Below are 135,774 nucleotides of genomic sequence, written 5' to 3'. Positions count from 1 at the left end.
AGAAGCTGCTGGCCGGCAGTAACTGCGGTCAGTCCGTGTGAAAGAGGGCCTCCGGGGGCTCAGGGGCCGGGTCACAACTGCGACCCCAGCACCCCCTATATGTACGCCTATGACCACGGATATTTCTCATAGACGTTCTGGTACCACGATTGCTAGTGTTCGTATCAAAGGAGAGTTAAATATTAGAGATTATGGGTTACACGAAGGCCCCAGCTCAACGTCAAGTAGATTTTCAGAACTGAGAGGACACTGTGGACCTGGAGCAGTTACTCCCATGTCTTTGCGACCTCCAGAATTGCTTATTGGCATAGCTGATCATCTGTCCCCTATCATGCTTAGTATCTATTGTTAGGTAAATTACTGATATTAAATATGACGGCCATTTATTCTCCATTGGAGCACCTCACGGGAAATATGGCCGAAATATTAACCCTTTGCAATCCAATTTTGGATTCAGAGTTTCCTAGGGGGCTTTTCCTTTCTGCCATTATACAATGGTGCCAACTGCTGGCTAGAGCCAGTACTGCGGTATGTGACATGCTGGAGAGGCCCCCGACAATAGAGAGGCCAGTAATCTACAGTAAGAATACCCTGCCGGACGTTTTCCGACATCGGAGCTGTACAGCCTTCAATCAGAATGTCTTTAGACGTCAGACAGTGGATTGGAAAGGGTTAAATCAGGGTTTCCTACAGATCTTACACGCATATATTCAACCCACCCTTGATGACATCAGAAAAAAGGTTGGCGGGGGTGTGGTTCTGCAGAGGCTTTAAAACCAAAGTGGGTTCACTACCCAAATGAGACCTTTAGAGATACGCCCTGCATAAGGACTTTCCCTTTGTTCCCATGACTCTGCACAAACAGAACCTTAGGCCAAACAGGCCAAATCTGATATCTTTATTTTATTTTATTTCTGTTTATTTTACAATACTGTTTGTTGTGTATGCCTGCATACCCTTATCTCCATTGTAACATCCTTTTCTGTATATTTTTGTATACATATAAATATTTAGCACTGCTAGCCTTTTTTTCAGAATAAATCTGCAATTTATTAGTCAAGCCTTGTCCTTTTTAAAAAAAACAAACAGAACTTTGAAGATTGTGTTCGTAATTCATAAGTCTGGGTCAGGGGCATAACTATAGGGGATGCAGGGGATGCGGTTTTATTTTTTCACATTTTCAACTGCAATATCTCAAATATGTGCAAACATACTGTACAAATGTATATATTTCCATCTGTTTACTTTATTCTGGAAGCACATTGGAAAAACTTTATTTTTGTTTTTTTTTTAAAAACTCTTTCTTATTACATTTTTAAAATATCAAAACAATATGGTATCATACAGTGTGGTACAGTATATTTGATATATATTAGATTTGCAATTTCAGGTATCATTTATGTCTCATACCCCTCAGAAGGACATTCAAGAAACAATAAAAAAAAATTCAAAAAATTATACACACATCATCCCACTCATGTAGCCCATTGATGTAGGCTGCTTTTCTTAGGCAGAAATAGAGAGAGAAAAATACCTGTAACAGTAAGGCCTCATGTCCACTTGAAAAATACAATCCGCGCAGAATCTGCCGCGGATGTCCGCTGTGGATTCCGTGCGGATTTGCTTTAAATGGTATTTTTGAATGGAGCATGCCACGTTTTTTCTCCCGCGCGCAAAAAGCGCAATTCTTTTAAAATGCCATCTGCGGGTGCAAAAATAAATTTAATGGACTGCAGATGGCCAATGATTCCCTATGGGCAAAATCCACTGCGGATTACGCCACGGAAATCCGCTGCGGAATCCGCAATTCCATTTAGCTAGTGGACATGAGGCCTAAGAGTTACATTTTGTTCCAACACTGTACTTTCTAGGTTTTTGTATCATGAATAGAGATGAGCGAACGTGATCGGCTCCGCCCCTTTTCGCCCGAACACCGAACTTTGCGAGCAATTCCGTGCTCGGGCGAAAAAAGTTCGGGGGTCGCCGTGGCAGCGCGGGGGGGTGCGGCGGGAAGTGGGGGGGAGAGGGAGAGAGAGAGGGCTCCCCCCTGTTCCCCGCTGCTGCCGCCCGCGCCGCCGCGCCTCTCCCCGCCCCCCGGCGCCCCCCGAAGCTTTACGCGCGGACACTGAAGTTCTCGGCAAAGCCGGTGTCCGGGAGCGTAAGTGTTCGTTAAGAACACGTTCGCTCATCTCTTATCATGAAATCAATTGGCTAGCAAATACATATTTTTAGAATTTTAAATTTATTAACAACTAAACTAGTAAGTCAACTGATAATCAAATCTATAGATAGTACTAAGAATGTATCATCTATTTTAATCTCTGGTTGAGGGGGTACCATTACTTTGGGGGAAACTTACTTTGTGGACACAATTACTTTGGGAGTATATAGGAGGCACTAATACTGTATGGGGTGCAAAGAGGGGTATATTTACTCCGGGGAAAACCGAGAGGGGGTATTGAGGGTAGTGGCAGGATGAAGAGTTTGTGTACACAGATCAGTCAATGAGAGGAACAGGTTGCCATGGGAGGTGGTGAACTCTTCTTCAATGGAAGCGTTCAAACAGAGACTAGACAGGCATCTGTCTGGCATGATTTAGTGAATCCTGCATTGAGTAGGGGGTTTGACCGGATGACCTTGGAGGTCCCTTTCTAATCTACGATTCCATTATTCCTGTAGCCACATGTGTTGCCTCTCTTGGCAGGATTTCCAAGTGGCATTTTCCAGCAGGATGATGCTCGACCACACACAGCAAGGGTCTCACATGAATGCCTCTACAATATACTTCTGTGGCCTGCCCGATTGCCAGATTTATCGCCAACAATACATGTATAGGGGCCATTTGGGATGTCAAATTCAACAGCCTACGTGTTTGCATGATCTAGAGGTTCAGTTACAGCAAATGTGGACCAATATGCTGCAGGATACCATACGGAACCTATATGCCCCCATGCCTGCCCATATCACATATTGTATACAAGTTAGAGGTGGTACAACAGGGTACTAGAGCCTCCATGCCCACCCATATCACAGCTTGTATACAATCTAGATGTTGTAGAACAGAGTACTAGAGCCACCACACCCACCTGTATCACATCTTTTATCCAAGCTAGAGGTGGTACAACAGGGTACTAGAGCCTCCATGCCTGGCTGTATCACATCGTGTATACAAGCTAGAGGTCATAGAACAGGGTACTAGAGCCTCCATGCCTGCCCATATCACATCTTGCATTCAGGCTAGAGGTGGTAAAACAGGGTATTAGAAACTCCCTTCAAGTGTTCAGTTTTGCGCAATAAATCATTCTTTTGCTCTGATATTCTAATCACTTATTTAGATCAACATTACGATCACACAAAAAAAGTTTCATTCGATTCTGACAATTCCTACTAGGTGCTTGATTTTTCTTTTGACAATGAGTGTGTTTGTGTATGTGTGTATGTATATATATAATTTTTTATTTTTTTTTTAAGAGGAGCCAAATGGGGGTGTGACCTAGAGCATGATGTATGCAGTGGAGATACACCAGGAGGGTTACCACCTGTTATGCTTGCTCACTAGCTAGGTTATTTTCCTGAGGTAGTGTTTCTAACTCTGCTGTGCTGGGGGCTGGCTGGTCTCTGGGCCTGTGATTGTGCTGAACAAAAATTCTTGTTGTGGTGGAGCAGAGAACCATAGGAGCAGTAATAGAAGAGGCTGGTCTGTTGTGAGGCCTGTCTGTTGCTTAACCGAGTTGCGATGACAAGGAGGAAAAAAATGGTTTGAGCTTCATGATGGTGCTCTGCAAACGATACAGTGAATACTTTGCACTGCGTGGCTACCTGTACAACATTGGAGGCAATATTGAATATTAAGTGGGGTTATAGTGCGAAATTAACAGAATGATTTGACCATTCTGATAATTTTTTACTGAGTGATGCCACGATGTGGTAAACAGGTTGGTGGAATTTGCTTGTTCAACTCCTCTTACAACCCTGGTAAGAAATGTTCATGAATCATTTACAGTTGTACTTGCCTCCTTTGGTGGGACATTTAATACGTTATCTCACTCTGCAGAGAAAGGTAAGCGTGGCCCTCTTTTATATACTTCATCTGCGTCCGGGGAATACTATTACACAGGCCATTTCAGCACAAGCTAGTGTCATAACCAGCAATTCTCGGGGCCGCTGTGCCCACACCACCGGTCCTGCCACCCTGGTTGCAGGTGTGTGGCGCAGGGGAGCCCCGCTTCTAGTGATCTCCCCTGGCCGCTGTAAAACTGGTCACCGCCGGGTTGCTAGGGAGGCAGCAGGTGCTTCTCTATTTCCTTGACTACCAAGCGTGCTTCCTTGGTAACTGTCTGTTCAGCAAGGCTGGGGGCGGTGTTCCAGCACCTCCTTGATTGGGCCCTGCTGCTGTCAGGCTCCCCGCCCCAATCAGCTGCTGGGGCGGGAGTTCTGACCGCATTTAAATGTGTGTGTTTTCCTTCCAGCCTTGCCAGTGTTAGTTTGGTTCTCCAGCTGCACCCGCGTATATTTTGACTCCTCTTGTGACCCCGGCTTTTCTGACTTTTGCTTTTGGACTTGACTTCGTTTTTGCCTTCCCCTCTGTACTGCGTACCCTCCTGTTGCCGACCCGGATTGTCTGACCATTCTACTGTTTGTTTGTCTTCTGTGTCTGTTTGTCTTTCCCGTGTCCTGCTTCCCTAGTGAGGGTAGGGACCGCCGCCCAGTTGTCGCCCTGGCGGTTAGCCCAGGGGGGCAAGTAGGCAGGGACAGGGGTTGCAGGTTTTCTCAGGGACTCCCATTATCCCGGACACTGTCCTGACAGCTAGGGGTGTTAATATGCAAAATGATACACAAAATTAACCTATATAACAGGAATAAGGCCTCATGTCCACTAGCTAAATGGAACAGCGGATTTTGCCCATAGGGAATCATTGGCCATCCGTGGTCCATTAAATTGATTTTTGCACCCGCGGATGGCATTTTAAAAGAATTGCGTTTTTCACACGCGGGAGAAAAAATGCGGCATGCTCCATTCTGCCGCGGATTCCGCATGGATCGGCAACATTGCTATCACATTGATAGCAATGTGTGCGGATATCTGCATGCAAAAAAAATACCATTTAAAGCAAATCCGCGCGGAATCCGCGGCAGATTCTACGCGGATTGTATTTTTCAAGTGGACATGAGGCCTTAGTAGTCCTTTTTGGATTATTGGTAGAGTATTTGACTACCTGAAAGGAGATTATTTGTCAGATAGGTGAGAGGTTCCTGCTAATGCTCCTTAGTATTAGTGACCTTACTGTGGGATTTGTTTGGACCATTTTCACTACACCTAGGTGATTGGAGCTCTAGAGGATATGGGTACATGTGTATGTGTATGGGGTTGGGTGTGGCAGGGTGTTTTTTTTTTGTTTTGTTTTCTGTCCACTTCAATCTTATTCTCCTCCTCTAATATACAATGCAGCTAGAGTTTTAAATTATACATGTAAAACATAAATAATGAATATCATTTACCATGGTTCAAGAGGTTAATATAATTTCATGGAATGTGACGGTTATGGGGGACAAATACGCTATTTTTTCATCTATTCAACAGCTATTGTTTGCCTATTAGAAACACACTTAACAGGAGATACTCTACATTTGCTTCTGTATGGGCACATTCCTTTCATTCTGTGTAAGTGCACTGATTCATAAAAATATTTATTTTAAGTGTGAGCCATCTTTTATAGATTCTATGGGGAGATTCCTTTACTTAAATGTAGTATTGTACAAACAAAATATTTTTTGGTGACAATATATATCCCAGCTCTGTATTCCAGCGACTGTATTAGGAAAGTGATGGAATTTTTGGCTACATCCCTACATCAATTGTGGGCGATTTTATTAAAGGGGTTGTCCCGCGGCAGCAAGTGGGTCTATACACTTCTGTATGGCCATAATAATGCACTTTGTAATATACATTGTGCATTAATTATGAGCCATACAGAAGTTATAAAAAGTTTTATACTTACCTGCTCCGTTGCTGGCGTCCTCGTCTCCATGGTGCCGACTAATTTTCGGCCTCCGATGGCCAAATTAGCCGCGCTTGCGCAGTCCGGGTCTTCTGCAGTCTTCTATGGGGCCGCTCGTGTAGAATGCCGGCTCCGTGTAGCTCCGCCCCGTCACGTGCCGATTCCAGCCAATCAGGAGGCTGGAATCGGCAATGGACCGCACAGAAGCCCTGCGGTCCACGGAGACAGAGGATCCCGGCGGCCATCTTCAGCAGGTAAGTATGAAGACGCCGGACCGCCGGGATTCAGGTAAGCGCTGTGCGGGTTGTTTTTTTAACCCCTGCATCGGGGTTGTCTCGCGCCGAACGGGGGGGGGGGGTTAAAAAAAAAAAGGGGACAACCCCTTTAATTGTCTGGATCTCTGTTTGGATAGACTTAGTAAAGGCCTTATAGTGGCTTCTCCTTCCCCAACTACTTTTGCACATGTAATAATGGAATAAGGTTTATGCGATCTGTGGTGGTTGATAAACCCAGAAGTTCGACAATACTCTTGCTATTCCAGTTCACATAATACACTTTCTAAAATAGATCTCCCGATATGTACTCCATTTATGCTTCCTTATGTTCATAGAGTTGAATATCTACCGCGAACTATGTCTGATCACTCTCCACTCTGTTTGTAATTGATTATGAATGATGGGGAATATGGTTTGGATAGAGTTTGGAGGTTAAATTCCTTTTGTTTGAAGCTGCTTGATGGTAATACTAGAATGGAGGAGGCTCTACTGGAATATTTTCAGATTAATATTGGCTCTTTCTCAGTGTTTATAATGTGGGATGCTATGAAGGCATTTATACGTAGTCGTTGTATACAGAAGATTAGCTTACATAAGTCTAAATCTTGCGGTGTCATTAGGGCCCTTCAATGAAGAGCTTTGCGTGCAGAGCAAGTGTATATATATATTCATTGAATATTTGGCCGGGGACAATTTCCAACTTTGATGATCAGAGAGAGATAATAGAAGTTCCTTTGACATTGAATAAGTTAAGAGATGCAGTAGCAACACTCCATATAATGAAAAGTCGCCTGGGTTGGATGGTCTTCCAAATTAATTTTTTAAGTGTAACCAGAATATGATTCTGCCACATTTATCGATGGAGGTTAATGAATCATTGCAGAAAGGCATACTTCCACCATTAATGAGAAATACTATGATGTTCTTAATGCCTTACTGGGAAAGGATTTATCTCTTCCTGATTCCTATCATCCAGTATCTGTGTTGACCACTGATGTTTAAATCTTGGCATAGATACTTGAGAATAGATTACTTTTAGTAATGACTCATTTAATACATGAGGATCAGTCCAGCTTTATGCCAAACAAAGCAACTGCTATGAATTTAGGAGGTTCAGAAGAATAATCACATTTATGGAAGCAGGGCTGCTTTTCTCACTCGATGCTGCCAAAGATTTTGACAGTGTCGAGTGGAACTTTTTATAAACTGTTCTTTATGGCATGGGTCTTGGTGAGGAATTTGAGGCTTGGGTTAAACTGCTGCATCCAATGCTAGGGGCAAGAGTGAGTGTAAATGGTCATATTTCTGGATGGATGGTGTTAGAGAGGGGAACAAGGCAGGGGGGGGGGGTGTTTCTTGTTCCCAATTGTTCTTGTCTTGGCAATTGAAACCCTGGCTTGAGAAGGCAATTACCTGATATAGTTGGATAGGAGTATGGTGAAATTGAGGAACGTATCTCACTATATGCAGGTGATCTGTTGTGAGCAGATCAATGGGCCCTATTATTTCTATGTTTTATATATTTGGTAAGATGTTGGGTCCCACTATTAACTGGGGGAAATCTGTGATTTTTTGTTTAGATTCCTTGCCAGTGGCTATTTATTGTAACATATGCAATTACTAATAGTGAAGGAATTCAAATATCTGGGAGTTATGGTATCTTCTAAGCCTCAAGACTATATTTCTGCCAATCTACTTCCATTGGTACGAAAGTTTGAAGATAAGATCAAAGTCTGGAATCGTCTCCCATTGTCGATAATTGGCAGGGGAAATCTTATAAAAATGATTTTTATGGCACAACTCTTTTATATACTTCTAAATTCTTTGGTTTGGATATTTTTTAGACTTCATTTGATATTTAGAAGTTTATTATGGAATAGGAAATCTGCTAGAATTAAATTGGAGACCCTTCAAAGGGATAACTGGTCTGAAGTGTAGGCAATTCAAAATGCTTGGATATAGTTTCTGGCATCTCAATTGCAACAGTTGAAGGGGTAGCGTGAAAGAAATGGGGTGGTGTTGAATGACAGAATGGTTTCTAAAATGACAGGTTGTAGCCCCCCTATAACGTTATGTGAGAGAGGAATGAAAGGAGGAAAAGAGTCCATTTATATTAGACTATTTCATTAATAATTTAATTATGGAATAAATTTAAGCAGATTCTGCAATTAGATGGATTTACTATATACACCCCCTCTGGAGGAATCCTACATTTTTTTAGTTGGAGGGATTTTCACCATGGGAGAAGAATTGGGTGATCTTTTTGGAATAGATACATTATGGGGGTCTTTTTTTAATAGTTTTTAATACTCTAGAGAGCTTTGTGATGTTTCCCATAGTTACTTAATCCAGTTCCTTCAGTTACGACAGGCGTTTACTGCTCAGGCCAGTTAGTATCGGTGCTTACAGACCAACATCCTTTGCTGAATTTTCTTGGGTGTTCTGGAGCCACAAGGGGTGTAATATCTCATTTATACAGACAGATACTTTCTTACTATTTACAAAAATTCCCAATAAAGGTAAAAGAAAAATTGGAAAGAGATTTCGGCCATATTAGTGAAGATAAATAGGCTGCAGTGTTGTGTATGATTCCAGTAATATCTCTATCTGAAAGTCAAGTAGTATCGCAATTGTATTTAGTACACACATCATACTCCAGTAAAGTTGTTTAACATGGATATTAGAATAAACTCAGACTGTACAAAATGTTACATGGATGGTGCAGACTTAATGTATACGATCTAGGATTGTGTAAATTTGTTTAAATTTTGGAATGGGGTGCTAGTCAATAGTGGTCTTAATCCCAGAATTTGTATATTGGGTTAGTTGGGCGTACTCTTTTGAAAATTTAGAGAGCATTGTGTCAGGTGTGGAAGCTGATTACTGTCCCTTCCCCCCATCCCCAACAGTAGGAAAATTTGTTGCAAAGATAAGAGAGGTTATATCTTTGGAAGAGTATATATCAAGAAAGGGCTGTTTCTTCATATATCCTACAATATAGAGGCTGTTTGACTATGTTTGAGGAAGATAGTCTGATATATATAATGGACAATTCAAATCCAGTGTTGCTTGCATTAAGGTATCGGAGAAAAGTTGATGAGATTTCGGGGGTGACGGAGAGAGATGAGAAGATGGAGAAGAGTTAAGTTTTTTTGTATGTGCCTAAATATTTGTTTTTGTTGGGGGTGGGAGATTATGATTTGCTTAAATATACTTATGATTGATTGTATTGTTTAGGTGGAGTAATGATATGTTTTAGGTACTGTATATTATACTTATGCATGTATAAATACCATTAAATTAGGGTGTAGTTGTATTTACAAATATAATAAAAAATAAATGATCTGATTAAGGAGGTCCAAACCCATGTCTTAGGGCTCCTGATCTTTGTAGACTGAAGCACCCAGCAATGCAGAAGAAAGGTCAGGGCGGATGACAGACGGTAACTATGAGGCATAGCTGTGGGAGGGCAGGGCCCACGTTGAACTCTAGCACTGGGGACTTTACTAGAGCCTTGAGTTATGCGCTTGCTGCCCAACCTATCACTCAAACGATAATTAGGACACTTTCCAAAATGCTAATATTGAAGTTTTGGAATTCAAACAAACTTGCTAGCTATTTAGTATAGAAAAATATGCTGAATAATATGATATATAAGGATAAAAGTATATTTTTATCAAAGGAAGAGTTTAAAAATATTCTTTTTTAAAATTCATTTTATTGGCATTTGGTGTAACACAAATACAAGAAAAATATAACAAATGTATAAACAACATTGGGAAGCAGTTTGAAGGCACATAAGCAGGAAATAAAAAATGCATAAAGATAGAAAAAATACACATAACAAAAAGTCTATATTTCTGAGATGTCAATCAAATGAAAAAGAACCATAAAACAAAGAGACAAAAGGCATTTACCTCATAACAAAAGGCATTGACCTCTCTTTCTCATCCACTTTTATGAAAGTGGTTGAGAAAGAAAAACATGCATACTTACAGACAAAAAAAGTAATGCATCCAGATAGAAAAGTCGCATTGCTGCAAAACTGGACATACAGATATGTCTCACTCGGATAGATAAATGATTACAGTTGTAATCTGATTCGAGACTGGGTCTTGCCACCAGAAGCCGTAAAAGTGCTTTCCCTGTTTCCCAATGAAAAGGCTCTTAGAGGCTACTTTTGTGTAGTGGACCTCTTGTTGAGAGATCATTGATTGCCAGACATGGCTCAAATACATATTTCCCAGTTAACAGACTTTCAGAAGGGGCGCATCACTGGAATCGGAGAAGCTGGATGGACATTTTGATGAATTGTCTCCCATCTAGGCTGTTATGACCAAGCTGTTAGAAGGCATTGTGAGCAATGGCTATGTGAGGGCACACACAAAAGACGAACAGGCTCTGGACGGCCAAGGCAGACCACCAGTAGAAAGGATTATTTGACTGCAACAAATACGAGCAGATCAAACAGTTTCATTGTCCACTATCCAGTAACAGATGGCACCTTCATTACAGACTCCTATCTCTGCCCGGACCATTTCCAGGCACTTGGCAGAAGGAAATTTGGTGTCACATTACATGTTCTGCCATTAACACCCCAATACTGTTGCTTTTGTTTGCAATGGTGTCGTGAACAAGAATCTTGCAATGGAGTAGAACCATATTGTCTTTAGTGACGACTCCAGGTTCTGTTTGGGAGTTGATGGAGGTCATGTTTGAATATGCAGGTCTCATGGTGAGCCCTTTAATTCTGCCTTTGTTGTGGAGCGGCACACTGCCCTAACTGCTGGTGTGATTAGCTAGGAAGCCATCACATACAACAGTCAGTCATACCTGGTAGCGATATCAGGGACAATAACATTTATTGTGAAATAAAGCAGTCTTCTTTCCGATGGATAGCAGTAAAACTTTTATCTTCATTTGTCAGAGAATAAAGGTTGTAAGTCCTACTCTCACTCACCAGAGAGTAACAGCAGCTGGATGATTGACTGTATGTGAAATTAAGAAAAAAAAGAGGGGAATGCCATAGTGATCTGTTTCTTAATACTATTGTCATGTCCAAGTGACGCTAGAACACCACACCCAGCACGGACGAAGAGTGGCGTTCACACAGACCTGCAAAAGCACAAACAATATAATGCTGAGAAAGGCTACATCACTCCAGGCAATAGAAAATGGAAAAACCTGTGCCTTACTAGTCAGGAAGAAGGAGAAACTGACTATCCCTGTGAAGGCACCTAGAGGGATGCACTAAACACCGTAAAGCAACTGTGCAAGCACTAACAAAGCAAAGATGAATTAAACCAGCACTTATCTGTATGTAGATGGCTTTCACCCAAAATAGAGGCTTCAACCAGCTCCAACCACTACCACCAACTGAACTGAATAAACAGCAATGGACAAAGGGAGCGGTAGGAATACAAAGCCCTCCTCACCTGCTTGTTAGGTAGCAAGGAGAAGGAACCAGACTCCAAACCCTCTCTCACAGGTAGGACTTTCAGGTAGAATACTGGCATGCAGCATACAGGTAATGATAGTTGCCAGCAGCCCGCAGACAACGCGTGTTAACCAGTGACCAACATAGTGGCAGAGTGACTGGTCTGTCCCTGTTGCCGTTGCGACCGACGAGCCGTGACAACTATCAATGCTTGTATTCTGTAACTCTGATAAATACTGTATTTTAAGCTTACTGATGTTGGATTATGAGTGACCTGGCGGAGCTCTGACTTCCCAGAAGTTGCTAATGAGGACCTGCTTGGATGCTCTGTTAGACAGACGTGATCCACTTGTAATTAAAAATAGACAAAATGCTGGGCATAGATGAGAATACACCTGACAAACTGTGAGAATGGTATTTATTCAGAATACATAATTATTTTTTGATAAGTAAGTTCACTAATGAAACCACAGATGTACATATCTGGTATTTTGGCAGATTTATGTGAAAGATGCCATGGGTGTTAGTGTAAATATTCCCTACTCGATATGTTTTCAGGTATACAAATTAACTGTTCGTCTTCGAGCTTGAAGAGGCTTACAAATCACACACTATTTGAATGTGCAAGAAAGTCAACTGATCTTTATTAGCGCTGCATCTCAATTTATAGGGTAAAGTTAAAACAGAACATATTCTTGGGAAACTGGTGCTAATAACATCAATGTCGTCAGTCTGGATTTCTTGTCTTAAGTTGCTCAACAATCAAGTTTGTCCAGTACGTCTGCAAAGTTCCTGTAATGGAAAATGACAAAATATGACATAACATACTGAAGCAAATAAGATGGATACAAGACACAAAATGAATACATATTTACTGCTCCCACATGGGTCCACCATGATTATTTATTTTTGGCAACTTCCTAATAATTATTTGTCAGTTACGAGGGGGTGCTAATAAGTCTTTGGCTTTACCCAGAAAGAACAAGATAGGAAGATGAAACTTTACATTTATTCCACATACTCTTCACTGATGTCAACACACTTCTTACATCGGTATTCCAAGTTCTGTAAGCTTGCAAAAAGAAGGTTTTCGGTTGTGCCTCAAACCAGTCATCCGTAGCAGCCATGGCATCAGAAATGGTGTGAAATTTGGTACCCTTGAGGTGTTTCTTCAGGTTTGGAAACAGATGATAGTCGGAGGGAGCTAGATCTGGTGTATAAGGTGGGTGGCCAACCAGCTGGAAGCCTAGCTCCACCAGTTTTGCCGTGATCGCTTGTGCAGTGTGAGCAGAGGTGTTGTTTTGCAGGAACAAGATTCCTTTGGACAGCTTGCCGCGCCATTTGGCCTTCAGAGCTGCCTTCAATTTGTCCAAAAGTTCAATGTAATACATTGCATGGATGGTGGAACTATTTTGAAGGTAGTCCACTAACAGCATGCGCTCCTTATCCCAGAACACAGACGCCATCACCTTAGTGGCTGATTTTTGCACCCTGAACGTCTTTGGGCGAGGAGAGCTACTATGCCTCTACTCTTTTGACTGCTCCTTGGTTTCAGGGTCATACAAATAAATCCACGTCTCATCCATAGTGACCAGTCGATCCAGGAAGTTCTTATCAGTCCGGAAACGCTGACAAATGGGCCAGGAAGTTTTCACTCGTATACTTTTCTGATCTGTTGTCAAACATTTGGGGACCCACTTTGCAGATAGCTTCATGTTCAAATGTTCATGGATAATGACACAAACACGTTCACAAGAAATCACCATGATGTCTGCTATTCCTTTAGCTGAAATTCGCCGATTCTTCAGTATGAGGTTGTGCACAGCATCGACGATCTCCGGAACAACAACCTCTCTCGGTCGTCCAGGACGTTCCTCATCATTGGTGCTGAAGTGGGCCGTTTTAAATTTGGCAACCCAGTTCTTAACTGTAGAATATGAAGGGCATTGATCCCCCAATGTCTGCGACATATCACCATGAATATCCTTCGCAGACTTTCCTTGCAGAAACAGGAATTTTATCACTCCTCTGTTCTCATTTGTGGTGAATATCGCCTTAGACTCCACCATTTTGTTTTCCCCCGTGCCTAGATCACTGTTGCCATAAGCTACAAACACAAAATTTTGAAAACATATATAAGACACACAAGGCTTTCATGTGATGTAACATTCGCTACCATAGAAACAAAAAAGAACATAAAGCCAAAGACTTATCAGCACTCCCTCGTATAAGATGGGTGTCTTTGCAATCATTAGTATACTCTCTATTTCTTGATTTTTGTACTAATTTTCACATGTTAATTAAAACTAGCAGATGTGAATCACATAGTATGAAAAATTCCAATATTATGTAAAATTCTCACATTCTTTGCGCAAACTCAGTAGGTTGTTTACTGATAAGATTATAAATTATGCCCTTTGTCGCAATAAATCAAAAGTCAGATTATCAGCACTTCCTGATAGGCTCTTGGTTGTATGTAGAATGATCCCGAAAGGATGACTTAGTCTTTGTGGGTAATAATTTATCTAATTTGATAAGTGGTTGTCTAGGATTTAACAAAATGGTGCCTTCCGTGCAGCTTGTAAAAACCCATCCTAGAACAAAAGAATGCATTTCTAGTCCAGAGGGAGAAAAACAGCAGACGCGGCAGAGACTACTGCACTGTTTGGCCCTGTTAGAGTGAATGGTAAACCTCACAGGAATGAACAGTGTGGTGTTAATTTTGCCTCTGGTCCAGATATACATTCTTCCATTCTAAAACAGGTTTCCACAGGCTGCACGGCCCATGGCCATTTAGCTTTATTCCTAGCAATCCTTTTAACTAGATCTCTGAATTTTCTAACTCTCACAGGTCTTTGATACTTCTATCCCAAGTTGAAAAGCTTCTGCTTATTCCTCACACATCATTCTCAAGTCCCCCAGAACCTCACCTTTCCTTATGGTAGGAAAGGGACCTTGGAATTTCTTGTAGTCCTGGTGATTTATCTATATTATTCACCAATAAGAGCTCCATATCGGGTTATGCCAACAAGAAAAATTACAAACCACTCCTCAGATGGTACTGATGACCAGATTTCCTTCATCATCTATACCCGTCAGCCCCAAATACATGCTGGATATGATCCTCTAAAATGTTTAATCTCTACATCTTGTGCAGCTGACCTAAAAGTAAGCCCCTATGGGATGCTGTATTTTCCTTGTATATACCCACCTCAGCCCTCCTCTCACTAGTCCAGGGCTTCACTTCTCATTTAAAGGAGAGTCTCTTCAGAAATATTCTAGCAGCAATCAGACTGTAATCTCTAGACATTAGAGATTTGGGTCTCCATCCTCCCTCCCAGAATGAGTTAATCAAATTAACTTTATTAAGCACATGGAGGAATTTGCAGTCTCTGAACTTAACAGCGTGGTATAATGAAAACAAAGATCTGGTACCGTGTTAGCCAGTAGAGCAAAATGTGATTGTTCTCAGCAAGAGAAACGACGTAATCTTGTAGATATGATACCTTTTAATGGCTAACAAAAATACATGATGTAATAATAGCGAGCTTTCGTACCAACGCAGGGTACTTCTTCCGGCTTAAATGGATTGGATCTGAAGAGGCATGCATATTTATACACACTTATAACATACATACTTATGACAAGGCACAGATATGGATGTGATTGGTTCGCACTTAAAAGGAATTCTGCAAACCAGAAAACAAACTTTTTTTGTCTAGGCACTGATAGCGGAGTGAAAGTTTTATGGTCTCTAAATTACTGTTGGAGGGGGGGGGGAAAGGTCAGCAGGCTCGAATTGTTATAAGAGATACACAAACATTTTTAGCTAAATACTGATAAGGGAGTGAAAGTTTATGGTCCCTGAATTACTGTTGATGGGGGTCTTATCTGTGCAATCAAGTCTCACACTTCCCATTCACGCATAAATCCTGGGGAGTAATTTAACCCCGTATTCAGCGTGTCAAAGGTTGTTATCAATTTATACTCCCAAATTCTTCTGTGGTTTTGTGACTTGAAACCACCCTTCAATATCAAAACTCTCATATCTCCTATGTCATGTCCATGGTTAGAGAAGTGTTCGGCCACAGGTAATTCTCTTCTTCTGTGTTCAATCGTGTGGCGATGAGATCTCATCCTGGCTTTCAGTTTCTGTCCTGTTTCTCCAACATAAAGACCCCCAACAGGACATTTACTGCACATGATCAGGTACACAACATTGGACGAGGAACATGTGAATGTCCCAGGGATCTTATAGTCCTGCTGTGTGTTGGGGATCCGTATCCTGTCCGCAGTCAGTACATGTGAGCAGGTCTTACAGCTCCTTACATTACAGGGATAAGTTCCTTTTTGTGTGTCAGAGGGTAATGCACTCCTGATTATAAAGTTCCTCAAGTTAGGAGGTTGCCTGTAACACAGAAGCGGAGGGTCCGGGAATATGGTTTTCAGACGGTCATCCTTGTGCAGGGTATGGTGGAGTTTTCTTGCGGTTTTCCTTAGTACCTCTAGTTGCGGATTGTAGGTCACTACTAGAGGCACACGATTGTTTCTTTCCTTCTCCTTGTATTGGAGTAGTTGACTTCTGGGTATCCTGGTGGCTCTGGTGATTTGGTCATCAATTGAGGTGGGATGGTAGCCCTGATTTATAAATGTTCTTTTAAGATGGTACAAATGTTCCTCTCTGTCTGTTGGGTTGGAGCAGATCCGGTTGTATCTGATGGCCTGGCTGTAGACAATGGACTTTTTGATGTGTTTAGGATGGAAACTGTCCCATCTGAGGTATGTGGGCCGATCAATCGGTTTTCGGTATAGGGATGTCTGTATTGAGTTATTTGAAATCTTTATGGTGGTGTCCAAAAAGTTGATTTCTGTATGCGAGTAGTTTAATGTCAGGTTTATGGTGGGGTGGAATGCATTGAATCTTTCATGGAATTTTATTAATTCTTGTTCGGTGTTGGTCCAGATGATCATGATGTCATCAATGTAGCGGAAGTAGGCCAATGGTTTGCTGGGGCAAGAGGCCAGAAAGTCACTCTCCAGTTTTGCCATAAAAAGGTTGGCATATTGCGGTGCCATTTTACTGCCCATGGCAGTCCCTGTGAGTTGCAGGAATTTCTCTTTGCCAAAGGAGAAATAATTGTGTGTGAGAATGAATCTTGTGAGTTGTAGCACTGCATCAGAGGCGACCCCATTGGCCTCAAGGTGCGCTTGGCAGGCAGTCAGTCCATCTTCGTGTGGGATGTTGGAATACAAGGATTCCACATCCATAGTGGCCAGGATGGTGCCATTGGGGAGGGGACCTACAGTTGACAGTTTGTTCAGTAGGTCCGTGGTGTCTTGCAGGTAGCTGGTTGTGTTTCTCACCAGTGGTTTGAGGATGCCTTCCACCCATCCTGATATTCCTTCAGTGAGGGTTCCCACACCTGAGATAATCGGTCTTCCTGGGTTGCCAGCTTTGTGTAGTTTTGGAAGCATGTAGAATGTCCCCACCTTGGGGTTCTCCGGTATCAAGTCCAGAAGTTTTGTGGAGCCCACAGACAGGCTTCTAATGACCCTTCGCAATTCCCTCACATATGTCTGAGTCGGGTCTTGATTCAGTTTAGTGTAGTATCTGGTGTCCGTCAGCTGTCTGTTTGCTTCCTTTTTGTAGTCCGATGTGTTCATGAGGACTATAGCACCACCCTTATCTGCAGGCTTAATGGTGATCTCCTTGTTGCTCTTAAGTGCATGGATGGCCCTTCTTTCCTGCATATTGATATTAAATGTTTCGCTTCCATGCTTGTCCAGTATAGTGGATTGCACTGCATGCCTAAAGGAGTCTATGTATTTGTCCAAAGTGCGACTCCGGCCAGGAGGGGGCGTCCAATCAGACTTCTTTTTGGCCCCAAGTTTATCCTGTGTTTGTGTGCTTGAAAGGCCTGTGTCCTCTTTATCATGAAAGAATTCTTTCAGACTTAGTCTTCTGAAATATTCCTCCATGTCACTACAAAGTTCTGTTTTGTCAAGTGTTTTAGTGGGACAGAATGAAAGTCCCCTGGAGAGGACACTGAGCTCCACCTTACTGGGGTTGTGAGATGACAGATTGATAACACAGCTGACTTTACCTTTGTCCGTGTCCCGTTGGGGGTTCTGTTCCCTCCTGCCAGACTCGGGGTGCTCCTGATCCGTGTTTGGGCACAGACCTGCTCTGAATCGAAGTCTCTGGAGTTTCTTTTCCTTGTTCTGAATAAGGCAGCATCGTAGTGTTGTATAAAAGTGTTGCATTTCCAGGTTCACGTCCTCTGTAAGTGTATTTCTTAAAGTTTGTATGTCCACAAGGGCCCTATTCTTGTTGCTGTAGAAGACGTGGATAAGGTGATTCCGCAGTCTCTCAGAAGTCCTGTAGCAAAGACGTTGTGCATAACGAGTGTTGTAAGTGTGCAGAGTTGGGTTCTTTAGGCAGAGGCCTTTGGGAATTAGATGTTCCTTCTTGCATCTGGTTAGAAAGAAAATGTCGCTGTCCAGTTGTGCCAACTTCTTCAGAAGATGTTTCAGTTCCATTTTTGTACGGTACATTCTGGTATCCTCCATTAGGTATAATGAAAACAAAGATCTGGTACCGTGTTAGCCAGTAGAGCAAAATGTGATTGTTCTCAGCAAGAGAAACGACGTAATCTTGTAGATATGATACCTTTTAATGGCTAACAAAAATACATGATGTAATAATAGCGAGCTTTCGTACCAACGCAGGGTACTTCTTCCGGCTTAAATGGATTGGATCTGAAGAGGCATGCATATTTATACACACTTATAACATACATACTTATGACAAGGCACAGATATGGATGTGATTGGTTCGCACTTAAAAGGAATTCTGCAAACCAGAAAACAAACTTTTTTTGTCTAGGCACTGATAGCGGAGTGAAAGTTTTATGGTCTCTAAATTACTGTTGGAGGGGGGGGGGGGAAGGTCAGCAGGCTCGAATTGTTATAAGAGATACACAAACATTTTTAGCTAAATACTGATAAGGGAGTGAAAGTTTATGGTCCCTGAATTACTGTTGATGGGGGTCTTATCTGTGCAATCAAGTCTCACACTTCCCATTCACGCATAAATCCTGGGGAGTAATTTAACCCCGTATTCAGCGTGTCAAAGGTTGTTATCAATTTATACTCCCAAATTCTTCTGTGGTTTTGTGACTTGAAACCACCCTTCAATATCAAAACTCTCATATCTCCTATGTCATGTCCATGGTTAGAGAAGTGTTCGGCCACAGGTAATTCTCTTCTTCTGTGTTCAATCGTGTGGCGATGAGATCTCATCCTGGCTTTCAGTTTCTGTCCTGTTTCTCCAACATAAAGACCCCCAACAGGACATTTACTGCACATGATCAGGTACACAACATTGGACGAGGAACATGTGAATGTCCCAGGGATCTTATAGTCCTGCTGTGTGTTGGGGATCCGTATCCTGTCCGCAGTCAGTACATGTGAGCAGGTCTTACAGCTCCTTACATTACAGGGATAAGTTCCTTTTTGTGTGTCAGAGGGTAATGCACTCCTGATTATAAAGTTCCTCAAGTTAGGAGGTTGCCTGTAACACCATTAAGCCTGCAGATAAGGGTGGTTCTATAGTCCTCATGAACACATCGGACTACAAAAAGGAAGCAAACAGACAGCTGACGGACACCAGATACTACACTAAACTGAATCAAGACCCGACTCAGACATATGTGAGGGAATTGCGAAGGGTCATTAGAAGCCTGTCTGTGGGCTCCACAAAACTTCTGGACTTGATACCGGAGAACCCCAAGGTGGGGACATTCTACATGCTTCCAAAACTACACAAAGCTGGCAACCCAGGAAGACCGATTATCTCAGGTGTGGGAACCCTCACTGAAGGAATATCAGGATGGGTGGAAGGCATCCTCAAACCACTGGTGAGAAACACAACCAGCTACCTGCAAGACACCACGGACCTACTGAACAAACTGTCAACTGTAGGTCCCCTCCCCAATGGCACCATCCTGGCCACTATGGATGTGGAATCCTTGTATTCCAACATCCCACACGAGGATGGACTGACTGCCTGCCAAGCGCACCTTGAGGCCAATGGGGTCGCCTCTGATGCAGTGCTACAACTCACAAGATTCATTCTCACACACAATTATTTCTCCTTTGGCAAAGAGAAATTCCTGCAACTCACAGGGACTGCCATGGGCAGTAAAATGGCACCGCAATATGCCAACCTTTTTATGGCAAAACTGGAGAGTGACTTTCTGGCCTCTTGCCCCAGCAAACCATTGGCCTACTTCCGCTACATTGATGACATCATGATCATCTGGACCAACACCGAACAAGAATTAATAAAATTCCATGAAAGATTCAATGCATTCCACCCCACCATAAACCTGACATTAAACTACTCGCATACAGAAATCAACTTTTTGGACACCACCATAAAGATTTCAAATAACTCAATACAGACATCCCTATACCGAAAACCGATTGATCGGCCCACATACCTCAGATGGGACAGTTTCCATCCTAAACACATCAAAAAGTCCATTGTCTACAGCCAGGCCATCAGATACAACCGGATCTGCTCCAACCCAACAGACAGAGAGGAACATTTGTACCATCTTAAAAGAACATTTATAAATCAGGGCTACCATCCCACCTCAATTGATGACCAAATCACCAGAGCCACCAGGATACCCAGAAGTCAACTACTCCAATACAAGGAGAAGGAAAGAAACAATCGTGTGCCTCTAGTAGTGACCTACAATCCGCAACTAGAGGTACTAAGGAAAACCGCAAGAAAACTCCACCATACCCTGCACAAGGATGACCGTCTGAAAACCATATTCCCGGACCCTCCGCTTCTGTGTTACAGGCAACCTCCTAACTTGAGGAACTTTATAATCAGGAGTGCATTACCCTCTGACACACAAAAAGGAACTTATCCCTGTAATGTAAGGAGCTGTAAGACCTGCTCACATGTACTGACTGCGGACAGGATACGGATCCCCAACACACAGCAGGACTATAAGATCCCTGGGACATTCACATGTTCCTCGTCCAATGTTGTGTACCTGATCATGTGCAGTAAATGTCCTGTTGGGGGTCTTTATGTTGGAGAAACAGGACAGAAACTGAAAGCCAGGATGAGATCTCATCGCCACACGATTGAACACAGAAGAAGAGAATTACCTGTGGCCGAACACTTCTCTAACCATGGACATGACATAGGAGATATGAGAGTTTTGATATTGAAGGGTGGTTTCAAGTCACAAAACCACAGAAGAATTTGGGAGTATAAATTGATAACAACCTTTGACACGCTGAATACGGGGTTAAATTACTCCCCAGGATTTATGCGTGAATGGGAAGTGTGAGACTTGATTGCACAGATAAGACCCCCATCAACAGTAATTCAGGGACCATAAACTTTCACTCCCTTATCAGTATTTAGCTAAAAATGTTTGTGTATCTCTTATAACAATTCGAGCCTGCTGACCTTTCCCCCCCCCCTCCAACAGTAATTTAGAGACCATAAAACTTTCACTCCGCTATCAGTGCCTAGACAAAAAAAGTTTGTTTTCTGGTTTGCAGAATTCCTTTTAAGTGCGAACCAATCACATCCATATCTGTGCCTTGTCATAAGTATGTATGTTATAAGTGTGTATAAATATGCATGCCTCTTCAGATCCAATCCATTTAAGCCGGAAGAAGTACCCTGCGTTGGTACGAAAGCTCGCTATTATTACATCATGTATTTTTGTTAGCCATTAAAAGGTATCATATCTACAAGATTACGTCGTTTCTCTTGCTGAGAACAATCACATTTAACAGCGTGGTGGCACACTATTCCACATGGCTGCCTTGGATATTCTTCAGGGACTCTTCAGGTATGCAAAATGGCTCACAAACTCTATGCCCTAGTCATGTTAATGTTAATGTTAATTTCTCACTCATCTTATTGTTCTCATCCCAGCCCAAGTGTGGTGCGTTAAGCTTCATCTGAACCTTCCGTTCCCTTTTTCTTCTCTTTGTTTCCTCCAGATATGTTTACACAATTAGCTATGTGTAGTGTTTTAGATTTCAGTCGTTTTGTCTTCCATTTTGTAAGTATCACTTTTCTAATTGGAAGCCTATAAATGATATACTCAAGTATCTCGTTAGGCCTGTGTGCCTAAAGGTCAATTTAGACGGGACAAATGTTGGGCAAATGATGCCCGACACTCGTCCCTGTGTGTGCAACATAAACCATGGACGATAAGCTGATCGCTCACTGTAAATAGCAGCTGTTCAATATTGAACAGCTGCTATGTTAAGTCAATGGAGAGGGGCAGGGGAGAGTGAGTAGAGAAACGTCCTTCAGCCTCCCTGCTGTGAGCCAGCTATACTAGCTATTGTGCAGCAGCACAGGAGCGAGTATGTTTGGGGACAAGTGTTGGGCATCGTTTGCCTGACATTCGTCCAGTCTAAATGGGCCTTAACTTCTATCTTAATTATCACACTGTTTGCACTGCTACTTCGATATAAAAGCAAAGAGATAGGTACCCTATGTCAAATGTAACCATAGAGGAATTTGCAATCAAGGCGTTTTTAAAGGCCCTTTTACATGCAACGATTATCGCTCAAAATTTGTTCAAACAAGCGAAAGTGAGCGATAATTGATAAATGTAAATGCAAAGCCATTGTGCACTATTTGTTCACTAGTCGTTGATCGCTGTGTTTCAACCTGTGTAATAATAGGCCCATTTACACGCAACAGTTATTTAAACAAAAAATTTTTGCTTTGACGTGATGAGTGTTTAAACGTTAAGATAATTGGTTGAAATCCTCGCCATTTCTCTGGTTAGCTGGGTCATTTTGTAGTGTTTATATGTAAAGTGGACATAGATAAGATAAGTGGACGATTGCTTTTTCAGGTGGGCGTGTGTGTATATGTGAAGAATCACTAGACATGAGGTTTTAATTTTTAAGCCATTGAGGTGGTATGTGGATTGGCTTTTGAATGAGTCATTTATTTTGTTTAGCTGGGCAAACAATCACCCCTCCCCACAAGATGTTTGAAAGACTGAACTACTGCTATTTAAACCTAACAACAAGCGAACAAACTAACGGTTATTTTTAAGCAGGCTAAAACAATTGTCCACTAATCTTATCTTAGTCCACTTCACATATAAACACTACCAAACGACCCAGTTAACGAAGTAAATGGTGAGGATTTCAAATGATTATCTTTATGTCTAAACACTCAACGTTTGAAAGCCAAAAAGTCATTGAGTCCTTCAAACGACAATTATTGCATGTAAATGGGCCTCATTGGTACAGTCTCAATGATGCATTCACCACATGTCTGCCACATGGCTGAGATACAGCGAAAACTGTGGGTCCATAAGCCATGCATAGCCGCCACTTAGCGAGCTAGCTACAAGTTGTGCATCACTGCTGAAGGCTGGGTCACATATAGAGTTTTGACAGGTGATATCCTTTCCGGCTTAAGATTGGTATATGGCACATGGCAGGTGGTGTGAGAGCAAGGAAGCAGTCCCAAGAGACCATCCTGGCAAAGGAAAGTCCAGTGGACAGCAGGCAATTTGGTGCAAGGTTTCGCTTCTAATGCGAGTGAGCTGTAACAACCATAGACATCTATACAACCCAAATAGACAGAAAGTGAAGGAGTCTCCCTCTTGAATAACCAGAGTAGTGCGCATAAGTAGAAAGGGAGTCTCCATCTCTGCAATTGTGCCACTGAAAAGAAAGCACCAAGAGGTTTACAGCTTGTAACAGCCAGATCCAATGATGGCCAGCCTTAAGCAACCCCCGGCAAATGAGAAGCTGGCTCCAGATTGGAGTGAATACAGTTTGTCTGGGGCTTCCTTGTTGCCCAGAATAATGGACTTTTGTAGTGAGTGTGGTGTATCAGATCCCTAGTCAGGTGACACTAAAGAGGTGGTATGCAACAAGTGATAGAAGGTGTGACACTGCAATGTATAAGAGGGATAGTGATGTCAGAGACTTTGTGGCATACACCCTTTCTACCATGCACTAACTTTTTGCCGATGACTGGTGACGGAGAGATTAGACTAAGGCTGCCTGTCCATGGGCGATAGTTCATTGCGTTACCCACGGCGATAGTTCACTGTGTTACCCACTATGGAAAGCGCAGCCCCCTATCACACGAGCAGAGAATCATAGAGATTCTCCGCTCGCAGGATTCAAATCGCGGCATGCCGCGATTCTACGTGGTGAGCCTATCTGTCAGATTGGCTCACCGCAGAGAACTGACAGCTCTCCCCCCTGCGAGATATCGGGGGGACTACATTGTGGTTGCTGGTGAGCTAAAGACAATGGGACATGCTATAGAACATTAGAGTTATGACTGGCGCTATAAACAACATGTCTGAGACAGTAAGCACCAGAAAGCAACTGCTTGGTAGCAGGGGAACTGAAAAAAACATCAGGAGTAACAAAGAGCTGTATCTTGAGTCAACTACCCGAAAACTATTAGCACCAAGCTGCCTGTTCATGTGTGTGTCTCTCCTCAAGAGGAAGATATCAACTATTTTATTGATCTGTAAACAGGCCATTGCTAACAGAGACTGAGTAGCGTCCCTTTTAGGGCTGAAGGGTCGGAGACTTTTCCAGTGTGGCTGCTTTATGTACTGCAGTACAGACTTGTAAATAATTAAGTCTCTGCATTGTTGTCTTCAAATCTCTCTACATACGAAAGGTGCACCTTTAACACATTGACTGAAAAAGATCTTTTTCCTGCTTCCCATGGGTAATTTGTTCAGCTGTGCCATGTTTGAGGAGTTTCTTGCATGCACAGCCCATTTTAAATCCACCTGTAGCATCCTGATGGGATTTAGATGTGGGCTTTTAATTGGCCATTCAAAAGCCCTCTATTTCTTTGTTTTTCTACCATTCTTTAGAGTTCTTTCTGGTATGTTTAAGGTCATTGTCCTGTTGCAAGTTCAATTTTAGACTGAGCTTTAATCTTCTGACAGATGGTCATGTTATCCTCAAGCACCCTCTGGATTCTATGATGGTGAGCTGCCTAGACCCTGATGCAGCAGAGAAGCCTAAACAATTGCAGAAATGTTGTTACTATTTACGCAAAAGGAAGTAGCATATTTGTTTTTGTTTCATTCACTACTCCAAAGTCTAAATGTTATTGTTTTTTCCTGCAGTGATCCTTAAACATGCAATATTAGGGCCTGTTCACACCTCGCTATGGCCTCCATCCAGGAGTCCTGTCAGTGTTTCTGTGTAAAATCTCAAAAACAGCACCCCTGAAAGGACCTGAAAAGCACCTATCTCAGCCATTAATGAAAATGCTGAAGCGAAGAGAACAATAGGTCCCCGTTACGACAGGTGTCTGGTTGGTTCCAGCATGTTGTGCCGAAAAGAATAACGCAGTCCACCATGTCTACAGCATCCGATGTAAGGCTGCTTTCACATGGCCGAGAAACTTGCACAAGATTTGTGCGTTCTGAGCACGCACAAATCTCACATGACTATGAACCCCATTCTTTTCATATAAATCACTGCATGTGCTATCTCTTCGCATTCTTCGGAATGCATCGCCCATTGATTTCATTGGGACCTTTAAAGCATCACATGCTATGGGATGTGCATGCGAATGCGATGCAAGGGTTCCAATTGAAATAAATTGGAAACACTTCTGATCCTCTATTGTGCATGAAACTCGCGCAAGAGGATTGGAATTTTACAAATGTGGCGCTTTTTTGCCTAAAAATTGCCTTGCATACATGAGTAAAGCACACGTTCATTGGACCGAGTTTGTCGGCTCGATATCACGCTTACCTGTGTGTTGGTAGCCTCAGTTAAAAATATTGCATGTTTAAACCATAAGGGTATGTTCACACAGCTGCATTTTGCTGCAGAATCTGCAGCAAATCAACACCATCTAAGTGTCCCATTCATTTAAATGGTAATCTGCGTTGTAATCTATACAATGCAGATTTTTTTCAACATGGAGTTTTAAAATCTGCATGTGGTAAAACAATAGCAGTAACATGTCACTTTTTGACTTGGATTTCACACTGAATTCTTGTTGGAAAATCTGTGCCCGGATTTGTCCATTATAAACGGATAAATCCGTGCTTGATTAGCGGCAAACCGAAGTGCAAATCTGTGTCAGAAATTCACATTTCGGCCACAGATTTTCAAAGCAGATTTTTTTAAACTCTTTTTTACTAGCATTTTCTTAATATCGAACAAAAACACAACGTATCCATATCACAACATACGTTGCTGTCTGCACATATACATAATCTGTGTCTCACATATATCGCCAAACTTGAATATATCATTTATAAAAAAAATCTGTACGTATTGACCCAATTATCAATTAGGAATGGGTATGGGTGGTGTGTTATACATACATTATATCTTCCATGTGTTCATTTCTATCTTCTTTATACAGTATATATATTTATACATATATATATATATATATATATATATATATATATACGCATACACACATTTACCTATATATACCCCCACACATATGTGCCCTTATATGATGCAATACTAAAAAAAGGAAACCCAATATAGCATTAACCCTTATTAACCTCTAAACTTAATAAGTCTTCTAAATAAAAGGTGGCAAATTATTAGTGTGTCATAAATGGTCTACTTTGATTCTTTATTAGTTAATTTAAAATGGTATTAATTCACAATTTAAGATTTTAATTATCTCCCAGAGAGCAGTTTTTCTATACGGTCAAAAGACTATTAACTATGTTATTTTTAATTTACCTAAATGGTTCGTATCAGCCTGGATATAATACCAAGTTGTGTTGCTGAATGGTCTCATACAAGCAATGATCTTGTTTGCATCTAGAAACTTCTCTATAAAGGCCTGCCATTTTTTAAAGAATTTAGGAGCTTGAAATTCTGCACACTTCTCTATCTTTAATCTTTCCATTCGCAAAAGATGCTTCAAAGGGGTTCTGTCAGAAAAAAGAACAAATCATACTCACCTGTGCCGTACGGGGCCAGTCACTGGGAAGCTGTTGCTCTTCTTCTTTCCCTCCTGCAGCTTTCCGATCGCAGGGCAGAAGTTGGCAAAGTTCCAGCTTCTGCTGCTGTTTTGACCATGCCGGGCGGCAGTACTGATTTGTCGCCCACTGATTGGCCTATCCGCATCTAACCTCTCCTATCCACGGAGAGTCGACGGCAAGTGCGCATGCGTCCCCCTTCCCCGCGCTTGAAAACTCCCTGTGGACTCGCCGTGGACTCTCCGAGGATGGCAGAGGATAGACACTGTCAGGTCCACAAGAGCGCGCAGCAGCGTGCAAGAGCCGACCCCTCACGCACCAGGTAAATAGTGGAGGGAGATCAACAACGGGATTAGGTGATCTAGTTTTTCTTTTTCACTCTTTTCTTTTTACAGGTTACACTACAGGGATGCAGAGCAAGATGCAGGTGAGTATACATTTTTTTTATTTTGCTGACAGAACCCCTTTAACTGTTGCAGTATATCTGACACCACCGGGGGTTTAACTTGCAGCCAATTTGTCCTTTTTTTAATAAGTATCAACACCCCTGCCTTAGATTGACTTGCTGCTGACCAATAAACTTTCGCGATCTCTCACACAAAGAATAGTGGCAGCATCCAGGGCGTAGTGCAAAAAACAAATACTTTATTCCTCCAAAAACATGCTACGTTTCGACCCTCATGGGGTCTTTATCAAGCATGAGGGTCGAAACGTAGCATGTTTTTGGAGGAATAAAGTATTTGTTTTTTGCACTACGCCCTGGATGCTGCCACTATTCTTTGTGTGAGAGATCGCGATATATCTTGGGGGGTCCCTGGAGGCTCTGACCCCCATACTGTTGGCGTGCACCCATTGGACTTATCAGTCCCTTTTTTATCTGGTCTGAAGAATCCTGAGGTGTGCTGTGGGTCAAATCTGAGTGGATTGCGACCAATAAACTTCCCCCACCCATAGCCTTCGCATGTGGAAATAATCGGCCTCAGTCAGATGCGTTTTTTGGAGCAGAGCAATATCTGTCTTTAACAGTTTTAAATGGCGTTATATTAGCGTACGTTTCTGCGGGGACCTAAGTTCCTTCACGTTCCAGGAGATAATTTGCATAATAAAATTTACTTATATACTGAAGATGTATACACTATAGAACACCACTAAATCCACCTGTTTACAACTAAAACTGAAACAGAAACAACAACCCGATAAGAAAAACTCTCCCACGCCGCGTCTATGACGGTGCGGAGAATCAGAACAAAAATGCGGTCTTTTTTAGCGAAGAATGCTTAGCATAAATCCAGAAAGAGAATGCATAAGTTGACCTCCTTTGTTTCCACTTTGTGAACAACATTAGGGTCAAATCTACCTATCGCAACACGGTTATGACAGTGTAGGAATCACATTATTTTTTTGCTCCTGTAAACATTACATAGGTAGTTAAATGAAGTGGAAAATCCACTTTTAGGTTTAAAGCAATAACTCCATTAAAGAAAAATTATTTTTTTAAAGCTAAACTTCAAACATAGAATATTTATATTTGTAGCCTAAGCGGCATTGCAAGTAGAGTCCTGCTTTAACACACCAATGCACTTACAGTTGGTATGGCTGGAGGCCTTTTGTCATCACGGTGATGCCACACTCTATTTGGACACTCCAGGTGATGATGACGCAGAGTTAACGGAGACCAGTCCAGTATAGTTTAGTAAAATAAGAGTGAGCAGTTTTACTAACTTTGTTATTGATAATCAACAGGTTAACTTTACAACTTTCTATGGAGGGCTTTGTCTCAGGTGAACAAAGATGCAATATAAGACAGGCAAGATACAGTAAGATTGATTGGATGATTCTCTGATTTTTAACACTCTATTTAATATTTAGCTGAAGGCTGATTTACTAGACAATTTTCCCCACTAGTGAAGTTAGATGACTTTAACTGAAGGTATTTTCGTGAAGCAGAGAAACTAGTGACAATATGCTGATCCTGACTTTGATTTCAGCAGGTAGCTGTAACTCACTGTTTAATGAAGATGCATCTCAGAAAGGGTCTTCTGGAACTCTGCTGCAAAATAGCAAGGGAGTGGCTTATCCACCACACTCTACCTTGGCTAAGGGTAACTCGCTGAACACTCCTCCTTGCCGACTATTTAGGTAGCTATGGCGCTCCTAAGCAATAGGGCATAATTAGCGGCACAAAGCTGGGTTTGCTAGCAGTTGCAGGGGCTGAATCTGCAGGCACGATGACTGGTTCAGCAGCATCTGTCTGGTCAACGATAGCTGGCTAGTTATCAGCAGGGTTATTCTCCGCAACCGACATCTTGAATTATGGTTAAGGACACAGAAGGAACTATCCTGTTCGTAGATGCCAGAAATTTGGGGGTTGTAACACCCCTGTGCACTTACAGTTGGTATGGCCGGAAGCCTTTTGTTGTTACAGCGATGCCACACTCTATTTGGACACTCCGAGTGATGATGACGCAGAAATAACGGAGACCAGTCCAGTACAGTTTAGTAAAATGAGTGAGCAGTTTTACTAACTTGGCATTGATAATAAACAGGTTAACGTTAGAACTTTCTGTGAACAAGGATGCAATATAAGACAGGCAAGATACAGTAGGATTGATTGGATGATTCACTGATTTTCAACGCTCTATCTAATATTTAGCTGAAGGCTGATTTACTAGACAATTTTCCCCACTAGTGAAGTTAGATGAATTTAACTGAAGGTATTTTCGTGAAGCAGAGAAACTAGTGACTATATGCTGATCCTGGCTTTGATTTCACCGGGTAGCTCTAACTCACTTTTGATGAAGATGCACCTCGGAAAGGGTCTTCTGGAACTCTGCTGTAGAATAGCAAGGGAGTGGGTTATCCACCACACTCTACCTTGGCTAACTACTTGGCTGCTAAGGGTAACGTGCTGAGCACTTCTACAGGAACTGCAACTTCTCCTCACATACACCTGGCTGAGTCTGCTAACTGCTTTGCGTCACTTCCTTTTATCATCTCTCTCTCTCTACCTGCCCACTAGCCCCAAGGACTTGTATGTTTGTTTCCCACCCTTGGGGCTCTGCACCAGTAAGATTAAGCCTGAGTGTCAGCCAATGCGAGCAGAAGGGGAGACACAGGGTCTCTCCCACAGACAGCACCTTCTGTATCCAGGGACGGCATGCAGACAAGTTAGACAGGACAAATGTGCTTCTAGTGTTCTGTAGTACCCACTGGGCCACTGCACTGCAACAGTCCTCATTTCAGGTAAAACTGCCATGTATTTCAACATACATCACGCCTCTCAGTCTTCATGTGGTTGGGCCTGATGTTGATATAGTCTTGCAACTCAGGATGTCTCCCTGCCAATCCCCGTTGTCCTGTGATGTGCACGGGGGTGCTTCTCCCCGTTGGACTGGTGATACTCAAGATAATGTCAGTCAAAGCTTTTTCTCAGGCCTCTCCGGGTTGTGAAATGTGAGACATGAGCCATCCGCATGGTATATTTTCAGGATCGCTGGATATAGAAGTGCAAACTTTAGCCGCTTCCTGTATAATGCGGAACAAATTGGCGAAAAAGACTTCCTTTTGCGCTGTACTTCTGAGCAATAATCTGCAAAGATGTCCAATAAGTTTTGGTGGCTTTTAAAGTTTCGCAAGATTAAGGATATATCAGTATAGTCCAGATACTTCACAATGACTGGTCTGGAACACATCTTTGTAGTGGAGGTTGTATTATCTCTTGAGGTTCGGACATCTGGTCCCAAGCGGTGTGCACGTTCGACTTTATAGATATGCATGATGCCGAGTACACTTGAGATTGTGTGCTCGCACAGCTGGCGCAAGTCCTTTTGTAAGTAAGATTCCAGAACTCCTATGGTGCGCAAGTTATTTCGTTGCGATCTGTTTTCTAAATCTTCCAGTCGATCCCATAGTTTCTTGTTGACACTCAGCAGCTTATCTATAGATTTATATGCGGAACCATACTCTGCTGATATAGTCTCAATTTCGTGTTCTATGTTCTCCACACAGCTGCCATGTGCAGCCGCTACTTCTTAAAGCTGGCGCAGAGAGCCTGCAACTGTAGTCGCCAAAGTTTCTTGGATACCGGGAGAGATTAGTTTTGACACCTCTATGCCGGCCTTTTATAATCCATTATTGGTGCTTCACTCTCTGAGAGGCTGCCATGTTGTGATATGGCAGGGGGAGAAGGGGGTGCAGCAAGCAAAGCCCTCTCCTTAGTTGTAGCCATTTTATCCAGGGTCGATTTTGGGGTCGTATTTGGGATTACGTCCGTTTGCTTTGCCTTAGATCGACCCATTTGAATAATAAAATCCTCCATGCAACGTAGTGTCAGACGTACACACACACACACACATATATATATATATATATATATATATATATATATATACTTTGTTGTAATAGGAGTTTGGAGAGAGCTTTAAAGGGGTTGTCCCGCGGCAGCAAGTGGGTCTATACACTTCTGTATGGCCATAATAATGCACTTTGTAATATACATTGTGCATTAATTATGAGCCATACAGAAGTTATAAAAAGTTTTTTACTTACCTGCTCCGTTGCTGGCGTCCTCGTCTGCATGGTGCCGACTAATTTTCGCCCTCCGATGGCCAAATTAGCCGCGCTTGCGCAGTCCGGGTCTTCTGCAATCTTCTATGGAGCCGCTCGTGCAGAATGCAGGCTCCGTGTAGCTCCGCCCCGTCACGTGCCGATTCCAGCCAATCAGGAGGCTGGAATCGGCAATGGACCGCACAGAAGAGCTGCGGTCCACGAAGACAGAGGATCCCGGCGGCCATCTTCAGCGGTAAGTATTGAAGTCACCGGAGCGCGGGGATTAAGGTAAGCGCTCCGGTAAGCTTCCTTTACCTCCCTGCATCGGGGTTGTCTCGCGCCGACCGGGGGGGGGGGGTTGAAAAAAAAAAAAACCCGTTTCGGCGCGGGACAACCCCTTTAATTTGTGATGTATTGTATATAGGTTACTTCTCGCTACAGCAATATATTAAATCATTGACATTAGTCTGGTCTGGACAAAGCTGTGTTTTTTGGCATTTTACAGCGAATGTATCTTATAAAGCAGCTCTTCCATAGATTTTCTGCCTTTTTATCCTTTAAAAAAATTTTTTTGCCTGGTGTAGCAGAGTTAGCTCAGCAGTATTGATATCAAGGGCTGGCTTAGTACAAGTCTCTGTATATCTCCCTCTCCAATATACAGAGTGCAGATATTGTAAGGTCACAGGAGAGGTGTCATTTGTTAGAGCCTACATGTTTTGTCTTCTTTTCCCTTCTTTTCTCCCCCCACTCCTCCTTTTCCTCTGTATACTTTCTAAGGAGTGGGTGCCTTATATGTATTGATACTGTTGTATCTTGTCTACACTGGAAGTAGGGGTGTAGACATGGGTTGGCCGGTGACAGCAGTAGGGAAGGGCCAGGCTGACAGCTGTACATGCCCCTCTGGCATGTATGCTTCCTAGCAGCCTCTGTCATGTCAGCTGCTGGCGACCCTGTGACTCTCCTCCCGCCAGCGGTCTCAGATTTTACAGCTGCGGGCTCCTGCTGACCCTGTTAGTGTCCTGCCGCCGCCGGTGGCAGGGTGGCATCTCCGCTCACCACCTCCCAGTCACATTTGCAAAGGTCTCCCATGGCATTCTCCACCCACGCTGGAAGCGAGATCCCCTCTCCTCTCCCCCCCATCTCACATGGTTCCATTATTTTCTAATAATTACTAGTATTCTTGTACATAGGAGCAATATGATAGTAGTTATATACCTGTTCTGAGGGGGCAATATTCTAGTCTATTTATACCTAGGACTGTGACAAGGCAGCCCTCTATTTACTATGTATAACGATATCAGGGGTCAGTACAGAGGTTATACCCAGGACTGTGATAAGGGGGTACTGTAATAACTATGTATAGATATATCAAGGGCAACACAGAGATCTCTCCCATCATCTATTTATACCCAGGACTGTAACAAGGGGGCGCTCTAATAACTATGTATAGATATATCAGGGGGCAACACAGAGATCTCTCCCATCATCTATTATACCCAGGACTGTAACAAGGGGGCACTCTAATAACTATGTATAGATATATCAGAGGTCAGTACAGAAATCTCTCCCATCATCTATTATACCCAGGACTGTAACAAGGGGGCGCTCTTTACATCCATGGGAAAAAAGGTTTCTAAACAACACAGAAGGAGGTTCTTTACTGTAAGAGCTGTGAGACTATGGAACTCTCTGCCTGAGGACATGGTGATGGCGAACTCGAAAAAAGGGGCCTGGACATTTTTATTGACCGATAGAATATTATATGTTATAATCATTAATAACTTTAGAAGGGTCAGTGATCTGGGGTTATTCTTATTGCCATATTGAATTCAGGAAGGATTATTTTCGCTTAAATGGGGAAGATTGGCTTCTACCTCATTGAGGGTTTTTTTTTTTTGCCTTCCTCTGGATCAACATTGGGGGGGGGGAGGGCTGAACTGGATGGACATATGTCTTTTATTCGCTTTACATACTATGTATATGTCAAGGACTGGGATCCGGGTACGGGAAGTCCCTAAAAACTGTCTGTAACCCCTGTCCCTACCTACTTGCCCCCTGGGCTAGGCCCCAGGGCGACAACTGGGTGACAGTCCCTAGGCTAACTAGGGAAGCGGGGCAGGGAGTCAGACTACAGAAAAAAACAGAGACAGGTCAGGCAATCCGCATCGGCACCGGGAGATAACGCAGCACGAAAGGGTCAGGCGAAGACAAATTCGGGTGCAGAGCAAGTGAGTCAAAGCAGAGAGTCAAAAAACAAAAAACACAGGTGCAGTTGAAGACCAAACATACACTGGCAAACAGGGAAGAAACAGAAAGGTTTAACCCCTTAACGATGGCCCCATCGGGAAACTACGTCCTCAGCAAGTGGGCTTTAATCCTAGAGGACGTAGTTTTATGCGTCCTCTTTGGATTAATGCCCACTTGCCTGAGGACGTGACAGCTCCATGCTGTCGGTGCCCGCAGGTAGCCGACAGCATGGAGCTGTCATCCCAGGATGCGGGCAGTCACCCCCGGCATTGCGATCGGCGCCGATCGCAAAAAAGTAAAGAAAAGTGCGTAAAAAGTTAGATATTCAGCTGCCCTGATGGATCGGATCCATCAGGGTAGCTAAAAATACTCACCCGGCTTATTCGCGGTGTCCCCCGGAGATCGGGTCCTCCCGGACCTGCCGCCGGCCTTCTGCGCATGCGCGCCAGACGATGACATCAGGCGCATGTGCAGAAGCCCGGGAGCCCGCAGCAAATTTAAAATCTCCTGGCTCCCGGCTCCTGAAGGTAGCCCGCGATCGCTGCTATCCATTGGATAGTGGCGATCTCGAAAAAGTTAAAAAAGGTTTTTAAAAAGTGTCAGTTTCACCTCCCCTCATGGATCGGATCCATAAGGGGAGGTGAAAATACTCACCTAAGTCCTCCCCGATGTCCCGGGACCCGAAGTCCCCGTCTGCGCATGCGTGCCCGATGTCAATCATCGGGCGCGTGCACAGAGGGGCTCGAGCCCTGGGAAATTTAAAATCCCTCTGCTCCTGGCTGCCATGTGTAGCCTGGAGCAAAGGGATGTCACCAGGGACATGATCACTGTTATCCAATGGATAACAGTGATCATGTAAAGTAAAAGAAAAGTGTAAAAAAGTTTTTTTAAAAAGTTTAAAAAGTAAAAAAAAAAATGTAAAAATCTTAATTCTCATCACCCACCACGGATTATATCCGTGAGGGAGGATGAAATGACGTACCTAAGGCCCGCGGATTTATCCGCGGACCTTACCCCAGCTTCTGTGAATGCGCCCGTCGCCAAAGTGGCGGACACATGCGCAAAAGCTGTGGATTGCCAGCGTAATTTAAAATCTCCTTGCTCCTGGCTACAAAACTTAGCCGAGAGCCTGGAGATTTCACGGAGAGCAGCGGTGAGCGGTTCCTGATCACGTGTTTGCCATTATCCAATGGATAATGGCGATCACGTAAAAGTAAAAAAAGGGTGAAGGTTCATCTCCCCTCACCGATGCGATCGGTGAGAGGAGATGAAACTTTTTACCGGAGGTCTCCGTATTTGCACCCCGACGCGATCTTCTTCCGTGAACTTTCCCGGATTCTGCGCATGCGACCGCCGGCAAAACACCGGACACATGCGCAGGAGTCGGGGAGCCCAGGAAATTTAAAATCTCCTTGCTCCCAGCGACCAACGGTCGCAGAGAGCCTGGAGCAGTGACGGGTGGCCTCGTTTAGCGGTTCCCGGTCACGTGATAAAAAGGTAGCGATCTACCTTTGGCCGGTCTCACATGACTAGATAGGAATTACGGTTCTGCATGCGTCTGATCCGCGGTAATATGCTGATCAATCGCATTGGATTACACAATTCCGCTCACATTAGCGGGTCGGAATTGCGTAATCCACTCGCAGAAAAGAGAACGGAGCAGGTTCTATTTTACCGCGGCTATCCGCAGCATAGAACCCATTGTGCTCCATGGTCGTGGATATACCCGCTGCCTATACGCAACTACATTGTATACGGGCTGCGGGTACCCATGTCATCGCTAATGACGGTGTGGGAAATCCAAACAAAAAAAGAAATGTACTGCGCATGACCGCCTGTGTGAGTAGGCAGTTATGCGCAGTACATTACATAGCCGTACGCAGGGTCACGGCCGGCTCACAGCTGGGATCCGCTGCGGGCCTCCGCAAGCGGATTCCACCTACGGCCGTGTGAGCCCGGCGTTATTCAGACTGCTACCTGTAATACGTCATTTACAAGAAGCCCCGGGAACGCTCGCCTTCCTGCAGTTCCAGGAGCAGCTTGTTGAGCGTCTTCTGTGTGAGACTGCCGCACCTCCGCAAGCTTACAGAGACTCACAGAGCGGCACTTTTTACACCCCATACCCGCTACTGAGGTCACGAAATACCCCCAAAAAGCATGAGAGGAAGGGGGATACCCGGTTTTATTGCCTCATGTACCCATCCCAACCAGCCTCCGTAATTACCCCTGTCTTCGGAAATCCTGCACAGTCCACATTATTACTTTTATCTAAGATTTGGGAAACGCCGAAAAGGGCGCGGAGTGTGTGTGGGGGTGGGAGGATTTTATTAAGGTGTCAATTTTTATTCCGTACAAGTGGGCAATGGGGCCTGGAATTATTCAGTTGTGCCCTGCAATCCAACGGGTGTTTCCTCCATTACAGGCCTTGCCATGTGTCCTATAATTAGATTAGGGCCACAACGGGAATGTTTCTGAACACGGGACAAACGGGGGTATCCATTTTGGGGTGAACGTCTTCATTCCTATGTACACTGTACAAAAAAAACAGTTTTTAAATTGACAAAATTGCCAAAAAAATGAAAATTTTAATTTTTTCCTTCTGCTTTGCTTAGATTCATTAAAATACTGTGGGGTCAAAATACGCAGTACACCCCTAGATGAATTCGTTAAGGGGTCTAGTTTTTAAAATGGGGTCATTTGAGGGGGTTCTTTATCGTTTTAGACGCTCAATGGCTCTATAAGTGAGCGATGGGGCCTGGAATTTATTCGGATGTACCCTGAAATCCAACGGGTGCTCCTTCCATTATAGGCCTAGCCATGTGTCCTTTAAGTAGATTAGGGCCACAATGGGTATGTTTCTGAACACGGGACAAACAGGCGTATCCATTTTGGGGTGAAAGTCTTCATTCCTATGTGTGCTGTACAAAAAAACTGCTTTTAAATTGATACAACCAAAAAAATGAAAATTGTAATTTTTTCCTACTGCTTTGCTTAGATTTATTCAAAATTGTAGGGTAAAAATACACAGTACACCCCTAGATAAATTCGTTAAGGGGTCTAGTTTTCAAAATGGGATCATTTGTTGGGGTTCTCTGTCGTTTTGGCCGCTCAAGGGCTCTACAAGTGGGCAATGGGGCCTAAATCACCTTCATGCTAAATTTCAGTTCTGAAAGCCACCGACTACTCCTTACATTTTGGGCCCCGTTCTGCATCCAGACAAAAGATTAGGGCCACAATGGGTATGTCTCTGAACACGGGAGAAACAGGGGTATCCATTTTGGGGTGCAATACTTCATTCACATGTGTGCTGTACAAAAAAAGCTGTTTTTAAAATGACAGAATTGACAAAAAAACGAAAATCCCAATTTTTTCCTTTTGCTTTGCTAGAATTCATTCAAAAACTGTGGGGTCAAAATTGGTAGTACACCCCTAGATAAATTCATTAAGGGGTCTAGTTTTCAAAATGGGGTCATTTGTGGGGGTTCTCTATGGCTTGGGCCGCTCAAGAGCTCTACAAAAGTGCTATGGGGCCTAAAACGCCTTCAAGCAAAATTTATGTTCTGAAAGACACCGACTACGCCTTTAATTTTAGGCCCCGTTGTGCATCCAGACATAAGATTAGGGCCATAATGGGTATATTTCTGAACACGAGAGGAACGGAGGTATCCATTTTGGGGTGTAAATCCTCATTTTCATGGGCAATATAGGAAAAAAATATGTCTTTAAAATGACAGATTTGCAAAAATATGAAATTTTATTTTTTCTCCACTAAATATAATTAATTCCTGAAAAAAAACGGTGGGATCAAAATACTCATGACACCCCTCAGTGGATACATTAAGGGGTGTAGTTTTTAAAATGGGGTCATTTGGGGGGGGATCTATTATTCTGACACTCATGAGCCTTTGCAAACTTGGCTTGGTGCAGGAAAACAAAGTGTTCCTCAAAATGCTGAAAAGTAATATTTTTCAAGCGTGCATTCAGAATAAAGTAAACAGATGGAAATATATATCTTATCAAAAATTTGTACGGTATGTTTGGACATATTTGAGATATTACAGTTGAAAATGTGAAAAAAATGACAATTTTTTCTAAATGTTTCCAATATTGGTACTTTTAATAAATATACACAAATTCTATCGGTCTCTTTTTACAACCAAAATGAAGTACAACATGTGGCGAAAAAACAGTGTCAGAATCACTTGGATATGTAAAGCCTTTTCGGAGTTATGCTACGTTGAACGACGCATGTCAGATTTCCAAAATTTGGCTCCGTCACTAAGGGGTTAAATGCTGTCAGAACTCCAGCTCCAGCAGCTGATAGGAGCCAATCAAGTGGCGCTGGAAACACCGCTCCCAGCACTTGCTGGACAGGCGGAGAAAGAGGACATGCCCCTGGCTGCCATAGGGACAGAGACACGGTGCGGGGCCGCGCCCACCACGTCCCTAGCAACCCGTCGGCGTACATGACAACGGCGGCCAGAGGAAGTCACCAACACAGGGGTTCCTCTGCGCCGCACCCCTGCTGCCTGGGTGACAGGACCGGCAGTGCAAGCACGGAGGCCCCGGGAGCCGTCGGTCCTGACAGTACACCTATTAATCTGTTTTAGAGGTGACAGAGTTTTGAATATTGTACTTAAACTTTGTTCTCTTGTTTTCATGTCTTGAGCTCCTTTCTAACCTCCTGCTTTAGGCCTCATGCCCATGGCTGTCTCCCCGCAGCGTTTTACCAGTATATGTAAATAGCGGGTCTACCGGCAGAGACAGCGTATGGCTCTAAATGTACTGCGCATGCCCACGTATCACACGCACATGGTCATGCAGTGTGACTTTTTTTTTTTTAATTCCCACTCTCTGTTTTATAATGGGGGTGCATATGAAAACACCGCCCATACGAAATATATTGTGCATAGTATTTGGACAGCGTTGCATACACTGCCTATACAAATATATAGGGCCACGCTGCATATCACACCGAGAAATAGAGCACGCTGCAATGTATTTCTCATGTGTATCAACACGCACATGTGCCTGGTTCAATGAAAGTTCACTGACTTTCATTTGCTCCATTCACCGCATACTATGTGGCCATGCAACGCATGCGTAAAACCTGGAGAAAAAATGCCCATGGACATGATCTTTTAGGGGGCCTTCAGTTGTCTTATCTTTTTGCAATATCGTCCATTGTTTTCAATGGGGCCGGTGGTAGCAGCACCGGCCCCATTGAAAACAATGGGGGAACATCGCGATCGTCGGCAGGGATTCCTTCAGTGCCGCAGTGATGATGGGCTGTTTCCATGTGAAAAGACCTCGGGGTTTTCAGAAGGATTGTGAATCTCGGCCCCAATATCGCCCTCGCCAGTGTGAAGCAGCCCTTACTTTTATTAACTTTTCCATTTTTGTCTTGAACAATTTCCACACATATTGTTATTTCTATTTGTACCACAAACTGCGGTGTGTCTTCACTGAGGCTTTATTCACACGAGCGTATGTCGGCCGGCTGATGTACACTACCATCTGATGCATTGGATTCCAATGCATCAGATCAGATGTGCAATTTTCTGCTGCGTAAAAGCACCCGGCCAGCTAAGATAGCGCATTTCGGCTGGGCACTTTTACGCCAGACTGAAAAAATTGTCCTGGAACTATCTTTCTGCCCAGAATACGTTGGCCGCTGCATGGACTCCTATGGGAGCCAATGACAGCGGCCGGAGAAGGGAGGCAGGAGGGAGGTTAGCAGCGTGACTGCTAAACTCCCTCCCCCTTCTCTTGGCCCCATGCCGGCTGTTTGCAATGGGAGGGGGCGGGAGCTAGTTGCTAAGCTCCCGCCCCATCCTGCCTCCTCCCATTGCTGGCTGCCAACAAGGGGCGGGAGTTTAGCACACTAGCTTCCGCCCCTTCCCTTGCCAAAAGCCGTCGAGGGGGCGGAAAGGGGGAGGCAGTTTAGCAGAGCTGCCCGACGGCATTGCGGGCTCTGCGTATATGCGCCAGACCCGGGTCATCTGAACGGGCGTACAAACGGCAGGCAAACGTGAAAACGCCTGCGCTTGTGCGAAAGAGCCCGGAGGAAGAGGTATTGTTGCTTTGAAACTCGTCTGCTTCTGCTGGTATTACTAATTAACAGAGAAGTCAGATTAATATCACATGAACTTGTTCTTTTGTTGATTACAATATCAGGTCGCGCCTTATTCCCGTAATCTTTTCCAATTTTACGCTCCTACGGTTGACACGCCCACCATTCTGAGTACAACGTCCACCTGAGTCTGCAGCACCTGAAACAGGGTCCGGCTGTAGGTGCTATACCTGCTGCAGGGCTTAGTGCAACATGTACACTGAACAGCCATTTAGGCTAACTTCATACTGGCGAGGGCGATATCAGGCTGTGAATCCTGCCCCCATATCGCGCTCCCCAGCCTTGCATCACTTGGGGATGCAGGGACCTGGAGGATAGCAGAGGGTCTTAGTTTCCAATGGGAGACCTCGTATAGCATCATGTGCACTTTGCATGTAGTGCGCTGCTGCCGCCATCCTCATTGGAAACAATGGCGCTGCGATGCAAGAGTATACAGAAAGATAGAACATGCCAGAATTTGTTTCCTGCATAGCATCACATTGCAGCGCAGTGTGATGCAGGAAAACATCGCTCATCTATATAACCCCATTTTAAAAATGGGGTTCATATTTGTGCATCTGGCAACACACAAATCTAGCTTGATTTTTATCACCCGTGTGAAGCCGGCCTAAGGGGGTTGCCTGAGGTTTTTTTTTTTAACTGATGATCTATCCTTTAGATAGGACGGGGTCCGCCACGTATCCATCAACTGATCTTACGGCCCTCTGCACTGACAGCCATCAGCACGGGAAGCGGGAGTGCCAGGCTTCACTCCCATTTAAATCCATGGGAGCGCCGCGCTGCTCTTCCACTTCCTGCTTCTCTTCCTGGCCATTGGACCGGACGACCAACTGATGGACGGGCGTCCCGAGTGGCCAATCCCCATCAACTACTGATAACCTATCCATAGGATGCTATCAGTAAACAAACCCCTCTACGGTGTGTTCACACTGGGCACACTGCCCGTTATGGACAATACCACTGCAAATTCTGCAGCATTTCTGCATAAAAACGCACGTAAAAATCTGCACCTTAGGCTGCAAAACTTGTGTGAGATTTGTGTGTAGGCAAACGCGCACACCTCGCACGAATACGCACCCATTCTGCATTCTCTGTATTTTCACGTTCCTCGGAACGCATTGCCCATTGTTTTTAATGGGACAGTAAAACACATGACGTGCCGTGTGAGGTACATGCCAGGTTACCATTGGAAATACATTCTGAAACAGTTGCCGATCCTCCAACGTGGCTGAAAACTGCGCCAGAGGATCGGACTTCACTTTTACAAAGAAAAACGCCTCGCATCCGCAGGTGAATCGCATGTTGGCGAGCGCGATAGTAAGACGAGTTTCACAGCCCAATATCACACTCGCCTGCCTGTATGGGGCCTGGGGTGCAGGTTGTGACAGGAGTCAGTTCTGTATCTGCACCTGGCTTTTGTCACTACATGGCGCCCCCTCGCCACAGAATACCCAGAGCGGTCAGCGCACCCCGGCAGGCCCTAGTGAGCGCTGGTCAGGTGCACTAGTCTGTGCCGGGGTGCACTGACAGCATTCTGAGGTGAGGGGGCGCCATGTAGCGACTAAAACCGGCTGCAGCTACACCACTGACTCCTGTCACAACCCGCACATGTGAGGCGGTGCTATGTGGAATCACTGGAGTTTTCTGCCCCATGTGAACGTCCCCTTAAGCTCCTAATTGTCCTCCCTGCTACAAGGCTCTCATGTCCCTCTCCAGCAGTGAGAGGGTTACAGCATGGCACCCCCATGGCTGCCAGCGCCCTTAGGAGCAGGCACGGGGCCGCTGTGAGGGGACGGTGTCTACAATAGGCGGCTGTCCCTCTCACACACGACGCCTTGTACGGAGGCAGTACGCCAAGCACAGCCTTTTCCTGCAGAGGCCGCGTCTTCAGTCTGCCCCGCCTCCCCGTTCAAACCCCCCAATCAGGAGGCAGCTGGGCGGTGAGTGACAGGCGGGCGGACCAGTGAGCGGCGGCGGGCGGTTAGAGGGGACAGCTGCCTCCTCAGATGACAGCACGGTGTGTTGGTGTCACCTGCGCACACACGGGCCGCCGGCGGGACAGCGCTGTGTCTTGTCCGTCTCCTCCGGCCTCTTCTTTGTTCTGTGCAGCTGGCTGTGTCCCCGTCTGAGGTGACGGCTGCCGCTTCTTTGTGACTCTGTGCCTTGTTTGTTGTCCTTTGTGTCCCGTCAGTCGCAGAGCTTGTGCTTGCTGTGTACAATAAGATGCATGATGTTTCTGCAGGTCGCTGTCTTGGCTGGCGAGGGTCCCGCGCAGGGAACTAAGTGACAACGACCATCTGGTGGCGCTCTGACCGGTGATCACCCGGAGGAAGAGTCGGACGAGCGCCTTCCTTTACTCCGTCTCCAGGTGACTATATGTACAAGGAGGGGCTGCGGGTAGTATGGTGGGCGTTATACAAGGATGTTAGATCAACGCAAAGAATGGCGCACGGCATTCAATAAATGTTTTGCAACTTAAATGGTTTTCTCGTACCGACCGCCCCTTTATAAACAGACAAAGGCCCATAGATCAGCGTATTACCGCGCTGCAGAAAACTCCGGCTGACCACCCCGGGGGGATCCTGTAGCGGGACGCACCTTGTTTACATAGGCCGGGCGCACAGGATCCGATTTGTATTGCAGATTCCGTAATCACCATTTGTGGTATAACACGGGCACTGACAGGCATGTATCTGCCAATTTTCTTTCACGCTCGCGGACTCAAATTGTGACGAAAAATCGCTGCACGCTCTATTTTGCCGCGGAATATGCACGCGGACGGCCTTCATTGATGTCAATGGAAGCATGCGACCCGCAGTCCATACGCAATTAACATCACTAAGCGACAGCCTGAGGAATACAAGTAAACAAACAAAACTACTGCACATGACTGCTTGCAAGCCTCCACGGCCATCCGCAGTACAGTAGGGAGGTAAGCAGGGTCGGGCTCACAACCAGAATCCGCTGCAGGCCTCTGGCCATAGAAAGTCTGCGCCTACCAAAACAAAAGCTGTTCTTTCCACTCTGACCTACAGGGGGAGGTCCTGAGCGGAGGATCACCCATTTCTGAAGCCCTGCTAGTGACATCGTCCTTAGGGCCCGGCTCACACGGCGTATGATTTCCATGTATTACGTGGTTGCTGTGCGCCCATGTGATTGGCAGGTAATTACATTGCCTAACGCAGTTCTGATCATATTCGTGCGTCGGATTTGCATAATACACAAACGCAAAAAAGAACGCAACATCTTCTATTCTGCTGCAAATATACGCGAGACAGACCCATTGTTCTCTGTGGACTGGACGCGTTTATACGCACGCCCATACACATTTACATATTACAGAAGAATTATAACCCCCCCCCCCCCAAAAAAAAACAGTTCTACTCCGCATTACAGCGTGTGTGAGATACGCTTTCATGCTTAGTACAATTTCGCCACCATACGCGGCAGTATGCCGGGTCACCGCCAGAGCTATAAAACACTGCGTGACCCCAGCAGCATTTTACGCTTATGGCCGTGCAAGCCCGGCCATAGGGCTTAGACAGGTGAACATGTTTGCGCACATTTTTGCGTGCATGAAAATCATGCCCGCGAAACTTGACGAAGTGAACGCATTGATTTCAATAGGCTCATTCTCATGGGTGTGATTCTTGTGCACAATTCCTGCACACGAGAAAATATAGGATCTGCCCTGTTGCATAGAAAGCTGCCATAGAAGTCTATGGCAGGTTAAAAAAATCAAGGGAAGGGTGTGACCCTGCAGACAACACTTGTTCATGCGCAAATGGGCTCTGTTGCGGCGAGTGTATTTAGGCATATGTTTGTCTGTTGAAGCCCTTAAACTGAAGTCTCCTGTGTGGTGCCTGTGAAGCTGATCTATACTATTGTACGGAAAGGGTCTTGCGCGGTGTCCATTCCACTGCTATTGTGTCTAAGGGCCCTGATACATGGAACGATTAGTGTTCAGAGTCACACTGGATCATGCAAACCTGAATGCTAATTGTTCAGTGTAAACACTGCCAACAACTGAATGATAAACAACAATTCGTTTGCTTATCATTCGTCATTCAGTTTGTGCAGGCATAAAAATCACGAGTGGCTTGTGTAAACGGGCAGTCAATCATAGATGAATGTTTACTGTGATTGAAGATGGCGTCCAGATCTCCAGCCACTACACCTCCATTCACTGAACATTTATCACTCCTGGGTACAGGAGTGGTAATCACTGGCACGACTGTCGGGCTCCGGGTACAGGAGTGGTAATCGCTGGCACGACTGTCGGGCTCCGGTGTACAGGAGTGGTAATCGCTGGCACGACTGTCGGGCTCCGGTGTACAGGAGTGGTAATCGCTGGCACGACTGTCGGGCTCCGGGTACAGGAGTGGTAATCGCTGGGACGACTGTCGGGCTCCGGTGTACAGGAGTGGTAATCGCTGGGACGACTGTCGGGCCCCAGGGTACAGGAGTGATAATCGCTGGGACGACTGTCGGCTCCGGTGTACTGGAGCGATAATCGCTGGGACGTCTGTCACGCTCCGGTGTACAGGAATGATAATCGCTGGGACGACTGTCGGGCTCCGGTGTACAGGAATGATAATCGCTGGGACGACTGTCGGGCTCCGGTGTACAGGAATGATAATCGCTGGGACGACTGTCGGGCTCCGGTGTACAGGAGTGATAATCGCTGGGACGACTGTCGGGCTCCGGTGTACATGAGCGATAATCGCTGGGATGACTGTCGGGCTCTGGTGTACAGGAGTGATAATTGTGGGACGACCGTCGGGGTCCCATGTACAGGAGTGATAATTGCTGGGACGACCGTCGGGCTCCCATGTACAGGAGTGATAATTGCTGGGACGACCGTCGGGCTCCCATGTACAGGAGTGATAATTGCTGGGACGACTGTCGGGCTCCGGTGTACAGGAGCGATAAACGTTGGGGCGACTGTCGGGCTCCATTGTACATGAGCGATAATCGCTAGGACGACTGTTGGGCTCCGGTGTACAGGAATGATAATCGCTGGGACGACTGTCGGGCTCCGGTGTACAGGAATGATAATCGCTGGGACGACTGTCGGGCTCCGGTGTACAGGAATGATAATCGCTGGGACGACTGTCGGGCTCCGGTGTACAGGAATGATAATCGCTGGGACGACTGTCGGGCTCCGGTGTACAGGAGTGATAACCGTTGGGACGTCTGTCGGGCTCCGGTGTACAGGAGTGATAATCGCTGGGACGACTGTTGGGCTCCGGTGTACAGGAGTGATAATCGCTGGGACGACTGTCGGGCTCTGGTGTACAGGAGTGGTAATCACTGGCACGACTGTCGGGCTCCGGTGTACAGGAGTGGTAATCGCTGGCACGACTGTCGGGCTCCGGTGTACAGGAGTGGTAATCGCTGGCACGACTGTCGGGCTCCGGTGTACAGGAGTGGTAATCGCTGGCACGACTGTCGGGCTCCGGTGTACAGGAGTGGTAATCGCTGGCACGACTGTCGGGCTCCGGGTACAGGAGTGGTAATCGCTGGGACGACTGTCGGGCCCCAGGGTACAGGAGTGATAATCGCTGGGACGACTGTCGGGCCCCAGGGTACAGGAGTGATAATCGCTGGGACGACTGTCGGGCTCCGGTGTACTGGAGCGATAATCGCTGGGACGTCTGTCACGCTCCGGTGTACAGGAATGATAATCGCTGGGACGACTGTCGGGCTCCGGTGTACAGGAATGATAATCGCTGGGACGACTGTCGGGCTCCGGTGTACAGGAATGATAATCGCTGGGACGACTGTCGGGCTCCGGTGTACAGGAATGATAATCGCTGGGACGACTGTCGGGCTCCGGTGTACATGAGCGATAATCGCTGGGATGACTGTCGGGCTCTGGTGTACAGGAGTGATAATCGCTGGGACGACTGTCGGGCTCTGGTGTACAGGAGTGATAATCGCTGGGACGACTGTCGGGCTCTGGTGTACAGGAGTGATAATCGCTGGGACGACTGTCGGGCTCCGGTGTACAGGAGCGATAATCGCTGGGACGACTGTCGGGCTCCGGTGTACAGGAGCGATAATCGCTGGGACGACTGTCGGGCCCCAGAATTGGAGCGTTCTGCCACATCTCAGATGCGTGGTAGCTTCGTCAGATCTATCCTATGTACACTAGTTTCGTTGCACAATATATCTGACTTATCACACCCATTTTTCTTAGATCCTTCGCAGCGTGTTGGTACTTGGTGGGGAAATTGCAAATTCTCACTATCATAGATACTGACGTCTAATCTATTATATGTGTGATTGTCTTGTAGTAATAGATGAGTTCTCCTCAGGAATCAGTCGCATGAATAATTGTTATTTTCCAAAGGGCCTTAGAAAATGATAGTTGTAAATTGATTTTTGTGTTCCTAAGCTCTTCCTCTGACCGTAGTAACAGTAAGTGTTATACACATGACACTGGCATTCCTACTTTAAGGGCTCGGTCAGACCAGCGGAGATCCGCGCGGAAAAAAACCTCACCGTGTATGTGGGAAAAATCCGCACCAACCAAAGATAGAACATATGGGTGACAATGGATGTGGTCATGCAGTTGTTTTTTTCCGCACAGAAAAAAGCGCAGATCTCTGCTCATCTGATTGAGCCCTAGGGGCTAATGCCCACAGACGGATTTCTATTGCATTTCCCACGGCGGGATTCCGCGGCTATTAGGCTCTATTAAACCTAATGGCTTTCTGCCTGCCAATGCTCACATGAAGGATTCTACCGCGGATTTCTGCAGCGGGAAATAAATTGCAGCATGTTCTATTTGCCGCGGATTTACGCTGTGGGGGGTCTCCATTAATGGAGACAGCGGAATTTCCGCAATCACTCGCAGCCAGTTCTTTGTTTTTAATCGTGGTACTCCCGCAGCGTAAATCCGTAGGTGTATACCGCGACACTCACTAATAATTTGTAAAACAAATCTGATTTTTTAAAAAAATTTGCATTTAAAAGGAAAAAAAAAACATATTAGAGCAACAAATATTAATGCACGAAAGTTTCCTTTTTGCTTACAGATATACGTGATTTTGGTTCGTTGTGGTTATTTTGCAAAAATAGCTACAGGAAAAGCATCTACGATGGTTGTCACCGTGAAATTAAGTCATTTTACTGCTAGAACATATTGACAAGAACTAACATCTTTTTGTCCGCTTCATGTATATCATGGATGGTTAGCAGCAGTGTCGGACTGGGATACCTCGGGCCCAAGCTTCCATCTATCCCACAGATGGAATACAAGTTGTACTGTTGGTGCCATATACTGTACAATATAAAGAATTGCTCCATATAAGGCCAGGCTCACAAGAGCATCATTTCATTGTGTATTGCGCACGCATAATACGTGGTGAACGGAGTCAGTGAAAAATCCATCAATTTTCAATGATCCGTTCACACTTGCATATATTTCTTGCATAAATGAGAACGCAGCATGTTCTATTTTACACGCATACAGCCCTATTGTTTTCTATGGGTGCGTTCGGAACGCAGTACATACGCAACTACATTGTATCTGTACAGTGTATTTTATGCATGAGATAAAAGAAAACAGGAAGCCGGTGCATATTACCATACAGTCGTGTGAACTCGGTCTATATAAATAAAACCAGCAAGTACACCGTATGTGAACAGTTTTACCGTATACAGTGCACAAAATACTGCCATATATATACAGACGTTAAGGCCTCGTGCACACGGGTGGATTTTTGCTGCGGAATCTGTAACGGGCATTCCGCTCTGGATTCCGCAGCAATAAGCCTCCATAGCATGCTACGGTAAAACGATCCTTCATGTCCACAAGTGGAAACCAATAGGAGTTTCCACTCGCAGCTAAAGAAAATCACAGTCTGCTCCATTTTGCTGCGGTTCCCACACAGACAGTATACATTGGGGATGGGCTGCGGATTTCGCAGGAAAGCAAGAGTTTGGGAAAAAAAAACTCTACTGTGCATTTGCGCCGGCCGACGCTTTAGCACACATCCACAGTTCAAAGAAAAGAAGACCCGGACAGGTATGCAGGGTCCCCGGCCGCGGGCAGGGTCAGATTCTGTGGCTGGTTCCCGCAAGCGGAATCCAACTGCCCGTGAACATGAGGCCTAAGTCAGCTTCACACAACCAGATTTCAATTGCGGAATCCTCAATTGTCACCCGCGCTGACGATCGGCGGTATTTCGCACCCATTGAAAAAAATAGATCATGCGCATGTCCACTCAGATGAGTGGATAGTGATTTCTACAATCGTATTTAAAATTGCAGCATGTTCTATTTTTGTGCAGACTCTGCATGAACGGCTTCTACTGAAGTCAATGGAAGCCATCCAATCTGCAATTGATCTTTCAAATAGGAAAAGTCTCACCTTGCTTCATCCATGCAAGCTCGTTCATTTCCAGATCACAGGAGGAAAATACTCACGTCCAAGACCACTTGATCGGGTGGTTATACTTGCAAATAACGGGAACACGGACATACAGTGAGAATGTTCAACAAGGCTCTGCTGAGCTGAAACGCGTACTCCGTGCACCCGATTATGTAACGCACTAATTTCAATAAAGAGATCATACTCCCTGTATGTCCATGTTTCCGTTATCCCGCAATCTGCAATTGACATTGCGAATAGTCTGCAGGTACCTGCATCATCGCATAGTGACGGCGCGGGGAAAACAAATATTTTTTTTTTTTTAAATGTACTAAGCATGAACGATCGCAAGGGTCCACGGTCATCTGCATTACAGAAATGACAGGTACACGGGGTCGCCGGCCGGGGTCAGAGCTGGAGTCTGCTGCGGCTCCCACATGCAGAATCCAACTTGTTTGTGTGCAGCCGGCCTTATATACACACATATATGGACATTAATTAACACAAGCACGTTACATTATACACTTACATAGACACTTGTATATACAATATGTACACATATTACATGTTACACATTACATTAACCTCACATGTATATCAGTATTTATCACATATCTGTGTCCTGCACGTGGCCCAGCGATAAACCAGCGTGTTGTACAAAATATCTCTGCTGCATTCTGGAACTACAATTTTTTTTTTTAATTTAGTATTTTTTGGAGTGGGATAAATACCGGAATAATATCGTTTGAGTCATTGCTGATGTGGCCATAAAATCTATAATGTATATAAATGGTTTTAATTTTTCCCAAAAAAATAAAGGACTTGATAAGGGAACGAAAGTAATGTTTTTATGCGAATTTTTTTTCCTCTAAAACTGTTCTTTTTTAGTAGTCGCACTAAGGGACTTGATCACTGGCATAATACATTATGCATACATGGCCTAATAGGCTTTTGTATATGGCAGAAATGGAGGCCTTTGTTAGCCTTCTGGCTCCCATAATCGCTGGGGGCTGATGGAGAACTAAAGGAGCTCTCTCCCTTTATCAACTGTTTACATGTCATGTTTAATATTGACTGACCGCTAAGGGGCTAAACCACTGGGATTGGAGTTTGCTCTGTCCCCAGTCATTGCACCACTGTCAGTTGTACATTACTGTTGACATACGCTGCTGAAACCACAAGCTCAACTCCTGAGCCATGCCATAACTATACAGCGGATTGAAGAACTGATGCCAGTGCGCCATACATTTATGGCGCAGGACTGGAAGTGATTAGAAATATTTTTGTATTTGAATCACAATAGAAGCTGTGGTTACCTTTTGTAAGTAAAGCTGTTTGGGTATTTAGCACTCCTAAAAATAAGCAGTAATATAAGTCTTAGGCTCCGTTCAGATCTGTGTCATGGTATAACAGAAACCACTACACAGTGTCACATCCATCTGTTACTTGATAGAGACATGAGTGTGCTACAGTCCCCATTGACGTCTATTGAGGCTCATTGGATTTTGTCAGGCTGTTTGTGGTTTTGATGGGAAAATTCGTGCTCAGCTATTTTGCTGTCCAGTATGAAAAACTGCACGGACTGCAACTACCGATGCCAAATGTCATATAGCACATTTCATCTAGTATAGACTAGAAGTGAAATTGTATAGCCATGATATAGTCTGTTGAGGTTGTCCTGAGCCCGCTAACCTTGTGTGCCCTCACACATCCACCAGTCCAACATCTCCTAACAGTCTGGACAGAATGGCCCAGGTGGGGGACAATTCATCCGACCATCCAGCTTCTCACATCCCAATAATGCGCCCCTCTCAGACTCTGGTAACTGGGTGCACTCTCTTCTCTGCATCGTAGAGGCGTCTAGTGATCAGCAAGCAGGATGAAAAAATGAAAACTCCCAAAGTGCTTAATGAAAAATACATGTAAAGCAGTCATATTCGTGTTGTCTGGTCGGAGTAGCTAAAAATGGAAACATTAATGGTAACATTAGTAATAATTGTTAATACTATAAAAAAGACAGCTCTAAACTTAGGTTCCTGTAATACAGGAGGTTTACTATCACATCTCGCAACACAACTACTTTTTAACAATGAAGTGTCAAAAATTGGCTGATATTTTGAGATGTGACTAGTTCCAGTAATAGAGAAAGTGTCACTATATGTCTACTTTGAGTTAGTTTTTAAGACTTTGCTCCTATACTGACAGGTAAACATGTCAAGACGCAGCAAACGCCTCGGTGCCGTTGATCTGGAGGATGACCGAATCAGCACCAGCAGCTTGGAGAGCCAACACTTATTCAGAGACAGCCCTGGCAGGTCAGTATATACTTTAAATTCTTATGTGGCAGTGTAAAGCACAGAGTATAATGTGAGCAGAATGTGTATAATGTGAGCTTTTCAGGACCATATCCAGTGTGTCACTCTGTGTTCGTGGAACAGGAGACCTGCAGTTTTGCACATGTTGGGAAGATTGAATGTTAGATTACCTACACTTTTTTTTAATGCACAGAATAGGCGATTCTAAGCATTTTTGCAATAGGTTTTATTAGCCTATTCTGTACATTTTTCATACAAAAAAAATCATCTTCTGCTGCACAGCTAGGCAAAGATGGGTCTGAGAAATCCATCTTCATCTAACTGCATAACAGTAGTGGGCTCTCCTGATGGGTCTCACCTATTCTCTATAGAACAGCTGCAGACACAACTGTTCTGTCCTAGATATTATAGTTTATTAATACGTCTCACATATATATTATTTTCAAGAGCCCTGTGCTTCCAATCTGCCCCCCACACCCATGTGTTTTACTGCCATTCCGCTCGTATGCCGCAGTCCCCGGGAGCTGTGAAAGAGAAAGTGTTCTGTGCTGCAGACAGCTTCACCTCTCACAGTGCTGTTTACTCCCCACAGGGGCTCGGTGCATCGAGTGTGCAGTACTATATGTCACAACCTGATTCACTCCCAAGGAAGGTGGCAGAAGACACACCTGGGACAGATTGGGGACACAGGGCTCTTGAAAAATACATCCTATGTAATAGAAACACTTCTTAATAAACTGTAATATTGGAACAGAACAGTTGTCTGCAGCTGTTCTATAGAGAACAGGTGCAGACACATCTACTGTTATGCAGGATTTCTCAGCCCCATCTTCACCTTGTTGCATAACTGAACATGGGTTTTGTAAAATAATGTACAAAATAGGCTAATAAAACTATTAGAAAAATGCTTAGAATGTCTTATTCTGTACATTTAAAAAAGCGTAGCTACTCTTTAACATTTTAGTAAAACTATTGATTTTACAGTGTTATAAGTTTACTCTAAATGTCCAATGTTCTATTTAATTAAGGAGAAGTAATCATAGTAGCCTATGGAGGAATAAAGAGATTCTTTTTTTTTTCTCTGATCCATACAGAATATAAGAATAAATAAAACTGAGCCTTTGTCCATTGGATGTCATAGTGCGGAGACTTAAGCCTCGGCCAGACAACCGTTTTTTGCCGCGATTTGCGGATCGCATGACGGATGCACATCCACAAATCACGTGACCGGGCCCGAAAAATCTGCAGCTAGCAGCATTTTCGGTCAAACGGGCAGACACAAGAAATCGCAGATCGCGGCTATCTGCCATTCCTTGTGTTCTCTATATGCGCTCAATGGGGCCGACGGCAGCAGCGCCGACCCCATTGAGAACATATACTACAATGATCATTCTCCTCTGCCACAGCTGTAACAGCTGTGGCAGAGAAGAATGATGTTTGCCCATTGAATTCAATGGAGCCGGCAATACAGCCGGCTCCATTGAAAGCAATGGGCTGCCGGCGAGCGCCGGATGAATTTTCGGGAAGGGCTTAAAAATATAAGCCCTTCCCTGAAAATCATCCAAAAATGTGTAAAAATAAAAAAATATATATATACTCACCTTGTCCCTGCAGCCGGAGTTCAGCCGCGGCCAATAGCTGAGAGCTGCCCCTGATTGGTCCCTGCGCTGAGCCAATCAGAGGCAGCACTCACTCACCCATTCATGAATTCATGAATGGGTGAGTGAGAGCTGCCTTTGATTGGTCACAGCCCTCACCAATCAGAGGCAGCCCATTCAGCAGGCGGGGATTTTAAATCCCCGCCTGCTGAATACTACTCAGAGCAGTTCAGGAGAACTGCCGGCCGCGGCTGAACTCCGGCTGCAGGGACAAGGTGAGTATATATTTTTTTTTATTTTTATACATTTTTGGATGATTTTCAGGGAAGGGCTTATATTTTTAAGCCCTTCCCGAAAATTCATCCGGCGCTCGCCGGCAGCCCATTGCTTTCAATGGAGCCGGCTGTATTGCCGGCTCCATTGAATTCAATGGGCGAACATCATTCTTCTCTGCCACAGCTGTTACAGATGTGGCAGAGGAGAATGAGCATTGTAGTATATGTTCTCAATGGGGTCGGCGCTGCTGCCGCCGGCCCCATTGAGCGCATATAGAGAACACAAGGAATCGCAGATAGCCGCGATCTGCGATTTTTCGTGTCCTATAATTTATCAGACATCCGCATAAAAAGCGGCCATGTGTCCGATACCATTGCAAAGCAATGGTTCTAAATATGCGCATATCGCATGCGCAAATCGCGGGAAAACGCCCGTGTGACCGAGGCCTTATAGTACTCCCTTGGGAGTAAAAATGACCCCGTTATATATTGCTGTATAGCTGCGCCACACTGTACAAGGGACACAGAGTTCCTACAGCTCCATACTATGAATGCTATGCATACTGTTATGCCATGTGTATACGGCTTTTATGTATGAGCACTGATGAAGATATCCTTTCTGTCCTATGTGATACAGTGATATAGTCATACAATGATTAACTGCAGTCATTACACTCCCCTGACTCGCATAACAGCCTACACTATCTGTGTGTGTTGTATACAGCTTCACACTGCTCCCCTTGTCTCCGGCTGGGGCTAAACCAAGTAGGAGGCTGGATAGACAGGCTGAAGCTTGATCTCATGTACTGAAGTCTACAGCATGAATTAAGGGGCAGCAGTTAATGTCACAGTGTTAAGCCCTTTGCAACATCAGTGTACATGTATCTCCAATGTGCGTGGGGTTTGTATGGAGCAGGCTCGAGAGACAAACCCGCGCTGCACGTGGCAGATGTCTGCTGTCTTTCAGAGCTGACACCCGATTGCGGCTGCAACTCCAATTATGGCTGTTAACCATTTGGATGCCACTGTCAATTCCAACAGCAGCAGTTTAATGTTCCGACAGAGGAAGGGAACTCCAACTGTCACCCAAACGGCGAGACTGCAGGCAGCCTTTCATTCATCATAGCAGCCTGCAGTTGCCATGGATGTTTGCCTATTAAGACCTGCCTGTGATCAAGCTTAAAGGGGTTGTCCCGCGGCAGCAAGTGGGTCTATACACTTCTGTATGGCCATATTAATGCACTTTGTAATGTACATTGTGCATTAATTATGAGCCATACAGAAGTTATAAGAAGTTTTTCACTTACCTGTTCCGTTGCTAGCGTCCTCGTTTCCATGGAGGCCGTCTAATTTTCGGCGTCTAATGGCCAAATTAGACGCGCTTGCGCAGTCCGGGTCTTCTTCTTTTCTCAATGGGGCTCCGTGTAGCTCCGCCCCGTCACGTGCCGATTCCAGCCAATCAGGAGGCTGGAATCGGCAATGGACCGCACAGAAGCCCTGCGGTCCACCGAGGAAGAAGATCCCGGCGGCCATCTTCAACCGGTAAGTAAGAAGTCACCGGAGCGCGGGGATTCAGGTAAGCGCTGTCCGGTGTTCTTTTTTAACCCCTGCCTCGGGGTTGTCTCGCGCCGAACGGGGGGGGGTTTGAAAAAAAAAAAAAAAACGTTTCGGCGCGGGACAACCCCTTTAATAGAATGCCTGTCAGAATGCAATATACTATAATACTATTATATGATACATAAAATGATGCCACTGAAAAATACAACCTGTCCCACAAAACACAAGCTCTCAGACAGCTATGTTGACAGGAAAATAGAATTATGATTTTCTAAAAGCAGGGAAGAAAACAAATGAAAAATAAAATGGCCTCGTCCTCAAGGGGTTAACTACTGAGCCAGAGTGTTAAGGCCCTTTTACACACATTGATTATTGCTCAAAAGACATCTTTTGTGCGATAATCATAGCGTGTAAATGTGCCCATCTTTTACTTTTCTGCCGATTGATGTTTTTATGTTCAGCATAAAATCCATCTTTCAGCAGAAGAGATGATAACAGGGACTTCAGGCTGTGTTCTCCGCAGGGAGCGTTGATAACATAGTCTCAGCTGTCAGCCCCACAGCAGAACAAAGGGAATGTATTCAGAGAACAGACCACCTGCTTCCTAAATACAGTCCCCTGCAGCTCAACCCATTAACCCCTTAGTGACAGTTTTTTTGCTTTTTTCCATTTTAGTTTTTTTCTCCTTTTTTAAAAAAATCGTAACTCCTTTATTTATCCATCGACGTTGCTGTATGAGGGCTTATTTTTTGCAAGACAGGTTGTATTTTTCAATGGTGCTATTTAATGTACCATATAATGTGCTGAAAAACTTTTAAAAAATTCTAATTGGAGAGAAATTGAAAAAAATGACATTCCGACATCTTTTGATGCATCCCGTTTCTACGGCGCACAAACTGCAACAAAAAAGACATGATAACTTTATTCTATGGGTCAATACGATTACTACGATACCAAACTTGTATAGTTTTATTTTTTGCTGTACTACTTGCATTTTTTTCTTAAGATATTTAATTTTTTAAAATTATTTTCTGTCTTTATTTTCTGCGCACAATAACTTTTTAATTTTTTTGGTGACATAGTTGTGTTAGGGCTGATTTTGTGCGGTATGTCTTGTCGTTTCCGTTGGTACCATTTTTGTATACAAACGACTTTTTGATCGCTTTTTATTCAATTTTTTCTTGGAGACAGAGTGACCAAAAATGCGCATTTCTGGCGTTTATTTTTTTTTTTTTTCGGACGACGTTCACCATACAGGGTAAATTATTCATTGCTTTGCTAGATCGGATTTTTACGGACGCAGCGATACCAAATACATATTTTTGCTTTATTATTTTGATTCTTTTATTGCAAATATGGCAAAAGGGGGGTTTCTTGAACTTTTTTATTACTTTTTTTTTTTTAACAATTAGTAAAAATTTAGTGTTTTTATTTTTGCACTTTCTTTTAGTCCCCAGGGGGGACTACAACATGCGATGCTTTGATCGCTTCTGCAGTATGATGTAATGCCATAGCATTACATCATACTGCATTCTGACAGGCAGCCTACCAAGCCACCCCACGGGGACAGCTTGATGGGCAGTCTGCCAAGACAGCCATGGGGCCTTTCAGAAGGCCCCTGGCTGCCATGACACCTGCATGACCCCCCTGATCTCACCGTGGGTGGGGGCGTACAGGACCCTGGAACATCGTTCGGGGGATTTAAATGCCGCTGTCAGGTTTGACATTGGCATTTAAAGGGTTAATAGCTGCGATCGGCCGCGCGGCCGATTGCAGCTATTGCCCGCTTGTGTCAGCTGTAACGGCAGGACGTAAAAATACTATTGGGCCATCACTAAGGGGTTATAAAAGCTACTAATAGGCATTAGTACCAATTAGTAGTTTATGCAAAATAATCGCTCAAAAGCCATCTTTTGAGCGATCACCTTTGTATGTACAAGGGCCTTTATGCTCCGGTCACACATGGCGTTTTTGTAACGTTTTTTTCAGCAATTAAAAACCACATCAAAAATCTGGAAGCAGTTTTTAACAATACGTGCAGTTTGAAAAAGCCACAAATGCGCGCATTCTTTTTATGGGATTTTTTTTACTTGCAGAAAGACTGCAATTAAAAATGTTAACACCAACACCATGTGTGAACACAGCCTTACTTATCTATCACTTACTGTCCTTAGAAGAGACAAAGGGCAAAGCAGGTGCAGTGTGAGGACACTCTGCCCCCTCGGCTTCCGGCAAGCTAGAGGGGAAATACTAAATTTAGAATATATTAGGCGAACTATAACAGAAAAGAAATAGTCAAGATGGCAGACTGCCAATCTATGCCACATCAATTAAAAGAGGCATACACAATTGCTTCTATATTATTCTTTGATAATGTCCTATGCTGCAATGTATAGTCAAAACAGAATAGCTGGAGTGCTTTTTTAATAGTGCAGGGAGGATAAATGGCTGCTACATATCTCTTAAAGAGAATCTGTCACCATGTTTTCACAGCACAAGGTAGTGGCAGTCACATTGATTAAAGTGATATTTCTGTTGAAAGAATCTGTGCAGTAATTTAGGAGAAACTTGCATTTTATTAGTTGCCATACACAGGATTATAGAAAATAGTCCTTGATACTCATGAGCTCCACCCAGCTCACCCTCCAGCTGCTGATTGTGCATAGAAAGACAGCAGTCAATCAGTGACTGGAGGGCACAGTAGGTGTGGCTAGGCTGCAGCTCATGAATATTGAGGACTAGTACTCTGTGTGTGGCTGCTACCAATAAAATACAAAGGTTCTCCCAAACTACTGCACAGATCCATACAAAAGACATATCACTGTCACTACCTTATGCCCCTCTCAGAGAGGGGTGCAAAAAAAATGACAGATTGCCTTTATCCCCTAAAGGACCAAGCACAGTAAATTTACAGTGCTTAATTCTGGGCTTTAGTTCCGGCGGATAGTAAAAATACAATACCAGATTACAGGTGCTGGTCTTGCAATGTAGCATGAGCAGGTTGGGTCCTTGGCAGTTAGTCACAGCCAAGCACATAAATATGCTAATTTTAAAAATAGTTAGAAATTTCTTTAAAATTTTTTTTTTTTTTTAAATTACCTTTTTAGCCCTAATAAAACTAAAAAATCAGGGGAAAGCCAGTGAGAAAATATATTTAAAAAACAGCCCTATATGTCACAATAAAAAAGGGGGAAAAAAACAATAGACGAAACCAGCAAAAGTAATTTTGTTAGCTGAAGAAAAAAAGAATAGGGCAGTAAAGCCACCACATGGGTAAAATCCCTAAAAAGTGTCTGGTCCTTTAGGTACAAAACATTTTGGTCCTTAAGGGGTTAAAGGGTAAAGAAAGGATTGCACAGATCTGAAAGTATTGCTCTCATTATACAGCAGAACGGACTAAAGATGTCTCCAGAGAGTCTCTAAATAAGCTGCAGGCTAAATAAATCTTAGGGCGGCTTGGCACGGGTGTAATTCGCTGCGTGCCGCCCGCATGTGGCAGTCGCTGCTCAATGTATGTCAGCCGATGATGTCAGGATAATGCCCCTTCTATGAACTTTTTTTATTTCACAACTCTGTGCAATCACCTTTGCAACCTAACAAAAAATGATAAAATCCCAATTGCGCCGCCCTCGCTCAGTAGGATTTGATGTTTTCTGTTGTGTATTTTGCTTTTTCTATTGGTGTGTGACTAATGTAACAGACTAACGAACTTGATATCCACATAGCTGCCTGTTTTTAGCCGATGAGTCAGTCCTGACAGTAAGAAGTAGTGAGCTCACATTGTCACATCCTGTGGTGTGCGGAGAGGAAACAGCGGGGATACAGGAAGCCGTATGTCTCTAGTTACTTACAGCGCCTTACTGAAGCCTGCACAAAGTATCTCAGCATCACTTACCTTCCAGATGTCTAAAGACTGTCACTTTAAAAGAAAAAAAGTAAAAAAAATCTGTGCAAGCAAAAATGTACAAGCAATTCTGAACCGTTTGGCTATGGCTGTGTTACCCGAACAGCGGCAGATGTTACACATTTTAACGCAAAATTGCCGTTCACTTTTGGTTCCTGAGGACAGAACACTTAGCAGCTGCTGAGGCTGGAGATGTTTGTGTCATTTGTTATTCCACTGGGTTCATGCTGCCCATACTAATACAGGTATGCCTATTGCCTCCATGTATGTATTAGGCCACTCTCACACTTGCCACTTTTTACCACAATTAGCACGGTGTATCGAGCGCGGCACAACGCCACCATTGATTTCAATAGGACCTCGCAGACCAGAACGCAAAACTTTTCGAGCATTGTATGTTCTATTTTTCAGCGTTTTGCGTTTTTTTTTTTTTACGCACCCCATCTCAATGATAGGGTGTGTTGAAAGGTGCTGTCAAACGCTGCACCATACGTTCAAAAAATACAGCCTGAAATCACAGTAAAATGCCGCGGTGTTTAATTGAACGCATGTCTGAGAGTGGCCTCATATTGTGAAACGATGCAACGTTTCAGAGTAAACACACTTTAACCCGTAGAGCTTTCATTTACATCCTGGGCATGCAGGGTTTGTATGGAGCAGGAGGGTTAAAATCCGCAGCGGTTTTCCCACACGTGGATCCGCGCGCCCATAGAGATGCATTGGACACCCGCAGGTAGTTAAATACCTGCGGATGTCATTCTTCCCTTCAGGCGCGGATCCGCGTGCGGGAAAAAAAATGGACATGCTCCATTTTAGTGCGGGTCTCCCGCGGGGACGGCTCCCGCAGGCTTCTATTGAAGCCTATGGAAGCCGTCCGGATCCGCGGAACACCAGTACCATAATTAAAACTCACCTGTCGTGGACGCTGCAGGTCTCCCTTCCTTCCCGGCCGGATCTTCTTTCTTCGGCCCGGTGGATATGCCCGGCGCATACGCGCAGCACGCTGCCGGCTTGCCGAGCACATCCGCCGGGCCGAAGAAAGAAGATCCGGCCAGGAAGGAAGGAAGATCCGGAGCGTCCAGTGAGGTGAGTTTATTATTATTTTTTGGCCTCATGTCCGCGGGGCAGTAGGGACCCGCTATGGATTCTCCATGAAGAATCCGCGTGGGGCCTGATTTTCCCCGTGGACATGAAGCCTATACAAGGCGGGTATTGGCTGTCTTTGACAGCTGCCTGCAACAGCCGCAATCAGCACTCCTATAAGTAATAATTAGATAAACAAATGCTATCGCTTTCTGGTACTGCATAATGATAATAACATGTAATAAATTTATACTGATTTTGAAGTATTTAAAAAAAATAAATAAAAAATTGAACTTTTTTGGACAGAATGGATCGAATTCCTCAGCCTTCTTCCACTATCTATCTAATTTTTGGATGAAGATGCTTACAATGGTGGCTGCAGGTTATATTGTTCTTACAGCTGAAGAAATATTCTACAAGCACTTGCAAAATGCCAAAAAGTCCATACAGAATCAGCATTGCGCAAGAACAGCGGAAACACTCACAACTTCAAAGGAAAACCTGGAATGCCGGCTGCAGGGGAGAGAGAATATTCTTCCGCACGGACAATATGCTGTGCATAGCGTGCATCTACGATCTTCTGTGATCATTCGCAATTACTTTCATGAAAGGCCGACCCATTTGTTTGAGCCCAGCCTCACACCCTTATGGGAGGAATGCTGAGATACTGGGGAGTTGCCTTACCAAAAACAAACAACTTGGTATCTATGCGGCCAAATGGAACATGATGCAATCTGTTTTTCTTGACAGATTCTGTAAACTTCCATTTACTTCCATGTGGAATAAGAGCCATACAGAGTTAAATATGGGTCCCCATAGAAGCCTGTAGATGCCTTATTACAGCGCTGGGATTGTATAGAGTTGTCAAGCGGAAGAAAAATCGCAGCAAGCTATTTTGCCATGGATTCTGCTTGGCGACCTCCATTGTTGTCAAAGGAGACCGTCCAACCCGCAGCCCATACGCAATTAACATTGTGCATGGGCCTTGGGTAACCGCGTCATCGTTAAGCGACGGCGTGGGAAATACACAAACAAAAACTGTACTGTGTGTGACTGCCTACGACGCGCCGCAGTCATTTGCAATACAGAAATAGCAGGTACACAGGGTCGCTGATCGGGCTCACAGCAGGAATCCGGTCCGCTCGTACGAGCCCGGCCTAAGGCCCCCTGTCCACGGCAGTTTATTCGCCGGCAGACGCTTCCCATAGCATTGCTATGGAAAGCGCCGACACCTGTCCACTAGTGGAGAATCATTGCGATTCTCCACTCGCGGCGGCCAATTCGCAGCATGCTGCAAATTGCCTCAATTCTCCACGGTCAGCCTATCTATTAGATAGGGCTGACCGGTGGAGATTCACCGGCAGCTCCTGCTCCCGGGCGGCGACTCCCGCGGTGGAGCTTCGCCGCGGGATACTGCATCGCCCGTGGACAGGGGGCCTTACTTGTAAGTAGTGCTGCGGATAATTTTCTAAGTTTATTTTGTTAAACAGAACAGAAAACAAAACACTTGTGAAATCAAGATACGTTCACAGCAGAGATTGGGTACACCTCCAACACAAGTACAGCAGTCCAGCTCTGATAATTACCTGTGCAATTAAGTGCTAGTTGTCATTCTTTATTCCTTTGGGAAAATGCTCTAAAGGATTTAATTGTGGTGTAACCTCTTTATCGCTTGTGCTGTGGATGGTCTTGTGTTTGCTGAGGAAGAGGTCTTGTATCTGCATAGAGTTATATTGTTTTTGCAGAGCAAACTTGGGACTTTTTAAATGTACCCAAAGTGTGCCATTCCCAGCAATTAGACAGGTAATGTGGTGCTTTGATTTTGAATGTACATTACAAGGTATATTATCATCAGTGTGCTTTGTCCTTTTACAGGAGTTCTCGAAGAAAAGTGACCACCATCAGACGAGTTCCCACCTCCCGACAGACAACTGAAGAAACCTATTTCAGTGAAACAAGCTATGTTACCCGAGACAAAAGTGGCCTGTCTGCAGCCCTTGAAGAAACGGGGTATGGAGGAACCACTTGGGGTAAGACAAGTAGCAAGAGGGAAGCAATAGAATTTTAAATTCTCCCGACATGCAGACTTTTAGGCCAGGCTTAGAGGCCAGGCTTAACTGTTGTGTGACTTTCAGCAGTGAAGAACTATTTGAGGAATGGTCTCAGTAACTTGCTTTTTCATGCCAATGAATGCTTTTGTATGGTCAGGGGGACTAGCTCATGGATCCTGGTGCAAAAGTATAGTTTGGGCCTTTACTATACAGCTGCTGGCTGCGGCCTACCCTTAACTTTCAGCTTCATCACTAGGTCTCTTAAGTGGCCCTTCAATGCAGCAAAAGCAGCCAGAGGTATTACTCGTGTCCTAAAAGATTGGGGGCACAAACCATCCCTTACACCTGTTTTCCCCCCCCCCCCCCCCCACTCCACCCCTAAAAAAAAAATAATAATAAAATTATATATATATATAATTTTTTTTTTTTTTTTTTTTTCAGCTTAGCATACCATACCTGCAAGAAAACGGATGGTAAACATATATACAGCAAATCAGACTTATCTATGGAGTTTTAGCTCTTAAGTATTGCCGTCGCCAAATAATGGTCAGGTTATCTTATGTGGGGTTGTTTATGGTGCTGGTTTGGGACCCTCTTCTGTCGTCTTCTCCCCAGCCTGACGTGTCTGCCTCAGTGATACATTTTATAACATAACAAATGATAGGATTTACAGTATTTAGGTTTGGTGTCTCAAATATACTAAATATATGAAAAGTCTTTTCACGACGATGAATCTGTCTTACAGGAGAAAGTGATTTGGTACGTAAAAGAATGGGAATGGATGTCCCCTATAACAGCAACAACAAGAATGGGTTCTCTGAAACGCAGACTACGTACGACAAGTCTACCTCATCTTCTGGCTATTCTTCGGAGGAGGATTACACCAGTAAGAACCTTTCTTAACCTGTTTTATACTTTTCTACATCTGTAGTTAAAGAGGACCCGTTGGCTCTCCTGACATGCTGGTTTTAGTAAATACTCGTATTCCCCATTAAATACAATTAAGGGGCATCTTTTCTTAAGACGCCACATTGTATTATTACTGTTTTATGCCTCGTGAAAATATATGAATTAACTAACAGAAATGCCCCTTTACCGAGAGGCAACGAGTTGTCAGTTTATTCATAGATTTTTATTGTCCTTCTGATTACTGCAACCTGCTCCTATTCACATAAATGGGACAAGGCCGCCGTACTCGGAACAGTTGTAACGTGTAAGCAGCCTTGAAGGACTAGATTTGTTAATAAATATGACTTTTAGTTTACCAAATGCAAAACTGATCTCACAACTTGCAATCTAACCAAGTCTAGTTTTTTCAGTATTTCCTTAGAAGAGGGACCTGACATGCATTGCATTAATCTAGATGCTTGTTTTTGAACACTGTCCAGCTATTCTATCTAATTTTTAGTGGGAATTCCAAATCTGTACCCCATATTTAAAGGTATTATACATGATTAAAAAAATATGGCTGCTACCTTCCATAAACCGTTCCATGTCGTTTCACAGTTGTGCGTGGTATTGCAGCTCAGCTCAATTAACCTCAATGGAATTGAGCTGCAGTATTATACACGACCCCTGGCCAAGTGTGATGCTATATGTGGAAGAAGGCAGACATACTTTTCTAATTCTATACGAACGTTTTTACATGAGACCAGATAAGGAATCTGCAGAGGAATAACATTATGTTTGAATCGCAGAGAACAGATCTTTCCAGCCTATGCAATTGCATGCAACTTTATCTGTTTTTTACAGAAACTTTTGATGGATCTGTCAAAAAAAGTTTACAGTTGGTATTCTAATGGGTGTTTATGTTTCTATAGAGGGAACCTGCTAGGTAATGAAGGCCTGTCAACGTAGCAAGCAACTGTTTAAAGCAAGCAATCTCTGTAGTATAAGGGGGAAGAACAAGCATCAGCGCTGCAGCTCCTCTGTAAGGGGCTGTTCATACGGGCGTATGTGTACAACACTACAGATCTCCGAAAGGGTTCTACACATTACAGCCCATGCGCTCTCCCAGTAGAGAGTTGGCAGAGACCGCATATGGGCTGCGCATGGCACTACACATGATTGTGGATGATGCGCTCACAGACATGCGCAGCGTGGTGATTTTTATTCCCTGTTGTATTCAGAGTGCGGAGATGTGTATGGAAACACTGCCCGCTTCACAATGCTTTGTGTATGGACAGCGTATGATCTGCAGAGAAATAAAGCATGCTATGATTTATTTCTTGTGCGTATCGATACGCAGTGTCCACATGCCGATGTGCGGTGACAATACACCCGTGTGAATGAGCCCTGACTATAACCAGGCCGACGACAGCAACTTCCTGTTTCTGATTTAGGAAGGAGAGGTGGTTTGTAGCACAAACGGAAGAGCTTTGAAGGTAAAAGATGCACGGAAGTACTGTATTGAAGTGCACTATGCTCGCTCATCTCTAGTTGTAATCTTGTAAAGTGATGTCATATTGTCAAATTCAGCACTGAAGCAGATCCTTCTCAGCATCGGAGGAGCTCTTAGAGCTTAACTCTCTAGCTGATAAAGTTATGGCATATCCTAGTAATGTAGCGTCACTTTGATAATATATGATAATAGCCCTTTTGATGATAAAATCCTGTCTGTGTGCAGCTGCCACTAGAAACCGTTCAGGAGTTTGCTGGGTAGTGTTTTATTATTTTGAGGTCAATGCATCAACCATATTTAGGAAGCTTCTGAACACTTATCAGTGTAGGTTATCAGTTAAACGGGTTGTCGAGGCGGACAATTTGAAAAAAAAAATGCTGCAAATCTGCTAAAACAATAAAAGTAGCCATGCTCAACCACTTGTTCCCCCAGCGATCCAGCACTGCAGCTTCCGCCATCCTCCTGGTTTTTGTTTAAAAACGGCTACCACCTAACCACTACAGCCAATTAGAGGCCACAGCAGTTACGAGATGTTCTCCTCGCATCATGGGCTCCTAGCTGTAATGCTGGGAGAATGGCTTGTGAATTCTGCGGTCTTTGATTGGCTGCAGTGGTCAAATGGTAGTCGTATGTAAAGACCGCAGGATGAATGGGTGAGCAGGGCTACGTTTATTGTTTTAACACATTTGAAACAATTTTTAAAAAATCGTCCACCTGGACAACCCCTTTAGCTATGGCTCTCCTGGGGATTTGGAGCTCTACATCAGAAAAATGGAGATATAATTGTTGTTTTTTTCTTATAAATTCTTTATTTATCACCATCAGCACTACAAATATATGCAGATAAATTGTATTCTGGAATTGACCACTTATAAAATATCGTATAAACCAACATAGCAGTGATAGAAAAAATGTTTCCTTTTTTTTCCCTCCTTAACCCCTTAGTGACCACCCTATAGTGTTTTTACGTCCTGCAGCTGCAGGACGTGTATGGAGGGAGGTAGCGCCGCTATCTCCCTCCATACAGCGTGGGCGTCAGCTGTTTATTACAGCTGACACCCGCGGCCAATAGCCGCCCTCGGCCGTTCGTGGCTATTAACCCTTTAAATGCCGCTGTCAATTCTGCCAGCGGCATTTAAATCCCCGAACGCTGTTTGGGGGTCCCGCACGGCCCCCCGCGGTGAGATCGGGGGATTCGTGCAGATGTCATGGCAGCGGGGGCCTAATGAATGGCCCCAGGGCTGCCTTAGCAGACTGCCTATCAAGCTATCCACACAGGGTGGCTTGATAGACTGCCTGTAAAAAAAGCATCGCATGTTAAAGTCCCCCAGGGGGACTTCAAAGTTAAGTAAAAAAAAAAAGATCAATAAAGTTTTTTAAATTGTAAAAAAAAAAAGTTATAAAAGTTTAAATCACCCCCCTTTTGCCATACCTATTACTAAAAAATCTAAATCATAAAATAAAAATATGTATTTGGTATCGCCGCATCCATTAAAGTCCGATCTATCAAAGTAGTGCATTATTTTTCCTGCATGGTGAACGTCGTCCGAAAAAAAAAATAAAGAACGCCAGAAATACACTTTTTTAGTTACCCTTTCTTCCAGAAAAAATGCAATAAAAAGCGATCAAAAAGTTGTATGTATTCCAAATTGATACTATCGGAAACTACAAGACATCCCGCAAAAATTGAGTCCTTGCACAACTACGTCGACGAAAAAATAAAAAAGTTATTGCGCGCACAAAATGACCGCAGAAAATAATTGAAAAAACTTAAATATCTTAAATAAAAAATACAAGTACTACAGCAAAAAAAAAACTATATAAGTTTGGTATCGTAGTAATCGTACTGACCCATAGAATAAAAATATCAGGTCGTTTTTGTTGCAGTTTGTGCGCCGTAGAAACAGGACGCACCGAAAGATGGCGGAATGTCATTTTTTTTTCCATTTCTCTCCGCTAAGAATTTTTAAAAAGTTTTTTAGTACATTATATGGTACAATAAATAGTGCCATTGAAAAATACAACTCGTCCCGCAAAAAACAAGCCCTCATACAGCGACTTCGATGGATAAATAAAGGAGCTACGATTTTTTAAAAGGGAGTAGGAAAAAACAAAAATGGAAAAAAGCAAAAAAGCCCGGTCTCTAAGGGGTTATATCACCTATATAATAACATTTATTAAATTTTTTTTAAAAATCAACATCTCTCCTGTAATCTATATTTAGTCTATACTATCATTTGTAAGACATTGGGAATAATAACTATGAACCTGACACCCAAACATCGCAGTGTGTAACACCCTGCATAACAGACAAGACACGTTAGGGGAATCAACTAAAATAAAAACAGACTTTAGCCACAACAAAAGAGGAAATTATAAAGCCTCAGGGGTTGATTAATGAACAGAACTCCTCCGAGTCTTGAAACACCATCCAGTGGTACCACTGTGTACCTCTTGTGTACCTCTCAATGACGCTGTAAGGTCCTCCATCTCCATGATCCCTTTAACTGTATGAAGCCACAGTGCCACCGTAGGTGGAGCCGCCTGTCTCCAGAGTCTAGGAATGCAGACTAGGAACGCGCTCACCAAATGGCACCCCACTGATTTTTTTTGTACGTTAATAAGGGGATGTCGCCATGATGTAGGAGGAAGAAGGCTGGAGATTTTGGTAGGTGGTAATGCGTGAACTTGAATGTAACCCGCCACACCTCCGCCCAGAAGTCCACCAGCACAGAACACTTTCTGAAATATGGAGCAGGGTTCCCTGTTCCATCCCGCATCTCCAACACTTTGGGAGACTGACAGGAATATCTTATGCAGGTGGGAGGGCACCCTGTACCACATGGATAGAACCTTGTATCCACATTCCTGAACCCTACTAGATATTGACGAGGAATGTGTGATTGTAAAAATTCTTTCCCTTTCCTCAGGAGTGAGTGTCATCCCCAGGTCCTCTTCCCATCCTTGTATGTACCCCAGCGTGAGGTCTCTGGCTGTGTGTTAAGTATGTTATATACTCTGGATAGTGTGCCTGGAGGGACCTTCTTCACAACAAATCTACTCAAACTGCGTTTTTGGATGTGAAAATGTACTAGGCGTGAGGGATATGAGAAGAGATATAATTGTTCTAACCATATATTAAGAGATTAATCGGCACAAAATTTAGAGTAATAGCTCTTTTACACAGAAAGATTATCGGTTGTGTAATCGTTCGATCATGCAGAATTGAAGATTGTTCAGCGTAAATGTAGCCAACAATCGACGGACGAATGTCAATTTGTTCACTTTTCATTCACCGTTGCTTTTATGCACACATATAAGCCAAATAATAATCGCCCCGTATAAACAGGGCAGTTGTTCATCTATGAACCACTGCCTGTTTACTCTGAATGGAGGTGGGCGGCCGGAAGAGATCTCTGGCATGCTCCCCCTTTAATTTAGTGAGCAATTACTCCGTTGTAAAAGCACAGGAGCGATAATCTTTGGGACAACGGTCGGCGCGTATGTACCATGTAATCGTCCCGTGTAAAGGGCCCTGAGAAAAACAAAATGAGTTTAAAGGTAAACATTTACTTTAACCAGATGCTGTATTAACTACTTGAATCTTTGTTACTACTAGTACTAAGATTTATAAAGAATATTAATTTGCTGCGATATGTTGTTGCACTCCCAACTCTTGTATGACAAGCAAAATCTTATTTCTTCCTCTAGGTTATTCTCATTCCCAGAAAGGCCATATCCATTTGTCTCAGTGGAGAAGATGGATTCACCAGTTGTTTTCCTATCCAGGTAGAGACATTTTGTAATAATGACACATTGGGCTGTTAGTAATAGCTTATTACTGCAGATATACTTAAAGGGGTTGTCCCGCGATAGCAAGTGGGGTTAAGCACTTCTGTATGGCCATATTAATGCACTTTGTAATATACATCGTGCATTAAATATGAGCCATACAGAAGTTATACACTTACCCCCTGCGGTGTTGGCGTCCCCGTCTCCATGGCACCGACCAAAGCTGCCTTCTCCCTGGATTAGACGCGCTTGCGCTGAAGGGGCCGCTTCGGCGTGCTCGCGCCGCACAGGTCTTCTGCGCATGCGCAGAAGACCTCTGCAGCGCGAGCACGCCGGAGCCGGACAGAAGAGAGCAGACAGCGCAAGCGCGTCTAATCCAGGGAGAAGGCAGCTTTGGTCGGTGCCATGGAGTCGGGGACGCCAGCACCGGAGGGGGTAAGTGTATAACTTCTGTATGGCTCATATTTAATGCACGATGTATATTACAAAGTGCATTAATATGGCCATACAGAAGTGCTTAACCCCACTTGCTATCGCGGGACAACCCCTTTAAGTAAAAGGTCTACTCAAAAATGAAATTAGTTGTTCAGGCTCTATTAAATAAAGTTTAAAGTGTCCTTATCTCTTTCTCCTGTCCATTCTGACAGTGTGGAGAGACATAGTGGCAACTTCCGACGAGTTTTAGATGCAGTTACTTTTCAAATTAATGTGAGCTTTGCACAAAACTATTCAAACATTGTGCGGCTGACTTAGGAACTGTACTGCCCAGCTCACTCTCTATATAAAACCTACAGTGAAAGCAACCAGGTTGAAATTTTTAACCAGCTGCGAGGTAGCAGCTCTTTCACCCATATGGAATCATTAAAGTTTCATATTTTAGCAAGGCTTTCTGTCTTGGCTTTGCATACATTATATTTTTACAAGGAAGCATTCATTACATGGACCGTACAGTATAGATACAAGATTGCTGTGTAAGAGGAAACGTGGATTATGCTGATTAGATTTTACCAGTCTAATACTATTGTCTCTCTAGGACAGAGGTGGCAAACTTATGGCACGTGTACCAGAGGTGGCACATAGAGCCCTCTCTGCTGACGCGTGCATCGACAGTTCCTCACCGCGGTAGTGAATACTGGCCGGGGTGCTGCAGCTCCCCGGCTGGTATTCACTCCGCGGCGCTGATCCCAGGCGCACTCAGTGACGTCAGTGTGCACCGCGGATCCTCCTATCCTCTCCTCCTTGGTTCCGCGAGAGCAGAGGGGATGAGGCATCTGGACACACATACTGTGGCGGTCACTATAACTGCTGAGACCACTGTGGGGGTCACTATTACTACTGAGGCTACTGTGGAGGGGGGGGGGTCACTATTACTACTGAGGCTACTGTTGGGGGTCACTATTACTACTGGAGCTACTGTGGAGGGGGGTGTCACTATTACTACTGGTGCTACTGTGGGGGGGTCACTATTACTACTGGTGCTACTGTGGGGGGGGGGGTCACTATTACTACTGGGGCCACTGTGGGGGGTCACTATTACTACTGGGGTATGTTTACATGTGGCAGAAATGCTGCAGAATGTCCTCAGCAGAAATTTCTGCATCCAAAAAGCAGTCGAAATCTGCAGAATGTCTATTTTGAAACAGTCCTGTCCTTTATAACGACGGAGGTAAAAATATGCCCCGCCCCTCACGTGTTGGCACTTTGCGACAAATAAGTGGGTTTTGGGTTGCAGTTTGGGCACTCTGTCTCTAAAAGGTTCGCCATCACTGCCCTAGATGTATAAGTAACATAAGATGTGTCTCCCAGCTACACATTTCCCATGTTTTGTTCAAAAGCTAGCTAAAATGCATGGGATCATTAGAGCTGATAACTATTGACTGAGTGACAGTTTAGCTGTTCTATTGGCTACATTAAGAGATATGAATGTATGGATATTGTGAGTTTTGTTGAGGGCATACATAGAACTCATAGACCTTATAGCAAAACTCAGAATTGAGACTCCCCACCAAATAAAATTATACTAGAGACAGCATATCTATAACACAGCAGGCTTAGATACAGCGGCTCAGCTCCATTATACCTCTAAATTATGCAGGCACCATATAATAGTCAGATACCACCTTTTCATAGTGATAGTGATTATAGTGCAGTTACTTTCAGTGATCATCTCTGGTGTTTTCTCTGAGTAGTGTTTGTTTTTCTTAATCTGGGCCCAGACCGCCATGAAGATTTCCTCGTTTCTACATACCTACCTCATCCTGCCACTACTGTCAATGCCCCCTCTATGGCCTCGAGAGTAATAGTGCCCCCTTTGTGGTTCTTAAAACTTATAGTGCACTTTCTGTATCTTCCTTTCCCTAGCTAGCAGAATCCTGCTGCTCCATTAATTTAGATAGGACTGCTGGAGATAGCTGAACACTTGTACTAGATGCTTGATCTGCAGAGTATAAAGACTTCAGATCACACTCTACTTGCTGGATTATAATTGTCCCTCAATAGAATTACATACACTATACGAATTTACAATTTATGCCTGGTTTAGACACAATTATTTTGAGCGATAATCGTTGTGTGCATTTACGGCCCAAGGTGATCGCTCAAACGGCAGTTTGATTGACAATTTGCGCTCTGAGTGGGGTATACAGAACACAAGCAGGGCCGCTTGTCTTCTGCATCCAGCTGTTCTCTTCCCGGAGTGCTCAGCTGTTATACAGCTGAGCGCTCCGAGCGGGGTGTGCAGAACACACCTATGTTCACGGAGCAGGATACCATCTGAAACAATAGTATCAGCATTATCCCGCTGTGAACTCCTGATAAGGCTGCTTGTTCTCTTTCAGCACGCTGAAAGAGAAGATTAGTGACTCGTTAACAAAAACTGCACGATGTCAGTGCTGTTAGACCCAACGATTCTCTCTCAAAAGACGGCTTTGAGCGAGAATCGTTGTGCCAAACCAGCCTTTATTTATCATCTCTATTATAAGTCTGTGATTCTATTCTCTTGTTAAGTTACAGATTTTCTAATAATCCTTATTGATTGTTTTGGGAATTGTATCTCTTTGACCTTTCAGGGTAGCTACAAATATTTACTAATAATTTAGACTGTTGGAGAAAAATTCTTGATATTACTCGTAAGTCTTAAAGTTGTCTTAACTGCACTCCAGTCTTTCACTTATCACCTAATGGTTTCACTTCCATTTTGTAGGCCATCTGTTTGGACTGTTGTACTGGTGGATTGGTACTACATGGTATCGTGTTACAACCTCTGCCTCCCTGCTGGACGTCTTTATCTTAACCAGGTTACACAACTAAATATATGTAAAATTAGTGGATCATTTTAGAATTGTAAGCTAATTGATGTATTTTTATTCCTTGCGACAAAGGCGGCACATATAAATGATCAGTTATTACACAGCAAATAAAATGGCTGCCCTGATTCACTTCTGGCCTGCATCACAATATACAGGCCCTTTACCTCAAGGGTCCATTTACCCGTAAGTTGGAATGCATTCTGTAGTGCAGGTTTTTGCACCAATAGGTCACGAACGCTGAGCTACGGAATCTTGTAATCACATTACAAATTATTTTTCTAATCAAACTATTGCAAGATTTATTCCCTGCATGTGTACAGCTTGTTTGTGTAATGCTTAAATGCACCCGCTGACAAAAGCAGGAAGGAGCAACTATAGACAGAAACCCCTAACGAGGTTTTCCAGAGAGAATACTATTGATGATGTATCCTCAGGATAGGTCATCAGTAGTTGATCATCTAGAGTCTGTTGCTCTGGACCCTGACCGATCAGCTGATTGTGCGCCAACTGACAGCGCCGTAATTACACACAGGTCGGAGCAGAAGTAGCAGAAGTCTCTGCTCTGTCCTCCGTGAAGTGGTCGGTGCTTGTAACTGCAGGCACAGCTCTCATTGAAATCAACGTTAACCGTGCCTGCAGTTTCAAGTGCCGGCCACTTCACAGAGGTCAGAGCAGAGACTTCTGCTTCGACCCCTGTGTAATTGTGGCACTCTCAGCGAGCGCACAATCAGCTGTTTGGTCGGTGTCCTAAGCGACTGGCTCCAGACAATCAACGATTGATGACCTATCCTGAGGATAAATCCTCAGTAGTATTCTCCCTGGAAAACCCCTTTAAGGTTCATTTACATGAAGCGATTTGGTACAGTATACAAGCACCAATTAATGGGATTGACGCTCATCTACGCAAGCTAATTCAGACTCCGAAGGGCTGCAGCTTTACGGGGGCTAACAATCAGAGTGTTCCAATGTTTGTTTTGGATGGTCAGCCTCTGTTAAAGGGCCTTCATACAGTAATCGCTGAAGATACTATTTTCAAAATACAAAGGTCTTTCCTGGCCATTGTAACTTGAAGCTAGATTTTCCATACATGCAACAGACAGTCCGGATCTGCAGCAAGTGTGATGTGCTGGAAAATTCAGTAAATGAACATGGGCATTTCACTGGTAAAACCCCTTGTATTACTGAAGCATATTCACTGATTGGTTGTCTAGTAGTAGCTCTTTACATCACAATGCAGTACTACATGTTCTGTAGTGATCTTTACCTTCAGATAACAGGTGAGGAAGGTTTTTTAGTCCAATATTTTTTATCAAACACAACATGATCTGGCAGTGCTGTTTTTCCTGATATTTTCCCATAGACTTCTCTATAGGCCTGAGTTAAAACGCCAGGAAAAAAAGTTACAAATGTGATTTCCCCCCCCCCCCCCCCCCCAAAAAAAAGAAGACAAAAACGAAAAAAGCACTTGTAGAAAAAAAAAGCCTACAAAGAATTTTTCATAGTACTTTTTACAAGTGTTTAACTGTTTCCTGCCCAGGATTTATATATACATCCTGGGTGAGAAGGGGTTGCCGCAAAATTACGTAGATTTACATCATGGATGACGCGAGCTCAGGGGCTTAATGATGAATAGTGAACACCATTAAAAATATATCAAAATGAATGTGGTTTTTCACCCTGCTCTCAAAAAAAATTAATTACAATACATTACGAGTACCCCAAAATGGTACCGCTAAAAATTACAGCTCGTCTCACAAAAAACAAGGTCTCGTATGGCCATGTCAATGGAAAAAATGAAAGTTTATAGTTTTTGAAAAGTGGAGAAAATATTTAAAAAAATCGTTGCAGTCTTATGTCCTAAATGGGCTGCATCGCTAAAAGGTTAAAAGCTTACAATACCTCTGTGGAAATTGCATTGAACATGTATGTAAAGCCCCATTTACATAGAAAGACTGTCAGGCCAACAATGCCCGACACTCGTCCCTGCATGTACTCACTCCCATGCTGTTGCACAGGAGCGAGTATCATTGGCTCGCAGTGAGGCAGCTGGAGGAGATTTCAGTCTTCTTGCTTCCCCGCCCCTCTCCATTCACTTAGCACAGCGGCGGTTCAGTAGTGAACGGCTGCTATTTACACTGAACGATCATCATTCAGGATCATGGCTCATCATTTAGGCTGCATAAACTCCTGAACAATGAGTGTAAACAGCAGCCATTCAGGACTGAACGGCCGCTATGTTAAGTGGATGGAGAGGGGCGGGGGAGAGCCAGAAGAGAAATCTTCTCCAGCTGTTCCGGCCCCCTGCTGGCCGCTCTGTTAGAGAGCCAGCGATACTCGTTCCTGTGTAACAGTACAGGAGCGAGTATGTGCAGGAACGAGTGTCGGGCATCATTTTCCCAACATTCATCCCGTGTAAATGGGGCTTTAGTGGGGTCATCAGGACTGCTGGCTGCAAAACCGTTATTAATGACTTGTTAATTTCTAAACCTAAAAACAAAGGTTTTACAGATATTCGTTGCCGCTTGGCTTTTAATAGTTTCCATTTTCTCTTAGTTACCATAAAATTGTGATGTGAAGACCCGGTTTTGAAGCTTTCTCTTTGTTTAAAACAATGGCTCTCTGGTTTTTATTAATACATGAATTATATTGGATACAACAAGCACATGGGAGTTGGTTACAGAAACAAATGTTTTCACAGGCATTACAGTGTTCTGAAGAAGGTCCTGCAGATTCTGTTGCTCCTTCTGGTCTTGGCACTGATAGCCACAGGCAAGTACAATGGGTAAAGTGTTTTTGTTAAGTTCAGTTAAAAAAAACTCGGTTAGCATGTAGAGCTAGAAAAAAACTGCACTGCTGCAAAAAAGGGACCGTTAGTGAATATAGTCATAAGTTGTACTTGTATAGTAGTATAACTTGTACATCTAAATGACAGGATATTCATCAGGGTGCAGTCAGCTTCTGGACAGGATGAATTTAAAGGGGTTTTACAGGGAGAATACTATTGATGTATCCTCTGAATAGGTCGTTAATAGTTCATCGGCTAAGGGTCCAACGCTCGGGAACCCGACCAATCAGCTGATTGTGTGCCCGCTGACCGCGCCGCAATTGCACAGCGGTCGGAGTCTATGTAATCAGGGCCCAAACGACAGACCCCAGCCCATCAACTATTCATGACCTATCCTGAGGATACAACATCAATAGTATTCTCCCTAGAGACCCCCTTTAATACTATTTTCATAGTTTACACTTGCGCGTGTTTCATGTTTTAATTTCTTCCACTGCATGTTATTTACGGCTCCTTTTTACATCTTCTATCAGGACTGTGGTACTTCTATCCATTTGGACTTCAGAACTTATATTTCCCAAAGGCAACTTTTTCTGGGACAGAAAAGCTATCTAAAGATGATTTAATGAGGAAAGTAGACCCAGGACCACAAAACCTACCTCTGTTGTTCCAGGTTTGTGACACAGCAATAGTTGGCAGTATTTTGACTGTTGCTCTTCATAGTCATTTAATTTTTTGTGCAAAAAGATTAAAAATCAGTGGTATGTTTTTGGCCATCAGATTATTATTCTGTATAAGAAATACTCTTAAAAAGTAGAGGCCTTCAGGAGGAAATTCCAAATTAAAATCCCTACACAAAATTTGCTACTATAACTTTAAGTCGTAATCAAAGGAATTTCTGGATTATCGAATTCCAGAGTAAAGGAATTTCATCATAAATATACAAACCTCAGCAATTTGAAACCACTTTCTCAATTGCCACTATTTAAGGCCGGGTTGGATTCCGCATGCGGGAGGCCTACAGTGGATTCCGGCTGAGAGCCTGGCCGGTGACTCTGCGTTTTGCTGCAGAAAGTCCGCACGGATGGCGATCGCAGAAATTACATAATTAGAATCGTCTGTGTGAGACCCTCCCCTCTAAGACAGCTCTCACACAAGCACATTCCCGCATCATACAGTAGCTATACATTTGGTGCCAGTGACTCCAGTCAGATCAGAAAAGGCCCAAAGTATCCCCTGCGCTCGAAGCACTGGATACAATCCTGTCCTTTCCATCAATTCTATGGCTTCTGAATATAGCCATAATATACATCTGAGAAACTGGCCGCCACATTCTCCATCAGGTATGTAGGGTTTTTCTTATTATACTTGATCTAGACTATGTTTAATTTTTTTCTTTTTGCTCTGAAGAATGAATTCATCTCTCGCATGGAATCTCTAGAAAGGCAGGTTCAAGTTTTAGACAATGAGCAGAAATTGCTGAAGCATGGCGAAAGAAGTTCCCAAGCTGTCAGTGGCCTCAGTCGAGATGAGGTGGTCCAGGTCTTCAGAGACCTGTCTAACTCCAAGGAGGCTGCATTGAAGGAAGTCCTCTTGCAAGAAGGTGCAGCCAGAACAAAGGTAAAACCTAGAGTAAGGGTTATTTTTACTGACACAATCGCAGCATTATACTGTTCTCTGACTTGAATCCTTATGGTAATATTCTAGATTGAACTTGCAACAGTAAAAGAAGAGCAACAACATAACCTTCAGAACATACATCAGAAAATAAATCACATGTCTAAGGTAAGGCACACACTATAAGGGTGCTCCCACATGTACCGGAATGTTCTGCAGGACGCAGAGGAATGGTTCGCTATGTGGACATAGATTTGCAAATGGCTTAATTTTAAAAAAAAAATTTGCCACTCTAACCGGTCATTTATTTTTCTGTGTTTTCTTAGGTAAAAAACACTACCGCCAGGTGTTAGTGGGAAATACATAAGGAGTAATTTAAAAAACAATGTTTTTTATTTGTTGCATTTCTCTTAACTTGTTTAGCGATTTTGTCTGCATGGCACTATTCTCCCCCCCCCCCCCCCCTTCCCAAACACAACAGTCTTTAAATATGGCGGTTTCTCAGCCTGGTATAGCGCTTTTCTCCCATATACATTGGATGGGTTTTTGTTTCTATTGAACACATTTAATATGTATTGTGTTTTTGAGGCATTTTTCACATTAAAAAAATTATGTCATTTGAAGAGGATACGATTGTGTATTAGCCACATAGATGCCAGTAAGAAAACTCATAAAAAAACACAGCTGCTAGAACACAATGTTTGGAGAAAATAATGCTTACAAGGTGGTGGTGGTTTTTTGTTTTTTTTGTTTTTAAATACTGGGGTTTTTTTTTAACAATGTAAGCCTCACAAAAGCATGTATGAATAAGGTCTCAATCTGGAAATCTAGAAATTCTGCTAAAATGGCATGCAACAAAGATAGTCTCATGCTGGGTTAGCAGTTTACCTGATCTAGTCCTTGTCTTTGGTGGTTCCACGGAAAATCTGAGAGTGGTTGTAATGTGGATGCTAGATTATTGGTATTTGTCTTTACAGTACGTCCCTCATTTTGGCAATTGGTGGTGATGGCACTTTTATGGACTTTAACCTGCTGAGGACAGACCATCAGTGTTTGATTAGTTGGGGTTTAACCTTCAGAGCTCTTGTCAGTTGGCACAGTGCAGGCTCTGCAACACTCATCTGTCTCGGTGGGCATGCCTGGCACTGCCATTCATCCCATTGGAGGAGCTGCAGTACCAAGCACAACCTTCTGTGCAGATGAATTGCTGTGGCTACAAGGATACATGATACTTACAGGAGTCTGTGGCCCCTTCATTGTGCTGATCAGTGGAGTTCCCAGAGGTCAGACCCTAAAGATCAAACGTTCTAAGGATAGGCCGACAATTTTACAGTTCCTGAGAATCCAATTAGTTTAAAATGTGTGAAAATTAGTTTGATTGGAGTTTTGTAGTACCTGTGCTATAGCCTCGTTATCTTAGGGATGATAAAACTAGATTTTTGTAAAGAACATACTGTAAAATCTCTTTCTCGTCATGTTCATTGGGGGACACAGCTTTGACCTTGGGTATATAGCACCTGCTGGCTGGAGGCAGACACTAAGTAGACTAACAAGTTGGCTCCTCCTGCTTGCTATATACCCTCTGGAGGTACTCAGCTAATTAGTTTTGTACGCAAGCACTAGGAGCGCCCCAGTGGGGCTTGTTACAAAATGGTAGTGCTTAAAATAACTTAGGAGGGCGCCAGTGTGACCATAAACGAACAAAAACAGTGTCACCCTGACCAGGGGAAGAAGGCAAAGCACGACATGAAAACCAAAAAAGAACCCCTATCGGGTGGGTGCTGTCCTCCGCAATGAACATGACGAGAAAGAGATTTTACGGTAAGTTCTTTACAAGACTCTAGTTTTCTCACCTGTATAATTGGGGGACACGGCTTTGACCTTGGGACGTTTCAGAGCAGTACCCAAGGGCTTGGAAAATATAAGAAGCTGCATTTGTAAAGAAGCGTAATCAGCTCTTTAACCGCGACTAGCGTTAATGGATGCCTAGGCATCCGGCATGCTTAGAGACTGAGCATAAAGGGGCCTATGAAACTGTACCATCCCCCCCACCGGAAAAAAGCCTTCCAATGAGGCACCTGCTGTCCAAGAAATATGTGCCGTAACACAGCCTGAAAATATGATGTCTCTGGCACGGTAACCCTGCACTGCCACGAAGCAGCGCCTGTGCAAGGAACCAACCTCGGAAACCCAAAGATCCACTTGTGTTGTCGGGAGCACCAGCGGAGAGCAAGGGCGACTGAAGAATGCCACTAGAGAGAGGTAAATTTGCAAATTATGACCAAGCCCATTTGTGACCGGCTCGTCCCATGGGACTACACTTCATTAATGCGGGGTCAAGATACCACATACAATGGGGTAACGTGCAACAGGACGATAACTGCCCACTTTTGATGACAAAGAAACTTTCACCCAATAGCACCTCCCGCTTAGAAGAGAGACGAGTGGACTGGGCGAGCTTGACGTGACATCAGCACCATCAGAAAGGGGGGTGAAACTTAAAAGAGCTGGATGCCCTCTAGCAGGCAACCTACTTAAATGTCAGGGTCCCCTGGAGTCCTGACTGTAAACACCTGGCTAGGCAGGTTATTGTAGCGATAGCACCACTTTTGAAAGGTTAGTAGGAAGCACTCCAAGTGAATGCATGGGAGCTACTGCTACCGGAGGGAATGGGAGATGGAGACACATGGCTCCAAAATATGATTAGTATCAGTCTTCTATGACTGACAATGGCCACAGCCTTCACCATCTGCATGAAGCCCACAGACCCTGAAGAAGTCTATGCCTAGGGAAAAGGTGTCTGAGTTGTCAAGCCAGGATGACTCCCTACCAAGATCTCACTGCCACCGCAAACGAGATAATCTCTGCTTTATGTAAATTTTGTATTGTAGCGAGAACGCACATAGTTTGTGGTGCTGGCCCGCCCCTGTCCGCATGTCATCCTGGATCTGGACACTGCGACTAGGCAGCCTGCAGGGAACTCCAGGCGGGGCAACAGCAGACCTGAGGGGCAATGAGTCCAGAGACTCCCTGTGTGAGTACTCTTTCCAAATGGAGGGTATCACAGGTCTCAGCAAGGCCAGAGCCATGCTGGCCATTAGTTTGAACACTTTGTTCGTAAAACAAGATATTCTCTAGCTGGATGTAATCTCGTACTGTAGCGAGAGCGCACATAGTATGTGGCTCTCGCTGCCCCTGTCTGCGTGTCATCCTGGACCCGGACACTGCGCCAAGGCTGCCTGTAGGCAAGGCTCAACCCGGTCTAGAGCAAACATGCGGAGCGATGAGTAAATGGCAAATGAACACAGTACAATGTGCGGCGGCCAATACATACATGCCCATGGTGGCATAAACCAAGCCATGTGACCCTATGCAGAACACGCACAGCTACGCATAAATACTGCGCAGCGGCTATACCTTAAAGCCGCACAGCTGCTATACATTTAATGTCGCAGAGCGGCTACACATTAAAGCCACCTAGCAGCTCGCAGGCATGCCGCACGGTGGCAGTCAGTTTCTGCTGGATACATCAGGCATGCAGGAGAATGAGACTGTTCACACCAGGACTACCAGATCAGAGATACAGAAGTATGACACAGTTCACACAGAACAGAACCTGCACAGAAATGCAGGAGATTGACACTGTTCACACCAGGACGTACCAGAACAGAGCCACCAGACATGCAGGAATATAGGATTGCTCAAGAGGAAACCCCGCAAATACTGACAAGGAGCTGGTATATATATGAGCACAGACTTTAGTGATTGGCTGACTGAAGAACCATAATCGGCCAGCACAATCAACCACACCTGTGAAGTTGAGCTGCTAAGAAACATGTAGAACAGATCTCAGCAGCAAGCTCTAACACGACCCCAAGACTACAAGTGTAGGCATAACGCAAGCCGCATGGCGCAACACCCCACATGGCGGCGAATACCCTACCGCAAGCGACAACTACACGCCTGTCAGGCAGCGTGACACAGGAGGGGACTCCTGTACAGGGGCAAGACAGCAAGGAAAGCCCTATTTACTTACCTACTCCTTTTTTTTTTAATTTATTTTTATTAAAAATATTCCCCTATCTTCTTTCTTTCTTCCCTGCCTCCAGCAGGGTCCCCTGACCAGCTCCCCATACCCCATATGGAGGGGAGAGGCGGCTTCACCGGAGGACCTATGGCTGGCAGGCAAGTAATTGGATCCCAGCCATGCAACCTTTTCTTCTCCTGGTAGGAAGACAATGGACAGCAATGTCTGGCCGTTCGCCCTTCTGTGTAGGGGAAGATTGGAAAGTAATACTGCTCTGTCTTGCAATCCCTTCTTGGAGGAGGACACACACTTGCCGTTCGCCCTCCTTGTGGGGAACAGGTAGCAAGCTGCCTGGCCTGTCCCCATATCCCTGTAATCCTGAAGACCTTGATTGAAGAGGTCTGCCTCCTACAGACACTAAGCTAAAATTGATTAGCTGAGTACTTGCAAAGGGTATATAGCACGTGGGAGAAGCCAACTCATTTGTTTGCTTAGTGTCTGCCTCCAATCAGCAGGTGCTATATACCAAGGTCAAAGCTGTGTCCCCCAATGATGCAGAAGAGAAATGTATAATTTTTTTACGATATTTTTTATAGTTTTAAAAGTTGATCAACTGTTTGTGCACACTATAGGATGCGTCATGTCTTTGGAAGTTTTAATTTAGCATCTTAATAATCTGATTTATATTGCTATTTTTAATTTCCTTAGGATATAGAAGACCAGATTTTGCAGCTTACGACAGAAGTCCAAAAGTAAGTTTGAGATGCAATCATAAAAACTATCCAGCCTATCCAAACCTAAAAATTTAAAGGGGTTTTCCGGAACTTCAATTTTGATGACTTATACTCAGAATAAATCACAAGTCCAAAATATACAAATGTATCAGCACTAGGGATGAGCGAGTGTACTCGGAAAAGCACTACTCGCTCGAGTAATTTGCTTTATCCGAGTATCGCTGTGCTCGTCCCTGAAGATTCGGGTGCCGCTGCGGCTGACAGGTGAGTCGCAGGGGAGAGCGGGCGGGAGAGAGGGAGAGAAAGATCTCCCCTCCGTTCCTCCCCGCTCTCCCCTGCAGCTCCCCGCTCCGTGCCAGCACCCGAATCTTCAGGGACGAGCACAGCGATACTCGGATAAAGCAAATTACTCGAGCGAGTAGTGCTTTTCCGAGTACGCTCGCTCATCTCTAATCAGCACTGAAATCCCCTTCATATAAACATCAGCAGAATGCAACAGAACATCTATATGGGGTTGATCCGTCCCAGCTTCCAAATCAGAGTTAGCTGACATTATCCCTGAAGTCCTATGTAATTGTTGTGTTTTTAACGGGACTGTTGTGTATTATATCCAATGAAAGCGGGTTCACTCATGTATGCCGTAAAGAAGCAATCTATTTCCGAAATGCGTTGTATCCATTCGAATTGTCATTATGTTTGTTTTTTATTATTTCTGTAAACATGGAGTTTTATCGTCGTCTGCGCAGACTATCTGCGGTAATACGCGGAGATTGAAAGGCATGTTGTTTCAAAGTTTTCTTCACACCTGCGGGTACAAATTGCGTATTCTGCGAGTGGAAGAAAAATCGCAGCTTGCTCTATTTTACTGTGGATTTACCACAGATGAGCTTTATTGATGTCTATGGATGCGTGCGACCCGCAATCCAACCGCAATTAACATTGCGTATGAGCAGCAGAATCACTCGCAAATTGCTAGGATACCAGATAGAAAAGAGAGAGAAAAAATATATTTTGCCTAGGCGATGTAATGCTTGTTTCTGATGTCATTTGATATGCTGTCCATATGCTTACCTCCGTGCCGAAAACCGCACACATACGCGAACACTTGCAATTCATCTCCGCGATCTCTCATAGGTCTTCCGCTACAGATATCTGCAAACAGAAACCGACCCGTTCGTGCGAGCCAGGCCTTACTGTTTCTCCTGTAAGATTCCCTACACTAGTTGAATCTCTACAGAGGGATCCAGTATATGGCACCTTTGAAGTGCTAACATCAGGCATGAGCATGTCTGGAGGTTATTGTCCGGTACCGATGCTTATAGTGTGCCCAGCCATGAAGGCGCAAACTGCGTGATTACTGCACCTCGCACTTCTCCGACAGATCAGGCAATGAGGTTTGGCAGTAGTCAACTCTAGGTGGAAAAGCTTTTTTTCTCTATTCTATTGATATACTTCAATAATATAAGCTTATTACCATAAGGGAGCGATGCCATGCTGCGCCACTTTTAATTACAAATTTTGATACAAACAATATATTTATATTTTTGTATGGAATTGACTGTCATAAAGTGGGCACTCGGGGGTCTTCTGTCTTTGCAGCTCTCCTCAGAATACGAGAAAACTCTTTGCTGAAGATGTTGGAAAACTGGAAACAAAGCTTTCGAGTCTTCAGCAAGAATTTGAGACCCTGAAAAAAGCTCAGTCTGAACTTTCCCTGCAAATGAGAACGGTCCCTGGACAAATAAGAGGAGTGAGGGATGAAGTGAGTAGTGTCTGCGTGGTTTGCCTCTTATCTGATATCTGTCATCTATCTCTCTCTCTATCTGCTTAATTTTTCTATCCATCCAAAAATGAAAGCAAAAAGTGTGTTTGTATACAATATTATACAGTCTGTTGTATTGTCCCAGGACACACACAGAGTTCTAACATTCCCCTCCTCCATGCCAGTGCTTCTATTTGCCATCCAGTCCAGTGGCAACAGCACAAGCCGGCATAGTCACACTACCCTAGTACTACTATAAATCAATTTATTCTCCCATACCAAAAAAAGACAACTATGTTTTGACCTGTTTGGTCTTTGGCAGGCTATCTTGTACCTAAAGGACCAGACACTTTTTAGGGATTTTACCCATGTGGTGGTTTTACTGTACTATTTTTTTTTTTTTCCTTCAGCTACCAAAATTATTTTTGCTGTGTTTTTTCCCCCGTGACATATAGGGCTATATTATTAGTATCTTTTTCACTGACTTATTTTTTTTCTAGTCTTTGAGTTTTATTAAAGGTAAAAAGCTAAAAAAAATTGATAATTTATTTTTTTAAACATTTATAGTTTTGTTTTTTTTAGATTAGTATATTTACACTAAATTATGGAAATAAGTTTCTCATTTTGTTTCGGACGTTTTGATATGTAATATGTATGGTTTGGGATTATAGGGCACATATGGCGACTTTTTTGGTTGGCGTCGACTTTGGGTCATTTCCTTTTTTGTGTATGTGTGTGTGTGTAATATATATAATATCTTTATTTTATTCTGTAATTTTCTTTTACTTATTTATGACCGCCCATGACCTCATGCAAGAACCCTGGGGAACATTCACATGTTTGTTTGTTTTTTTTCATTACACACTTTTCCACTGTAGCTGGGGCATCCATAGGAGCCCCTGTTACAGGGGAAAACATTCCCTTGAAGTGACAGTAGTCACTAACAGAGCTGATCAGGGTAATCATGTGATCGCCGCGTCGCATAGTGGAAAAAACACTTCCACTTTCACTTCTTAGTACATAGCACTCATTGAGCACCATATACACAGGAATGGAGAGGGCAGAAGTGGTTAAACAATGCTTCTCCCTTCTCCTCTGGGTCCTCTGCTGTGTCTGACAGCAGATAACCCGGCCTGCTCTTGCTTGATTGCAGTAGCAGAGGCTTTAATCCTGGGCCGTATTTTTGCTATCTGCTGGGATTAAAACCCAGGATCAAGCGCCATAAATTTACCGCGCCTGGTCCTTAATGGGTTAAGCAGCACTATTACTATGAGGATACAAAAATGACTTCGCTGAATGCAAAAGGAGCGTAGCAAAATTTATTCTATAACACTTTTAGCGCGCCAGTGAATTGGTCCCACTTTTCATTGTTCAAAGGTTGGCAGGTGTGCTGTGATGACGATGGGGTGACTGCTGAGAACAGAAGTGTCAGACTTGTATTAGGCTTAAGGTACACAGGGCAATCCTTGCCCGAATTATTGCTGTAAACAGCTAATTAGGGCGATAATCAAGCAGCCACAAACAGGGCACTGAGCGACAAATTGTTGGTTTGTCGGTATCGCTTGGATTGTAGCTTACCTAATCTTTGAATGACTGCCTATTTACTGTGGATGGAGGCGAACAAGCCATAACGATCCCCGGCCCACTCCGCCTTCATTCACAGAACGACTATTGCTGCGAAAACACAGAAGCGACAGTCGCTGGGATGGCTGTCAGGTGCTAATGTACCCAATAGTCATTCCGTGTTAAGACACCTTTAGTGGTCTGTGTGAAAATGCAGAATTTAAATGTTTTTTTAAGATCTAGATCAGTGTATCCCGACATGCAGCTTTGGGGCACCCCTGGGAAAAAAATGTTATTGTGGGGCACCTCTACCAGAAGGGATGCGTGGTCAGGGGTTGTGGCTAGGCGTATAGCTTATCACGACTTAGGAGTTTACCATTATTACAGTGGCCTCTATAATAATAGCGCCCCCTTTCAGGGGGCTCATTAGTAACAGCACCCCTTCTCAGTGGCCCCAGTAGTAATAATGCCCCCTTTTTTATGCCTTCATTGGGAATAATGCTCACCCTTATTGCTAAATCATTAAAACTACTCCGTCATATTGTCCTCATCATTAAAAATGTTCCCCTTGTTACCCTGTCTTTAATAATGCCCCCACCTTGTTGCCTCACTGTTAAAAATGCTGCTCCTTGTTGCCCTGTCAGTAGTAATGCCGCTCCTTGTTGCCCTGTCAGTAATAATGCCGCTCCTTGTTGCCCTGTCAGTAATAATGCTGCTCCTTGTTACCCTTCATCAGTAAAAACACTTCCCTTTATTGTCCCCATATAATTAAAAAATACCCCCTTTGCTGTATAAGCTGTTCTGCTCCGGCAGTCCTTCCACTTATGTCCATCCTAAATTTCGGTTTGCATGGTCACACATGACCGCTGTGTCCAATTAGCCACCGTGGTCATATACCACATGACTGCACAACCGAAATTCAGGCTGGACCAAACCAGGAAAAAGCAAAGGTGGTGAATATCCTTTTTTTCTTTTTTTTTTTATTCATCCTCATCCGGCCACCTCGTACACTGGAGGCTTTAAGGGGCTTTCCAGGCAGCACCTGCTAGGATACACTGGAGTTTGAGTGGAAGCTCCTACTCCGACCCCTGTATAGTGGCCGGCGCTTGTAATTGCAGGTGAGTATCACTGAAATCAGTGGGACGCCAGCCTTTAATTACAAGCGCAGCTCCCATTGATTTCACTGAGCACTGCGCCGGTCGCTACACAGAGGTCAGAGCAGTGGCTTCCACTACAACCGCAGTGTAACCTGGCGGGCGCTGCCTGGAGAACCCCACTTAAGGGGATGCATGTAGCAGTTGTGGGCAGCCCCAGGATCTGCCTCTGGTGTCTCAGCACCCTCGGCAGGCATTTACGGCATTCTTGTTGGGAATTGCTACTGTGGATTATGAAATCTCACATTTAAAATAATCATCAAAAAGTGCTTAATGTGGTAATTTTCTAATAACGCATACCCTTTATCATATCTGCATTATATGTTTTTGCTCATCAGATTCAATCACTTCTCCCAACTTGGCTGCTAAGTAACATAGCAACGCGGAATGGAGAATCCGCATCTCTGTCTGAGATCTTCCTGCGGCGCGATGAGTTAGAGAACTATTTGGTGGAGTTAGAGAGGAAGATCCTAGCAGGAATCACTGCAGACAAACATCAATGGGCATCTGAGGCACATGTAAACATTGACAGAGAACTGCAAGCAAGTGGATTATCTGGAGTGTCCCGGCAGGCAAGTCTTTATCTTCAGGGTCCCTGCTCTTAACTCTTTTCATCCAGCATTGTGCTTTATGTAATGAAATATGTATATAGTAAAAGGAAATGATTGGATATTTTCAGATTGTCAGGGTGGACACACACTTGCACGCACACACTTACATACACACACTCTTTTGAAATCAACTGACATTTCCAGAAATTAACATCTATTGGAAGCACCAGAGATAGTTTTCCTTTTGACTCTATGTACTTACCTCTTTTCAGGAGGTGAATGAGATTGTTAACCGAGCCCTGCAGAGATACAGTGAGGACCGCATAGGGCTGGTGGATTATGCTCTGGAGTCGTCAGGTTGGTGCCTTTTTGTTCAATTTACCATAATTGCAACGCTAAACGAGCTTTCCTAAGTGTATCGTTACATTTCTGTATGTAGGTGCCAGTGTGCTAAATACAAGATGTTCTGAGACATATGAAACGAAGACCGCTTTGATCAGCCTGTTTGGGGTCCCCCTCTGGTACCAGTCCCAGTCTCCTCGTGTAATACTTCAGGTGAGTTATAATTTCATCATGTTCCACTAAAAGTCTAAGGGGAAAATTTATCAAGGGCTTTGGTGGCAGAAAAAAGTAGCAAATTTCAGCACACAAACTTTTTTTTGCTTGTTGCCACTCTTGTCAAATAAAAAAAAAAAAGCGGACTGTGGTGACTCAGGTGAGGCAGGGCCAATATCAGCCCTACATATTTATTACGTGGGACAGAAAGTAGGAGAACTCTATGCATGTCATAGAATGCATAGATTTTAATTCATGGCATACAGGTGATCCTAGATGCGTCAAATTTATTAAGCGGTGTGTGCCTCTTAATGGATTTGATGCCCTTTTCTCCAACAAATTTTTGCTTTAAACTTGAGAATGAAAGACTGGTCTCACACGACTGGATTTGAATTGCGGATTTCTCAATCGCCATCCGTGTGGAAGACCTGCAGTAAAATGCTAGTATTGAAAGGCATGTATCTTCGAATTTTCCTTCACACTCGCGGGTACTAATTGTGTATTTTCTAAGTGAAAGAAAAATCGCAGCATGCTGTATTTTAATGCGGATTCCATGCAGACGGCCTCCATTAAAGACAATGGATGCTTGCGTTCCACAGCCCAAATGCAATTAATAGATGTTGGGTTTTTTTGTTTTTTTTTTTACCATTTTATTTATCAACTACTATTAATTTTTTATTTATTTTTTTGAAGCCGGATTCAAACCCCGGTAACTGCTGGGCATTCAGAGGTTCCCAAGGCTATGCACTTATCCGCCTTTCTAGTCGGATCACACCAACAGCTGTCACACTGGATCATATTCCTCAATCCTTGTCACCAAAGTCCACAATTGCAAGCGCACCGAAGGATTTCTCTGTTTACGTAAGTAACTTTTTTGAATTGACAGCTGTATTGTATATGTTCCCTATTCTGACTTACAAAAATGGCTGTGGCAAGAAATCAGAAATAAACCAGAATTACCAAGTCGTGCTAATGGCTTAAGGCCTCATGTCCACTAGCTAAATGGAATTGCGGAATCCGCAGCAGATTTTGCCCATAGGGAATCATTGGCCAGCCGCGGTCCATTAAATTGATTTTTGCACCTGCGGATGGCATTTTAAAAGAATTGCGTTTTTCACGCGCGGGAGAAAAAACGCGGCATGCTCCATTCAGCCGCGGATTCTGCGCGGATCGGCAACATTGCTATCACATTGATAGCAATTTGTGCGGCAAACAAATACCATTTAAAGCAAATCCGCGGCAGATTCTGCGCGGATTGTATTTTTCAAGTGGACATGAGGCCTTAATCTCTGATTTACTAATATATGGTCAATTTTACAGTTTGGATGAAAATTCTCTTTAAGGGTATGTTCACGCGTAGCGGAAATGCTGCAAATTCTGTTGCGAAATCCGCAGTATTTCCGCAACGCAAGTCAAAATCTGCATTATTGGTGCAGAATTTTACTCGAAATCAGCTGCGGATTCGTAGCTGATTTCGACCTGCACAATGCTTCTCTTTACTTCCAAATGCTGTGCCGTCAATGTAGCACCGAGAGTGCAACGCACATCCGTCCCCTAACACAAATGCAGAATTTGACCCTGCTTTAGATAAGGAAATGCTGCAGATTATGCCACAGGAAATCTGCAGCATTTTCTCTCTGTGTAAACATACGAGTCCCCTAACTGTCTTACTGCACCATATTCTGCAGCTGCTGTGGGACATGCACAGCCATAAATGGAACCTAGGCCACTCCGTGATTTTAGGGAGTTTGTTGCATGTATTTTCTCACTTTGACTATAGCTTTCTCCTGCTGTGGATTTGATCACTCACAATGTATGGTACAGAATGTGAAATCCAGCTGGTCGGAAGATGGACTTGTACCACCAATGCCATAAAACACAAACAGTAGCAAGATATAAATGCTGACATATTTTACAAACTTTAAAGAAGGTCAATTCTAGCAATCGGTTTCATAAAAGTAATTTTATAGTTATTAAAAGCGTCGGTCCTGTATACCTGTTCCTCATCACTTCTTAAGGTTTTTTTATTTTATCACTTAAGGGTTGGAATAAACTATATTTAACTAATTAAAAATGTTTTCCCCAGGGTTTGGATGAAGAGACACAGAAAGAAGGGAGACTTCTTGGGAACTTCACGTATAACCAAAATGGAAACCCAATACAGACTTTTTCTTTAAAGGTAATGAACTTCTTGCTACTTAGGGTATGTTCACATGGCAGCTAATCTCATGAAGGGGTGAAGTCTCCTCCACACCAATGGTGCAGTTATTGATGTGTTTTTTTTATTGCGAAAATGACACTGTTTTGGTGTGGCTGTTTCACCTCAGAATATCCGCACAGTTTCTCTTACGTGTGAATCATAGAATGGTAGAGTTGGAAGGGACCTCCAGGGTCATCAGGTCCAACCCCCTGCTCAATGCAGGGTTCACTAAATCATTCCAGATAGATATTTGTCCAGCTTTTGTTTGAACACTTCCATTGAAGGAGAACTCGCCACCTCCCGTGGTAACCTGTTGCACTCATTGATCACCCTCACTGTCAGAAAGTTTTTTTCTAATATCTAATTTGTCTCCCCTCCCATTCAGTTTCATCCCATTGCTTCTAGTCTTTCCTTGTGCAAATGAGAATAGGGCTGATCCCTCTGCACTGTGACAGCCCTTCAGATATTTGTAGACAGCTATTAAGTCTCCTCTAAGCCTCCTTTTTTGCAAGCTAAACATTTCCAGATCCTTTAACTGTTCCTCTCATAGGACATGATTTGCAGACCGCTCTCCATCTTGGTAACTCTTCTCTGAACTTGCTCCAGTTTGTCTATATCTTTTTTTAAAGTGGGGTGCCCAGAATTGGACACAGTATTCCAGATGAGGTCTGAGTAAGGAAGAGTAGAGGGGGGGGGAATTACCTTACGTGATCTAGACTCTATGCCTCTCTTAATACATCCCAGAATTGTGTTTGCCTTTTTGGCTTCTGCATCACATTGTTGATTCATGTTCAGTCTATGATCTATTAGTATACCCAAGTCTTTTTCACATATTTTGCTGCTTAGCTCAATTCATAGAATTATAGAATGGTAGAGTTGCAAGGGACCTCCAGGGTCATCGGGTCCAGCCCCTTGCTGTATGTGCTTTCTTCATTTTTCTTGCCCAGATGTAGGACTTTGCATTTCTCCTTGTTAAATACCATTCTGTTAGTCACGGCCCACTGTTTAAGCTTTTCTAGATCTTTTTGAATCATCACTCTCTTCTCTAGTGTTAGTTATCCCTCCTAGCTTTGTGTCGTCGGCAAATTTGATCAGTTTCCCATCAATTCCGTCCTCCAGATCATTTATAAAAATGTTGAACACTGGGCCCAGGACAGAGCCTTGTGGGTAGCCCACTTGATACATTCTTCCACTTGGATGTGCAGCCATTTATGACCACTCTTTGAGTACGATCACTCAGCCAGTTGTGAATCCACCTAACAGTTGCCTTGTCAATCCCATATTTGGTAATTTTTTCAATAAGTATGATATGAGATACTTTGTCAAATGCTTTACTAAGGTCAAGATATACCATATCCACCGCATTTTCCTGGTCAACACAGTCGGTGATACTATCATAGAAGGAAGTTAATTAGTCTGATATGACTCTTTTATGGTTCAAACGCATTTTATTTGATTGACATGACTTGTTTGTTACCAACCCATGCTGGCTCTGCTTAATTACTCCATTTTTATCCAAGTACTTGCATACGAGCTGTTTAATAATTTGTTCAAAGATCTTTCCAAGTATAGAAGTCAGGCTCACAGGCCTGTAGTTTCCTGGATCTACTTTCTTCCCTTTTTTGAAGATGGGGACAACATTTCAAATTTTCCAATCTTCTGGGACTTCTCCTGTTCTCCAGCAATTTTCAAAAATTATGGCGAGTGGTTCAGCAATTACCTCTGCAGCTTCCTTTAGGATCCTAGGATGTAATTTATTTGGACCTTGAGACTTGAATTCATTTAAGTTACCCATTAAATAGTACCATTAAAAATACAACTCGTCCCACAAAAAACAAGCCATTGTGATTTTTTTTTTAATAGTGGGGAGGAAAAACTGAAACTGGGTGGAAAAAAGGGCCATGCCCTTAAGGGATTAAGTTCTTAATTGTGAGGCATGGCTACTATTTGCTTGCTCAGTGAATTTGTAAATGAGGCGGCTGTGTAATAAGTCTTGTGCTTTGTTGTTTGAAATGTTATCTACAGAAGGATAGACAAGAACTTGTGGTAAGTGGTTTAGAGAAAGAAGAACGTAAGGTGCATTTACACGCAACGATTGGCATTTGAATGAACGACTCAACAACTTTTTTGCTTTTAAATGCTGAGCGTTTACACGTAAAAATATTTGTTTGAAATCCTCTCCATTTAGCTCGTTAACTATGCAAATATGTTGTTTGCTTAGGTGGGGGGTGTTTATGCAAAGAATCTCTAGGGCAGAGGTTTTTAATTAGTGTAAGGAAAAGCCATTGTCTATTAATAAGTCATTGTGTTTAGCTGGGCAACCAATCACCCCTCCCCCAAGTTGTTTGAAAGACTGCAAGACTGCTGTTTAAACCTAACGACAAGCGAACGATTTAACGACTATTTTTAAGCAGGCTTAAGCGCAGCAATCAACGGCAGGTGAACAAATATTGCACGATGGCTTCACCTTTACAATTATCACTCAAATATGTTAGTTTAAATGAATTTTGAACGATAATCGTTGCGTGTAAATGGGCCTTTTCTGTTATAGTTTTTCAGTGCTCTTCATTCTGATCCTCCGCATATCAGTACACCCTGAATATCAGTAAGATCTTACATAGACAGTTCACTCGGCCTCTCATTGGTGTCTCTTTCTCTTCTTTTCTGTTAACAGGGAGAGCACATGTCTACATTTGATTTAATAGAACTGAGAATCCAGAGCAATTGGGGCCATCCTGAGTACACCTGTATCTACCGCTTCCGGGTCCATGGTGAAGCCGAACCATAGCAGGCTGTTGTTATACATAATCACAGGGTAAAGGATGACACAGTAACGTTACATGGTTGAGCAGCCGTTCTCTCTTGCCAGCTTGAGTGGATGCAGTATTGTAGAATTGCTGTACGGCACTCCACATAAGCTGCCGAACAACCGCTATTCTGCAAGAGGATCTACCGAAGGGGTTAAATGCGCAGACTTTCTGCTATGCTTAATATGAAGTGTATTAGTAATCATAGCACACACAAGAGAACTTGCAGTATACCGGCTATATACCACTGGCATTCACCTGCTAATAATGTATCATTCTATACAATTAGGTTAATTTCATTGGCACTCCATAAATTTAGATGTTCCTGTCTACATTGGACATTTTTGCTATTTGATTCATAAAGCCATGATTTATTCGATGGGCATTAAACGATGTCCTCCACGTACAATAGTGCATGATATTGATTAGTTAGAATGGTTAAGCTGATCTTCCATATTTATTCAGATGGTGATACAAGTTTATAGAGCAGTGAAATGCCGGATATCGTGACGCTTCTCTTGTGTGTCCTTCACAAATAAGGATAAGCTGGAAACAAAATGTATACTAAACTGTATATAACTTTTCTTTTTTGCACTTAACTGCCTTGAATTCTGCACTGCTGATACCATCTACCTGCTTGTCCTCTGAAAGGCAGTATTTAGCGAAGTATTTTGATAGAACATATTGTACTTTAATAATCAGTTGTTTTTTAATGACTCTTGGTACAGGATGCCCTACGGTCATTGATGAACTCGTTCATAGTTAGTTTCCAAGATCCTTCCACTGATCTCGGTAGTGGTAACTAAAGGGAAATGCATTACCTTAGTTTGATCATAGATCATTCGACATTGGATATCAACTACATCGTTATCACAAAGGAGGATGTTCCTAGATGTGTACAATGAGCTTATAGGGCATTTTTCCCCCGAAAATAGAATATGATGACAGCAAAACAGATCAGATATGTCAGAGACTATTAGACAGTTTCCAAAAAATGTGCCCACTTCTCACAGAAAAAAAATGTAGTACTACGTCGGTTTTGCAGCCTGTGATGCCCCGAGTGTGGGTGGCACCAAAGTATTATAAGCAAACTGCCATTCAAACAAAAAATGGGGGACATTTATGATATACATAAAAGGTATTTTGTTGTCCACAGCAAACAATCACAATGTAGCTTTCATGTTTCAACAGTCAAATGCAAAATGAAAGCTTGGCTGTGATTGGTTGGTATGAGCAACAAATATTTTAAAGGGGTTGTCTGGTTTAGCCAACTTATTTTTAAATACCCTGTTAGGACACTCTTGAGTCAGATGGCAGCCCTGTAGTCTGTCCGAGTAGAGAGTGATTATATATCTCATTCTTTGGAGGACCTTGCCTGAGAATGTATTTGTACATACATTCTATTAATTTTAATAGACTGTGTGATGCTTAAAGGGCCACTCCTGCGAAAACACATTTTTTTTCATGCCTGTACCCCTCACTGAATTACCAGTAACGTTCTGGAGGTCTTCTATGCCTATTGAAGCCACTTGCATGCAATGCAGCCACCTGTCTGATACTTATCAGGCACCATCTTGATAGTGAAACATTAGCTTTAATTTTCAAATCAATGCCAGGATGCATCAGTAAAGCATTAGCTAGAGGGTATAACATTTCTACCTGCTGTGAGTGATGAAACTTTAGCTTTAATTTTCAAATCAGTCCAAGGATGCATTAGTGCAGCATAAGCTAGAGGGTATACCATTTCTGCCTGCTGAGGGTGAGTTTAATTACACTGTGCAACAAATTTAAAAAAAAAAAATTTCATAAAGTAATTGATATGTTTCTGTAAAATTAAAACCTGCTGATTCTACTGGTAACATTGAATACTAGCAGCACGTCTCACTTTCACATTACAAACCATTTCCTTTATGTAAGATGATAACAGTTTGGACGTGCCGTAATATAACTATTCAACTGTGTTTGGTGGAACATGACGCTAGGCTTCCTCCTGTAGGAAACATTACTTTCCCTCTGTAAGAACCAGCAGAAGTCGCCCATCATATTCGGATTGTACTTCCCTTTGTAACAGTCTTTAATGACTGAGATGTCTTCTATGTGGAATACGCAGTGAATACAATCTATTGATTTTAATGGGTTCATTCACATGAGCGTATCTTTTTGCACAATGTACAATCGCGTGAAAAAATATGCAGCATGACCCTGTTGGGGCGTATTACACACTGCGATAAGCCATTGAAGTGAATGGGCGGGCATAAATGTGCAGTGAGTACGCAGGAAACCTGCTTATTTGCACACCATTTCAAGGAGTCTACGTTCTGTTTTGCATAAGCAAATATGCAAGCGAGAAATGTGAGCGTAAACGATTTTTGGTTGTGGAAATACATATCGCATTTGCATGACTGAAATGTGTTTACATCTATGGGAATGAGTCCCTATAGTAGCCCCAGTAGTAATAGTGACCCCCTCCTTCCCCCCACAGTGGCCTAAGTAGTAATAGTGACCCACCCATAGTGGCCCCTGTAGAATCAGTGTTCCCTATAGTGGCCCCAGTAGTAACAGTGTCTCCTATAGTGGCTCCAGTAGTAACGGTGTCACTTATGGCCCGAGTGGTAATAGTGACCATCATAGTAGTCCCAGTAGTAATAGTGACCCCCCCCCCCAAGTTGCCTCATTAGTAATAGTGGCCCTAGTAGCAAGTGGCCCCAGTAGTAACAGTGTCCCCTATATTGGCCCGAATAGTAAGTGGCCACCATAGTAGTGCCAAGGATGCTGCCCAGCCAGAGCCCAATAGCAACCATCCTATTGGGTCAGGAATAGGTGATCTGGCGTCATGAAGCACAGGTTTTATTGCAAAAGGTATATCTGGACAGAGAATTTTATCTTTCTGTTTACTGGAGAAACCTTTGGTATTTGTCATGCAGAAATAACAGTTTTGTATAGTAACATAACATAGTAACATAGTTCGTAAGGCCGAATGAAGACAATGTCCATCTAGTCCAGCCTGTCTATCCTCCTGTGTTGATCCAGAGGAAGGCAAAAAAAACCCCAAGAGCAGAAGCCAATTAGCCCTTTTGGGGAAAAAATTCCTTCGCGACTCCCTAATGGCAATCAGACTGTTCCCTGGATCAACCCCTAATAGTTCCTACCTGCCTATATACCCGGATTAACAATTAACCTAAGATTTATATCCTATAATGTCCTTCCTCTCCAGAAAGACATCAAGCCCCCTTTTAAACTCCTCTATTGATTTTGCCATCACCACTTCCTCCAGCAGAGAGTTCCACAGTCTAACTGCTCTTACAGTAAAGAACCCCTTTCTATGTTGGTGATGAAACCTGCTTTCCTCTAAACGTAACGGATGCCCTCTTGTTACCGTCGTCTCTATGTTCTCGCCATACTATAAGAATGGTGAATGGCATTCTACTACTACCTTTCAGCCACTGTGTGAGATGAGCGTTACATGACACACAGATGATGTGCGGCGCCACTTCTTATCTTGGTCACCAAGCTTTATTCCCAAATACTTGTGATAGGCACACTAACGACAAGGATGTTATTTTCCTCCGTTGTGTCTTTGTTGTGAACTGGCCGCAGACAGTCTGGGTTGTTCAGACATCCGCGCCGCTCAGCCATAATGTGATTAAATTTCGAAAAATAGTCCCAGTGTAACCAATGACCTGTAAAACCCCAGTTCATTAATTACAACTTACTAGGGGATGATCCACAGTGTTTCCACCACGTGGAAACATACCCTATGTGTCACATAAACCTACCCTTATAGCGTTTAGTCAGCACGCAGTGTGTAACAGCGATTGTGAAATAGCTGTGCAATCACTTTTGTTCTTTTTATTAAGCAAGGTTAATGGCGAGCCGACTGGATTAATTATACAGGCATATTTCCAAAAAATATAAAGTACAACAGCAATTGGATTACATTATTCCCCATAACTGGGAAACCTTGCGTGGCAGAAAAAAACGGTTATCCTATTTGAATTCAGCGCACTAAAGTTACTATAAGCCGCCTATCTGCTTATCTGTTACAAAAATGGTGTTGCACAGTGTAATCATTATCTTCTATAGTTTTCTAAATAAGCTACAGCCCATAAGTATACAGTCAGGAGGATGAGCTGTGATCTCCTCTTTTATGACTGTGTGACAGGAGCTATGATTGTCAGCAGTAACTGCAACAGAAGTGCCTGTGTCATCCTCTGTAGACTGTTTCTGTGGTAGGTTCAATAATAACATAACACAGATTGAAAATCTGACTAGAAACTGAGCACATAAAACTAAAAATCTGAGCCGGTCAGAACAGAGAGCAGAAAAAGGCCGGACGTTTCAGATAGAAAGGATTAATTGGCCAAGGTAACACTAGCCAACTTATATGTACTGGGGGGAAAGCTGCATAATGAATGGAAATGTTTTACAGTAGTGGCCCTTTAATTTCTACTATGTTGCGCTGCAGAGGAACGTACTTACTGCCATGTTCCAATGCAAATTACAGCTGATCGATGGGAATCGCAGCAGTGAAACATCTGGTGGGACCTTCCTAACAAACAGGGATTGTGTAAAGCTGACAACTCCTTTTAAATAAAAGAACCCTATGGGCGGAGCAAATGTCAGAGGCTGCACAGATATCCTCTTACATATCAGATTCTGACTGAACATTTATAGGATATAATTGTATATACAGTGTTTTGTTAATCCAAGGGCAAATGACATTTGGTAATGACGCCAATGTAAACAAACTGCCCCATACCTAGAAGTATTCTATAACCAGGAGTGCATTTCCTTTTTGACCATCGCCTCCAGCAGCTATTTCAGTAGGGACTTTCTTTTCTTGGTGTGTTGATGACTATTAAGGCATCCAATCCTCTAGTACTTGCACTTGTGTGGTATTTGTAATACTAGTATTATTTTGAAGAATGTATACTTTTTGTCATAATTTACAATAATTGCAGTATTCATTTAATGTATTTAAATACATGCTTCTATATTAATTTATCTGCTATTGCACTGACTTCTTAATGTAACGCTGGTTCAACGAAGAGAAGTGGAACTAAACGTATGTAAATGTAGAGATCTTGGTGTCATGTAGAAGGCACAGGTCTCATTGTTCACATTATTTCTTGCCTCCCCCAACTTTTTCATATCCTATTGTGTGGTTTTAGAATTCTTTGTGGATTTAGTATTTTTGACACTGATCAATAAGAAATATACTTGTCAAACTGAAAACGAGTTTCTACACACTTGTCTAAATTCCTTCTATATAACACAACATAAGGGCTTATTAGCCAGTGCCGCTACGTCTTTAGGGGTAATTGTCAGGCTGCAACTGCAATTACAAAGTCATCCTGCGAATGATCTGCATAGCATGAGCTCATGTGCGCTAATAGAATGCAGTGTATTCACACCCTTCAAGTCAGAACTTGGTATCTTCAATTAACTACAGTTCTGAACCTCTTAGCTTTCAAATTTATACACTGCAATTTTCCCCACTCAATTTCCTTAAACTCCAATTACATAAAAATTGAGTTTGAATGTCTCCCAGGGGTCTTTTGTTATCTATTGGTGAACTTAAAGGAGTTGTACAGTTGTAAATTATTGATGGGCTACATTTAGGTTAGACCATCAGAAGAAGATTGGCGAGGGTCTTCCACCCGGGATCCCTGCAGATCAGCTGTGCGGCATGCCGAACATGCAGGAAGCAGCCAGCTCAGTTCTCACTGCAGTGGCCAGGCGTGATATCAGAGGCTATTCGCTATAATTGAAAGTTTGTCTGTAATACCAAGCCTGGCCACTACAGAAAGAACAGAGCTGTCTGCTTCCTGTAGAAATCGGCTCAGTTTACAAGAACAATGACCTGACAGACCGTTTCAGTTGAGGTCCCAGACACTTACTGATCTACTATTAATGACCTATCCTGTAAATAGGCCATTAATAGTCTACAACTGGACAACCCCTTTAAAGGCTAATTCCCACGGATGGATTTCTGCTGCGTTCCCCGTGGGGGAATAATGCAGCTATTAGATTCTATTGAACCTAATGCCTCAGTCCTCACATGTGGGATTCTGCCGCGGGAAAAAATCGTGGCATGTAATATTTTCCGCGGCGGGAGGTCTCTATTAATATAGTGTTAATGGAGACCGCAGCAAAATGTGTGTTTTTCTGCGATTGCCAGCAGAGACTTTTCTGTTTACCCTGCAGGATTCCAGCGTATCTCGCTCCGTCTGTGGACAGGAGGCCTAATATATGAAAAAGGAAAAAATAAAAAACAAACAAAAACACATGCACACCGCTGATGCAACCCCAAACTATAGCCGCGCCGCTCACCCAAGACTGTAATTTAAGGCTCATTCACATCAGTGTTTTGCTTTCTGTTCTAATGGATACATTTTTGGAAAATGAAATGGATAGTAGAATGATAGTTTCCATTTTTTTTAACGGATCCATTAGACCTGGTAGAATTTTTTTTTTTTTACCAATTTGTTTCCTTTTTCTTCCGTGTACATTCGTTTTTAATGGATCGGTTTTGTCTTCCTTCCCCTCTGTGTACGTTCATTTAAAAAGGGAAACATTAAATGGACAACAAGTACTGAACCGAGTGGAAACCTTTCCCTTCACTTCTGTCAGTAATTAACTATAATGTACAAAAAATGGAAAGGTTCTTACAGTTCACTTATTTTAGGAGAAAAAAAGCCTGCAGTCGGCGCAATTGTTTTAGTTAAAACCTAAAGCAGACAGAACCGAGTATAACTGAAGCTCAGAAAATCACATTGAAATCAATGAAGTAAACAGAACCATTTTTTCCAGAATGGAAAACAAAAATGCTGATGTGAATGAGCCCTTATTTATTTTTACCATGAACCATCACCTGTAAGGTCTCTGTCACACGGGCATAATGAGCTGCAAGCATGCAATGACATGCGCACAATCTCCATACACTATCTTGGCACGTATTACACGCACATACACGCCTAGATAGTGCATGCCACCATTTATTTTTTTTTGCACACTCATTTCTTGTGCTGTGGGGCACAGTTAATGTGTACGAGAGATTGGTACTACATACTGCGCATGCAATACACAGTGACCATACGCTCATGTGAGAGAGGCCTGAGACTTTCTACTTCAGCCGTCTCTCCCCACGAAGAAGTAGTCACATTAACAAAAAAACAAACAAAAACTGTTAGGGTGTACTGACATTTTATACAGCGATAGATTTCTGAAGCTTGTAAAATGTAAGAAAAAAAAAACATCCTATGTCGCAAGAAAAATGAACTAAACATTAATTTGGCGGTCCAAAAAACAAAAACCACTGTGTGTTCAAAGTCAGTAAAAATTGTCATTTAGGAGTAAAACACTCCAGTCATTATACATATGTGATTGTTGTCTTGCTGAAAGTCTTCTCTCAAGCTTCAGTCCTCTTGTAGACTGCAGCAGGTTTTTCTCAGGTATTTCATTGTATATTGGTGCGTTTATTTTACCTTCTATCTTAAACCTTTCTTGGTCTGCTGCTTACAATATCAATCCAGGTTGGTATCATCAAGCTGCAAGAAGACAGAAAAGTAGTATTTTTGGTTTATTGGTACATAGTGATTGGTTTTCACAGTGACCTCAGCCTGTTTCTTCTGATCAGTTTCAAAAAAGTCTAGTGAAATGAAAGCGTGAAGAATATAATCCTCGTACATTTTCTGAGTTCCTGCTTTCTTTCCCTTCTTAGACTTTTGTATATCCTTTCTAAAAGTAAATGTTCTTTGTCATATACCGCCTGTCCAAACAGTTACAGGAGAGGCCCGCCCTCGACTCACAGAGGATCGCTTCTCTTACTGTTCTATTGTATGTAGTCTAATGATTCTGTTGTAGAAGGGTTGTCATTGGCAGGCTTAAAATTGAAATGTTATTGAAATCCGAGTATCTTCAACTTCAAAGTGCAACTCCGAAGACAGAAGACAACCAGTTGGAGATGTGGGATGTCTACTTACTTAAGAACCGGAAGCATGCAGATAGCTGCTGAGGATTTCAGCTCTGAATGGACGGTCTGCTCTCTCGAAATGACATTCGGGCTTCTAGTGGGAAGCCACACAAGTCCCAGGAGCTGCACTTTAAACTTGGTACTGAGTGCTGGTTTATTCATGAACTTTGCAACTACATTGCTTTACAAGTTATTCTTCCACATTATCATTAGGAAGTCGGTGAAAGAGAAGTCAAAATAATTCATAAAAGTAGAAGTTTCTTCCAGAAATTGCACCAATCTTAGGTCTGTGTCACACGAATGTATTTGTGCAGCGTTTTGCGTGTGCAATACACAGTGAATAGAACCCAATGATTTGAATGGGTTTGTTCACATAAGCGTATTTTGCGTGCGTAAAAACATGCTCTATTTTCCTGCACATTTGCGTAGGGAAAGCAGATATTGAGCTAATTATATGTGCAAAAAATATATATACGCACATGTGCTCGCAAATGCGCACATAAATAAGTTTACACCCATGTGACACCGGCCTTATTCATGGGGAGTCGGGGTGCTGTTCCTGAAAAAAACAAAAAGGCAAATCCCTTTCTTCTAGCACTAGACAACCCTTATAAACGAAAGAGAATGTATTCCTGTAATATTCATTGTGTTCCACTCGCTTCTTTTAAAACAGTTCAAATGTTAGTTTCTCCGCTCTGAGGCTCGTGCATCGTTTATGGAATTTATAAATAAATTGGTTTGATAAAGCCGTCTCATCATTATTGAACACTAGTAATTATTAGGACCTTATGGTACCAGTGTTTGGCCAATTACTAATATAATATAGTAAAGGGGATTGCAATGGTAAGCACACAGCTGCTGTTTAGGACCTGTGATGACATCAGTCATTGCGCCTCTAGAGTGTTTGATAGCTCTGCTACATGCATGTGTCGAACACATGCGCAGCTCTGCTACATGCGCGTGTCGAACACGCACGCAGCTCTGCTACATGCGTGGGTCGAACACGCAGGCTTGCTACATGCACGTTTCACACACGCACGCAGCTCTGCTGCATACATTCTTCATCCCATACAACAGGGATCAGAACCAGCACAGCAGAGTCCAGCACACACTGATCACCCCCTGGTCATGTGCCCCATGACTCCTCCCACACACGTGACTGATCACATGACTGACCTCATCACAGGTCCAGTAAGCACACGGCTGCTGTCATGCTCTGCATATTTTAGGACCTGTGATGGGGTCACCGTTATGTGATCAGGGGCGAAGCATGTAACTTACGGGCAGGTGGTCATTAGTGTTTTGATTAGTATAATATACAATTATAATCGGATTTATCTAATTATCTAATACAGTATACAGTTGTGATGGGAGCCCCGAGTGAGGTTTAGAGTGGAGCTTCACTTTCCAGGATCAACAATTCCATAATATAGTGCTGGAATAACTTGATGTCCATCTATAGAGGGCAGCCAAGAAGTTCACATTGTCCACCAAACGGCTAGAGAATAGAAGTGCCTTAATTATTGTAACACTATTCAGTGCGCTCACACTTTTCATTCTAGACCTCATGTTAAATGAATGCAACCGAGTGTGGGCCAGAATCCTAAATAGCATGGAGATCTGGACCTTAGGACTCTTTCCCATGAGCGCATAAACGGCAGCGGCATTTTTACATCTGCTACATATATATAAGCGCCTGAATGGGCGGTTTTCCGCGACCACCGACAGCGTTTTCTCCTCCATTCACACAAATGTCGTTTTTTTTTTTTAAACTCGTTTTATTAAACAGTATGCATCACATACAATAACATTTACATTAACTGTATATACATCAGAAAGCTCTTTGGCATTGGTATTCAGTACTCAAATACGTTACATTTCTTCTGCGCTCATTGGATATATATTAACACATGCATTTATAGAATTAACGATAATATTGCTTGTTTTACATGTCGAGCCTGGGTGCAGTTCGTCTTAATAAATTTTGAAACATTTCCTGTGTGAAGTTTGTATTTGTTGACCCACACCAGATCCCCCAAATTTTGTCAAACTTTTCAGGATATTTTCTGTTTTTGTAGACTATTTTTTCGTATGGTAGGATAGTATTAATAATGCTCTGCCATTTTGTAATTGTCGGGGGGCGTCTGTCCATCCATCGTAGCGCTATAACTTTATGGGCATAGAATAGCACCTTAGTAAGAAAGATCCTATTATAGTGCTGCCACTGCTCCTCGTCCATGACCCCCAGCAGACACACATCCGGATCCAATGGTACTGGTATTCCCATCAGTTGGGTCAGAAACTCCGTGACCTCTTCCCAGTACGTGTGCACCATCGGGCAGTTCCATATTAGATGATTAAAATTTGCGTTTGGTGCGTGACAGCGATGGCACTGACTGGTAATTGATCTATTCATTTTATGGAGTCTACTCGGTGTTAAATAGCATTGGTGTAGGATATATAGTTGGGTTAGTTTGTTACAAATGTCGTTTTTAGTTAAAAAAAATACGCTGCACCCCGGAAAACCCTTGTTCTGCCCAAATCCTCAGGCTGCCTTCCAGTGCCTATATAGAGGCACCTGTAAGCTTTTTTTTTTTTTTTTCTTTTGCAGCAGTGGACACTGCAAAAACGCCTCCCGCTCCCATAGGAGTCTATGGGACCCGCCAGCAATATATTGGCCCAGAACGATGTTTTAGCTGAGCGTATATGCGCCAGCCGTGTATCTGTTCTATTTTTCACGCTGCCAGCGTATTCACGCACTGTATATTCACCTTTGTGAACAGATGCATTGTAAACCAATGCTTCACATTGGTACCGCACATGTGCCTGGGTGTGAAAAAGCGGCGTATATGTGCTCGTGGGAATAAAGCCTTACGCCGAGCGCATTATCGAAACGTGAAACTTGGCCTGATATCGTGGTATATCCCCGCAGATGGCAGTGCATTTTGTGTCAAAACCATCTCCACTCACTTTGGTACAGTTGTGATCCTCCAGCACGGTTTTAAGGCGCATCGGAGGATCGGCAAGTGTTTCTCATTGTTTTTGACAAAGACCATACCATAAGATTTGTGCTTGATAAAGGAACAAGATCAGCTCCAAAACGCATTGCACTTTATTGGCTCAGCACCGACCTATTGGTGTCTATATTAGTTTCTCTGCTAATAAAGGATCTGTAAAAAACATCTCCAGGACCTGTTCTGGTTTATTGAAGATGAACCTGGATTCAGAGGAGTCTTGTTTTTACACAGGGCTGCTCTAAAAAGTAAGGGCTTTTTCCCACAAGCGCATATCGTGAAAACGGCCGGCCGGAATGCACAGTGATCTAATGCATTGGACTCCAATGCATCAGATCACATGGGCGAATTTGTGAGACATAAAAACGCCCGGCCAGCCCAAAATAGCGCCGGGCGTTTTTGTCGGACCCAGAAGATAGTTCTGGATCTTTTGGGCCGGAATACGTCGGACGCTGCCATGGGCTCCCATAAGTGGGAGGGAGTTTAGCAGCGTGGCTGCTAAACTCCCCTCTGTTCCCCCTCCCTGTGCAGGCTCACCTCTTGTTATGTGCAATGGGAGAGGGTGGAGCTAAGCACCCATCCACCCTGCCTCCTCCCATTGATGGCTATGGACAAGGGGCGGAATGTGGGTGGAGCTAAGTGCCCACCTTCTTCCTGCCCCTTGTCCTTAGCCATCAATGGGAGGCGGCAGGGTGGACCTGCGCTTAGCTCTGCCCCCATCCCCTCCCATTGCACAGAATGAGCGGGGGAGAACGAGAGGTGAGCTTGCGATGGGGAGGGAGGGGAAACGGGCGATGGCCTGGTGAGCTTGGCGCATTTGCACCAGGCCATCTGAACAGGCGCACAAACGTTTGATTTGTACGCCCGTTCACCAGATTTTCCTCTCTCAAAGTAGCGTATATCGGCTGACCGTAAAAACGGCGAACGATATGCGCTCATGGGAATAAAGCCTAAATTCTCCTATCCTTACTAATAATTGATCCATAGCCTCTGTTATCCAAACTGCTGAGTGCAGGGTTTTTCCACCTTATCCTATTGTGTTTACGACTGAGGTCATATTCACCTGCAGGCTCTCCCTATGGATTAGGGAATCTGCTCCTTTGGATACAGCTATAAGGCCTTCCAGGACTAATGGTATGGACGCCTGTCATCTGACAGGTGTTTCACACCAGGTAAGTCTCACTTTACATTTGCTTGTATATCTATATACCACCTTACAGCAACCTTCTCTTTAGAACCTCCCTGATTGGAGCACTAATCCATTGATCTATATATATAGCTTCTGCGTTAAGGCTCTTACACACGAGCATATATCAGCTGTTGTTATACGCCAAGTGTGAGGTGTACAAACTTGTGAATGGGTACACAAATCTAACATTTGCATATACACCGATGCTGTCGCCTCTCCCCTCCCCTCCCCTCCCCTCCGGCTGATTGCAATGGGAGGGAGTGGGGTAGAGCTAAGTGCCGCCCCACCTCCTCCCTTTGCTGGCTGCGGACAAGGGGCAGGAGCGTAAAATCTAATGAATCAGATCGCAGCATATATCGGCCGACTGTGAAAACAGCAGGCAGATATACACCCGTGTGAAAGAACCCTTAGGGTCAGATATAGAGACTAAACGAAAGACACAGATTTCTTTTGGAGAGGAGGGTAATGAGGCTGCAATACTTGCAAGGAACCTTGACGTGGTTAGTGAGCTGATGTACTTTGGCCAAAATCCAACTAATATCTTGCATTTATTACATATTATTCACATGCAGTATGGCTTTAAAACGCCAGGGGAGCCCAGGGTGGCAGTACCAATGTGCTTCACTTATTGAGGTGCAGGGCAACCCGCTGAACTATTATGGCATCATTAATAGGTTGCTGGTCTGCATGGTGCACTGCATTTATCAGAAGGTCTGGCACTTTGTATCCACTCTGTGTGAGAGTATACACCAAGCAGCTACCCCTCTCTATAGTAAGAGGCTGTGTGAGTGGCTGTCTCATCGGTGTCTCTCACAGGTGTAATTAGCTCCCTCATTTGGTAGTTTGCTGCCTGCATGCTGAGGGGATGCAGCTATCTGCCCTCCTTAGTAAGTATAGGGCCATTCTTTGTGATTGTTTGTTTTTATATTTCTCCTTCTACGACGTATTTACAGAGTGCAGGTGTAATACGCATACGTCTTGAGCTGCTAATAAGACTCTGACCTTATAGCTGCATTCAGACAAACGTATATCGGCTCGGTTTTCACGCCGAGCCGATATACATCGTCCTCATGCGCAGAGGGGGGGAGATGGAAGAACCAGGAGCAGAAACTGAGCTCCTGCCCCCTCTGCACTATTTGCAATGGGGAGAGGCAGAACAGGGGCAGGGCTAATTCTCAAAACTTGGCCCTGCCCCTGTCCCGCCTCCTTTCATTGCAAATAGTGCAGAGGGGCAGAGAGAGAGAGGGGGTGGGAGCTCAGTTCCTGCTCCTGGCTCTTCTACCCCCCCCCCCCCCCCCCTCTGCACATGACGACGTATATCGGCTCGGCATGAAAAGCGAGCTGATATACATTCGTGGAAATGCAGCCCACAGATTAGAATCGGGCGCATTATTGGCCAGGGTTGCAGAGGCAGCTATGAATTCTACTTCAAGAGAATCGTTAAGGGGATTGGCATGGAACGAGCAACATTAGGTTTAGGCTGCCTGTCCACGGGTGTTATTGCATTGCGTTCCCCGCATCAATAATTCGGCCACGAGAAACGCAATGCACGCTTTCAGGAACCTGCTGGAAGTTGAGGCAGTCCACACAGCAGGACTCAGACTGACCGCGTGGGAATGTCGTGTTACAGCGAGCACAGGCGTAAAGCGTGGCTCTAGCTGTAGGCTGTCCGGAACCTGCTGGTCTGGGGTCGGTCATGGCGTCCACACAATACTGTGCACAGTCACTGGGCAGTATTGGCGCGAAGGACGCTGCAGGAGAGGTACAGCGCAGGGGAAGGATGCCTCACTCAGAGCTTACCCTAAAGCGGGCAGACAGACGGATCCCAGCTGGAGCTTCTGGATCAGCGCTTCTGTGCAGCAGCAGTTCTGGACACTGGCAGGTACCATACGTCTCAGCAATAGCCAGAGGGGAAAGGAGGAGGCCAGAGCCTGGTAAAGATGGGACGGTGGGGCTCATTTGAATGGCCCTCCTATTGTGATTCCCGCCTTCTGCCCTAGGCCCAAGCCGGGGCCTAAAGTTATATTACCCCCATGCCGTCGCAGGTAGCCAGAACAGGGCGCCGCCGCAATTAATGGGCCCAGCAGCGACCGCGGCATGCGCTGTCCCGCACTCTGCCTGCCGGAGCACCAGGCACAGGTAGGCCCGAAAAGCCGGGGTCTCGATTTTCAGCTGCGCCGACCAGAAGTGTAGCGTGGGCCCGTGCAAAGCTCGACTCGGTCCACCGCTATGCCCGCAGTGGCCCCAGACAGGCCAAGGGAAGTGCAGGGCCTCAACTCTACCAACACCGTCCAGGGCACGGCGCAAGCCGCACAAATCACCACCACTTGCCGCTACACCCACAGGGATCCCTGACTGCCGCGGGGGCCTTTGCTCATGCCAGAGAGTAAGGGCAGCGCAGGGCCTGGAGGGCCCAAAAAGCTGTCCCCATGATGGCAACCATTCCGTGGTGGGAAAGAAGGGGCGTTTCCTGTCGGTACCTGACGGCCAGAGACCAAAGGCAGTGCGGGGGCTAGTAGACACAAAAAAAGGGGGGGAGAGGGAGGGTGGACAGAGGGAAAGATACTTACCTCCTGTATACTCGCCTCTCTTCCAGAAAATCCTACAGCGATCTGCCCCCAGCTACGATGAATGTCCTTCGTGGCGTCTGTCTCCAGCAGTGTTCCCCACCGCACTCGCCGTCGCAGAGGATGGGAGTTGCTCCAGAGTGAGGAACCCTATAGCTGGCGGGCATCGATCTACTGCGCACAAGCATGATCGAGCCACCTTTGCTTTGTTGGGTCGGGCGCAAGCAACACAGCGGAGACACCATACTGTACGCCCGTCCCTGGGAGGGCAGAGAAAAGCCCTGTCTCCCCGTATTCCCACAAGCAACGTCTTCCATGCAGACCCAAACTACACGTCTGTCTCCTTGCAGACACCAAGCTAAAAACTGGTCTAGCTGAATGCCTGCAGGTGGGCTATAGCTAGTGGGAGGAGTTAATACTTTTATGCTTAGTGTCGCCTCCTAGTGGCAGAAGCTATACCCCAAGGTCTTGCTGTGTCCCCCAATAATACGGACAAAAAAATAAAACTAAAATAAAAGGACAAAAGGTCTGCGTGCTACAGACCCAAAACTAAAACGGATTCAGCACAGTACCTGTAGGTGGGGTATGGCTGGTAGATGGGACCAAAGTCGGATTCACACAGAAAATGTGCACATGCAATATGCAGAAAATAGCACCCATTGATTTAAATGGGCTTGTTCACATGCGTGTGTTTGGTGTGCGCAATTCTGTTGTGAAAAAAAGTAAAATGCTCTGTTTCCTTGCATTTGCGCAAGCAAAGAATACATTTTGAACTCATTACACTAATTGGCCATTTCAATGACTGAGCGCATCGCAAGAAGCACTGTAAAAAATGGTGTTGCGCACGCAAATACACAACATCCCATGCACAAAAACGCAGCACAAAAAAAACAGATAGGCTCTTGTGAATCTGGCCTGTTTCTTTACTTAGCATCTGCCTCCTAGTGACCAGAGCTATTCCCAAGGTCTACCTGTGGCCCCCAATAACACGGACAAGAAATGTATGCTACAGGCTATACTGTGCTAATATGGTACAGCTGTCTGACACATTTTCAAAGAAAAAAAAACAAACAAATTATTTGAGACATTTTTATTTACAAAAACAACATGGTACCCAATTGTGGAATTGAAGAGGGGAAAAGGGTGCTCTCTTGTAGCAACACTACAGAGCCTGCACTAGCAATATGAATATGCTAGAATGTGCTATATGTGAGTTGATAAAAATTAAAACCACAATTTTGAAAACAGAGTCAGCTTCTACTAATGGAGATGCAAAGCCAATTGTGGGAGAAGAAACCTACCTTCGAAAACCCACTCCCCTTCATCCCCTGAGATTTTAGTAAAGGTAGCATTTGGATGGCAGTATCATTTCATAAAAATAAAAATATAGTGAGCATCCTCGGTATAGTAATGAGATGAGTTAAATGGGGAGATGCGTATATGAACTACAATAACGGACACTAGCAGGATGAAGGAGGGGAACATATATGTTGATATTAAGAATTCATTTACCTACCTGCAAAAGAAAAAAAAAAAAAAACTTAACAGAAAAAAAATATATATTTTTTCTTGTACAAAACACCAATACAGCAACAAATGTTTGAATGTCTCATAGGTGAAAGTAGATACATGGAAGGTAAAATGGGATGACTTTACAAGTGGAAAAGGAAAGACCAACTGCTACCTCTTTCAGGATGATTTTCCTCCCTATCAAAGCCCTCTACGCAAAAAGACAAAAAAAAAATAAATTGTGGTCCTGAATTCATGTTAACAGCACTGAAATTGAAGATGAGGTATAGTGAAAATAAGATTTTCCTCAAATTCAATTTCTTGAACTTGACAAAATAAATCTGAAGGAAAAAAAACATTTTAAAAATCATAAGTATTTTACAAAACTGAAGAGTTTAAAATAAAAAAAAAAAATATATGTGAACCAATGAAAGGATCACTTTCGAGCAGGGGGAGGTGGAGGTGGGGGAGGGGGTGGGTACTGATAACTAGCTGCTTGATTCATGTAGTTCAACAAAGGAGTACCGGGCGGGGCGAACTGCTGGGACATCAGCGGCTGTGGTGCTTGGCCATATGCTGCTGCACCATAGCTGCCAGCTGCCCCTGCTGTAAATGCGCCCTGCCCGTAGCCATACTGGCTAGGCTGGAAGTTGGAATTCTGCCCCACATAGCCATATCCCTGACGACCCTGGTCTCTTCCAGTTCCATTGCTGGCAATTCCATCACGATTATTACGTCCGTCACGTCTACCACCATCTTTGCCACGCATTCTCCTATCACATTCTTCTTGGTACATCATGTTTGGGTTATTGTTGGTCGGAATAGTGCGGTACCTAGATCGGCCACCTATGGATAATGAAATACAGTAAGAGATTTCGTTTTTAACATTTTTTTTCAAACTTAGTTCATTTTAAGCTAATTTCACATGGTCAAGTGAGATATATCGGGCCGTGAAAAGATCACTCATGTGTATGGCCCCATTCAAAAGCATGGGGTCCATATTCATGCGAGATTTGTGCGTCTCGCAACACACAAATTTCACACGATTTTCTCGACAGTGTGAAAGGCCTTAAAAAGCCAAGTACTGGAGGGGAAGTAGAAGCGGCTCGTCAATTAAGAACATTGCACTAAATCAAATGAAAATAATAGCAGATTCTCAAGAAAAGATTTCTTTTGAATTTTCTACGTTTGGTGTTTGTTTTTTTTTATAATAGATTTATGCAATGTTTATAAGCAAAAGGTTTTCACCAACTGTGTCAGTCAGGTACAAGTCAAAAAAACAACACTTTGTGGCGATTCAGATTCTTAAAATTAAATTGTAAATAAAAAATTAGGATGCAGCTTCACAAGCAACAACTATGAATAGTCAAGCAGAATTCTGAAAAACTTTGCAATTTCATTTCCTCTTCTCCCAGAATAAACAACTTGCAAGTTAAAATGGTATTAAAACGAGGCTGTGAGAAATTTTCAAAATTTCCTTAAGGTTTCTACTCAATGCCATTATTCCAAACGTTTATCTAAATCATCAAACTGAACTCTGGCATCTACTTTGGCCGCCCTCCACCACCGCTGCTTCCAGACAGCTTTAGATTTTCACATTGTTATTTAAAATGACTACTGGGGAGTGCAAAAACTGTATCTTCCACAATGCCCCACAGACGATTACTGATGATTGTGCATTCACTGATGTACAAACTGTGTCGTCATTGCAGAATTTGAAGGCTCTGCGCATGTCTGACCAGTAAAACAGCAGAGTGTATAGATTGCAACCACTGGATACCAATGGAGAAAATGAAGAACTAAGCAGGGGTTATGGGGAAATCACAGGCAAGGCAATATTTCTGCAGCTTTGTAATACAAGTTATAAACACATTTTATGAAGCATATAGCTTTCACTTTGAACCACCAGAAGACCCTTTTAAACTATGCCCTAAGGCTGCCTGTCCACGGGGCGATGATTCACCGGCGAATCACGCTATGTGAAGCTTTCCATAGCATTTCTATGGAAAGCGCAGCGCCGCCGTCCACGAGCGGAGAATCATAGCGATTCTCTGCACGCGGGATTTAAATCGCGGCAGGCTCACCGCGGAGAATCGTGGCATATCTATCAGATAGGCTCACCTCGGAGACCTAACAGCTCTCCCCCTCATCCCCTGCGGCAGAATATTGTTAGTAATATTCTGCCCTCGCTGTGGACAGGGGGCCTAAAGGAGTACTGAAAGGCAGCTAAAAAGGTGTCAACATAAATAAATACAATTTTAGTGGTTAGAGTAAACTGCCCACACGGCCCCTTTACAAAATCCTGAGTACAGCCTTGATAGGGATTGAAAAGGTGTATATGTTCGTGGAACATCCATGAACATATACACATATCTATCTCATACACACATACCTTCACTTCTCTTCTGGATTTCTCTCACACAGGAGAGTGGATGCAACAGAACAGACAGTAGTAACCCTAGTTAGCTGGTGGAAGGTGAACTCTCCCAGGTAATGTTTACCCTTCACCAGCAGAAGGTAATTGTAGTCTAGCCCTTAAGGTTAAACAATTAATATAGTTTTTCAAACATCATGTGATCAATTATAGAATATCTCTACTTTATCAGACAAGAACCACTCACCTCCTCCTCCACCACCACGACCGTGGTCTACCAGCTGCATGAGTTTAGGATTTATAGTTTGGTTAGCTTCTTGAAGTACCTTGACGAGCTCACGAGCTTGTTTAAGGTTTCCAGGAGTGAAGAAAGTGTATGCTGTGCCTTTATTTGTGCTACGAGCCGTGCGTCCGATGCGGTGCACGTAATCTTCTGAGCTATTTGGGTAATCATAGTTAATGACGAACTTGACATCCTCCACATCTGTTCAGTGATCGGGACAATTGATGTGTTGGGGAAAAGAATACATTGAGGAGAGGGACAAAAAACAAAAAGTCAGTAAATTTGGAAAAATAAAGTAACAAAAAACAAAAACAGGAATTAAAAACAAACATTCACTCAACACACTCATGCATCCACACAAAAGGTAAAAAAAAAAAACAAGGAAGGAAAATAAAAACAAAACAAAAACAAAAAAAACTAAAATCAGCAAGATACCTTGATTAAAACTATGCTACACGGGATGCTATAAAAGTAATGAGGAGCAGCTTATATTCAAACTTATTACACATTTCTAACAAGTAAATAGATAAGAGTGATTTTACCAAGATTGTACTCTAATGGCAAGGGACAATTCCCCATTTTACTGACAAAAAAAAAAAGCTATAGAAACACAGACTTTCTGCATTATACTACTGGTGCTGGGCTGCACATTCAAATGCGTTATTCCAGGACTTTGCAAAAACTGACTAAGGGCGCAGAATGTGCTAAAATAAAATATCCAGTGTCATTTGTTAATGTCCTGCTGCTCCTGTTCCAAAGCACCTGCAGTAACTACTCGCCGTTAAATCGTTCATGTGACCACTGAAGCCAATTACTGGCATCAGCAGTCAAGCAACATACATGACAGTATCGCCAAAGTCATTGATTGGCTGCAGTGGTCATCACGAAAAACGGACAGCACGTAATCTGATCTCTGCAGGAGCTTCTAGGACGGGAGCAGCAGCGCTGGAAGGTGAAACAATTAACAAGTACTGGAAAGTTTGTCATTTTATTCCACTGCCTGCCCTCAGTCAGCTTTCTTCTATTTTTAAGTCTCTGAAAGCCTTTCATGGCATGTTCACATGGCATAATACAAAGTGGATTTTTCTGCGCAAACTCGGTCTAAAAAACGTGGAGGAAATCCACAGCTAAGCCACAAATTTCTGCCAGGGCCTTGGCTGACGGAATTTTCGATTCGATTCTGTGCAGACACATCACTTCCTAATGCAGATCAACATCGGAAATTCCGCAAAACAGATTTTGTCTATTGACAGAGCTGAATCTATAGCAAAATACACAGCAGAAACTCGTGCCTTTGCTGCACATTTCTGCAGTGCCTTTTAGAGGCAAGATCCACAGAGTCCACCATTTGGCCATACTCTAAGTTTATGGTGAACTCTTCTTCTCTTTTACTTACAAAATCCAGTGTATCAAAATGTATATATACACAATTTTATGAACATCTTTTAAATCTAATATGTGCTAACTAAAACACTCAGAGAAATACAGTATTTAAATGCAGACAATGTTCACAATCATTTGGTTCCTTATTATGGAGCTGAAGTCGAACTACTCCATGGGATTCATCCTCGGGTGAGCTTTTGTCCGGACCGATGCACACTCCCTCAGTGAGGTGGGCAACCAGCTGTTGGTAATCCCATCCTTTTGGCATATAGCGGTCTTACCGCCTTCATCCATAGACACAGGACCACCGGAACAGGGAGCATGCATCAATGGTCCAGGCGCAGCAAGAGGTCCCAACACGTGCACTGGCTTGGCTAGATGCTTCTGTGAGTGAACCACTAGCTCCAGCTCCAACTCCAGCAAGCCTGTCAATATGCGAAGAGAGACCCCATCCTCCTCCACTCATCTGTTGTCAACAGTTAACAAAACTTAAGTTGGAGGCCCACAGTTTCATATGCCCAATTCACTATTGTGAGGAATAACATGGTGGCCTTGTATTAAATGGTGATCTTGTATAGGTCTGTTTCTTATTACAGGAAGCTTGTTTACTAGTGCTGCAGGCTATTTCAGCTTTGGTGCATTTACTTTTGTGCAGAAATTATAAAATCAGTACAATCTGCACAGCATTTTGGGTAAGAGAAATTTTGAAGTAAAAAATGGTTATCTGCTTGAAAATAATTTGGGCTTCTTCAGGCTGGGAAGATGTAAAATAGGGAAAAGGTCAATATAAATGGCACTTTTTTTTCTTAAGGCCACCAAGATAAAAGCAGACAATGAAACATACCTTGCAGCATTCTAGCTCATTTTAGGATAGAGAGAAGGGCTAATACATTTGGAAATGGAGGAAGTCACAGGAGTCTGTAGAAAAACAGCAGAAGGGGCTATTCTTCTGCTTCGAAAGCCAAGAGACTTCCCAAAGTCTTCCTTGGCTTGGAACTTTCCCAAAACTGCTCAGCAGACAGCATAGTGGGAAGCACCAGGTGATCTCCCTTCTAGAAAGGTGGTCCTTCTATTGAATGTGGCATCATACCAGCAACCATAAAGGAAAGGGTTGTAGACCCATCTCAGCTGTCAGGGTGGAAAGCACACATTTTGCACCCCGATGTAGAGTGGGAAAGTTAGGGGGTGGAGATGCAGACCCAAAAATTGCCTCTTCAGTACAAGACCTTTGCGAGGGAAGAGTGTAAGAAGCCAGTGCCCTTTTAGCGGGGCAGCTTCCAGTGTTCATCCCCCTCTATTTTCGACAGGCAGCTGGCCCTGTACTGAGAGTGATCTGCAGCTTCTGTCAAAAACAAAACAAAAAAGATAAGATTTAATATTACAAACTACTTTAAAAAGTTATATATATGTATGTATACTTTATATATAAAATCCCTAAAGTGAACAGAATGAGTACTTTGACCAATAATAACTTACCTGTCACCTAATGCAAATAACTCTGGGAAATTGCATGCACAGCAGTTAGCCATGCATTTATCTGTAATCATTTATTAATAAAAATAAATAAATCCAGGTAACTAATGTTGAGGGCCCATAATTCGTACTATACGGAAGGTGCTGTCCACACAGTACTTGGTAAATCAATGTAAAAATACATATTGTCTCACACTAGTGAACCACCTTTCCATTGGGGAGAAAGAAACCAGGAAGTTTTCTAAACATGATGTTTTGTCAGTTAGCCAATGGTGAACTTCCACCAGGAGCAAGCTCTCCAATCCTCAGTAATACAATAGTACATGCTAAAAACAGCCTCATCCTTTCGTAAAATAGAAAATTATAAAACATATTTAAAAAAGTACGAAGTCTGTAAGTAACAAGAAACAGACTGATTTACTTTTTCATAATAAAAGCATGGATGGGGCACTGACCAGAAAAGTAGGGACTACACAAAGTAATTTTTACTAGGCTTACACAAAACGGGAAAATCCAGATAAAAACGTAAAGTATAGGAAAAAAGTATGGGAAGATAGAATTGTTATACTGTCTACAACGTGAGAAGTATATCACTATGTAATAAAAGACTAACACTAATGTGTAAATAAAAGACTGCGCTATTTTCTAATAAGCAAATCCTTCCTAACAATGAAAATAAGTATTGTGGAATATCATCAGTCCTGACTCAAGTTTTAAAGAAGTCCTTTAAAAATGAAGCCTCAATGCTAAATAAGTTCCCTCTTTGATGAAGTTATCAGCTGTATTCAACCTGCAAAGTTACAAACCTAGACCTCGTGAAGCGACATCTGTAGCGATTAGGATTGGTGCTTTTCCAGAGCGAAATTCTGTAAAAGTAATTAAAAGAAAAAGTTCAAAATATGTTTTACATTTTCCCGTCATTTGAGACCACATAACATGTAAGAGTTATCGTTCTCTCACCCACGCTGTTTGATTTTGGTATAATTTGATGAATTACAACAGTTTACAATGATTTTACTGTTTTAGCAGTAATCCCCATCACTACATCCTGTTGCCGTTCTAATTCAATTTTCTCTAATTCCTAAGCAACTACATAACAGTAAACAAAATGAAATGTATATAGAATTAAACCCCTAATGATGATTTTTGTTTTTTCCTTTCAACTTTCAAAAAAATCATAACTCTTATTTTTCTATCAAGGCAGCTGTCTGAGTGCCCACTTTCCTGTGTCTTGGACATGTGCCTTCACCCACTAGAGAATGTCATCCGTTTTCCTTATCACAGTTGCACTTTTTGTGCCGCCCTGGTGTTTTGCCGTTGTGTTGTTCGTTTGAACCAGGATTGGTGGACCATAGAGAATCTGAGACCAGTGTGTCAGAGAAAGGTGGATGGCTCCAAGTTCCAGTAGGTTTATGTGGAGAGAGGTTTTCAAGGTGATCCACTGTCCCTGCACTGTCAAATTGTCGAAGATCCTCCCCCAGTCTAAAAGACTGGAGTCGATTGTTATCTTCCAGCAAAGAATGGACCTCTCCTGTGAGAGAGGTTGGGCGAGGTTAGTCACCACAGGAGAGAACGACGGTATCGAGTCTCAAGGGACAATCTAGAGACTCGCGTGATCTGTTCCAGCTCGCTAGGATGACTTGTTATACTGGATGAGGAATTGTGCGTACGTGACCGCCTCGAAAGCGGTTACCATGAGCTCCAGCAGCCAAATGTCCTGGCGGATAGAGAGTGGAGTAGAGCAACCTTGTCGATCGGAAGTTGAAACTTCACCTAAACCGTATTGAGGAATACGTGATAAGTGCGCTGACGTGATTGGGCCAGGTTGTATTTTAGACGATTGATGAAGCGTCTGGTGCTATCTTGAGGCTTTCCTCATTGGCCCTGAGAGAAGAAGCCTTGATTAGTAAGTTGTCCAGATAAGGGATCACTACTATCCCCCTGGGAGGAAAAAGCACCACAACAACTTATAAGATAAGATCTCTGTGAACACTTGGTGAGTTGTCGCTAGGCCAAAATGACAAGGCGACAAATTGGAAATGGGCTGACTGGGCTGAAAACCAAAGAAAGTGCTAGTGGGACGGGGAAAAAGTGGAGAGAGATGTCTCTGATGTATATTGACAACAGGAATTCACTTTAATCCACAAAAGCTTGTATTTTGTCTCTCTGTATTCCCCCTGTCTATGTAAGCGCTGCGGAATATGTTGGCGCTATACTAATAAAGTTTATTATTATTATTATTATTATTAAAAGCAATCACCGCTGTGATGAATGCCATATGAAAACAACATACTTTGACATATTGATTCAGGAGCTTCACGTCTAGGACCTGGTGACCTAATCCATCCTTTTTAGGAATGAAGAGAGAGGATGAAAAATATAGGGAAACGTTTGTATGAAAGAACAGAGACTATGATGCTTTGGTCGAGTAAATCTTGAATAACTCGAAGATACTGAGAGTCTGGCCTGGATCGGGCAGTGGGGAATTAGCAAAAAAAAAGCTCTTGGGATATAGAATGAAAATCTACTGTGTATCCCGAAGAGATGCTCTTGCACACCCAGGAATCTTAAATGTGAGCAAACCACATGTCTCCAAATACCAGGAGACTGACCCCCACCCTGGATGACCAGGGTGGGGACCACCCTTCATGCAAATGAGGACTTTGCATGAAGGGCTTGGTTGCTTGTGGCCGGGGACACCAGAAAGGGCACAGTTTAAAGGATGGGTGGTTTTTGCAATGCTGAGGTGACTGAATGCCGGGGATAGAAAAACGAAAGGAACGAAAAGTAGGCCTGTGCTGACGTTGGACCTGTATTGAGGAGGATGAGAACTTTTTCTGCCTGAAGCCTCAGAAATAACTTCATCTGGGAGGCTGCCAAAGAGATGAGTTCTGGTAAAGGGAACACTGGTTAGAAACTTTTTGGAAAATACCAACACTTCAGTCACAAGGTACAGCAAACTGCCACAGAAAGCGTGGAGTAACGCGCTAGTAACTGGCAGTATCACCTCACAGAGGAACTTGCCTGTCTGGGACAGCTGAAGAGCAAGCTCAGATACCTCTTGCTGGGGAAAAGCAATGCATAGAATGCCCCGGTACAGCTGTTTCCCTCATTCGGATGAGGCCTTACTAACCCAGGATGAGGTGAGGAGAGGGTGGAGGGCCAACCAGGTTGTCACGAAAGATGATTTAACGAAGGATTCCAGCCGTTTATTGTGCTGGTTCTTAAAAGTTGACGCATCTGCCAGTGTATTGAGTTTGGATAGGCAAGACACTGAAGCATCCACAGCAAGTGAGGAAGACTACTTTTTGATTCAGAAAAGACGAGGCTGCCATGGCTACCAGATAGCACCCTGCAATTTTATTGCAGGAGGGTTTATCAAGACCATCAAACACTAATTGGGGCATTTAAAGGGTTAACAGCAACGATCAGTGTGAGCATTAAGTGGCTGCCAATCCTACTCCATACAAACCCTACATACCAGAGGGCGTAACTAGCCTCATGGGCTCAGGTGCAAACGTTTATCTTCGGTTCCCCCAACTTCTCTTAACCCCTTAACTCAGACGCGTAACTTAAAGCTCCTGTGCCCCAATGCAAAATCTGTAACATGGTCCCCAACTATAATGCTTTATTGATAGTACTATATGGATACTTCCTATATGGATGAGAGGCCTCATGGGCCCCCTAAGGCTCCAGGGCCCGGGTGCAACTGCACCCCTATAGTTACGCCAGTGCTACATACCCAGGATGTATACATCCTGGTGTGTAAAAAAAAGGCTTAAAGTTTCACTTTGTATGTATTTACCATGTCAAAAAATAAACTAAAGGATAAATGCTAACAGACAAAAATAAATTTTGAGTTTTGCTCTTTAAAAAAAATCCCTTTATATAGCCAGTAATTTAAATAGTAACCACTAGGGGAAGTTCCCATGGTTTTCGAACAGCTACCTTCTAACTCCATGATAAATCTGAAAATTAATTATTGGTACAAAAATTTAGACCCATTTGGCTCTAGAAAAAGTGTGAGGTATACTTTAAACACAGATTCAACTAACTAATGCAAGTCACCCCCCAGCCACTAGAAAGCATTAGTTTTTCAGTCATCATTCTATGAATGCCAGCATTTCTACTGAGAAGTTAGAGGGAACCCAGTTTGGTGCATGCTGGATTTAACAACCAGTTGTTAGAATTAAAGGGCCACTCCCTCCAGCGATTTTTTTCCCCCCCATTCATTCTGTAACCAGCCTTACAATAGAAATAAGTTAGCTATTTAGTTATTCCTTTCTATTAGAAAATACACAGATTTCTTCTCTTCAGGTGCATTATGGGATCTCAGTGTCTGCCTGAGATTTACTTGGCTTTGTGTTCTTTAAAGAAGTCACTTTTTCAGTCATTTGAGGGGAGTTAGTCAAAATTATTGGGTGTCACTGATAAGGATTAGAGGAGCCTGTCACACAGTTATGACGACAGTTCATCCTCCCTGTGTACTTATGATCTTTAGCTGATTTTGGCAAATATAGAATACAGGATAATGATTATTACACTGTCCTCACAGCTGACAGGGACAGTACTGGGCTCTAGTTGGTCATGTGATGCTGTTCTGATGAATCACTGAATTACTAAAACAGCATAGAGAGTAAGATAGTACCGGTAAATCTGATCATCAAGAAGTGCCTAATAAGAATCAGACAGGAGGCCGCACTGCAATCTCCATAAAAGATGTACAGAGTGTGACAGGGCAATGAAGGTGAGGTGCTAGAAAAAAAATGTGTTTTTGTTGGAGTGACCCTTTAAGTATTTTATGATCTAAAGGGAATAGGAAGATATAATTTCAGACCTACAAGATTAACTCACCATTCAAGACCCAGTCTCGTTCTTGTTGACTCTTGTCACCATGGATACACATTGCAGGCCACCTATAAGCATATGTAATTAATAATTTTTGTATGAACATTAACAAATATGACATCAGAGTTGAAGCAACAATTTGCGACTTACCCATCGCGCCTCATTCTGCGAGTAAGATCATCACAGCGGCGTTTGGTTTCCACAAAAATGATTGTTTTGTTTTCTTTTTCTGCCATTATTTCTTCCATTAGTTGGATAAGTCTAAAAAAGTGCACATAAACAATCTTTGCATTTTCAGCAATTGAATAAGAAAGCCTAAACAAATCATATTAAACCTACTTGTGATCCTTCTCACTCTCCTGGCAAACATCAACGATCTGGAGGATATTATGATTGGCAGCGAGCTCCAAATTTCCCACATTAATCTGTACGTAATCCCTCAAGAAGTCCTCAGCTAGTTGACGCACCTCTTTTGGCCATGTGGCGCTCCACATTAGAGTTTGTCTGTCAGGCTACACCAAATAAAAAAGGCTTAATAAATTTCAGTATAGGATATATTTAATTACACCCATCACAAAATGTTAAGGGTATGTTTACACATCGCAGAAAATCCACAGCATTTCCTCAAAAGAAAGTTAAAATCTGCATTGCCGCTGCAGATTTTGACTCAAAATCAGTTGATTTCAGAAGATACCACACTCCCTCACCTCCGAAGTCTTTGTGCTTTCGGCGCTTCCTTCACCGGACACGCAGCAGCCTCTACTGAGCACAGCTGGTCAGGTAATGCAGAAATTACCTGCGCCACTGCACTCACTAGGGGCTGTTGAGTGTTCACTAAAGGAAGAGTGCGAGGACTTCAGAGGTGAGAGAGATCGCGGTATCTTTTAAAGTCAGATGATTTTGACTGTCTTTTCTGGAAATGCTGCAGATTTTGCAGTGATACTTTCTGCTACATGTAAACATACCCGTAAGAAGAATTCTCTCTCAAAGTTTTGTGCAAGAGGCCTAATAAATTTTATACAATGCCAGGGTCTAATATTGGGGTGGGTGGAGGTTGAGAAGAAAAAAAAAAAAGAAATCCTTAACATTATACAGAATTTGGAAATATAGTTACCCTGATTTGGTCCACAATTTTGCGGATCTGTGGCTCAAAACCCATGTCAAGCATTCTGTCAGCTTCATCCAGCACTAGGTATGTACAGCGCCTCAAATTGGTTTTCCCAGCCTCCAAAAAGTCAATGAGTCTGCCTGGAGTGGCAATGCAAATCTCCACACCTTGATAGAAGACAAAAAAGCAAATAGTTCATGTACTGAAAAAAGAAAACCTCTGATGTAGTCCATATGTATGAAGAAGTGGAAAATGACGGTTATACAGAAAAATAAACAAACTGCAAAAATCTAAAAAAGAAAGTTGGGGTTATTCTTAATGTGACCATCACCTTGAAAAAGGGGGACCTCATTAACTGCTAATTCTTTACATTAGCCAATATAAAACTCTTCCACAGGGCTTTTAATAGGAAATGCATCATTAGAAATGACCCATTGTATACATTGATTTATGTTTAAGACGACCTGTCACTGGATAGAATTCAGCAGAGCCGTTTGCTTGGCCAACATACTGACTCTATTCCTGTCCTCTATACATGATGGTCGCCTCCCTTCATCTCCAAGGTCTGGCTACTGGGGCTCTCAGTGTCTTAAGTAGGCGGTCCTCGCCACTTAATCACAATTAGTTAGACTGTGGAACTCTCTACCGGAGGAAGTGGTGATGGCAAAATCGATAGAGGAGTTTAAAAGGGGACTTGATGTCTTTCTGAAGAAGAAGTATATTACAGGATATAAATATTAGGTTAAGTGTCAATCCTGGTATACAGGCAGGTAGGAACTATTAGGGGTTGATCCAGGGAACAGTCTGATTGCCATTAGGGAGTCGGGAAGGAATTTTCCCCCAAAAGGGCTAATTGGCTTCTGGCCTTGGGGTTTTTTGCCTTCCTCTGGATCAACACAGTAGGATAGACAGGCTGGACTAGATGGACAATGTCTTCATTCGGCCTTACATACTATGTTACTATGTTACAATAGATTTCACCCTGTCAATCAAATGAGTGAGTGCCAAAAGCTAGACTCAAGAAAAGCCTGCAAGGGCAAAGGGAGGCAACTATGGAGGGATGGGGGATAGTTAGCTTTGCAGTGTCTGTAGAGCCATGCAACCAGCCCTATTGATTCTATCCAGTAACAAATCCTCTTCAACCCCCTACTTGACTTCTGCCATACATGTACAGACAGATGATGGGTGTCATTGCATAGAGTGAGCTTGGGTTCAGAGGCAGTGGTATAGCTGGGCTGCCGTAATGGCAGGGGTTGAAGAGGACTGCACTCTTAAAAAGTTAACCTTTTTATTGCTGCTGTCAGTTCTGATAATGGCATTTAAATGGCCAGAGTGAGGAGGCCTCTGAAAAATTAAAGTTTAAAATAAGGGGGAAGAAAGCTGTAGCAGTAAGGAATTGAGAGGATCTGTCAGGGTCCACTTTTAAAGGGAACCATTCTTAACCATATTCTATTTAAATAATGAATGGCAGGAGAATGGAAAAGAAAAAGAACAGAACAGAGAAAGCATAGATTTCTCAAACCCTCAGTGCGCCACATCTCAAAATCCCAGTTTTGCATCATCGACTGGGCAATCCCCAAAAGCCGACAGTACTTATAAAGGTTTAATATTGTATTCCTTTATATAGGTGCAGAACCTGCTACCTCTCATTCAAGATACCAGATGGTTGCTCAAAAATTTTTTTAAAAACGGAGCTAGCTTATGCCTGCAGGAGGGGTATAGCTAGTGGGAGGAGTTAACACTTTTATGCTTAGTGTCGCCTCCTAGTGGCAGAAGCTAAACCCAAGGTTTTGCTGTGTCCCCCAATGATATAGACACGAAAACATTTTTTTTACCCAGAATTTAATAAGGGCTGAGAGGATATGAATAAATGGCGTCCGCATGTCTAAAAATTATTGAACACGTGTTTCTTTTTATAGGGAAGCAACAACCCAATCCATTCGGAACAAAAAGCTAAGCTTTTCTAAAAATACTCAAAATGTAGGGGTATTTGGTGTCAGTCAGTTTTGCAAGATGGCCTTGCCTGCTGAAGCATAAATACAAAACAAGACTTTTACTGCCACAACTGACAGGCGCACCCATATTTATCACGACTAAAGAGAGCCCAGGACAGTGTTCGTGCAATATCATGCCTAGAATGTGTTTTACCAAGAGCCTGAATCGATTTCCAGAAGGAGTAAATTTGGAGGCATGCCCATAAACAATGGAAGTGGTCCTAAGTGCCACATCTAGGACAGGTGGGATCCAAGATATTTCCCATATAGAAGTTTCTTTTGGGGAAGATGTATCCTTTCTGAATTATTTTTAGGGTCATTTCCCAGTAGGAAACGTATAGCAGAAATATGTGTCACACTTAAATATCTTGAGGATAAAGGTTGGCGTCAATTGAGGGTCATGAATTTGCCAGCTTGCAAGTCCCTGAAGCGTCAAGTTATATTGTAATTGTGGACATAAAAATGTGTATAAATTAGTAATTATGCCTTTTTATCAGCATTTGAGAATGGAGTTTGATTATAAATCTATCAGTCCAATTGTCCTCAGCGAGTTTACACGTTACACTTTTAGCATAGCTTTATAATTGCATGAAATGAGGGGGATGTAATTTTTATACTCACCGGCTACCCAGATCCCATGGTGTCCACTGGTGAAGATCACACCAGGAACAAAAACACAGCTTTTCTCTGAGTCACATGCGTGCGCTCTCCCGTACAGTATCATGGGAGAGCGCATGCACCTCACTCAGAGAGGAGTCATATCTTCGTGCCTAGCGCGATCACCGGCAGACACCGTAGGAACTGGGGAGTGGAGGGGTATAAAAATTACATCTCTCAACTCCCTGTCACCTATGGGAACAGCACCATAACAGACAGGATTTATCCTACCTCTTTCAAGATCACGTATCTGTGGACCCTTAGGAGCACCACCATAAATGCATGTACTCTTCAGCCGAGATGACTTCCCATACTCATCAGCTACTTGCTGTACTTGCTGAGCCAATTCTCTGGTTGGAGCGAGAACCAAGCACTGCAACACATAAAAAGTAGGGAGATTTATTTGTAAGGACTGTTGTTATTTAATTATTTTAATACAACCCCATATTACATCTGATTCCACCATGTTTTCGCCAGCACAAATGCCAGAAATATACAGAAATCTGCTGAAACGGAGGCCGTATTGGTCTTAGTTTGAGCAATGGAAGGCTATAATTCTGTCTCAGGGCTCCTTCTGAATTCTGTTTTTGGGGAATCTAATGAAACCCAGAGAAGGAACACTCAGGGACATAAGGAAAAACAAGATGTGAATAGTCCCATAAAGGGATACCTTTTTTGTTTTAGATTGTATCAGCAAAGACAATTTTTAAAAAGCTACTCTGTACGTACAATTGGTCCATCTCCTCGCTCCAGATAAGGCTGGTGGTTGATGTGCACCATTGCAGGCAGCAAATACTGTATGAAAAAAAACACTACATAAGTACTTGGAGAACAGACAATGCTTGCATCTGTGGTAAGTTGCAATTGTTAATACATCTACAAACAAGTAAAAAGAACTCCAACATCCTGTTCCTCAGTGAACCTGATCCAACAGGTTTGCCTAGATGTTCATCACCAAGCTTTGTATTTTCTACCTTCTAATATTAACTACCTTCCCTAAAATTTATCAAACAATTTATCCCTAACATAAAGAGCTGCTGAATTTTAACAAAGTCTAGTCATTTCTATTCTATTTTGTGTCTTTTATGAGATAAAGTAATGTTTTTGAGACGTTATATTTTGAAGACAGAATAAATACCGCAAGTGTTTTGCCAGATCCGGTCTGGGCAATTCCCACCATATCTCGACCGCTCAACGCAAGAGGAAATCCCTGGCATTGGATTGGGGTAGGTTCCTTAAATCGTTGGTCAATAAGAACATCCATAACATACTCTGCATTATAAGAAAACAAATATGAAATGTAAGTATCATGCTTTATGGGGAAAAAAAGCCCAAGATTGATAAGTGTTTTTCATCAAACTAAGTAAAACAACTTACGAGGAAAGTTAGCCTGTAGGAAACTATAGACAAGTTTTGGGCAATTTATCCCTCGGACAGTAATCTCTTTCTTTCTGCGCACTTCTTCAATGTCATGCTGCATTATAAGAGAATACAGTTAAATGGTTACTTTTCAAATGGTTGTTTCAACAAACTTATTTTAACATTGGCTATCATATTAATATAAGACTAAAAAACTGCAGTTCAGTTTATTTACCATAACTAATATTTTCTGGCTGAAAAACAATAAAATTAGCATTAAACTGCTGTCCACTAGAAATCTACTCTCCTTCCAATATGCTGTCCACTGTCTGTTGTCAAGTGATGTCTGTCTCTAGTAATAGGCGGATTATGAAAACCGGGGGGGGGGGGGGGGGGGGGGGGAGAGAATACACACAGACTGCTTTCCTCAGCTTATGTGCCTTATGAGCTAGTGTACCTCCGCTCTTCCCTCCAGTTTCCCCCCCCCCGCTCGGGCTGTCAGGTCCTGGCAGTCACTAACAGCGGCTTCCCCAGCGGCACAGTGACGACTTCTTATCTGGCAGCGACAGCGGCTTCCCTGCCGGCCTCCCCGCACTGGCAGCACACAAAAAAAAAAAAAAAGTCTACCAAAATATGACAAATATGCATTTATTGATAGAGGTTGCTCAAGAGTCAATTATAAACATTGGAAAACATGTATGAATGTCAAAGACTGGCAGAAGGGACACCGTTGAAGATTCTCTTGGCCTCCTTTCATTCTCTAATGGCAGCCACAGCACTTTTAGACTAACTTGTGCACACTGGGCACTGGTTATGAATTGGTACCCACATGAGTAGCACCTTGGTAAACCAGAACAGCATGAGACGCCTGAAACTACCATGCACAGCGTGCATCAGGCAGATTCAGTAGCAAGGCTGTCATCGTGGAAGACACGAGAGAGGCCACAAAAACCAGATGATCCTACAGACAACGAGAAACAGCATAAAGGAGGAGTGACCGGTAAAATTAACACCCACGTCTAAGAACAATTTGAGAGCGGACATCTCACTGCAACCACCAGGATCACAAGTTACTTCAATTCCAACAGTTAACCCTTTAGATGCCACTATCAGTACTGGCAGCAGCATATAAAATTGGCCTGACACAGAGGGATCGCAGAGATCGCAGGGTGCCGTTTGGTTACCACGAAAGTCCAAAGCCTTGCCAAGACCAAAAATGGTGAAATAGCTTTTTTTCCCATTTCATCTTACTTATAAATGTGTAAAAGTTTTTTTAATACATAATAAGGCACATTAAATAGTACCACTGAAAAATACAACTCACCGTGCAAAAATCACATCCTCACATGGCTACGTTGCCAGAAATTCATTTTAAAGTTGTGATTTTTAAGTGTAGAAGAAAAAATTAAAACGAAAAACAGCTGCGACATGAAGGGGTTAAAGAGAATGCGTCATCAGACAAATGATGATCTTGCCTTCAGTTGTCATGTGCCATTTATTGGAGCGGGCTCAGCTGAACTCTGTAGGTGCCATCTGTAAAACACAGCTTACAACCGTCTGCCAATTCTAATATACTGAAATGCTTTGTTGCCAGAAGCAGACAGCTCTGTTCATTGTGCAGTGGCCTGGCGTGGTACTGCAGGCTGAGTCCCAATCAAGGGAATGGGTTCCAGGTGGCAGTCCTCTGCCAATCAGCTATTGCTAAGCTAACCTGAGACTAAGGCAAGGTGCACACTAGCCGTGAATGCGAGTTGGGCCCAAGAGACTCAGGCGCAACTCACATCGGACAGCATAATGACACCTGTCTATGTGCTATCCGATTTACATGGACACAGCACATTGAAGTAAGTTATCACGGACGAGAAACAGGACATGCTAGGGGCAAGGAATAGGACATGCAATGAGTTTTTTTTCATGTGAACGGTCAATGTGCATAACCTCATAGCCTTATAATGAGGTGTGTTGTCTGTCGATTAACACGAACAGCAAATAGTCCCAAATATGCTAGTGTATGTGAGGCCTAAGTCGTCTATGTTAGACACAAAACAAACATTCAGTACAATACTATTCCAAGTCTATGGTGACAATACAGACCTAACACACAGTATTTTCTACTGCACCAACTGTACTTTCTTGATATACCTTTTCGTTATTTATGTATCAGAAGGTTCATTAACTGGTAATTACCTCAATTGTCAGCTTTTCAGCAGTGCACTGAAAAGTTATTAAAAAACAGGCCAGAAGGCAACAAGCTAAAACTGGGCTTTAACTTACAATTGACATGCGTACTACTTCAGGATGCTCCGTGTAAAAGTTCTTCTCAAATTTTGGAAGCTCATTTAAATCCCAGCGCTTCTTACGGAGACGTTCTCCTGGATTACCGAACTTTGGAAAGCGGGAACCACCGGCACTAATTAAGTAGACATAAAAGAACAGTTTATTAACGGGAATAGAAAATACATGTAATAAATCAAATCCAAGCATTTAAAGGAAGAGAAATAATGAATCTCTTAAAGGGCAACTAAACTTTTTACAAATTTCTTACAAGTCATAAGTTTTGATTGGTTGGGGTCCAGGTGCTATAACCGCTACAAGCTGCTAAAACGTTTGGGCAGAAACACTTATCTGACTGCTGTGCCTGTTTCAGTCACTGCTCAGAGCGGTGTACAGGCTCCCGGGAAGGTTTGTGGAGCCCATATACTGCTTGCAATGCTCAGCTGAGTGCTTCCACCTATTCATTTTAGCAAAAGGTTGGCTTTCGGCCATCAGCCCCCCCACTGATCAAACTATGACATGTCAGACATTTTGTAAAAAGGTTGGTTATACTTTAAATCAAAACAGTTTAAGATTTGGCATTGCTACCCATTAACCCATTTGCACGGTGACTGGTTGCTATGAGCAGATAAACAGTTTTACTATTAGAGGGTTTTGATAACAGTAAAGAAAAAAAATAAGCATAAAACACATCACCACACTGCTGCTACCTGGGGCCGCCATACTCTAGGCACCTATATCCTTCTCTGTCCGTATGCACAATGCAGCAGGGAATGATTTGTTTATAGTAACTATGAATGAGCTATTGGACAGTAGTGTCCAGAAATGATCAGTGCCATCTCCAGAAAGAAGGGATACTAGTGACTGGTAACGATCGGTAATAGCAAACATAATATAACCACAGCACAGTATTAGGAAAATACTCTCTAAGGCCTCATGTCCACGGGGAAAATCAGGCCCACTCCGGATTCTCCATGGAGTCCCTCCTGCCCCGCGGACATGAGCGCTGAAAATGAGAATAAATAAGAATAAACTCACCTCTCACACGCTCCGGATCTTCTTTTCGCCGCGGCGTCATCTTCACTGCGTCGCGGCTGGATCTTCTTTCTTCGGCCCGGCGGATGCACAGGGCACGTCGGTGACGTGCCCCGCGCATGCGCCGGCCCGAGGAAAAAAGATCCGGCCGCGACGGAGAGAAGATGGCGCCGCGGCGAAGGGAAGTACCGGAGCGGGTGAGTAAATTCCGATTTTTGTCTCTCGCGGATCCGGACAGCTTCCATAGGCTTCAATAGAAGCCCGCCGGAGCCGTCCCCGCGGGAGACCCGCACGAAAATGGAGCATGGTCCAGATTTTTTCATGCTCCATTTTTTTTTAAATCACTTTTATTGACCATCCGCGGGTATTTATCTACCCGCGGGTGGTCAATGCATCCCTATGGGATGCGGATCCGCAGGCAGGCAGAAGAGTTAAAATCCGCTGCGGATTTTAATTCTTCTTTTGCCCGTGGACATGAGGCCTAAGCATTACTTGTAGAAAAATGCTTTAATATAACATCCAATGGAGCATGCCACAATTAAGCTACTTCTACACGGGCGATCGCGATCTTGCTGAGAAGGAAAGAAAAAACGCTTTTTTTTCTCGTGATTTTTGAATGTCAATGCTGCTTTTTCTCACTAAACCATCACTGCTGCTCGCGATTTTCTCTTGCTTTATCGCGCAATTTTGCCACGATTTTTTTTGTGAAAGTCAATGAAACTTTCTAACGTTAAAAATCGCATTGCAACTTTGTTGAGTTGTGTTGCAATAAAAAGAAGGCTCCAGAGGGAAACGTAGATTTTAAAATAATTAAAAATTTGCACAGCGCTGAAATATAGAGCATTTCACCATTTTGTGTTCTCTCAACATTGCATGAGTGAAAACATCGCTAATTGGAAGGAAACCATTGGTTTCATAATCTGCTTTTTTACTGATGTTTGCATCATGTGATTTTCTCGCCCCTGTAAACAACCCTTATTTGCTTTCTGCCTGATGCAAGAAAAACCTTCCTGTAAATTCAGACATAGAAGCACACGAGCCTCACAGTTTTTAACGGGAGCAAATATAGCAGGTAAAGCATTAAAAACAATTGGACTTGTAGTTACTTTGATAATAAGCGTTCACTTCAATACTGTAAGCCGGCTGCACACAGGCCATGTGGATTCAGCTTATTCTATTGCGGATGACCGTGGGGGCTCACTGTTGGTCATGCGCAGTACTGATTTTTCTTCATGTTTTTCCCGCGTCATTGCCTAGTGAGGCCAATTGCAGATAGGCTGCAGGTCAGACAGCTTGCACTGACTTTAATAGAAGCCGCCCGTGCGGAGTTCACACAAAAATAGAACCTGCTGCGATTTTAAATCCACTTGTGGAAATCGCAATCGCTATCCACTCATGTGAGCGGATATGCGAATGTACTATTTCTTTAATGGGTGCAGAATACAGCGGATCATCCGCGCAGGCGACTATCACGGATTCCGCAATTGAAATGCGGTCGTGTGCAGCCAGCCTAAAGCTAGGTTTACACAGGGTGAATTTGCCACGGGACAGCCAATCCATTGCGGCAAAGCCGGCGCCGCAACGTGGATTCCCCGGCTGCAGCATGTTTTTGGGTTTTTTCCCCCGTTGCAGCTGTGCTCCTCTCTATGGGAGCACCGGCCGCAACTGAAAACTATGTGGCCAAGTGCCGCAGGTTTTGAAGCTGCACTTTCCCAGCAGAAATCTCACGGTTTCGCTGCAGCAAAACTGCAAGATTTCCGCCGGGAATACGTCCCGTGTGACCCCAGCCTAAGGCTGCCTGTCCATGGGCGTTGCGGTATCCCATGGCAGATCTCCGCCACCCGGGAGCAGAAGCCGGCAGATGGATCTCCGCTGTCAGCCTTATCTAATAGATAGGCCGACCGCGGAGAATCGCACCAAATCGCAGCATGCTGCGATTTGCCAGCTGCGAGCAGAGAATTGCAATGATTCTCTGCTCGTGGACAGGGGAGAGAACGCAATTCAAACTCGCCCATGGACAGGCAGCCTTAAGCTTTTTGTTTTAGTGTGCCTCTCTGACACAGTGACCTTGAACTGTTTTCTCTTTATCAGCAGTGGCCCACAACAGTCTACATTAACAACTGCATAGAGAGGGAATAAAACTAATTTATGCATCTTTCTATGCAGCACCAAATACATTTTTTGTCACTGTACATCTCCATGTGTAAACAGGAAATGTGCTGCTGACAATTATGAAAGCGTAAGGGAATGAACAATCGTATTGAGGCTGCTGTATTACATGGCAGTATTTCAACCCTGAACAACGCAGGCAGAGAACTGCTGACTGGGGCCGGCACCTGCACTCCTCATAGGGAATCAACAGACTCGTCCAGATGCCGGTGTAGCTCCTCCTGGGTTTTGCAGGGAAGAAAGGGTGCTGTAATAGCACCCATTAAAAGGCCAATCTGAGTGTTGATGTGGTCATCCAGCCTAGTACATAACATATTTTAGGCTGAAAAAAAACCCACCCAGTTGAGCCTATTTTCCAGCAATGTTGATCCAGAGGAAGGCAAAAAAAAACCAATGAGGTAGAAGCCAATTTTCCTTATTTCATGGGAAAAAAATTCCCTCCCGACTCCAGTCTGGCAATCAGAATATTCCCCCAAATCATTGATTGTAAGATTGTTACACTCAAGAAAGGAGTCCACAGGCCCCCCTCTTAAAAACTTTTTGGAGTTCTCCATCACCACGTCCTCAGGCAGAGAGTTCCATAGTCTCACTGCTCTTACAGTAAGGAACCCCCTTCTAGGTCAGTGTAGAAACCTTCTTTCCTCTAGATGTAGAGGGCGCCTCCTTGTTACAGTCACAGTTCTGGGTATAAATAGATGATGGGAGAGATCTCTGTATTGTCCCCTGATAAATTATACATAGTTATTAGAGCGCCTCCTTGTTACAGTCCAGAGTATAATAAATGATAGAGATCTGTGTACTGACCCCTGATATATTATACAGTTATTAGGTCGCCCCTCAGTCGTCTCTTTTCTAAACTAAATAACCCCAAATTTCATAACCTCTCTGGGTATTGTAGTCCGCCCATTCCGCTTATTACTTTAGTTGAATCCGCTCAAGCTCCGACTTGAGTAACGGTACCCAAAACTGTACACAATATTGCGTGTGTGGTCTGACCGGTAGGTGGTTTCACACCCATGCCTGTGGTTCAGCTTTCTTGCTCTGTTCAGGGAGCAGGCAAGGGGAATCCCTGCAGCCAAACGGCTCCGTCTCAGGACAGAAACGATCAGTGCAGAACGGACCCCATTGACTATAATGTGATCCATTCGGTTTCCACTCAGCTGCCTGGCTTTTAAATGGATGATAAAGCACTGCATGCAGTGCTTTTTCTTGCAGTATTTTGTGCTGGATATGCAGTGGAATATGCAATGGAAAGTTCCAATGCAAATGGGAAACCGGCCTTAAACGTCATTTGCCACTTTTCTGCCCCCAACCTATCCAGATCCTCTTGCACCTAATTTGTCTTGTCTTGAGTCATCTTCAAATATTGCTATTTTACTGAACAATCCTTCTACCAGGTCATTAATATATATATATTAAAAAGAATAGGGGCCAAAACCGACCCCCTGTGGTACCCCACTAATAACAGTGTCCCCTCCAATACTGCCCCCCAGTCTGAACTAGAATTTACCTCCTCATAGAAGCTAATGAGGTTGGTTTGACAGGAGAGATCTCTCATAAACACATGCTAATATGGAATTATACAGCCATTTACCTTGAGTTTCTCCAGGATAGCATCTCTTAGAAACCCTTTAAGCATTTTACCCACAATAGAAGACTTACTGGACTGTAGTTTCTAGGTCTGTTTTATTAACCCCGCTTGAACATCGGCACCACCTTAACTATGCGCAAATCCAGTGGAATAGACTGCCAACTTATACAGTCCTTAAATATAAGAAACAATGGTCTGTCTATAGCATGATTCAATTCCCTTAGAAGCTGGGGGTGTATGGTATTTTAATCTTTTTAAGATGGCTTTCATTTCATTTTCCTCTGTGAATACACTGGCTAAAAAAAAAAATTAAATAAACTATTTAATAGATTTGCTTTCTCCTCATCACCCTCTACAATTTTTCCCACATTATTTTTAAAGGGCCAGCATTAGGCCCCCTGTCCACGGCCGAGGTGAAATATCGCTAGCACTATTCCGCCGCGGGGGAGGAGGAGGGAACGGTGACAGGTCTCTGAGGTGAGCCTATCTTTAGACAGAGCAATGATCGGTTTAAAAAAAAAATATATATATCTCAAATGACAGTTTTGAGCGATTATCTTTGCATAACTCTAAGTCGCTAATTAGCTATTTGAGTTATTCAGGTGGAGCAGGATACTGCTGTGATAGCTTGGAGAACAATGCAGCTATTTTGAATATGCAAACAGCTGCATTGTTCTTGGAGTTTTCAGTTGGTGTCCCGCTGAGAATTGCCAGCTGAAAGAATGCTCTCAGCACCGCACGCTAAGATATCAGCCTGTGGTGCTGATAAAACTCATCACTGATTTTTAGCTGGCTAGAAATGAGCGATGAACGAACAGTGCATAACAGTGCAGGGTGGCCGTGCATTTAGACGCAACGATTATCGCTCAAAAGACGGCTTTTGAGCGATAATCGTTGTGTCTAAATGGGCCCTAAGTCTGTAATTGATGTCATTGGGCATCTTGCTAATCCAGTGTAAAAACACCTTAAGCTGTTTGCCTTCCTAAAACTTAATATTTTTGTAGCCCCATCGATAAAACTCTCCATTGAACATTTATTATACATGTGAAAATTATATTATGGTCACTATTTCCCAGGTATCCCGGGTCTGTTGGTTAAAGGGGTTGTCCTGCGCCGAAACGGGGTTTTTTTTTTTTCCTCAACCCCCCCCCCGTTCGGCGCGAGACAACCCCGATGCAGGGGTTAAAAAAGAACACCGGAGAGTGCTTACCTGAATCCCCGCGCTCCGGTGACTTCTTACTTACCTGCTGAAGATGGCTGCCGGGATCTTCACCCTCGGTGGACCGCAGGGCTTCTGTGCGGTCCATTGCCGATTCCAGCCTCCTGATTGGCTGGAATCGGCACGTGACGGGGCGGAGCTACAAGGAGCCGGCATCCAGCACGAGCGGCCCCATTGAGGAAAGAAGAAGACCCGGACTGCGCAAGCGCGTCTAATTTGGCCATTAGACGCCGAAAATTAGACGGCCTCCATGGAAACGAGGACGCTAGCAACGGAGCAGGTAAGTGAAAAACTTCTTATAACTTCTGTATGGCTCATAATTAATGCACAATGTACATTACAAAGTGCATTAATATGGCCATACAGAAGTGTATAGACCCACTTGCTGCCGCGGGACAACCCCTTTAATATTAAGTCCAAAATGGCTATCCTTCTAGTCGGGTCCTGTACAACTTGGAGAAGGCAATTACCTTCAGTTACTAACAGAAACTTGTTACCTTTATGAGATTTGCAGGTTTCGGCTTCCCAGTTTGTATCCAGATAGTTAAGGTCCCCCATAATAATTCCCTAATTGTGATTTGCTGCTTCATCTATATCATCAAATATGGCTGCACACAGGCATATTTGGATTGTGGAATCCGTAGCAGGTGTGTGCCTACAATTTTCGCAGCAAACACCGCCCATAACATGCTATTGAAAAACGCTTTCTCCTGCACACAAGCAGAAATCAATTGCAATTTTCTGCTTGCAGAGAAAAAAAGTCACAGCATGATCTTTTTTTGCGCGGATGGCTTCCATTAAAATCAATGGAAGGCGTCCGACCAGCGGCCCTGCTGCAATTGAAATTGAGGAAAGGTTGCGTATTCCTCGTCATAGCTAGGCGATGACGTGGAAAAGCAGAGGTTTAAAAATGTGGATGCCGGCTGGGATTCTGCATGCGGGCTCCGACGCAGTCGTGTGCAGCTGGCCTCAGTCATAAATATTTTGTGTTTTTTGTTATATTTGATGGTCTATAGAAAACCCCTATGGGGATGTTATTGTTGTCACCCATAGAGACTCCAAATATTCATCTCCTTCACACGTATCCTCCCATGTGGGCTTTAAACAGGATTTTACATAAAGACGAACCCCTTCCCCTTCCAGTTTTTACGATCCCTTCTGATCAGATGTAACCGTGTAAGTTCACCCCCCAGTCACAGCTTTCATCCAACCAGGTCTCAGTTATTCCCACTATGACATAGTTTTCCTCAGACATTATTACTTCTAGTTTGTTAACCTTATTAGTCAGACTTCTAGCATGAGTTTAGAAGGTTTGGGTTATTTTGTATATTAAGTGTATCACTACTAACTGTTCTGCCAGTTCTTCCTGTACTAACCCCTAGTCCCAGGTCAGTCTACACCATCTTCCCCTGCATCTCTGCGGTTGCCCCTCCCCTCATATTAGTGCTTGCGTTTTTACAACAATTTCCGGACAGGGACAGCCCAGCAAACCGCTAGCGGCAGTTGCTAGTGCTTGTGTAGCGTACGGCTAGTTTCACACGGGTGAGGGTAATATTGGGTTGTGATTCACGAGCCAAAATCGTGTTTTCCACCAAGTGAAAGCCCCATGGCTGTGAGGCATTTTCATGTGTTAACAGCCTTGCATCATTACAGGGAAATCCCTTTATCCCTGCAGGAATGAAAGGATTTCCCAGCCGTGGCTGTCACAGCTGCAGCAGAGGATCGCATAGCTCTCCCATTGTTTTCGCTGCTGCCGCCGCTCCCATTGGGGGCATTGGAGGAGATTGCGAAAAAAATAGAACACTAATTATTTTTCCACACAGTATTGCAGGTGTAAAAACACTGCAAATGAAAATGAAACCATTAAAAATAAAAAATAAAAAAATCACACGGTTGCATCGCACAATTTTCTTGTCCATGTAAAAACGGCCTAACGCTGCTATTACAGGAGCGCCTGGCATTTGTTGGGGAAGCTTGACCGCTAGTCGCAGCTGCTTGTACTCATGTAATATAAGCCTAAGGGCTTATTCAGACGACCGTATATCGGCTGGGTATTCACGCCAGCTGATATACGTCGTCTCTCTCTGCAGGGGAGGAGGCTGGAAGAGCCGGGAGCAGTGCTCTGAGCTCCCGCCCCCTCTGCACTATTTGCAATAAGAGGCGGCGGGACAGGGGTGGGGCTAAGTTCTGGGAATTCGCTCTGCCCCATCCCACCTCCCCTCATTGAAAATAGTTCACAGGGCGGTGGAGAGTTGGCGGGAGCTCAGTGCACTGCTCCCGGCTCTTCCAGCCTCCTCCCCCTGCAGAGAGGGACGCCGTATATCGGCCGGCGTGAATACCCGGCCGATATACGGTTGTCTGAATAAGCCCTAAGGCCTTCCTCACATGACCGTATATGTGGCTTGTTTAGCCGCATAAAAAAAAATATATATTTTCCGCAGATACGCCACAGCCGCCTGTGTAAATGGATGAGAAAACGCTAATTTAGATTCAGACTTGATCGCGGCTCTTTTCTTTTCAGACGTCAAGCATCTCACGAAGGATCTGTGAAGAGCCGGACATTACACGCGGTCCCCCACGCCAGCTGAGCGTACGTGACATCATCTGCACGCAGTTTGTAGTCCGGGCTCCTCCCACACCATGAAAGCAAACTAATAGCCGAATTTAAAACCTGTGAGCTCAAAAAAAAAAAAAATTTAAAAAAAAAAACGTAAACCGCTGCATTTTGTATAAAACAAAAAAGCAGCAGTCCGTACCTCTGGCGTCCAGCTCTACCGCAGTCACGCTTCTTACAGCGCGGCATTTGAAGCGCCATGCTCTCATTGGCTTCAGTGGGACCTCGCAGACTATCATTCCACTTTCGAGCGCCATCTTCTCTATTCTCGTATTAGCGGTTTTTAACCGCCCCATTTAACGCTGTAGCGTGTGCGGCCTTAGCGAGTCCAGAGAAGCGCCAGCGCGACAAACAGACTGGAACGCTCTAGTTGGATTTAATAGTCCAATAAAGCCGCCCAGAGATAAACGTACCGCTGGTAACGCCAACGCCATTTGAACTGAGTTCCTAATAATGACCCCGTAATGATCAACTCCTCATATCGGTGTGTCGCGTAGCGGGATTCGGGTTGGGGGTGTCTGGCACGAGTCCGGGCGATGCGGTTTTTATTGTTGACGTCTACCAGCCTCGCCGTGCAGTGATGGCAGCCATGATGAGCGCAGGGCGGCGTGTGCTGTGGCGGTACAAGGCACGGTTGCCACCAGCGTCTGAGCAGAGCAGCCGGTGCAACAAGGGGGAAATTAGGATTTTATTTGTACAGATGTTGCCTGTTTTTGCCGCCAGATGAGCTGCACTGCTCCCCACAGAGCAGCCTGTCCATCAGCTCTACGGCAGGGAGAAGTTATGTAACCCGCCGCCTCTCCTCAGCCGGCCGGAGACAGAAGACGCCGCCATGTTGTTGTGAGGAGACGAACATGGCGGCCGCAGCTGCCCGCGTCACACACCAGCTTACCCGCCTCGGTCACGATCCATAAAGCTTCCCCTCATTCTGCTGTCGCTGTTGAACCACACGTTATTGGCGCCCAAACCGGTCAGTCAGCGGCCTGTTACAGATCACGGAAGCCTAACGGCGGCTGATACCGGGTTTTCTCGAGATAAAATACAGTAACCGAAGCTGTGGAGCCGGTATGCTCTTCAGAAGCGCCAGCACAAAATGGCCGCCGTCGTCTTCTCTTTCCTCGGTCGTTAACTCGAAATGGAGCTACGCTGTTTACGTAGCGTAACGTACACGGATATCCTTGCAGTGGAATGCGCAGATCGGTTCTGGAATACACTCCAGCCTCTTCCGTGACGTCATTCCTAACTATTGTCTGTGAAGTAGGCGTGCTTCTAGCAGGCGGGCGAGAGGCGGACATGCGCAGTGACGAGCTGTGCTGCCGAGGAGTCTGCTGACAGACGGCCTCTGCTTCGCTCATTCTCTGCGGTCATGAACTTTGCCATCTTAGTGTATATGAAGTCACTAATTAGCTCTGCTTAATTATATTCTTACCGTGAAATACATCATTCATAAGTAGTACAAAGCAGTGAAAGAGTTATGTCCATTTATATGAGCAGAGAATCAGAATCAGCCCTCTGTAACGAGCGCCGTAGCGCTAATTAAGACCGGGCTCACATGAGCGTACGCGTACCGCGTATTACACGGTAATTCTCACGTAATCAAATACATTGCCTTACACTGCTAAGCTCACGTTTGCGTGTAAACGGCGTAATATGCAAGCGCAAAAAAGAACACATCATGTTTTATTTTGTTGTGTATTACGCGTGAGAGCCCATTGTGCAATTAACGCCACCCGTAAGCAATTACATTGTGAAGTGACAGCGCAGGAAATGTAAACAGAAAACAGACCACATGACGGCGTGCGTGAGATACCAGCACAATATGGCTGCCATATGTAGCGATAGTCCGGCTCACCGCCAGCTCCACAGCGGTAAAACCGTGCGTGACTCACCCAGGGTTTTACACACGGCGGTGTGAGGCGGCCTATCTAGCATGTCAATTGGTGAGTGTGAAATTCTGCGCCTCAGGGACGATCGACCTCTAGCAGACATGTGGGTCTCCGTAGGGGGGACGTAGCGCCAATCATCCAGTATTTTTATGCTTTATGAATTTGAATTTCTCGGCTGATCGCCGGTCCCCTTAACTCAAACCGGATAACCGGCCTGTAAATGGGTGTGTTCACGTATAGCGGGCAATTCCTGCAGCTCACGGCATCGGCCATGTCCTCCACACTATCGGCGTGATGTGTGAATAGTCGCGGCCCGCTGCCTTCAATGCAAATGTTCTTACGCCAGAATACTGGTAAAAGTATTTTCACATGAAACCAGAGATCTCCAAAAAGTGTCCATTAAGCGCGCATTCACACTGGCGATGAAATCACACGATTTTCCAACGCTTTGAGAAATCGCTAAATGATGAAGCCAATGGCTCCACTCACATGCGCCATGTTTTAACACTTGCAATACAGAGTGAAAACAAAATAACAGCATGTCCATTCTTTTTGTGATCTCGCCCGTTGTTGGCAATGGGGCCGGTGGCAGGAGCACCAGCCTCATTGAAATCAGTGGGTGAGGATCGAGATACTCTGCCACTGCTGTGACAGCAGTGGCAGGGGACTCCTCGCAACAAGGATTTTCAGGGGATAGGGGAGGGGGTGGTCTTAAAATATAAGCGCTATCCCAAAAATAATCTGTAAGGCCCCCTGCACACGGGCGGAAATTCCACGGCGGGATTTCCCGCAGAATTTCCACCCATGGCCACTACCAAAGGATTGCATTAGAAATCCTAGGCAGACGGCCATGATTTGTCCGCGTGAAATCACACCCGGAAAACAAATCGCCGCATGCTCTATTTTTGTGCGGGTCTTGCAGAGGCCCACACAGAAATGTCAGTAGTGACGGGCCGGCTCTTCTCTGCGCATGCGCCAGCTAGCTGGCAGCCGGCGCATAGCAAAGAATGAAGATGCTGGGAGCAGGTAAGCCACAGGCTTCTGCAGAAGCACAGGACCACATCCTGCTGGGAGAATTCTCACAGCGGGATCCGACCCGGCCGTCTGCAGGCGGCCTAACTGTAGAAAAAAATAATAACATTAATACTCCACCTTAAAACCGCTTTCATTTC

General features: G+C 43.7%; 2 protein-coding genes across 3 annotated transcripts; one reads left to right on the top strand and one right to left on the bottom strand.

Annotated features, from left to right (window-relative positions):
* The first annotated feature begins 41,654 nt into the window (after window positions 1-41,654).
* On the top strand, window positions 41,655-97,312 carry SUN2 (Sad1 and UNC84 domain containing 2). The gene is made up of 19 exons (XM_066596384.1): window positions 41,655-41,792; window positions 41,905-42,030; window positions 50,248-50,357; window positions 60,650-60,804; window positions 61,571-61,711; window positions 66,938-67,015; window positions 70,221-70,314; window positions 73,025-73,095; window positions 73,645-73,784; window positions 74,522-74,731; window positions 74,819-74,896; window positions 79,464-79,507; window positions 81,089-81,251; window positions 84,307-84,540; window positions 84,792-84,876; window positions 84,959-85,074; window positions 85,768-85,935; window positions 87,161-87,253; window positions 89,949-97,312. The coding sequence occupies exons 3-19, from the start codon at window positions 50,254-50,256 to the stop codon at window positions 90,060-90,062; spliced, it is 2,088 nt and encodes a 695-aa protein (XP_066452481.1). The 5' UTR covers window positions 41,655-41,792; window positions 41,905-42,030; window positions 50,248-50,253; the 3' UTR covers window positions 90,063-97,312.
* An 8,589-nt stretch (window positions 97,313-105,901) lies between these two features.
* DDX17 (DEAD-box helicase 17) lies at window positions 105,902-133,834 on the bottom strand. Of its 2 annotated transcripts, XM_066596381.1 has the most exons (13): window positions 133,609-133,833; window positions 124,089-124,224; window positions 121,833-121,929; window positions 121,594-121,727; window positions 121,185-121,250; window positions 120,687-120,828; window positions 117,811-117,971; window positions 117,036-117,208; window positions 116,847-116,957; window positions 116,703-116,764; window positions 112,655-112,714; window positions 108,957-109,193; window positions 105,902-107,181 (listed from the first exon to the last, which is right to left on the bottom strand). In XM_066596381.1, exons 1-13 carry the CDS (start codon window positions 133,641-133,643, stop codon window positions 106,772-106,774), a joined length of 1,824 nt encoding a protein of 607 aa, XP_066452478.1. In that variant the 5' UTR covers window positions 133,644-133,833; the 3' UTR covers window positions 105,902-106,771. The 2 variants fall into 2 exon arrangements, with proteins under 2 accessions (XP_066452478.1, XP_066452479.1); XM_066596382.1 differs by lacking the exon at window positions 105,902-107,181 and having other exon boundaries at window positions 109,051-111,717; window positions 133,609-133,834.
* Between the last annotated feature and the right edge of the window lie 1,940 nt (window positions 133,835-135,774).

Source organism: Eleutherodactylus coqui, chromosome 3 (assembly GCF_035609145.1).
Source record: "Eleutherodactylus coqui strain aEleCoq1 chromosome 3, aEleCoq1.hap1, whole genome shotgun sequence".
Lineage (NCBI taxonomy): Eukaryota > Metazoa > Chordata > Amphibia > Anura > Eleutherodactylidae > Eleutherodactylus > Eleutherodactylus coqui.
The sequence above is the reverse complement of the archived record's forward strand: the minus strand, read 5'-3'. Positions and strand labels throughout refer to the sequence as shown.

Bases quoted from the DNA above. Each gene is read 5' to 3' on its own strand.
- SUN2 (XM_066596384.1), top strand. From the start codon at position 50,254: ATGTCAAGACGCAGCAAACGCCTCGGTGCCGTTGATCTGGAGGATGAC. The intron at 60,805-61,570 runs GTAAGACAAGTA...TCTGTCTTACAG, and splicing joins GTATGGAGGAACCACTTGGG to GAGAAAGTGATTTGGTACGT. The intron at 87,254-89,948 runs GTAATGAACTTC...TTCTGTTAACAG, and splicing joins TACAGACTTTTTCTTTAAAG to GGAGAGCACATGTCTACATT.
- DDX17 (XM_066596381.1), bottom strand. From the start codon at position 133,643: ATGAGGGGAAGCTTTATGGATCGTGACCGAGGCGG. The intron at 121,930-124,088 runs GTAAGTTAAAGC...CTTATAATGCAG, and splicing joins AAGTAGTACGCATGTCAATT to CATGACATTGAAGAAGTGCG. The intron at 116,765-116,846 runs GTAAGTCGCAAA...ATATGCTTATAG, and splicing joins CGCAGAATGAGGCGCGATGG to GTGGCCTGCAATGTGTATCC.